We start from the raw sequence: 144,179 nt of genomic DNA, 5'->3' as shown, positions 1-144,179 counted from the left end.
AGTTGTACTCTAATTGCTTGTTTCTGAGTCATGGGCCACCTCTAAAATGATCATTTCCTCTGGGACATTTGCTTGCTGACAGTAGATCATATTGTAAAGTGCTTATGGCTATGACATCGTTGCCAGTGCACTACTGTAATGATAATCACTTTGTTCAGCACTGCTGAATACTTTTAGAATGTATTGAAGTAGTGATCATCCAAAATCATCCAACATGACCTGACCTCACTAATGCTGTTGTGGCTGAATGTGAGAAATTCCTCACAGCAATGTTTCCACATCTAGGATAAAGCCTTTCCAGAAATGCAGAAAAGCAGGGGCAAACTCCCCATAAATACCCTTAATTTCAAAAGAAATGTTTAATGAGCTGGTGTATTTCAAATTCAACATATACTGAACATATACACTGTGTCCAAATAGTCCAAAACACACATACAAGCTCTGTCTATTTGAGTTAAAGTCTATAGGGACCATTAATGACGACCAACCACCAGCACCACTGCTGAATCCAACTGTGGTGCTGACATTCAGCACCATGGACAGTGGCTAAAATTTCAGCAGCTCGTTTGTGGACCAGCATAGAACGCATGGCTGGAGGGCAGAGTCAGGGATGGAAGTTGGGCTGCTGGCCATTGATTGCTGACAGCTGCAGCCACTTTGGGCTCACTCAAAAAGATTCATGATCTGTCATGTGGTGAGATAGAAAAAACACTAGAGACTCTCCAAATGTACTAAAGCTCTGACCCCTGATCCACCTCTCCCAACTAGTTTACCAAGACACCCTCCCACAGCATGTACTGAGCTACACTCAATCCCAGCGAGCCTTGCTACAAACTACATATGCCAAACTTGAACCAGAGGCCATTTTCTCATAAATACTCTTTGTGCTAGGCATGGACTTAGTCATGAAGTCAGGCTGTGTACAGGTGGTCATCAGAAGGTCATACATACCAGATGGTTAACTAATAAATACACCAATTACTAGTTTACACCATCCAGATGCTGCTGGAAGATCCACCAGAAAATGAAAGCATGGAGGTGCAGAGGTTACTTGCCCTGCATTTCTTTTGCTGTATTAAAAACACATAAAGACGTTTATGCTTCTTTGATTTATGCAGACACAAGAATTAAGACATCAGGCATATTTTTTCACTTTTTTTCACAATTTTATCAGTTAATACAGTGGCCCCAATAAGTATTTGGACATTTGTACCATAGGTTTTTTTTAAATCCGATTTTCTCCCCATTTTAGTCATTTCCAATTCCACCCGCTAGTTAGGACTCCCCCAATCACACAATGCTACCAACACTAGGAGGGTGAAGGCAGCACAGGCTTCCTCCGAGACCTTTGAAACCAGCCACCACTTCTTTTTTCGAACTGCCACTTCACCAAGCGTAATGCAAAGCATCAAATACAGTGATGTAAAGCACCGCCACTGTATTCTAGAGCTTCTCCATCTAGCAATCTGATGGACGAGTCTGGGTTTGGCGGTTGCCAGGAGAACGGTACTTGTCTTGACTGCATTGTGCCAAGTGTAAAATTTGGTGGAGGGGGGATTCTGGTGTGGGGCTGTTTTTCAGGAGTTGGGCTCGGCCCCTTAGTTCCAGTGAAAGGAACTCTTAATGCTTCAGCAGACCAAGAGATTTTGGACAATTTCATGCTCCCAACTTTGTGGGAACAGTTTGGGGATGGACCTTCCTGTTCCAATATGACTGTGCACCAGTGCACAAAGCAAGGTCCATAAGACATGAATGAGTGAGTTTGGTGTGGAAGAACTTGACTGGCCTGCACAGAGTCCTGACCTCAACCCAATAGAACACCTTTGGATGAATTAGAGAGGAGACTGTGAGCCAGGCCTTATCGTCCAACATCAGTGTCTGACCTCACAAATGCGCTTCTGGAAGAACGGTCAAAAATTCCCATAAACACACTCAAATTCCCATAAACACACTTCAAGAGTTGAAGCTGTTATAGCTGCAAAGGGTGGGCCGACATCATATTAAACCCTATGGATTAAGAATGGGATCTCACACAAGTTCATATGCGTGTGAAGCCAGACAAGCCAATACTTTACATACTTGTGAGTCCATGGCTACATTAATAAACACAAGTTTGTAGACATGTAGTTGCCTGTTTATGAAGGTCAATACACTTTCATTTCATTTGCATATTCTCTAAACATTCCTGTGCTGATGAATAACTAAAAGAATTTGACCTCTGTGTAGCCTCATATCAATACCCCAGCAAAACAAGACATCATGGATGACCACTTAATAGTTCCTGGACACTCTAGTGGTCTTACAAAAATGAAATATCAATAGTAAAATAGTTACATTTTACAACTGTAGTTGTGCCAAAATGGTTTTGCTGGAAAAAAAAAGGTTTGATAAGAGTTTTTATTTAATTCACTTAAAAGGTTTTAATCATATATTTGGTTTGAGAAAGAGACTAAGATGAATTTAGCCAAATACAGCATTCTGAGTTTCAGAACAGACAGAAAGGTAAGCAACTATATATGTGAATTGTCATTGATTTGTAGCGGTGACTTATTATCTGTTCTGTTCATCCCTTCAGGATTCAGCATACACAGAGAAAAACAAGGATATCATGTGATTTCATTGTAATAATTACTGAGGGTTCCATTCTGATAATCCAAGACACAGTTGAGTGAAACATATCCTAAGCCAGTCGACTACTAATAGATAATTGAACTCTCCCTGAACTCTGGAGTCTGTCTTCAGCAGGAAGAATAATGATTAAATAAAAGGGTTTGGTTAAATGAGAGAGTCTGCATTCTCTGTGTTTTCACATAACAGTCACTTAGGTCCTGTAACCGCAAAGAGAGAGAGAGAGAGAATGAGAGACAGAGAGAGATCTATATCTCCTTATCACTTCACTTGAAATTTTACTGCTTTATATAGCAGCTGTCAATAAAAACGCTTAAGGCTCATCTAAAGACAGAAATTCAGAGTCAATCAGAAAAAAGCATTTCAAATATTTAAATATAAATTATGTTTTTGAATTTTGTAAGCATTCTAGGTGGTTTTTCTTTGTTCTGCACTGCTTCGGGTACCAGAGGTGGCGCTTAATATTTTTTTAATTGCTGTGTGTAGGTGTTTCATCTGTTCCAAATACACATGTTTTTTTCTTTTCAGAAAGTACCAAGACTTCTTAGAGTTAGAGTCTCACAACCAAGAGCATATGAGAGTTTAATTCCAGAATGCTGTATTTCTATTTGTAACAAGTTATATATATATATATATATATATATATATATATATATATATATATATATATATATATATGACAACATGTATAAGACATTTTTATTTCTCTAGTAAAGGTAGTATGAATCATAATTTGGCATTGATATTTCTTGGATGCATAAAGTCCACTCTCAACAACATATATCCTGATGGAACAAGTGGTGTATAATGTGTTTTGGAACAAACCACTTCATATATGCAGAAGAAGAGCGTTGCATAAGAAGCTACTTTCACCTACTCATTTATTCAAACCGTGTTCGTTTACAATCCATACATGAATTAAAGAGGGGGATGGGTGGGAGAAAGAGGAACATGGAGAGTGAGAGCTGGGAAAGCAGGGAGGGAAGGAGAGAGGGAGCGAGAGACAGAGAGAAATATATGGGCACATGGGTCAGTGATCAATAATGTTGCGCGGAAGAGCTCTCCAGTCAGTGGGATGAGATGTGCAGCTCAGGTCTGATGGAAATAGAAAGTGCCTGGGGTGTTTTTACTCATTGGCTTAATGCTGCTCTCTTTCTCAGCCTGAAATCTCAAGACCACTCCAGCTGGTTGGCTACAGTAGTAAATGACTGGGACTCTGACACAGCACAGTAAATCATAATTACAGCGTAAGCGTCCAAGTTGATCTATTTCCATGTTTATTGGGAAGGCAATTTAGCAGTATTGCTAACAGAGTGTATTTTCCTTATACATGGACCATTCTGCTGAATTGGCCCAAAGTCAGATTTGAAAACCCATTTTGGACTTTGCTTTGAACGACCCTAGAAATTATTGTACATTGTCTCCAAAATTTTACCAAATGTTTGAGCAGAACTTAAAAAATACTACTGGTACATGACTAGCAAACACAGCTTTAAACAGTTGTACACACAGAAAATTGAGCTACTTTTCACTAAAACCCAACACATTTGCAGAAAATGTGTGTTTCATTAATGACAGTTCATTGGCTCAAATTATCAGATTTTGGGAAACATTTAATTCAAAACAATGGGATCTAACTGCTCACCATGTGGCCATGAGGGAAAGGGATACAGACTCACTTCCTCTAACATGCACAGGGTTTGGCTGAAATTAGGCTCTAAATATTCTTTATGTTTCACTATTGATATGAAAACATAAGACAGCAATTTGTTTTCATTTAAAAATGAAAACTTCCTTCAACCAATCCTTCAACCTCACCAACCAATCATTCGTCAACCAGCAGATCGCACTCACCTGAGTACTGATATCAGCACCTTTTCCTATTTCATTCTGTCTTTGCAAAGTAATGCCTCTGTTTTGTCAGTGTGTACTGAGCGGTTCACCTGTTTTGCTAGATATCCTGTTATGACCTTGTTTTGTTTCTCATTATTGATTTTCGGATTTCCCCTTTTGCCTAAGATTACCTGAGTATTGGCTCATTGGTTTTGAACCGTGCTTGTTTATTGCTTGTTTACTTCAGTTATTGCCTTCTCTCATGTATCACGTTTTGCTGTTCTGTTTTCTGAGCTGGTCTGGTGGAAATGCTCCTATCTGTGAATGTCTGGTTAACGAACACTGTGTTACAATCATGTATTTATACTCAATTTAGATTTTATTATTTAAGATTGTAGATATCATGACTCCTGGTTCTATTCACCACCTCTACAGAGAACTTTGAGTAGATAAGTTTCTAGAATGGAGCATTTCACCTCAAATCACTGTGAATCACTTTTTTATGTATTAGTGGTTGAACTATGCAGTTATTTCGAAAAATCTGTGGAATTCTCTTTTAATCCACTTCATGAAATGATGATTTGCACTGATTACATTACAGCATGGAAAACACTGATCTGTGTGGTACTGTGATTCTTTCAGGACAGGAATAAAATGTTTGTGTCATCCTCTTTACTGCCCAAAGCAGCAGAGAGAGAAAAGCAACACTTCTCATCTACACTTGGTGGATGCAATGCTAAATGAAATGAACTGAATTACCCCCTTCAGCTCTGCTGGATTGTAAAAAAAAGGTTATAAATAAAGTGATTTGTATCTATGAGTCATCTAAATACTGATGAAGCCAAAATGATAACTGGATTGCTTTTATAGATCAACATCTTGATTTTGTTTATTACCCATTAAGACAGGGGCTCTGAAAAGCGAATTGTATTAAAGTTTCAATAAGGGAAGGAATGCAGGAGCGGACTTGCCCAAGGCAGTGGTGGCCTGCAAAGCAACCAAAGCCACCTCAAAATTGAGGCTAGTCATCTTGACACAACACAGCATGAGCTTTCAAACAGCGTATATTACTGTAAAATCAAAGCTTATTACATACTGAAATACCTCCATCCATATTCATTGCTCTAATTTCTCTACCTGTTTCTATATTGTACTGAGCTTAAGTTGAGTTGGTGTTAATTCTGTGCAGTATTATTTGTCTTCTTTTCCACTGTTTTAGACATGATGGCTGTGTGGAAGAAAGCAGGAATTACATGCAGATTGAGAATCTGTTGCTCTATGTCACGTTTGGCTCCTCCCACTCCATGTGCTTTTTGTTTTGGTCTTCCATATGCGTTTGTTTTGGTCCTGCCCCCTCGTTTCACGACTCCCCCCCCCCATCCCCCACCCCCCCCCCCCCCCCCCCCCCCCCGATGGTCTCCACCTGTTTCCTGCCTGTCCCTCGTTCATCCTGTTATTATTTAAGCCCTGTGTTTGCCCCTTGTCTTGGCTGGTCTTTGTTATCTGATGTGTTGTCTGAACTGTTTGAACCTGTTTATTGTTTGTCATCATGTCTGTATATCGTTCTATCCATGTTGGCTATATGACCCTGGACCGATTGGACTATGACCCTGGATTTGCCTATAATAAACGTCACTTATCTCCGCATATGCGTCCGCCTCCTTGCTCCCCGTTACACTTTATCAGTGCAAGTGGATGCGTTTCTGAGATTTCACAGAGATTGAAAAAGTGCTAAAGATATTTACGCATGTGTAAATCCTTCACCATTCAGCCGCAGGAAATGTACTGGGATTTGTCTTTTTGCTGCTCACCATAGGACACAATGGTTACAGCCCTGACACAACAAGCCAACTACTGGCCATTGGCTGCAATCAGTCCATTGATGAGCATCTGTGACTGACCATCACAGTTTTTGAAGTGTGTCCTGCACCATTGGCACTAGGCAGTTCTAGTCAGTGCCTTTTCGGCTGATTAAGCTGTTGAATTGGCATCGGAGGCTGACAGTGAATGAGAGTTCTCTGATTTGCTAGCGAACAGAGCATGAGAAAAAGAAATAGAATTGACTGAAACAGCTAGGCTAGTTTGTCATTTCTGCAATCTCAAATAGTGCTATAAGCTCTGCAGGCCTCATTTAAGATTGCATGTAGGTGACATCATGAGATTAAATGTGCAGACGTAGAGGGCAAGAGACCTCAAGGGCTCTAAGTTTAAAAGTATGCATTTAAAACAGACTCTGCATGTGTGAGATTGTGCTATCAGTTGTACTAATTTCTGTAATGAGCTAATTTCGTATCTACAGCAACACAGTTTAGATTACAAGAATTAAGCAGCTCAATGACAAGTTAAATTAATAAACAAATGCATTTTAACTCAATATCTTATTGTTTCCATGTTGGTCAGACAGCTGTAAACAAAGCCATCCACTCTGACTGACCCTCAACTGAATGAATGAGTCTGCAGTGATGCAGTCCTCACTAGGGCTGCACTAAGAGTAATAGGACACCCTATAGCCCCACAGTCCAAGTGGGTTAGTGCAATTAAGGACTGCAAGTCCACCATCTCTCAATTCAAGACAGAGTTTCACCGGTTTGCCCCAGATATGTGCTTTACAAAGAGTCCACATTGTTGTAGGGCTGCCTAGAAATCTGCTATTTATCTAGGCAAGGGGATTAATATGAACATTTTTGCAAATTTCCAGAGATTCTGCTTGGGATGCAGATTTCAGCAGATATTGCTTGTGGAAGAACTCTAAACTCATTGTAAAACGCATGTGACAAAATGGGAGGAATAGAGAAGCCCCTTATCTTTAGCAGGGGACTTTAGCAGGAGCATTGCAGAAGGCAGCAGTAGTCCTTTCATAATCAAAAAAAAAAAAGAACCTCGAAGACCCATGACAAATCTAAGTCTTTCAGCTTCTCAGAGTCTATGGGATTTAGAGTCCACAGGATTTAGATTGGGCCTGGATCTTCCAGCTTTCTTTTTTGATTACGACTACAGACTACTGCCACCTCCTACTATGAAAAATGATTTCTTTTCATGCAGTATAAGAAACGCTTATGGTGGCCATCAACTTCAACTGTAATTTCTTGAGCGTGATCAAGCTCATATTTCTACTGAAGACAGACAGAGTCCACTGAATCAGTTGGCTTTGGTTGGAACTAACTTTTCCCTTAGAGTAATCACAAAAGTTGACAATCATTCAAGTTTTATTGCATTCATATGATAGCTGAGGGTAAATAAGGTGACACACATGTTTTCTTTTTACACATGAAGTACTATGCATGTCACATGATGTTCACACAGCTAGGGCAAGACAGAGAAATGGTAGGTGCCAGTAAAAGTAGTGATCAGTGTGAATGGTTAGACATTAGCAGAGCAGAAGTGCTGGTGTCATCTTTCTTTAGTTTTAGCTGTTTCAAAACTCCATTTCCAGTTAAATACAGAACATGCTGAAGTTATTGGACAAGGATTATTTCTGTTCTTTTGGCTCTGATATTAATAAATCAATCAGACACACAACCTGTTTTGTGCATAAGTACACACAACAAGAATGCACTGATGAGCTTAGTAATAACACTAGAGAATAACACTAGAGAACACTAGGAACAAATCAAGATCAAAAAGTGAATTGAAATGTGTCAAAGACTACGACCAAAAGGAAAACCTAAGCACGGATTTAGTTTACCTCAAGATGCAAACTATGTACAAGCCTTATGGCCTTGTGTACAGAAAAAGCAGGCTACAGTTTGTAACCTACAGGTAATAGGATCATGAGCTGTTTCAGTGCATTAAAGGGCTGATAAGGCATCACCAGGGATGAAAAGTTAAACAGCTGGAGTGTAAAGGATTTGCTACTTAACTTGAAAATGTTATCAAAGAATATGTTAATATATATTATCTCCTATAATTTATAAACCCAATGTATGACACCAAAGCAAATGGTGAACATTTGAAAGAACAGACTTAAAATTGTTACAGATATAAAGGAAATGTAAATTTCATTCATTATATAACTATGTCAGAAAGTATGTTATCTTTGAATTCAATTCAACTGAATTCAATTCATTCAAATAAAAAAATGTAGTAACTGTAAATTTCTAAAGGGTAATTATTTATGGCTGTCATTTGACCATGACTTCCATATTCAGTGTTAATCCAGGATCATCTTTACAGTAAATTAGTTCAGGATCAACGTGTAGAAAATGGCACTGAATTAACATGAATAAAACTATCCAGGATACAAATGATGGTCCTGAATCAACATTATTTGATCTATCCAGGATCAACATAAAGATGATGATCCTGAATCAACATTAGTAAATCTATCCAGGATCCACATGAAAATGATGGTCCTGAATCAAGAATAGTAAATCTAACCAGGATCTGGTGCGTTTAAATGATTTATAAGTGCCTCAGGGGGAAGTAGAAGGCACATTCTGATAACATCAGATATCAGCAGTGATTGGCTTAAAGGGATGTTGTTCCAAAAATAGCGCAAGGATATTGATTCAGGAAAGTATCTTCCTTGAAGAAATGATGTTCACTGTGCTGAAACATGTAATTACTTAGAGACTGCACTTTCTATAGCAAAGTTTACAGATGACAGCATTTCCAATATTAGTATTCTGCAAACACAAATAAATACACCATATATGGGGGGAGACCATGGTGTTTCACTGTCTCACTGTGCATATTTACAAGAGAAAGAAAAGGAGGAAAAGGATGAGAAAGACAGTGAGTGGGTGAATCTATCTTTCAAATCTGAAACGCCTAGGAGAGGAAAGACTTACAGAAGGTGTGTGTGGGTAGAGTAGGAGGTGGATGTTGATGGAGCTGGCCATATCTACCAAAGCAGTAGCTCTCCCTCATGAGCTTCACTCAGGGCTGAATAGACAAGTTTCAGAGAAGCATTCTTTTCCGAAAGCTCTGGAGTTTACTGAAGGCGGAGGTTCTGTGTCCAGGCTAATGACAGCTACAATGAGAGCAGAACATGAAAGCATGTGAGCTATAAAACAACCACATTCATGCTCTCACCAGGGAGAAGAGTGTTGACAATGCTTTTTTATCTCAGTGCATTCATCCTCCTAGTATACCAGTGTTTGTTCATCTGATCTATCCATGCTCTGCCCAAAAGTCTACTCTTTCATAGCAACTGTTGGGAGGTTGTACAAGCCTTACAGAATGATAACAGAATTCTCATTGTTTCCATTGGCAAATTGTAGTGCATTACTAACAACTTGGCTTTAGTCAAATTATTACATTTGAAGTGCATCATTAACTTCACATGCTACTTATTTTTATGCATTTGATCTTACTGTTAGATAGATTGGGGGCGGTCATGGACTGAAGGTTAGGGACCCGTCCTTGTGGCCGGAAGGTTGCTGGTTCGATCCCCAGAGCTGATGGTACATGACTGAGATGTCCTTGAGCAAGTTATCTAACCCCCAACTGATCCCCAGGCACTGTGGATAGGGCTGCCCATCGCTCTGGGCAAGTGTGCCCACCGCCCTCTAGAGTGTGTGTTCTCACTAGTGTGTATGTGGTGTTTAACTTCACAGCTGGGTTAAATGCGGAGGTGAAATTTCCCTGTTGTGGGACTAATAAGGGTCACTTAATCTTAAATTAATTTTTTTTAGCATGTAATGTCGACTTTAGACCTAATTTTGCCAACAGCAACATATTCTGGCTTGGTTGTGTAGCTTCTAAACCTAAAAGTAAGCATTATGTAGTGGCTCTACATAAATCAAACAGGTCTCAGAATCAGAATTAATGTTCCATGTTTACATTCCAAGCCCAACACTGCGCAGAACAAAATGAAGAAAAAAAAAATGTTAATTGCATTACTTTTACATAAGGCAAGTTTTGGGGGGCAAAATTACAACACCCTGCACGTGCTTCCCAACATATAGATACGTATATAGATTTTTCACAAAACATACTCAAATCCATTTCATGTAATAACTTTGAGCTTTTAGAGGCATTAAGTTCTTCAGATGTCTGGTTCCTATAACCACTGTTCATTTCCAGTTTACATTTACATTCCTAGAACCAGTTCAGAGTGCTGTGGTCAAACATGCATAATTTAACATAGCTATGTTATAACTGACATTTAGGAGGAGCATGCCTGAAACCCCTCATGCTTCCAATCTTATCATCCTATAAATTCACATCCTCTCCCTCCGTTTCCTTGATGACGTGTTTGAAATCCCCACTGCCGCCCCATCTCCTCCGTTTCCCAGTCCTACACAAGTCGCACTACAGCTATGAGGGGGGTCTGCCCTTCTATCCTTAGGCAAAAGTTGCCCAGAAAGTTCTCAGAATTCCCCCCTTTCTTGAATCAGTTGTCCCTCATACTACCACCATGTTAAAGGTCATGGTCTGAACTCACAAACAGGTTTTGCTTTTACAATGCATTATTGTATTATAATCTCTGAGAACAGGAGTTTTGAATTGCGAGTTGCTATGAAAGAATGCATTTGTGAATGGAGCATTGGCTGGTCAATTGTAACAAGCAGCAAAGCATTACCATTAAAACCACTATTTCTTGCATGTGCTTGTGCCATCTATGTATTACCATCCACTATGCTTCATGCATTTGTCATCCTATGAATATTAAAAGTATTTTCCTTCTGGGTTTTGTTTCCCATGCACCAGTAACTGGACTAGGTCGTCACGTTCCCGTAACCATGGTAACTCTATAAAACGATGTTGTGAGCTTTTAACTTTCAGTATGCACACTCTCGCCAGTGGAGGTTCACTCTTTACTGATCACTTATAGATGCAGCGGAGGCAGAATGTATTGAGAAGCAAATTTGAGAGGACGTCTAAGAACAGAGCACAAAGGAGAATACAGTGCAGAGATTACTCCATCACTGCAGCCACTGACAGCATATCTGTGTGTGAATAAGTGCCTGTCAGTTCATTCCTGTTGATCAGTATGAAGCTGAGAGGGAGGATAACTATTACTGCACAAGCCTCTGACACTCACATGGTGAAAAATAAAGGGCTATATTTCCCTAATAATGGCTTCCCTGGAAATGATGAATAGAGTGAACTATGAACAAGTGCCATGCACATTATTGTTGTCATATAGAGAGTCAAACGATGTTGCATGATTATGTCATTATTATTTGAACTGTAAGGAACCGATTAGTCTCTGTGAGAATATGTGGACAGCAGGGTGTGAAAGCAAAAGCACTTCTTCTACTGTGTCTGCATTTGATAAGTTCAGCCTTTGCTCTAAATCTCACTCAGTCAGCACATACTGCTCTCCCAGCTGGACACACAGACCTATCATGACTGAATCCAAAAGTAAACAAAGGAGCTCCTTAGCAACTTTGGAGAAATACACTCCTGTGCTGTTAAAATGTCAAAAGAAAGGTGAAATTTAAGCTACATTTCTCTATTCCAGTCATGCAGTGGTAAATAAAAACAGTTGAGCTATAGTATTAGCCAACAGCCAAAGCATCAGGGGAAAGATGCAGTGGAGGAACCTATTTTCTTAATTCTAGTGTCTTTATCATGGTGAAATCTCACTACAGCTGTTGTTCTAATAGTTTTGTTTCAATATTTCCCTGTATTATATTATTAATATAATTATATAGTTAAATAAATGTAATTAAATCACAGTTATTTTACTTGAGTTTCTCTACATTATACATTATTTTGCTTTGGTATTTGAATTTCTATTAACAATGAAAAATTTATGCCTTTAAGCTTGTAAACTAACTAAAAGTAATTAAGGTCAAAATTAAATTCAAATCAGTTTTGAAAGTGAATAAGAGCAAAGCAGTGCCCTCTGCTTTTCACAGTTCAGTTTCCGACCTGAAGAAGCAAATACATATTTTACCATATTTTACTTCTTGTTGTAGAATAAGAATTTGCACATGTACAGCTAGTATTGAAATACTGAAATCTGTTAAAGCATTTGTTTTGCTTTGTCTCAGAAAGATGGAGATGGAATAATCAGACACTTCAGTGTTTAAGTTTTAAGCTCAAATTTTGTGCTTTAACAGGACTGTAAAATATGGCAAGTTGAACTGAATTTAAAATCAAACACTACTATATACATTCAAACCGCCTACTTGCTTTTTCCCGTCAAGAGGCCACACCCAGACTATTAAAAACTATGTAAGATTTGGGGATTTGGTGGAAATGTGTAACTGCACAGCATTCCATTGCACTGTGGGCCCCTCCCCCAAGTGGATGAATCTGCTCATTTCAAGTGTTGAAAGAGAACTCAATCAAAATGTGGTGAAGGACGTATCTTCTGAAGATGGAAGGTGAATTATATAGCATTATCATTATATCTTCTATAATGTTAATTTGCCATTGAGACCTAAACATTGAACCAGAGCTTCTTTTGAGTCTGTGTGTTAAAACATGATGCAAAACCAGCAATGTCTCACCCGACATCTATGACTTTTAAATGATTAATGCAGGCTTCCCAAGGCAACTCACAGCAGGGCACACATGCCATGTTTTAGTAAGGCTAGTTCTTTCAGTTTTAACAATAAAATCTTACATGGTGCAGTTTTAGGTTCACTAATTTAAAATGCTTTCTTATAAATGATCTTCTGTTATCTAAAAACCCTTTCTTACAGATTCTATTTGTTTATTTGAGATTTTGTTGAATGTGAAAGTAATCTGACAGAAATAACTGGGACAACATTCTAGGGCAAGGCCTATGTATCACCATCAGACAACTTTAAAGTTTCTACAAGTTTAAGACAAACTTTACTTTCAAGTATTACACAATGATCCCAGGCGGGCAGTATGTTTGTGAGCTGCCAACATGTCAGTCTTTTAATTGAGAGGAAGCTTTTCTATTGTATATATATTACAAAAACAACTGTCATCAAGTGCATAGACAGGTTGTCATTGCCTTGGGAGCTGAGTCACAGTAGGGAAAAGCCTGCAACAAGGGAATCTCCATCTGTTCCACTGAAGTGAATGCTATCAGAAATGCTCTAGGCTTTTAAAACTCACCTACATCTGCTGCTTTTCACACGTTTTCTAATACTGGAGCCAGATGAGACATGTCACAAATAATTATTCCTAATGCTAAAAAAAGAAACAATCTATGTTCACAATGCATTTCAGATGGGTTCACCAGAACAAATAGTTTCATTTCAGAAAGTGAAGCTATAGAGCTAGTAATTTATTTTCTGAAGTGTTTTGAACCTCCATGACCCTATCTTTCACTCCATGCCGCGCATTCAATCAATATATAGTTTGTCTGTGAGTGGATCTTTTGAACGTAGGCTTTGCTATAACCTGCACAAATTGCTCCTGCTCAATAGTCTTATAGCTCTGGACTCAGTTTATAATCTGTGCAATCATCCACACATAAAGATTATGGATTTTGATTCTGGGCAGAGGATACAGCATGGATAAAGTTCCCCACGTAACATGTGGTGTCCAATTCAAAGCTTAGACTGTGTGATTTTTGTGCATTTTGCAAGGATTACACTGACTCTGTCACTTTCACAAAGTGTTTATGACTTTGAAATAAGCACATGGATAACTGTTCACCATGTGCAGTGGATATTATTGGGTATTATTTACTGCAGAAAGCTATTACAAGCAAACCTGTGATGGTCTCTGTTTGTGCCCTCAATCCCATGTAACCTCAAATCAGCATTGCCTGTCTGGCAACAGGATACTTTTCATCATGATTAGGAATGGCACTTGAAAAATATACATTTAATATATCTTTGTAAATACACAGATAGTCCTGGCCTGGATGTGATGCTGCACTGATCATTCCTGACCGGCTCCTCTGAAAAAGTACAAACATTCTCATATGGTCCTTCACTCAGAATGCACATTGCTTTCTTCCTTTTAGATTGAAACTTGTACCATCTCGAACTTGTGATTTTTACATTGTGAACATTTAATGATGAATAGATGAATAGAAATGGTCTCAAATGGAATGAGCTCTCATTCAATGAATGTTTGATTGAATTAGCAATGTCAAGTGAATCAACGTCTCCTATAAAATTACGAGGTTTTGTTCCAGCAATGTCAATATGTTTAGGTAGTGTCCAGTGGTGTCAAACTCATTTTAGGTAATTGCCACTTTACTGCTCAATGCTCAATCAAATGTCAAGTGGACCAGATCAAAAAAATCTCCAAAAAATTATTTTTAAAAATCCTCCTGGTTAGTTTATTTTATCATAATTGATCAGAGGTACATTTTAAATGAACAAACTGATCTAAACAAATATCACATACAAAACTATACTAGATTAGATAGTCAGACTAAAGTTAGCCAGTGCAGCATTAAAAGCTGACAATATGTCATGTTTTACACAAAGTCTTTTAGCAAACTTTGAAGAATGCAAAGGATTGCATACATAAGAGTCCATTACTATTTATCTCCAGACACAATGTTTTAATTACAAATCCAAGAACTGCATAATCCTGTGTAATCTGACCGATTTATTAAGACGTCAACAGTTAAGAAAAGCAAACTAGCTAGAGAACTACATTTTACAGCATTTGGCTGACACTCTTATCCAGAACGATTTACAATTTGATGAATTTACACAGGTAGGTGAAGGTGGTGTTAGGAGTCTGGCCAAAGGACTCTCACTGCTATAGTGTAGGGTTCTTATCCAAGCAGGGGATTGAACCCCAGTTTACAGCATAGAAGGTAGAGGTGTTACCCACTACACTATACCAACCACTATGAACTAGAATCAGAAGGGAACCCTCAGGATCTTCAGAGAAGGCCTAATGATTCTGGGGGACTAAAACTATAACTCTGTAATTTTTAGATAATATATATTAAAATGAGGGGCGGCACGGTGGTGTGGTGGGTAGCGCTGTCGCCTCACAGCAAGGAGGGCCTGGGTTCGATTCCCCGGCCGGGCGACTGAGGTCCTCTCTGTGTGGAGTTTGCATGTTCTCCCCGTGTCTGCGTGGGTTTCCTCCGGGTTCTCCGGTTTCCTCCCACAGTCCAAAGACATGCAGTCAGGCCAATTGGACATGTTACATTGCCCCTAGGTGTGAATGTGTGAGTGACTGTCTGTGTCTGTCTGTCTGCCCTGTGATGGACTGGCGACCTGTCCAGGGTGTATCCTGCCTCTCGCCCGAAGACTGCTGGGATAGGCTCCGGCACCCCCCGCGACCCTGACGGAGAAGCGGTTTAGAAAATGGATGGATGGATGGATATTAAAATGAATTATGCTTTTTAAGTATTACATGTATAACAGTACTACTTTTGTTTCATTGGCAAGTTTTGAACAGAAAAAAGAACATATTCAATGGGCTTTTAGAAAGAGAAAACAGCAGTGGCAGCTCTACACTAGGCCATTTTACTCAAAAAGTCACTGTAAAACTGCTACAAGATAAGACACGTTAATGTGTCTATCACAAGTAAATGCATTTTAGAAGCTTAGAATGTCTGTAATTAATCTAGAACTGCCCAAGCAGACTACAGTTAGCTTAGCACCAATTAACTTCCAGAATCCAATAGGAATTCACATTTACAGCCTGAATTGAAGGCCTGTCTATAAAAGTCACAGTCACCACTGTCTACAACTAGATTTAGTTTACACTAGAGCTGCTTATTAATAGTTTTGACATTGAGCTACAAGGTTTTCAACACATGAATCCAAAACTATTTCAGCTTCAGAAGTGAAATATGTTTTGCATCCCTGTTCTACAACCCCAATTCCAATAAAGTTGGGATGTTGTGTAAAACATAAATAAAAACAGAATATGATGATTTGCAAATCCTTTTCAACTTATATTCAATTGAATACACTACAAAGACAAGATATTTAACGGATAAACTTTTTTGCAAATATTCACTCATTTTGAATTTGATGCCTGCAACATGTTCCAAAGAAGTTGGGACAGGGGCAACAAAAGACTGGGAAAGTTGAGGAATGCTCAAAAAACACCTGTTTGGAACATTCCACAGGTGAACAGGTTAATTGGAAACAGGTGAGTGTCATGATTGGGTATAAAGGGAGCATCCCTGAAAGGCTCAGTTGTTCACAAGCAAGGATGGTGCGAGGTTCACCACCTTGTGAACAACTGTGTGAGCAAACAGTCCAACACTTAAGGAACAATGTTTCTCAATGTGCAATTGCAAGGAATTTAGGGGTTTCATCATCTACAGTCCATAATATCATCAAAAGATTCAGAGAATCTGGAGAAATCTCTGCAAGTAAGCAGCAAGGCAGAAAACCAACATTGAATGCCCGTGACCTTCGATCCCTCAGGCACCACTGCATTAAAAACTGACATCATTCTGTAATGGATATTACCACATGGGCTTCAGAAAACCACTGTCAGTGAACACAGTTTGTCGCTCCATCTACAAGTGCAAGTTAAAACTCTGCCATGCAAAGCGAAAGCCACATATCAACAACACCCAGAAACACCGCCAGCTTCTCTGGGCCCGAGCTCATCTGAGATGGACTGACGCAAAGTGGAAAAGTGTCCTGTGGTCTGACGAGTCCACATTTCAAATTGTTTTTGAAAATCATGGACGTCGTGTCCTCTGGGCCAAAGAGGAAAAACACTGTCCGGATTGTTATCAGTACAAAGTTCAAAAGCCAGCATCTCTGATGGTACGGGGGTGTGTTAGTGCCCATGGCATGGGTAACTTGCACATCTGTGAAGGCACCATTAATGCTGAAAGGTACATACAGGTTTTGGAGCAACATATGCTGCCATCCAAGCAACGTATTTTTCAGGGACGTCCTGCTTATTTCAGCAAGACAATGCCAAGCCACATTCTGCACGTGTTACAACAGCGTGGCTTCATATTAAAAGAGTGCGGGTACTAGACTGGCCTGCCTGCAGTCCAGACCTGTCTCCCATTGAAAATGTGTGGCGCATTATGAAGTGCAAAATACGACAACGGAGGCCCCGGACTGTTGAGCAACTGAAGTTGTACATCAAGCAAAAATGGGAAAGAATTCCACCTACAAAGCTTCAACAATTAGTGTCCCCAGTTCCCAAACACTTATTGAGTGTTGTTAAAAGGAAAGGTGATGTAACACAGTGGTAAACATGCCCCTGTCCCAACTTCTTTGGAACGTGTTGCAGGCATCAAATTCAAAATGAGTGAATATTTGCAAAAAACAATAAAGTTTATCCATTTGAACATTAGATATCTTGACTTTGTAGTGTATTCAATCGAATATAGGTTGAAAAGGATTTGCAAATCATCGTATTCTGGTTTTATTTATGTTTTACACAACGTCCAAGGTTCAATGGAATTGGGGTTGTACACTGTTAAAGTACTATGGAGGCTATAATCATGTAGATTCATTTATTGTCCTTGTTTGATGCAACCCATTGGCATCTGGGCTATAATTGAGTGTGGAGCTGTGATGGCTAAACCGTGATCAATGAGTAATTCTGGCTCAACACTGGTAACCACAGTTAGTTCTCCATCTGTGTGTCTGTGAGTTGCTCACACAGTTCCCCAGCAAGTTAGAGTGTGACACAGCTTCACAACCAAAATGTAGCACTGCTACCCTGCATGACATACAAAGTCTAGCTTTGGTCCTATGAGCTTTCCTGCTCATGAGTTTAAGTGTATTTGTGTGTGTATGTGTGTGAGAGAGAGTGATGGGCTTTGGTGTATCAGGCAGACAGAGTGTCAGACGTTGGCTATCTCTGAGGCTTGAGGCCCTTCTCTATCCTCATTAGATTGTGTCCTTCTCCTGAAATCAAATAGGGAGCACATGATGATGCCCTGGGTGACCCACAGTCTGTTAATGAGGCACTACACTCTTGGTCACCTTCACTGTGTTAGGTCTCTCTCTCTCTCTCTTTCTGTCATGTGGTATTTGGTGTCCTCTGTTACTTCAGAAAGGTAGCTAGCGGTCACTGCTCTAGTTTAGGCACATTTTGTGAGAGGCAGAATGGCAGCAATGTTGTACCAGCACTGATTCCAGAGCAGGTTAAACTCTTTTCTACATGACAAATCCTGTATAGACTGATATTTTAAATTGCAGTGTTAAAAATTGTCTATCAATTATCAACAGTTTATTAGTAGAGCTAGGCAATATTTATTGTTATTGTGATGCATTACCTCACGATATGCTTTACTGAGCTTATTGTGGATGTCATCTTTACTTCTAGACCAATTAAGGTTAAGTGTGTTTAATGACAAATACATTATACTTTTGTTTTTGATTGTATTTTTTATTTGCAGCACTGGTTCCTTTTTATCTTTTCTAACTTAAATCAGCAGAAGTAAACGTTGTGACACATCATGTATCATAAACATTTCTTGAGGTATTGTGATATTACATTTTTGCTATGTTGACCACCTTTATTTATTAGGTACACCTGCCTAGTGCTGACAGTCATTGGCCATTTTATTAGAAACGCCTACAGTAAGGCGATCATATTCTGGTTTACAAAAAAGAGAACACTGCAGGCAGGAGAGTGGCACAGAGCAGACTGTAGAAAGCAAATGTCAACATCAAAGCAAGGCCTAATCCTGGACATTTAGAAATCCTGGCCATTTGTGTTTTTAAGGTGCCAAAAAAAGGACATGAGGTTACTCTAACCTACCACATAAACCAAATCAGACAGTTTGTAAACATACAGGTTGGTAGTACTTTTATGTGGATAACTCACATGCAGTCAGCAGCAAAGAGTGGTAAAATCTACTGAAATATGAGGAGATTCTCATTCTGACAAGCTTGCCAAATATCCAAAACTACAAGTTTAGTAACTGTTTTTAATAACTTTAAGTGAATGAGGTTAGATGTAACAAGTCAATGCAAAACACACAGAACAAACAAAAGCAGCACTATATGCTAATACTAACAATAATGACATTACGAGTGTCTAATTTGTGAAACTGTGAATATTTAAAGAAGTATTTTGAAGATCAAGTCATGTTGACTTAAAATGTATTTATGTAGTAGTTTTTACAGCAGATGTTGACACAAATCAGCTTTACAGGAAATCCATGTGCAAGCCAAGGACAACAGTGGCAAAGAAAAACTCCCTAAGAGCAAGAGAAAGAAACCTTGAGAGGAACCAAGACTCAAAATATAATAAAAAAACAGGATACAAACCTGAGTGAGCATGTGAGAGCTGCGTCATGACAGCACCGAGATTCAGTTTATCATAGTATTCTATGTCAAAGAACCTCCAGATCTGCACCTTTCAACTAATGGGAAAACCAAATGGGATTACCAAAGGCTTGACTAAACAAATAGGTGTTTAGCCTAGACTTAAAAACAGGTGGTATATAAGTCCTGAATATTAACTGGAAGGTTTTTCCAAAGCTCAAGCATCCTCTGATGTAGCTTTATTAATTCTAGGTACTAACAGTGAGCCAGAACCTTGTGTTCTAAGTAAGTGTGATTGTTCATAATAAGAAATAAGTTCACTCAGGTACTGAGGGACGAGGCAGTTTAGAATTTTGCACTGGGGGTGGAATTAAACTGCCAATCAATGCAGTGTTGATAAAAACTGGGCTGATATGGTCAAACTTGTAAAGACTCTGGCTGCAGCATTTTGGACTAACTAAAGCTTGTTTAGGCTTTTGGTGGAACATCCAGACAGCAGGGAATTACAAAGACAGCAGGGCATTACAGAATCCCAAAAAATATTTTGTTTTCTCAATAACCTCATTTGAATAATTCTCAATTTGCCTCCCAGAAGTAAGTTTGTTGTTGTTGTGAGTTGCTGTAAGTTGATTTATCCTGTAGGTTCACTTTGTAGATAAAAACTGCATGAATGTCCATCTGTTGCTGCACAATCTATAACCACCCCTCCACCTTGCCAATAAATGAAAGAAACATCACTATAAGGCTACTGCTGACACGACATTATTTTGCTGGTGGACCATTTTTATTTTCATTTAAACAAAATATTACTTCCATGCAAATTTCTATAATGTTTCATTTACAAAGGAAATTATGTATACGTTTATGTAATTGCAATGAGTGAATTCAATGCATTATTTTTGTGCAGCACAGATATTTCAAACACTTACTGGCAATTTGATATGCCTACCTTGTGGGCACACTTTGTAAGTGTACACTTAGCGACTACATCCCATCTCCATAACTCATGTCTAAGTCTTCCAGCCTTTCATCACTAGTTCTGATTGCAAGACCACCATTGGTTGGGTAGTTTTGGTTGGTGGACTATATCATCAAACTAGCAGGGACACTGACATGAGTAACAACCCCAGCAACTGGGTAGTGCCTGACACTCATAACAGAAAAACTTCATCAAATTTTGACAAATGTCCTAGTAGTAGATGAAGAGAACCACATTAAGCAAAGGAGACAAAAATTGTAGACTTGGTCATTTATTTATTGAGGAAGATTATTCAATGCATATCTGTGAGTGGCAAAAGCATGTGAACCTTTGCTTTCAGTATGTGGTGACCCCCTTGTGCAGCAATAATGGCAACTAAACATTTTCAGTAATTGTTGATTAGTCCTACACATCATCTTGGTGGAATAACAAGCTTCAGCCCTGTTATGTTGGTGGGTTTCCTCCCATGAACTGCTTGCTTCAGGTCCTACCACAACATTTCTAAAGGAATAAGGTGAGGACTTTGACTTTGCCATTTCAAAACATTAACTTTATTCTTCTTTAGCTATTCTTTGGTAGAACAACTTGTGTGCTTAGGGTCATTGTTTCAGCTCATAGATAGATGTCCTAACATTTTTCTTTAGAATTTGCTGGTATAATTCAGAGCTCATTGTTCCATCAATGATAGCAAGCCGTCCTGGCCCAGATGCAGTAAAACTGGCCCAAACCATGATATTACCACCACGTGTTTCACAGATGGGATAAGGTTTTTATACTGGAATACAGTGTTTTCCTTTCTCCAAACATAACACTTTTGATTAAAACCAAAAAGATTTGTTTTGGTCTCATCCTTCCACAAAGCATTGTTCCAGTAGCCTTCTGGCTTGTCCATGTGATCTTTAGCAAACTGCAGATGGGCAGCAATGTTCTTTTTGGAGAGCAGTGCCTTCCTCCTTGCAACCCTGCCATCCACACCATTATTGTTCAGTGCTCTCCTGATGGTGGACTCATGAATGTTAACCTTAGCCACTGTGAAACAGGCCCTTAGTTGCTTAGAAGTTACCCATGGTTCCTATCAGACTGTGATAGATCCCTGTTCTTTAAATAAAACAGGGTGGTCTCTCACACCTGATTGCCATCCCATGGATTGAAAACAGCTGATTCTAAATTCACTTCACATTATCTGCTAATCCTAAAGGTTCACATACTTTTGCCACTCACAAATATTTAACGTTCATTTTCTGCAATAAATATATGACCAAGTCTAATATTTTTGTCTCATGTGTATTACTTTTAAGACTTATTAGAAAAACTGATGAAATCTTAGGTCAAATTTGTGCAGAAATATAGAAAATTCTAAAGGGTTCATGACCTGTCAAGCACCACTATAGCTAAAGTCAATGTGACTGACAAACTGACAACCTGGTGTATCATGCAAAAGTACATGTTCAAACTGACATTTGGAAGAGCATTTTGACTACTGCATTAATGGTCAGCAGTAATTGTGAGAATATTTTGGAGCTCTTTCAGCGCCTGTGCAGCAATGAATCAATATCAATAATATCATTTTATTGCTAGTTTTTCTCATACTGGCCCTTACAACATGATCAGACACATCATGGCTATTTTACACTTATCACGGAAAGATAATTAATGTAACACCACTGAGAGTGGGCAGTCCAGGTACCAGGGATAATTCATGCCACCATATTTAATTTCAGCACCTGTGGTGGGAATCTCATCTAAGCCCCTGATAGCCTTGCTCTCTCTATTTTATTACCTCAGTTTGTGCCATCAGGTTATTTTTGGTTTAGCAGTTCATGCGAAACAGGTGGCCTTGCATTAAGGCTGCTCCCTCAGCCCTATCACCTGTTTCTAGTCCTACTGTGAGCCATGGTGGACTCAAGCAGTCAATTTTGCCCTGAGTTATCACTTCCAGCCAGAGCAATGCCAACTCATGCTTTCCCAGTAAAGAAGCTCTTGGGACACATATATGCTGCTTTTCATTGTTTGAAAACAGGCACCTATTGTACCTGTGCCCTTACTCTGCCATTTTGGTCTGAATGCAGAGGTTATGGTTTCTAGGATTGGGAAAGTATTGCTGACTTTAGCGGAAAGCACTAATACTAAACAGCAGCCTGTCATTCCCCAGAGCAATGATTCTAGCTCTGATTAGGTAATTACTCTCAATAAACTGCCTTGCCAACAGTTTCCAGTGGCAGTTATAGCAAAGGGCATCTCATTCTAATATTATAAAAGTCTGCTCTTGGTTATTTATAGCTGCCTTTACCCTTCAGTGCACCCGTGAGGTGCATGATAAGCATCACGTGTGACAAGGTGTCTACAAAATAAATAAAGTAATAAATGTGATCTGTTAAACTGCAGTCCATAAAGACCTTTGAAATAGCCTCACCAAATATGCCTGTTTTGCGAGAAAATATTTTTTTTCATTGAGTCTGTAGCAGAAACATTGTACCAAAACTGATTCAAAAACAGTTGATTGTTCCTTTTTTCTTCATGACAAATTATATACAGACTGATAAATTTATACTGTCACAGCAGGTTCACCTCCTAGAAATGGCTAGTAACGGGTTCATTTACTCAATTGCATGTTTGAGTTTTTTTTTTGTCCTTTTTATTTCATAAATTTTTGCTTTTTACTTCACATGTAGTTGTGAAGAAGACAACAAAAACTATAGGAAATCATTTTTAATATTTTTGTACATTTATGCTGGTGGTTCTCAATGCCAGTCTTGGGAATCCTATAAACAGCCTCACTGTTTGTGTTTTCCCTTTGCAAATGCAGACCACACCTTCAATCTGTGTCTGTATTATTAGCAGTGATGGTAAGAACAGGGCCATCTCTCAGAGAGAGCAGCCAGTGCAACTGCCCCAGGCCTCACACTTCACTGGGTCCTGTGACAACAGTGGAAATGACTTTAAATAACAATTTCCTTTTTGAACTAGATTATATATATTTAACAATACAGATGTTCTTGAGGCAGACCTAGACACATGAAAAAATACATTTTGGAAAGTTGATGACGTTATGTCTGGATAACTCTTAGATCTACATTATATCCCTATGATGCATAGCCAAAGGCTAAGTGTTCGTTCCTATTGGAACTTGTGTGAAGGTTTGAGTTGGCCTACTAAATGACAAACAGTAGCCAAAGGCATTAGAATCTAACTACAGAGTCGCAATGCTGCAACTTTAGACCAAACACTTTCAGACCCACACTTTCATCTCCCAGCGCTTCTATTTTGTAACTACAGCCACACACAACTCTGATAAGTACAGGGGGAAACAGTGGATTGAACACCTACTATATTACAAGCAATTTGTATTTATGGTAATAAACAATTTGTATTTATGACAAACAATTTGTATTTATGGTAATATTTTTTGCTTTTTTCAGTGCCAAATAATATTTATACTGCAGCCTGCCTAGAAGCATCACTGATTAGCCATCTGCTTGACCATGTCACAGACTTATATTACATCACATAGGCTGGATCTCAAACAGCTTTTGGCTCATTGCGCAGTGCACTATGTAGGTCATAAAATAATGGCTTCTACACTCAAATAGTGCATTATATGTTCAATGCAAAGCCATTTATTTTCCGCCATTAGCTGCATAACTAACATTTAGAGCAATATTTGTGTGCAGAAGCCAGTTTCCTGACCTATGCAGTGCACTAGGTTGGTAGTAGGTAGCCATGTCAGCCATGCGTATTTACAGAAATGTAGAAATGCCCATGTAATAAAATGCAATGTACTTTAGGGTGTTAGCTTTGTGTTATGCGCTCTTGAGCATTTATTGCACTTGGTTCGTTTTGCTATGGACTGGTGTGGCTAGGACCCTCCCTGGAGGTGTGTGAGCAGAAAGAGACAGTGTAAGACATGAGCATGGCTGAAAAATAAGTCATCACAACTTGTGTGAAAGCAGTGTCTCTTTTGATAGCAGTGAGTGGTATAGTACAATTGCTACTTAATCCCTTGATCAAAATTTAACATCGTAGCTGAGAGGGGGGTCTGACAGCTGACATCTGAGAGTGTGGTACTGAGGCCCTGCTGTTAGACCCTTTTCACTAAAGAACACAAAGTAGACTCTTTCCGCAGGTCCTCTTGGCCATTCGGGTGGTGGAATGGAAATCAATTCTTATATTTTTAATTAATATAATCCAGTAAAAGACTTTCTCTCTGTAATTCTGTGATCAGGTTAAATAGTACTGTGCTGTGTCTTTCTGCTGAGCAGCTAGTGAGCAATGAGGGGTGAAAGGGGAGGGGTGAGAACCCCCTGTGGTGAAAAACATCTCCACTCAATCTCTCCACGAAAACAGTTGAACACAGATCAAACAGACAGCACAACTGCAGCTTTCTTGATATCAAAAAAGCAGCTTTCTTGATTCAACTCAGAGACCTCAGAAACAGGCAGAAATGGCATTTTATAGCTACTGTGAAACATGGTTAAGACATACCTGGATATGTTTGTAAAGAAAATATGTAGGAGGAGATAAACAATGCTGCTGAAGCTGGCTTAGCTGAGGGAGGTGCTATGAATACCTCACATAGGCTGACACAAGAAAGCCCTGTGTAGGCCTATAGGAGGTTAGGAAATCTGGAAACTAGGGCTTGATTTCTGAGTGACGTCTGCTTTACACCAGAACACCAGGCCCTTGATCTTGAAGGACTTAGAAATAAATAAGGAGGAATGGCTAAGAAACTCTGAACTGATGGAAGAAAGGAGAGACAGATTCAAATATAATGTTCTCACAAATTTCAGTTTCATTACTTCTCTAAGTCAGCTGATAAAGGAGTTGGCAATGCTAAGGTCATAATGAAATGAAATATTTAAACTGATCTATGTCCAGTCTGGTGGTCAGTTTTGAGGTAGGAGAGCTAAACCTTTTGTGACAAGGTTAATCAGCGTGAAGAACTCCATGCTTCCACAAAAGCACAGTCTTAATGGACAAATAATGAAGCACAGACAGACAGACAAACAGGCTTGGGTATGCTTGACAGGGGTACTGTATCAGAGACTATTTTAATCAAGGGGCCACATGGAGGTCAGTTTCAGCTTGACCTGTCAAGTCAATGCATTATTCAAAATAAAAATTTCAATATCCTTAGTGTCCAGGAAAACAATGTTACAGAATATAGAGTTCAAGTGCAGTATCACATCCCGTGAACTAGCAGACAGTCTGTGGTAATGAGTGTCTGCTACATGCAGTGAGATTGCCTCACTGAGTGTATTTAAATAGCGTGTGAGATCAGGATGCATGCAGTGAAAGTCCTTGCCCAAACATTAGTCTGGTCAGAGCTGAGGTCAGGCCTGATGATGACCAGCTCATTACCTCATAAACTTATAGTTGGATTCCTTATAAAAGATCCGGCTGTGGTGTGCACAGTGGCTGAAATAGACAGATCAGAGGGATGAGTGAAAGAAAGGGCAGGTCATGACTCACTGATTGACAGAGAGAGGGAGAGCTAGAATGAGGAGAGAGAGAGAAGAGCTGAAGAGAATGACAGTGCATCTGACACCTTCGACAAGCAATTTGGCCTACAGACGGCTATATAATTGGACATCATCATCATTGTCATCATCACCATCATCCTCAAGTGTCCACCTCCGTGTCAGGAACAGAACCGAGTCACGGAATTGAGCTGAGTTCTGAGAGTGGAGTCAATAGGATTAGACAAAAGAACTAGCATGCAGAAGTAAAGTAAAGTTCTGCCAGAAAGACTCAGGAGGCAAGAGTGAAGGAGGACAGATTTTATATCCTCAATGGAATTTTACAAGTTGAAAGATATCAATTCAGCAGAAGTTAAAGAATGTTTGGCATAGGCCCCATCTTCTGTCCAGGTTTTGCAGTGTCAACACCCTCGCTTGTCCTGCCAGATATCAGGGTCACCTGGCCAGGAAATTGAACCCAGGTGCTGCTTGCTGTGAGGCGACAGCGCTACCCACCACACCACCGTGCCGCCGGACACACAATCTCATAACAGCAAATACAAGACATTTCAACAAATTAGTGTCCCTTTAAATGCTTCACAGAGAGAGGGTGTTTGGAGACAGCAAGGGACTCTTCTGCTGTTTGGAAAGCCAAAGAGGAAAGTCTTGATGTTTGCCTTCCATGCATCTTAAAGGATGACAGGTTAAGGTGAGCTATACTTAAAGCTCAGAGCGCTCGAGGTAGAGATCATGTTTTGTCCATTGCCATCAGTTGGGGAGGAGTAGGTCCAGTTTTCAAGGCAAGAATCATGGTTTCACATCTGATGTGGGCAGCTACAGGAAGCCAGTGAAGGGAACACAGCAGCGGGATGACATAAGTGAGCTTTGGAAGAATGAAGTCAAGTCATACTGCTGCATTCTCTAGCAGTTGAAAGGCATGATGGCCCACATAGGAAGATCAGCCAGGAGCGAGTCGTAGTGGTCAAGCCTCGAGATAACAAGAGACTAAAGAAGCATCCGGTTGGAGAAGGGGTGTTGTAGAGGAGAAACCTGCATGACCAAGTCATTTTGCAGCATGAGCCAAGAATAACAACTAGTCATCCAAAACTACAGCAAGGTTTTCATCATCTTCAGATAGAATGACCTAGAAGTTCTTAAATTAAATGTAGCTCCAGGGCTGTATAGCAGTTGGGCCTTGCTGTGATTCAGCTTTGGGTGGTAGGCTGCCAACAATGAAGAGATGGCAGCCAGACATGCCGAGATGTGAAACCAGAATGTCAGAAGGTGAGCATGGCAAAATTAGTTGAGTGTCACCATTTATATTTTGGATAAAACTCATAAACTTGCCAAGACAGCAAGCATAAAGAAAAAAGAGGATCCAGCACCGAGGCTTGAGGGACACCAGTGGATCATCTCCATGTTACCTGATGTTACTCTGCCCCTATTGTGCAGTGCCAGTGATTTTAAGATTGTCAAGGACAGACAGGAACAGCTGTACATGAGCCTAACTCCAGCATACCCAATGCCAAGCACAGCTAGAGAGGTATAAAGCTCCCCACTATTGAACTGTGGGACAGCGGAACTGTGGAACTGAGTTATTGAGCTCCATTAAACGCCTGACTTAGAGCCCAGTAACTGCACTCTAAAAACAAATGTGTTAAAAAACAACACATTCTGCCTTTAACTAGACTCATCAGTGTGTTCAGTGGGAGATAACACAAGTTACTTTGACACAATATGTGTTGAAATGGTTTTTTTTCAGTGCCCACTTACTGATAATACATTTTGTGGTACTTTTAACACAGAATCTGTTAAATCAGAAAACAATATGATACAAAAAGTGTTAAAATGGTAACACAAGTCCGTTGAGATTTTATGCAATTAATGCAGTCAATTCCAACATCTAGTATAAAGCTTTCTCAGGGGAGTAGAGGCTGCTACTGCAGAAAAGAGGGACAAACTCCCTATATCCTTGATTTCAGAACAAAAACTGGATGAGCAAGAGTCTCCTTTTAAACATATAGTGTACAATAAATTTGTAAATGTCAAGTTCTTTAACCAGACCAGTAGAGATTTGTGTGTTGAATGCACTTGATCGAGTGAATGGACTTTTCTCCTACTTCAGTCATTACAGCATGTTCTGAAGATGGTATTCCATTATGTTGGTGCAGTCCTTGAAACACCAAACCTTTTGAAAGCAGCAGAAATGAATAATACCTCCATAATTAGAATGAAAATAATAAAAACCCTCCAAACCCTTCAACTGTTACAGATGTTTCAGTTCTGCTAGGATGGAATCTATAGAGACATGTAGCCAGTAATTATCTCGTATCAGGGAAAACGCTGCTTTGTTTGCTCTGGTTTGATTAATGTCAATATTTAGCAGTTTCAATGTTACATCATCAAACAATTAAGTTCAAATAAAAACACATTGTAATGAAGCAGTAACACCCTCAGCTGAGTAACACTGTCTCAAGGTTTTAACAGAGAAGCTTATCCTTTCCAATTTCTCCCAGTGAGCTGGTGCAGGAGAGCAGTGGAGAAAGGAGCGTTCCCCCAGGCCACTGGAAAAGACCAAAGGATCCAGTTTTTTCTTTCTGGATCCACACCTGCATAGCAAGCCATTACTGCAATCCTGCATGCTGGCTTCTGATGGAGAAAACGTGTGCAAATGAAACGGTGTGCCATGTGGAGTGCAGAAACAATTCATTTACGCCCAAAAACAGCCCACATTTGTCTCGGCATATGTCTGCGTGAACATGCGCTTGCTTGCTTTTTGTTCCACATCCTATTTGACAAGATTTTCTTTGCGGTTACCATTGTAACAGTTTACACTGTCATCAGAGTGTTTATTCTGTACATCTGCATGTGCGTACATGATAGTACGCAGCCATTGCATTTTGCTTGTAATTTTGGTTTGAATGAGAAGACAGGAGAGAGCAGGAAAAAATAGATTAAGAGTCTTTCATAGAAAAAGATTGGATTCAAAGGATCAGAGTAATTTTTTCAGGAATGATGAGTCAGAACAAGTATTAGTCTAGCATGTTCTTTCATTATTTCCTCCTTATCTCTCTCTCTCTCTCCCTCTCTCTCTCTCTCCCTCTCTCTCTCTCTCTCTCTCTCTCCCTCTCTCTCTCTCTGCCTCTCTCTACCTCTCTCTCTCCCTATCTCTCTCTTTCTCTCTCTCTCTCCAAAGGCTGAAGTCACATTACCTGCTAGAAACTACACTGTGTGGGAGTCTCATTTCCCTGCAGTTTGTAATTGAACCAGGTTTAAGGCCTGGTGTTCTGGATTATTGTAATGCTTATTGTCAAGCCTGTTTGTTCTTTTAGCAGTCTAGGGTGTGATTCAAAAATAAAAGAAAAAAGTGTGCGTTTTGCAGCTAACTAGTTTCGACACCCATTGCATTGAACCAAACAAGTATTCTAAACATTAAACTTTCTTCATTGATCCTTATTTTCTTTGAAACGTTTTCAAACAGCACATGTATGCTGACAATCAATGACAAAGAACAATCATACATTACTTGCTAAAGTAGAGCTTGCTAGAAATACGGACTGAGCTAACATAACTCAATAACAGAGGTGGCATAGGAACAGAAACAGATGCTAACAGTGAGCAGAGAGTTTCAGCGTGTGTTGTATGTGAATGTGCTAGCAAAAGGCGCACAGTTAGATTACCGCTGATCCTGTTCACACACAGCCCCATTTTCAGACATGTTAAAGGAGAAATCGAAAGGTTCCACATAATTAAATGGTTAAAGATGTAAGCAAAGTCATTCAGAGTGGTTAAGTATGAAATGCTCTGTCTAGAGAATCTTACAGAGTCAAAATTGTTGATAGTGGTGTTGACAGAAAACAGACGTCCAACTCTAAAAGCTCCCTCACAGACAATTATTACATGAAATGGTCATGAATATGCTGCCTGATGTCAGAGACATTGTTTAACAATATTTTGTGATGAGGTTTTGGCTTAAAATGTCTTGTTAACCTTGTTCTTTCATGGAGAGGTACGTGCAGGGCCTTGCAAGGCAGAATAGTCCCCAAAGAAAACATATTTTATCAGTATTTTGACTATTTTACCATCATCATTACAACATAAAAAACTCACTGGTTCACTGATGGTTTTTGATAGTAAATAAAATGGCTATATTTGTGTTGTAGACACTGCAGCCCCTGGTTCCTATGACCACCACTGTAAAGAAGTCTGAGTCTGTAACTATCTACATGAACCATTTATCATCACTCTCTCAAATCACTTCAAATGACTTCATTTACATTTCAGTGACAGAACTGTCATTGAAATGCATTTGACAATTGGTGGAATTCTTTGAAGTTATACTATGCAAGTTTGGGGGGCTGGAGACCTCTCTAGTTTACATACATAACTGCATGCTAGAACATTCTGAAATGTCAGCTTTGCCTTGAACCACTTCAAGTAGTTGAAAGAGTATTCAAAGAGAACTCAGCCAAAATTGTGAAGGATGTATTTTCTGATGATGTAAGTGAATTTAATCTTGTCATTATATCTTCATCAGTATAATGCTGAGTTTGCATTTGAGAACCGAATGTCATGCTGAAACCTTCATTTTAACTCTGTTCATGAAAAGTTAATGTGTAAAGACATATGACAAGGTCTGAAGATCTCCATCAAAATCTGACCGTACATCTCCAGTTTCATGATTATAAAGTTTAAATGATTATTTCAGCCTTTACAGGGTGACTCATGGCAGCACACACACACCATATATTAGCATAGTTTGCCTCCTGACTCAATTTAAATAAAATAAATAGTCAAAAATATATACTTTTTCAAAGCTTGTATCAGAGTGTACAGAGGCCTGTGGTGGGCTCATTAACATTCATCCTGTTGCACACACATTACAGGACCCATTTTATATATAAACTAAGAGTTTTTCAAGATACTCCTCAGACACTCCTCAGTCTCCACAGTACATGAAAACTACATGAAAATACATGAAAACTAAGCTGCAAACACAGCCTGTTTTGAATTGAATGTTTTTGTTATGTCAAGAAAAACAACACATTTACTCAAAACCACCTATTTAATATACAGCCTATAGCGGTTTGGCCCCACCCACTCAGGTCGAAGTTATAAAGAGCGTTTCAGCTCAGATTGCTCACTGAATGAGTTGCACTGCAAGGCAGTCCATCATTTACATGTACGTCTCATGTACAGTAACAGAAACAACCTCTTTAACTGTAAGGGATAAAGAGAGGTTAATGGTCATGGTCATGTAAAAACAATGTACTGCTGTTTTTGGTACATAAACCAACAGAAATGTTATGAAAGTGGAACAAACAAACAAACAAATAAATATATTGGAATGTGAATCCTTTAACTTGTTTAGCAAAACATCATCTGAATTTACAAAATGTTCAGGAATTCAAAAGCTAAAGAGGAAACTTAAGGAAATAGGCAAAACTATCATTCCCACTGATACTATGAAGTAACCTCACTGACCACCAATGCATTCATAGTTGTGAGGTTAGACAGGCTTTACAGGACTCTGGCAAAAATCCCATTCAAAATAACAGGCAACTGTAGTGTTGATTTAGTATTTGTTTGAAAGGTCACAATGGATAATCTGAATGTAATTTCTTGTGTCATTGAGCTAATGTAGCACTTTAAACCAGACTTGATGTTACACAGCAACACAAAGCAAACTGTCCTAACTTTCTCATTAGATGGAATGAAATTTTGCCAACAGCCTGTAAGGCTTATCCAACCTCACAACAGTAACTACGAAGGCAGTGGGAGTAGGTTGACTGCTTACGTTACAAAGCTTATGTGATTTACATTTTTGCCGTCATTACCGCCATGAACTTCCCATCACCATCATCAAGATCATCACTGTAGTCATCCTCCTCCTTACTGCCGTCATGCTCTTTCACGTAGGGCATTAGCAGTCCCAGCAGTGGCTGTTTTTTGTAAGCACAGGTTCAGTTGGATGGAGATGGAGTGTGGCTGCTTTTCTGTTTGTGGCTCGGAGTGGGTGCTGAGATATTTCAGAAATTCCACCCACTCCGCTCTGTAATCCGGGTTTATTACCAAGCTTTGCTTTTTCATACGTGAATCATCTTCACGCCTGGCACCAGTACAAAAGCTGGATTTGGAAACAAAGCTTTTAAATCACTTGATGTGTCCAGACCAAGTCAAACAGAAGACAAGAAATCTCCGGATGACCCTCTACATTTACATACATTCGGCAACACTTGGATGCTGTAAAGACCAGACATCTCTTGATCACATATTGCTCTTTTAAGGCAATAAATATCCAGTTATGTATTTCAGACTAATTAAACCACGCCAACTGCACACTTCCTTTCACTCACCATGTTGCCTTACATGACAATAAGCTGATATGGTTGCTGTCAGTTTGATGTGACTGTGGACTAATCTGGGCATAATGAGCCTATAGTGGCCCTTAGAGCCCTTGTTACAGAAAGAAAAGCACCGTCTTTGGCATTTATCACATGAAGTGTGAGGAGGTGGTGACTGGAAGCTGCCCTGCACCTGTCACTTTAAAGCTTTTTAATCTTTCTTTGGTGTATAAATGAAGCTGATTTTATTCATCTCATTACTTAGCTGCAGCTTAGTAGCCTACAAAGACATGCAAAACATCAGGTTAACAGTGAGGAGACAGACACCCAAGAGTATCTTCTCAATGCAAGAAAAACAGGCCAGTTTGTGACTGAGCAAAAAAAGGCATTTTCATATAACACACCCATGAGTTTGTATTCCTGTTCTTCTAGGGTATTTCCACTGAATTACTTATAACTCCAGCTGCATAATTCTATACCACAAGCTTTGGTCTTAAAGGGGCAACCCAGCCTAAAGTCTCATTTGTTTTATTTGTTATTTTATGTAGTAAAATAAGCGTCAGTGCTTTGGTAGATTTTGCAATTTTGTGCCATTTTCACATGTTTTGACATCAGTGTTCTCTCACTGCAGTACCCAGCATGCACTCCACATTTACATTACACAATCATTGGAAATCCATAAGGAGCTCAAACAATCCTGACTGCTAGCCACTGACAGACTGAGAATCTAGTCAATATGTCTGTAATGCTAGCTAGAATTACTGATATAACAGTAACCTTAACTGACCTTCAGGCTTTTTTCTTTGATAAATGAATGTTTCAACCAGCTAACCAAAAAAAAACTAGATTAGCGATGATTGAGGCTCTTGTTTAAGAGATGAGTATGCATGTTTATAACGGATTTAGCAATGGTTAATTTTTCATTTTGACTGGGTGTCCCTTTAACTTCAGTATCCAGTAAGATGCCTTTTGGTTTTTCAAACAAGCCCAGCCTTTTTACAGTAGAAATGAACAATGGTGAGGCACTTCCACTGACCTCTGCTTAACTGTAGCTACATTATGCTGTCCCTACATCTGAACCTGACCCCACTTTAACCACACACACACACACACACACACGCACACACACACACACATACATTCGTGTCATTCATCCGTGCGTTTGGTGCGTTTGGTCTCCACAAATAGACGCGCGCCAACACACACAAACACAATCCTGTAGTGTTCTTACTGTGAAATAGTTTACAGTGAGAATCGCTTGCCGTGTAAACGGAGTGCATAATTCGGCGGGACGCTGTCGTCGTTTCCCCGGATCATTCGCTTAGCACGCTACTGGAGAACTGCTGCCACGCCGAGCCACGCGCCCCTCAAATTCACGACCCGAAGGACGAAGGAAGAGCACATTATTCCACCACCCGTATTCCGACAAACCCCGCCTCCTCTGCTGGGAATGTTCGGATTGGCCCGCCTTCTGTGCTACGATTGGCTAGTAGTTCATACATATAAACGGTTCTTCGTGGGTGATAGGCGCGCTGCGTGTGAGTATGAACTACTAGCCAGTCGTAGCGCCAGGAGACGGGGCCTGAATGAATACGGGTGGGAAAAAAACACGCTTTTGCATCGCTCAACTCAAGCTGCCCTGCCTAGAAACCTACAGAGCAGCTTCAGTGCATATGGAGCTGTAAATGTGTGCGTGGCAGTGTGTTAGGACTCCCCAGGCCCCGCGTGCGCCCCAAACAAGCCAGATCCAAACACCAGCGCTGTAAGGCAGCGAACCAGCGAGCTAACCTCAACGTGCACTCTCGGTTCGGCTCGTGGAAGAGGGAGGGAGAGAAGGAGGGAGGGGAGGAGGAGGGCGCAGCGGAGCCCGGCCGCCGTGAATAATTGATCGCTCCCCTTCTCGGTGAGAGAGCCTGGGACGCGCCTCCTCGAACGGGAGCCCCTCCATGTGATACAGTCGAGCTGTACGTCCCCCCATCGCGTCCTCTCTGCAGCCGCGCGCGGACATGCTTGGAAGCAGCGGCTAAACATCCCTGTCCCCTCTCTCTCTCTCTCTCTCTCTCTCTCTCTCTCTCTCCTCCCCACACACTCTCTCTCTCTTTGCTTTAACACTCAACTTCACCGGGGCTTCATCGTCCGCGCGAGAGGAGCGATCTTAAATACACCGGCCAGGTAATCATGACCTCTGTGTGCGCGCGCGCGTGTGTGACTGTGAGTGTGTATGCGAACATCAGCGGTGGGATGGAGCGCGAGCCCCTGCACTGTAGAACGAACGAGGAAGTGGTCCTTGCATCTCGAGCACATATGCATCACGGTGTTTATAAGAGCATGCAAACGCGCGTGCAGCGTTCCTATAACCGCACGCAAACGCGCAATCTGGCACTTTTACCATCAAAATAAACACCGATCGCGTGCACGGAGGTGCGGTAAGGGGTAAATGTGCGTGCATATCCGTTCTCGTCTCCCATATGGGCTCGACGCTTGATGCAACTGGACAATGGAAAGTTAACCCGCACATTGTGGGATCGCTGCTAAACAGTGCCTGGCCCCCTATTGTCCAAGCCGGTGTTTATACCTTTAAATGGAAAGAGAGCAGAGCCGTCCACGCTTTATCTTCTCAGATGTCATGGGACGATTTTTAGGCTGCGGTGTCCTGTGTGGGTCGATCCCGTGCCCTCTGCAGCTCCACATTTACAGCTGCCCACAAAATGCCCTTCTGTCCCAAAGGCAAACACCACGGGCTTTTGGTTCTTCTACAATGTGCTGCTAATGAAACGTTTAAATTAAGTCAACTGAACATAAATTTCACTCATTTTTGGCAGGACGACACTTTTCTCGGCACTGTATGTTTCCTATTGACCTCTAATGTCCTTCAGTGGGAACTGGTCGATACGGGCTCGTTTAGAGTCACAACACGAAAGACGCAGGTAGTGAAGCAGGAGGGAAAAGTTTCTGCCTTTTCTGTTGCTGCCAAGTTTCAAGAAGTGCTGCAGCGTGAAGGTCTTGGTGTGATTTTTGTTCACAGGTCTGGTGAGGAAGGACTACTTAAGAGGCTTTATCGTGAATGTGATATCTGCGCGTGAAGAAGGCAGGAATCAAAAGCCATCACCATGAATTTTGTTATGAAGCAAGCGTTGGGGGGTAAGTCCATCACTGTCCAGTTGTCTCTGTTAAAGGGAAGGGTCCGGAAGGGTCCGGAGGGCACCGGGGCTAAATTGAACAAACTATTGGTGTGCAAACTGTAAATGCATTTGGACAATTTACTCTGCACCAACTTTGCGTGGACAGAATGGAGCCACGCGCGACTTTGCTTTAGAGTTTGTAGATGTGTTTAAATGCAGTGAGAAGCTGCTGCATTAATGCTCTAATGACATGTAAGAGCGAGTGCATGTGCTTGTGCGCGCGCGTGCTTGCTGAGCGCATCGTGCTCTAGAGAGCGAGCGTTTTTGCGCAGTGCCCCCCGCGCGCGCGCTATTGTTTGCACGAGACCTTGTGCAATCCTTACGACTTTTACAATTTTCTTTACATTTTTTTATTACTTTTATTGACGCACCAGTTTCTATATATGCCTATTCTTGTTGTTGATAAACCCTGATCATATTCATTTATTGATTGATGTGAAAATGCTGTAGGGAATCTTCCAGACCTGTGAGAGAGATTGAATTGAATATAGATCCACATGCATACAGTTTGTAAATGCATCGTGTTTTGCACGCCCAGTGACTGCATTCTTTTAAAGATTGTGCACTGCTAAATCGTAATGTCATACATTTCATGAATATGCACAAATATGTCAAAGAATGGAGCGTGGCTGCTGTTAAACCACTCAATGAAGGGCTGGAATTGCTTGATTAATCCCTTCCTGTGTTTCTGATGGGGATTTTAGCCATCGCCTCACTGAAGGAAAGGCTACTGGTTCTGCCAGCCATTCACTGCTCATATTAATTGAGGCTGACAGTCAGATCTTCAATTTTGATGGACATTTGAGCACAAACCATTTGACTGGGGCAGGTACATCCTCAGATTCTTAATAAAGAGCTGGAATAGGATCCATTTCATTAACCGGGTGCTGGTAGGAGGCAGGCGGTCAGGTCTTTGGTCCAGCCCATGTCTGCGTCTATAAAGCAAAAACAACTGAACTGTGTAGAAAGAGATTTCACCCTTGAGAGGGTAGAGCCATGCCAAAAGCTCCAGCACTGGCTATTTCTTTTTTTCCTTTACAGAAATGTTGTGAGCATCCTCGGCAAATTGACCTACATTTTTGTTTCGTTTCACTTCTTTTTTTTAAGAGATTTTGAAGTTCAGTCAATACCATCTGGCCTCCTAACTGCCCAGAAAAAATACACGGCCCTTTACTTTTACTATTCCCAGTATATGGTATTGTTAGAATATCAGCAAAGTAAAAAATCCTATGGCTCTCCTTAGAGGCTTTTATTGCATGTTGGAGTTATGTCCATAAATAAATGATTCCTTTGGATCAGTATAAAACTGCCGGCTGGCGCTTCTTTGTCTCTGTGCAGTCTCCCCTTTTGACCAGTTCAGTAAATCAACACACGGGCATTCTCCGGCCAGCGTGGTGAGCCCTCCCAGGCGGTTCTGACCTGCATTAGATAATAAAGGCAGGGTGAGGTGAAATAATAGGCCTGTCTGGCAAAGATTTAGAGGCCCAAGGTCAGCAGGTGGGGACACAGGCAGGCACTGAGGCGCCACTATAGAGGAGTAATCAGCCTTTGTGGGACTGAAATCTCCAGAGCATCACATCACAATCAGCGCTGATGCAGCACATGAATCAGCCACCCTGCCCTGATATACACACATACATGTAAATTCTACATACATACACACACACCTATGTGTGTGTGTAAATACATATATATGGAATAATAATATCTACCATAATGTATGTATAATATATATAATTGCTGTAATTTTCTATTTTTTTAAAATGGTTTTTATTTTTCTACATTGTTTGAACACAACAGCTGCCCTTTACATTGTACGAAAACTTCATGATGATTAGACCAATAGAAATGCTCTAAAATCACTTGGGATAAAACTTTTTTACATGAACTTATGTTAAAAGTTAAAAGCATTCTGATCTTCTCCTGTAAAATTAGTAATAACCCATGTATAAGAAGACTTTTGTATAAGAATGTATAAGAACCCATGTATAAGAAGTGTCAGCCTAAGCTCAGTAACCAAAATGAAATGTTTGTTCTCTTTCAGTTCAAAAAGACAATGTTTCACAAAGTCAGGATATTGTTGTTCTGCAGAAGCATGAAAATAAACAAGAATATTCATATGCGCTTGTGCGTTCGCATACACATTTAGGCGCATTGATTTTTCCTTTGCTGTTAATTTAAACACACACACACATATTCTGTCCTTTGCTGCGTAATTCACTCTCACCCCTCTCTCTGTCTCATTCTCTCTCTCTCTTCCCCCACCCCTTTACAATACCCCTCCCCCTCAAAGAGCACATTTTGATAACACATAACGCTGGAGTAGTACTCACACACCCCATACTCCTCCCAACACACACACTCACACACACCCGTATCTCTTTATCTCTTGCTTTGTCTTCACCGGACTGTCTCTTTTCCTCTCTGAAACCAGCGCAGCCGTGTGGAAAGAGCTTGGCAGAGCCAGAGTGCTAATGAGGCTGACACGGGGCATGCAGGCTCGCACGGCCTTCTACAGACCAAACACATAGACAGACCTACAAACACACAGGCACACAGATGAGCTTGGCCATGTGTCCAGGTTTTACACTGCCACCATAAAGCTTTCTATTTCCAAATCCATACCTCTTTAAACACTCATCTGCGATCACCACTACAGTTTGAGTGGTTTTCATATAACAGTGATGATGATTGTGTGTGTGTGTGTGTGTGTGTATTTTTTGCTTTGTTTTGTTTTTTTAAGTCAATGCATGCTACAACAACTCACCATTAATACAGCAAAAAGTATATGAAAATTTTGCATTGAACAGCTTAATCTTACAATCATTTAAGGGGCTTTACTCATATCATACACAAATAGCTTGTAATACAGAAACTAGAAACTAAAAAGTCTGTTAAATATCTAAAATATGCTACTTTTTATTATGCATAATATACTATAATTTGTGTTACGTGCATGTTAAAATGACATTATGGAAGCAAGTTTAGGTAATAATGAATCAATCCAAGGAAGCGAAGTTGAGCGGCTGGTGCTGGAGCATGAGAAAAACAAAGTAACCTCTATAGTGTTATGATCTGTAGCTTCCCATCTACATTAAAGCTGGCTCCTCTAGCCTAGTTAGCTCATCTAGTGGCCTACAGATCCAAACACCACAGTACATGTTTGATTTCAGACAATGCAAAAATAACCTCCATTTAGAGAATAAAGACTATGAAAAAGCATAAAGTCAAGTCACAGGTGTTGGATTGACAGCTAGGATCTAATGTGTTCTGTAGCATTTAGACTGTTAGAAATTGCTGAGCTACTTTTTCATTAACACTTACTTACTCTTTGGATCCATTTTCATTAGGCTCCACCCCTGTCAGAATTAAAGGTCATATGCTGGGTCATGTGAACCTGCAATAAAGCGATGGCTGCTGAAGAGACAGATTCATTACAGATGGCCCGCAGGCTGAATCACCATCAGTTCACATTCACACCAACCAGAGCCCTGAAAACTCTCGCTGACTGTGTGGACAAATGATGGACAAGCTAATCAAACGTAATTAAAAGAGCCATGATCATAAAATTGAATTAAACCAAACTGAATTGAACTGAAGTGAAATAATGCACGATTCCTCTTCGAAGACTATTGGAGAAGTCATTGAACTGAAAGCATAAGGAATGGAAGAATGGAAAGCTACTTGATAGCTTTACCATACACCGCTCCGCCATGCTAAATCAGGCATTCACTCTGTTTGTGTTGCGTAGCCAAGGCACAACAACAGTCTGGCTCTTTTTGCAAGTGCTGCCTGCAGAAGCCTCTGGATTAGAAATCAAACCCAGCCTACCTGCAGCTCCAGGGAGCCCTGCGCTGAGCTGTGTGAGAGCTGATGCTTATTGATTTATGTGCTGACCTAGAAACGACTGATCGCCGACGCTGAGCAGGCGTGATTTTTAACTGTGTAATGAGAGGGATCGTAAGCGGGCATGTGACCGCAGCATGCGGCCTAGTGGGATAGAAATCGATGTGGTGGCCTCAGAGAGGCCAGGTGGCCGTATCTCTACCTGGAGAGGGATGCGATGGCGGACGCTGAGTTATGAGTTTGACCAGGAAAGCAATAAAAATCGAGCAGAGTGCCATTATGAGCAATTAGAGGACCAAATCTGATCACTGTCCCCATTTAGTTGTAATGTGAGTCTCTGTAGCGCTAGCTTTGTGTGTTACTGCAGAAGAATGACACAGCATATTAGAGAGAGAGAGAGAGAGAGAGAGAGAGAGAGAGAGCAGCAATATGTGATAAGCAGTAAGAGGTGAAATTAAAAAGTACAGTATACACACACACACACAAACACTATCCTCACCTCACACCTGCTTGACTAGTGTGCCAAGACATATGCTCTCTATCTCCTCCTGTTGGCAGGAAGTGCTAAGGTCAGCCTAGGACACATTCTGTCATTCTGTTCTTCACAAACTGGCACCCACACAGACATACATGCCCACATACACACAATACAGTGCAAAAGTCAGAGGCCACCCTTAATTTACTTAATTTCCAGTCAAGTACAACTTAGTAAGTTGTTCTCTGCAGGATTGGCAGCTGTACATTCTCCCACATGGCCAGACACACTGTCCTGGCTGCAGGATCCTGGTTCTGGCCTGCAGGAATTATATGTGCAATGGCCCTTACAGCACCATGCTGCTGTCCACACAGGGAGAAACACCTGCCACTACACACACACACACACACACACACACACACACACACACACACACACACACAAACACACGCATATGGTTGGAAAGTAATAAAACATATCTGTTTCATTCTTCTTCTGGAAGTTATTTGAATATTTGGATTTCACTTTTATCCTATATAATTAAACTGCCTGTTTTTGTTGCTTTTAAGAAGTAGTCTAGGCTGAAACACTCTTTATCACTTCAGTATGAATGGGTGGGGCTAAACTGTAATAGGCAGAATAGGCTGATGAATTTAAATGTGATTGTGTGACATCACAAAACAAGGAATTCAAAATGGTTTTCATATATGGACTGTAGGGACTGGAGAATGAATAGTGTGCATTAAAACTTGTCAGTGTTTACATACTACATAAAACGCTTTTATTTCAAAAAGTAAAGGAAATTCAGTTTTCCATGATTTGGGTTCTTTAACAAATGTAGGTTTGGTGTCCCAGACAGGGATTAAGCCTAATCCTGGACTACAGCTTCCTTTCAATGGAGAATCTGCATTCTGAATGCAGTGCAATCCAGAATAGTTCATGAATGGTTCCTGGCTTGGATGCATGATTCTAAGAAAACCATTAGTTAATATAGAATGTTTACATTATATGGAGATTCTATAAACTTTAAAATAGTTCTCCACATTTTCACATCTCATTTACAAAAATGGTTCTAAAGCATCCATTGAAAGTTTGTTAAGCAAACCAAAAGTGGTTCTCTTGTGGTACTGAGCTGAAAGACCTTCATTTTTAAGAGTTTATTTATACTTCTGGCTGCTGAAGTTACTTAAAAGGACATAAAAGCATGTTTTTCTATGTATCTTTTTCCACTTTTGAACACGTTACATGTACAGTACATTCAGATTTGACATCCTGCCTCTTCCTGAAGAATTAAGTGCACACTGGCACTGGCAGTGGTCAACTGGCACTGTCGCTGTCAGATACGCACACACAGATGGGGTCAGTCACCCATGTGGTCTCAGGGTTAGATAACTTGTCACACTGTTGCCCTTCATGTGCACTGTGGACTGATGAGTCATAGTTTTGGCCATGACACCAAGGGGCTCCATCAGCCCTCTTCTTCCTCTGCTTTGATGGCTATTTAACATGACAAGACTTGCTTGCGCAGAAGTCACAATATGTTGGGTGGGATTAAACACTTAGTACACATCACAGGGTTCAACGATGATGTGAGGAACAAAGTTAAGCATCCATCAAAATTTGTGAGGAAGAGCAGATGCTGAGAACTGAGAGGCCTGCATCAGCTTACAGCAGTAGCTTTCCAATGCTGCATCAGAGAACAAGTTTAAAAACTCCTTGAAGCTTTCAGTAGAATTGAAGAGCCATAATTCACAAGACATTGATATAAAGAGTCCAAATGAATCCAAAGATTCAAGTTAGTCCAAACAGCGCAAAAGATTAATTTCTAAAAAGGACAAGCTGAGTCACAGTTGTTTATTAATGGGATTAAAGAGTATACAGCATACTGGCTTCAGAGAGCTAATGTATTTGCCTGTGTTTAGTTCAGCAAATGACTAGCACATTATTATCAATTTCACTGAGTACTGTTATCTACAAAATATTGTCATTATCATCATTGCCAACATCATCGTCATCATCATCATTATAATTGCTTCTGCTCAATAATGTCATTAGTATATAAATTTAAGTAATGGTTAAGCAAATTATTTTGGAATATTTTAAACGGCCCAAATGAAAAACAGCAATGACAGAGCCAAAGACTCCTGTGTTACAGTTTTCACCAACTGAAGGGGAATTCCTTTAACATTTCTACATAATTTGATCCTTGAAATGTAAACAAAGTCATTTAGAGGGGTTTGATGTGAATCAGTGAACTATAGGTTAAGTTTAACTCACTCTGATTTCTTTATAATGGCAGTTACAGTTACTAATGGTTACAATGTCTGCAATGCAAATATAGCCAGTTCATGTCATTTTTTAACACTTGACCAGTGAACCACTTCACGTTTTTATTTGTAATGTCAATCATTCTAAAACAGTAGTAAAACTGAAAAAATAAGCTTTGTGATTATTTTGCCTTACAACAGCTTATATGCACCTGATCACTATGAATGTATTTTAAAAAGTTTTAGACAAGAGTCTTATTTTAAGCCTACCTTAAAAGAATAGGGTTAGGGTTAGGGTTAGGCATCAGACAATCCATTAAACATAATTTACGTAATAACTTTCTGTGATTTAGCTTTTAGAGGCATTAAACCTGTAAGGCCAATGCAACTTGTCTATTTCTGTTGTTTAATCTGTTCATAATGTGATCTCTCTATGCTGCTATTACACTTATTTGATATGTGAAGAATGTTCTATAACAGAGCTGGTGATTCCTATTTAGTTTGTAAGTCCTCTGGTGTCAGACTTAAACAAGTTTAAGAAGAATGCTCAGAACTGCTTGGCAGCGTGAAGCCTGGTTCAATTTGGTTAAGTACATCAGATGTCTGTGAACAATTCTAACTCCATTTAGCATTAAAACACGCTGAATAACTCTGTTAATACTTTAACTATTTACTTATGCAGACATTTGGAAAAAACTTTGAGGAATCCCCCTTTAATACTATCCATAATCATAAAATCATCATCATCATCATCATCATGAATGTTTTGGTTCAATAATTCACTACTATGAATATAAATATATAAGCAATAAATAGAGCAAATTGTTGGGGAGTTTTTAAATGACCCAATTACTGAAAACCATCAAGAACAGGCCACACATCACCACAGAGAAATGGTTTTCACAGATTAAACCTTTAATATGCCTTATGAATAACTTCCTCCCATTTAGATCTGCTCGCACTTAAAGGACACACACATGGTCACAGTAAAATAAATTGTGTAATTGTGTTTAGTACTACTGAAAAACCAAGTGTCATAAGTGGACATCAGGAAAGCAGAATGTAGGATTATGGGCCCTTTATGTAGAATGCTTCACGCCACTGACAAAACCATGTTAATGGAACTCAAAGATCCCTCAGTACAGCCGAAGCTCGTTTGACTTGTGATGCGCTTACATGAAGGCTACTGTGATGAGTGTGCATTTCACCATGCCTTATGATAGCATGTGCACACTGTGCTGATGGAAAAGTCACAGAAGAGAAATCTCTGTTCTTGCAGAAGACTTTCAGCTACATATTCTCTTGGCAGTTTCAGGCACAAGGCAAAGCGTGTGACCCAATTTTTGGAAATTCCTCTGTAAAAATAGGATCAGACGCAAAACATTGTGTACCTCTTTGGGGCGTGATAGTAAAAAAAGATGAAGGAAAGAAAAAGAAAAGCTCACCAAATTAGAGTGAAGAGTGAAAAGTTCATACAACACAAAGTTCTTTTGAACATGCAAATTACATAAAGGAATCTCTGCAGGTAAAAATAGGTTAGTGACGTGGGCAGTTAGGTAACCAGCCACTTTCCCAGTGTTCGGGTCTCCGGTTTGGTATCCGGTATTCCTGGGAGAGAAGTGCGTCAGCGGCTGGCTCGGAATAAGGCCTCTTTTGCCTGTTCCACTGCATGCCCTTGACTCCTGTCCAACATGGCCACCTCCCCAGCATGCGGATCTGGCAGGGCTAGGCCCCTCTCCCTCTGTCTCTCTCTCTTTCTCTGGCAGAGCGCAGCCTCTAGCAGGCCAGAAAAGGTGAGAGCTGCTCTCTGTAGGGTTTATGTGGCTGCAGGCACTGCTCTGCTTTTCTTTTGCTGACAGCTTTTCATTACACCTCCACCATTTATGTTAACAAAGGTCACTGGAGGTCCATCAGCTAGCTTGGCTCTTTGACGCTCTTCTAGACCATTTGTTATGACTGGGTTGGTCGTGAGATTGGTTTTGCAGTATGTATTCGCATCGCAGTGGGCCTATCCTATCTGCAGTATAAGGTCATGTGGTTTATTATGCAGTTTATTACTGGTCACCCGTTTGCTTCTCATTTCCATACAGATGGCTTTATAGCCCTTTTCTGAAGCAATGAAAGCACCTGTCTGCTCAGAAAGTGGTCATTTGTTAAGGCGAATTTGCTTTTTTCTCAGCAGTTCAGTATTTATCATGTTTAGTGTTTGTGTCCTTGCAGCTAACCAGTTTGTACGTTTTTTAGAGCAATGCTATAGTAGACTGACTTTTGTCTCCCTTCCATTTGATGATTCCCTTTGCAAATGTGTTCTGTAACTGAAAAGTTTGAACAACCTACACACAATGTAAAATTATATGTGCTTCTTATAAAGGATTTTCCTTGCACCACACATTTATGCCAAGAACCAGTCAAGATTCTTTATTTTGTAAAGGCCCAACATCATGGAAAGCCTAATTTTCCAAAAAGGAGTTTATATCTGCACTTTGTAAGATTGTTTGTTTAAATCATAATTAGCAGCTTTGCTGAGTCAGGAGAAAAACATGAAACTAAAATATAAAACAGCCTTTTAAAAGTCTGGTTGGATTTCGTAGGATTTTTTTGGACCATGTCATACCTCTTTATATATTAGCTTAACACACAGTTTAAAAACAATGCTCAATGTATAGATCTCAAATGCGAAATCAACGTTATACAGATGAAGATATGATGACAATAGAAGATAAATCACTTACATCCTCAGAAGACATGTACTTCACCAAGTTTTGACTGAGTTCTCTTTGAATACTTTTTCAATGTGCCTAAAGCCATCAGATTCATCTGCTCCAGGAAAGAATTTGGAGCACAACCAACTTTACAAAATTGCAAGCTGTGTGCAATTACACATTTCCACCAGAGAGGTCTCCAAATCCCCCAAACTTACTTAGTGTCAGTAGGTAAACATAGTTAAAGTTACAAAAGATACCATTCATGCCCAGTCCTTACAGTCCATATACAAAAAATGATTCATTTTGAATGACGTGTATTTGTGATGTAATATTTTGTGGTACACATAAACATATATCCACCTATCCATTCTACAGCAGTTTAGCACAACCTATGTTGAAGGTATAAGAAATGTTTTAGCCTGAACATCTTTTTGAATGTTTACAATGCAAGGCAGCCAATCAGAACAGAGCTCATTTCCATATATCAGCCTGTGTAATTGCCGTAAGGGGTTTAAAACAGTCATATAAAATTGAATGATTAGTATTTTTTTAGGTTCAGAAATGTCACAAATGGTCCTTAAATACAAGAAAAAGTAATTCTTTATAAGAATAAATGTAGCATTCATAAAGACTGGTATTTTATTGTACAACCCCAATTCCAATGATGTTGGGACGTTGTATAAAACATAAATAAAAACAGAATACGATGATTTGCAAATCCTTTTTAACGTATATTCGATTGAATACACTATAAAGACAAGATATTTAATGTTCAAATGGATAAACTTTATTGTTTTTTGTAAATATTCACTCATTTTGAATTTGATACGACACGTTCCAAAGAAGTTGGGACAGGGGCGTGTTTACCACTGTGTTACATCACCTTTCCTTTTAACAACACTCAATAAGCGTTTGGGAACTGAGGACACTAATTGTTGAAGCTTTGTAGGTGGAATTCTTTCCCATTCTTGCTTGATGTACAACTTCAGTTGCTCAACAGTCCGGGGTCTCCATTGTCATATTTTGCGCTTCATAATGCGCCACACATTTTCAATGGGAAACAGGTCTGGACTGCAGGCAGGCCAGTCTAGTACCCGCACTCTTTTACTACGCAGCCACGCTGTTGTAACACGTGCAGAATGTGGCTTGGCATTGTCTTGCTGAAATAAGCAGGGACGTCCCTGAAAAAGACGTTGCTTGGATGGCAGCATATGTTGCTCCAAAACCTGTATGTACCTTTCAGCATTAATGGTGCCTTCACAGATGTGTAAGTTACCCATGCCATGGGCACTAACACACCCCCACACCATCAGAGATGCTGGCTTTTGAACTTTGCACTAATAACAATCCGGACAGTCCTTTTCCTCTTTAGCCCGGAGGACACAACGTCCATGATTTCCAAAAACAATTTGAAATTTTCCACTTTGCGTCAGTCCATCTCAGATGAGCTCGGCCCAGAGAAGCCGGCGGTGTTTCTGGGTGTTGTTGATATATGACTTTCGCTTTGCATGGCAGAGTTTTAACTTGCACTTGTAGATGGAGCAACGAACTGTGTTCACTGACAGTGGTTTTCTGAAGTGTTCCTGAGCCCATGTGGTAATATCCATTACAGAATGATGTCGGTTTTTAATGCAGTGCCGCCTGAGGGATCGAAGGTCACGAGCATTCAATGTTAGTTTTCTGCCTTGCTGCTTACTTGCAGAGATTTCTCCAGATTCTCTGAATCTTTTGATGATATTATGGGCTGTAGATGATGAAATCCCTAAATTCCTTGCAATTGCACGTTGAGAAACGTTGTTCTTAAGCTGTTGAACTATTTGCTCACACAGTTGTTCACAAAGTGGTGAACCTCGCCCCATCCTTGCTTGTGAATGACTGAGCCTTTCAGGGATGCTCACCTGTTTCCAATTAACCTGTTCACCTGTGGAATGTTCCAAACAGGTGTTTTTTGAGCATTGCTCAACTTTCCCAGTCTTTTGTTGCCCCTGTCCCAACTTCTTTGGAAAGTGTTGCAGGCATCAAATTCAAAATGAGTGAATATAGGTTGAAAAAGATTTGCAAATCATGGTATTCAGTTTTTATTTATGTTTTACACAATGTACACAATGGGTTGTAATTTGTGAATTAACTTGAACTGTGAATTAACTCAAATCTCTTCATTACTCTTCCTGAGTATGTGAGTAGTGTAGCTCATGCTCTAGCAAAAGCAAATTATACATGCTGTCCATATGGTGCACTGTGGGGCTCTCTCAGCTCGGCTAGAAAGAACGAAAGGAAACTGGCTGCTCTTGAGCATGTCTTAGTGCTAATATGGTCATTATGCCATCTCCGGCATCTCCATTTCAAGGGTGCAGCAGCATAGCCATGTGTACCCAGGGGGCGCTAGCTCTCAGCACCAGCTCTGGCCTCTGGCCTCTACTGCTAATGTCAAAAGGGCTGCGTCACTTGCCATCTGTTGAGGGGAGATTCCTTTAGCTCTTTGCAAAAGTGATACATTTTTTCCTGGCTAAAAAGCCTGGAGAGGAGAAAAGACCTGAATGGAACAAAGCAGCCAAACTGATTTTGATCACTAGCATCAGCAAGAGAGCCAGCCAAAATGCAGGGTGGCCTATTTTTAGCCACACATTCGTTGGCAGATGAATTTGGAGTGAGATCACTGGCGAAACCTGGTCAATACGGAGCCTCTAGTGATTATGCAGACGCTCCTGACGGAGCCGTGTGATGTACATTAGTCATTTCTAACATGAACAACAGTGGGTCTGTTGTAGATAAAGCCCTACATTTCCACACTGCGTTCACCCACTCTAGCACTGCTCTAGGCTGTCTGCGGCCTGGCTGTGTGATTCAGGTGGTGGGCTGTGCTTTGTTTATTAGACAAAGTCTAAAGTTCTCAATCCAGACGTACCAGACAGAGGGTGATTTGAAGTGTATGTGAGATTGGTGTTTATCTGAACTATGATTTTGCTCTGCTTTATTTTAATTAAAGAAATTATTAAATCTGTTACACTGCTTGTTTTCACGCCCTGCGATGGACTGGCGACCTGTCCAGGGTGTATCCTGCCTTCTGCCCGAAGACTGCTGGGATAGGCTCCAGCATCCCCCCGCGACCCTGACGGAGAAGCGGCTTAGAAAATGGATGGATGGATGCTTGTTTTCACTTGAAGTCCGTTTTGAATGGATAAAATGTGTCTTAGAGCTGTGAAAATGAGCGGCACTGTGTTTTACATCTCCAGCTCACTCTCCTTTGATTCTGCATGCCCTTCAACAGCTCTCTCCTTTCTCTTCTTTACAGAGTGCAAAAAGAGCTCAGAAGTAGGAAGGCATAGTGATGAAGAAGTGTTAAGGTTGTAAAAATGACTGTGCTTTTTCCTGCCCCCACCCCCCTATTTTTCTGCATAATTTCATGCAAATTCTTGTATTCTCTGTGAGAACGAGATGGGAGGGGGAAGAGGGAGGGCACAGGAAGAGAGAGAGAGAGAGATAAAAAGATATGCAGAGAGAGAGAGGAACACAGAGGACAGAGAGAGTGATATAGAGAGAGATAAAAATAAAGAGACAGAGAGAGAGAGAAACAGTGGAGAGAGAGAGAGAGAGAGCATTATTCAAGAGAAAAAGATAGATATAGAGAGATAGACAGGGAAAGAGAGACAGAAAAATATAGACAGATTGAAACAAGAAAGAGAGAGAGCAATAGAAAGACAAAAAGCCAGAATTAAAAGGGGAATGAGAGAGAGAAAGACAGTTGGTGAGACAGAAAGATAGAGAGAGATATAAAGGGAGAAAAAGAGAGATACACAGATAGAAAAACAGCAAGAAAGAGAAGGAGAAACAAAGAAAAACAGATTGAAAAGAAGAGAAAGGGATGGTGCAGTGAGAGAGAAAACAGGGAAGAAGAACAAAAAGAGAGGTAGGGAAAGAGGAAAAGAAAGTAAGACAGGAAGAGAGAGAGGGTAGTAGACAGAAAGAGAGCAAAAAAATGTTAAAGAAAGGTGAGAAAGCAAGAAAGATGGGGAAAGAAAAGGAGAGAGTGAAAGATAGCAGGAATTGCTGAAAATAAGAGAGAGCAAGAGTAAGGGAATGTTAGAAGAGAGAGAGGGAAAGACAAGAATAGAGGCACAGACTGAAATGAGAGAGAGAGAGAGAGAGAGAGAGAGAGAGAGAGAGAGGCAGAGATGGAAACATACTGAAAGAGAAACAGGTAGAAAAGGCAGAGAGAAAAAAACAAAGACTGAAAAGGAGAGAGGAGGGAAGAGACAGAGAAAAAAGGGTCAGAAAGAGAGAGAGAAAGCTAGAGAATAGACAGAAAATAAGAGAGGATGAGAGCAGCATAGCAGGGGAAAGAAAGAACATAGAGAGAAAAAAGCTAAGAGAGAGAAAAAGAAATAGAGAGACAGACTTAAAGAGCAAGAAAGATAGAGAGACAGACAGAGAGGCCCTGAAAGACAGGATGAAGAGAAACAGACTGAAAATGAGAGAGAGAGAGAGAGAGAGAGAGAGAGAGAGAGAGAGAGAGAGAGAGAGAGAGAAGTAGCGACTGGATCACAGCACTGAAGTTTAGAGTTATGGCCCACAGCAGCGCTCTGAAAGCGATACATCATCAACGTTCTGAATGTTTCTCCTTGAGGAAGAAAATAATGCTGTATTTTTCAAAAAAAGACTTCAAAAGAGGCTAAGTCAATACATTTCCCAGCTCCATAACTCTTTCTGAGGATTTTTGATTTGTGACTAGAAGCATATTCATGAAGAACAGAATTAAAAGTAAAGTTTCACTCCTACACCCCTACATTTCCATGACCTTTGGAACTTACTTTGAGAAGAAAGAGTAAAGCTTCTACCTCCTCCTGGCTGCTATAATAGCAGGGTTTTGTGAGCTGTGAAGGTCTTGGAGCTGCTGTTGTGTTGCCGGATGCTTTCAGTAGCACTACCTGGATGTGGGATGTGGGCGTTTACAGAAACCTCTGTTGATTCATCACAGCTTTTCTGGCAGCCCCTAAAGAGCGGCTGAAAGCTTCACCCTTATCTAAAACAGGTCAGACCATTACTGTAGGCTTAGGACATCAAGGTCTACCTGCCGCTTTCTTTCCTCACAATTTTGACTTTTACTTAATAACATGGCTTTTAAACGAGGTCTTTACGGTTTATTTATTTATTTTCTCCGCTTTCACACAGGTATGAAATGGTTCTTCTAAGCAGTGAAATGAAAGGCTGGTATAGAGAGCCTTGCTTTGCTGATGTTTTAGTCATAGTTAAAAGAGCCATGCTTTTACGTGCATGCGTTATGTGTAAGTTAAGCAATTGTTATTGCCAGGAGTTGAAAAAAACACCTGCCTACCTGTTTTAAGGATTTGTCTCTCCTTTTCTCTCTGTGTGAAAATACCAATTCAACATTTTATTAAGGGAAATATCTAATTTTGGGTTTGCAAACTTCATTGTTAAAGACCTTTGACAGTTGGGAGGATAGAAAAATCATAAAATGAAATAAACTCTATCCTGAGTGACTTAATTTAATTACTTTTGCTGTGTTACATGTGCAGCTTCTGTGTTTTCTGATGAGTCTACAAAACCACTAAATACTTCCTAAAGTATGTCAGCTGTGGTCATTACTGGTCATTTAGTGAGAATGCAGATGAACCATTGTAGTAGTATTGAATAATGATTGTTTTAAGCTTGGAAGTTTGCTCTGCAAACCACAAAAAAAGGTAACATTGTCATATTGGTATTAGTCTTTAACAGAAGTGGTAGTTGAACCCTTTTGAAATTTAAAAGTATGCAAGTGATGGAAAAATGGAGCTTACCAGCACAAAGCGTAAGGTACTCTTTCTCAGTCTGTAGTTATGAACTATTTCATCAGTCAGGTCTGGGTTAGGGTGGTGTGCAGGTATTCTAGTCCTCAGTGCAGTGGGGTGTCTTTATATAATTTCTGAAATCACTATTTACATTTCATTGTATGACGATTAAGAGGCTAAACAGGCTAACAATTCAGTGAAACACACATTTTATGTTTTAACAGGACTGTAAAATGTTAGAGTTACGCTCATATTCTCAAGGACTCTGTGTTATTGGTCTCCCTCCAACCATCTGACAGTAGCATCTGATCAGTGATGTGGTCCCAGAACCCCCACACCTCCACCCTCATTACCCCTCTCCCACTAAATATCTTCCAGAGGACTACAGACAATACACTGCACACTTGCACAGAGTGCATATGTAGTATATGTGTGATACATATATACATATAATGTGTGCTTTTTAAGGACACTTGAAATGCTATTGGACAGAATTGCACAGCAGCTTCATTTGCACTCATATTGCACAGTGTGCTATACATGCTGTATTACATTAGATGGATAGATAGATAGTATATTTTACTAAAATTGAATCTTAAGGATGTGATTGTGAATGCAGTGATAACATGGCTGGCTGTGGTGTGTTTTTTTCCCTAATAGTGCTAACTACTCTAGCTGATGTTTGCTAGGTCTAGAAACAATGAAGATATATTTCTCTAACCAGAGGAGGAAACACCTTTTGTAGAAGATCAGCATAGCAGCGTTGTACTGGTTACATTAGCTAATTTTGAATAATAAGACATGTTTGAATGTTCCAAATTTTTGTGCTACTTTTATCCTCCTAACACTAATTGCTATAATCAAAAAGTAACCGTACAGCTCTATGGTAATATCGGCTATGGATTTTCAAATGTGAAAATATAAAATGACAGATTGCACAGCCCTATTCTGTATAAAATGCCCCAGCAGGTGATTACAGGCATGAAAATCAGTGGTGGTGTCCCAGAGGATGCTGCCCACACTCGGATCTGCTCTGCTGCTCTCATCAGGTACATTTTCTGTCAAACGTTTGGGGACAGCTAGCTTTTTAAATAAACAAATGAGCAGGATTTCTTTGTCAGCTTACCGTGTGAAAGACTAAAGAGGTTTATTTTGAGGAAAACAATGTAGCATAAACACTTGTGATAATATTTCTGACAGCGCCGTCTTGGGAGTAATGCCATATTCAACACATTATCCCCTTGTTGTGATGTCAACACTCATCAGCATTCAAACCATTCAGCTGTTTAAACCACCACTGAGAGAAAAAGATTTTCAGCATGATTTCAATCAATTGCTCAATCACATTATCAGTCAAATCATGGCCATGGTCAAAGCCTACTCCTCAAACCAAGGAATGCAATTAAATGAAAATGATACAAAATATATACATAATCTTGCTTACTTGAAAAGATACAGTGAGAATTTTCAAATTACAAAAGACGTTATTTCTTTATTTCATGTTTGATGTATGTCAAAAAACAAAAACAACATTTTTGCAATTTTTAATTTTCTGTATAATTTGAGCTAAGCTGCTGCCCTTATTGTCTTGTGTAAATAGACTGATTGATGAATGGATTGAAAGAAATACTCCAAAATTGCTTGAATAAAATCTCTTAACATTTACATACATTAAAAGTCAAGGATGTTTTTACCTTCTCCTGTAAAGTTACCCTTTTGGAGATGTGTGGGGGTTGATATATTCTGGGGGTGTTAACTAATGTCTTCTACACTATATATAATATATGCAATCTATATGAGAACAAATATGGACCTCTGTGTAACACTGTAAAACTAAAAGATGTCTCCAAAGTAATGGGTGAATAGAGAAGTCATATTGACTAAGCGTAAACAAAGTCATTAGTGGTTTGTTGTAAAATGTGTTTCTGAGTCAGAGCTGTTCACGGTGTTGATAGGAACTAGACGTCTGAAGAGTTTAAAGGCTCTAAAAGCTCCCTCACAGAACGTTATTACACTGAAACAGATACAGATACTCTGCCTGATGTCTGAAAACTTTGCTTTTTAAGACAGTTTTGAGAGGAGCCTTTTGGCTACAATATAATTTTTGTTATCCATTCGTGGTTTAGATTTACATACAGGGCATTATAAAGTAAAACATGCTGCAAAGAAAATGTTACCTTCATCAATAATACATATAAAAACTGATACCTGTAGGTTCACTGGTGGTTCTGTGTAGATTATAAAATATCTATACTTAGACTGTAAGACCTTGCGACTCCTGTTTCTTTTCTGTAAGTTTCTCTACAATGAACCTTTCACCTCAGGCCACAGGGAATTACTTTTTTGACCACTAAATTATGTAGAAGTTTTAAAAAATCAGTAGAATTCTCTTTTGAGCTAAGACTCACTTTGCTCAAAGTCTTATAACACAGGTGGTTCTTGCATAGGTGACCAATAAAAATAACGGCTCTGTGTTTGGAAGTCCATGTGAGAGTCAGTAAACACAGAGGTCATCTGCCTGGCCAGCTAAAGGCTGCGCTGCCTGCACACAACAGATCACACATCAGTGGGTTGTTTTTGTCCTGGAAAACAACAGGCCTCTATATCAGACTCGTCCATACATTTTCTCTCTCTCAGTGGGAAAAGGAAAGGTCTGATCTCCAAAACACATAAACCAAAACCTATTTCCTGGGTGAAAGAGATAAGCTATTGATGTATTTGGGGTGTGTTCTGGATTTGATAATCAGGTCCTATACTGCGAAAAGGGTGATGAGAGAGGGAGGGGGGTTGGATAGCAACAGTGAGAGCAAAATCAATTGTAATCAACCTTTTTGCAGGTGAATTATTTGAACGTCATGCAAGGCAGCCCCTGAAAGGGCACAAACGTGAGAAGAGCCATGTACCAGTATTCCTCAGTTCTTTCACAGTGACATCGTTTAGGCTACTTTGAGGCAGCAAAGCAGAAAATGCTAAACTGAGAACTTCTTAAAGTAAAGCAAGAAGGGCCAACATTAGTGTCAGACACTGTTATTTAAGTCACGGCAGACATGGGGAGACGAAACATAAGACCAGCAAGACTCTCAGCATGTAATTAGTGTCCCATTTGTGGCTAATGCGCAAAGAGAGCACTGTAATGGCTCCAAATGAGGGCTGACATAGCTATTGTCTGTCTAACGATGGATGGTTCAAAGGAAAGGTTTCCGAAATCTTTCCCTTCCTTTGCACTGACACCAACGGTCAGAGGTTTTATGCTTCCATAATAGGAAAACTACAGAAGGACATATGGAAATGATCTTCTCTTATCTGTAAAAGTGACAGATGCAAAATCCTTAAAGGCTAAAAAGTCCTGTATAGAATGTAAGAAGTGTAGGATTTAAACTTGAGCATTTATTAGAAGCTGTGACACCTTTTTTCTTGTTTTCCACACAATGTTTTACATTTTTTAAGGTAATTAATTTTCTTGCACATGCATGCCTTGTCAACATATTTGTCGAGCACTCAAAGTGATTTATGTTGCTATTAAATCTCTGCAAGACGAGATTAATTATTCAAAGGATGCTTCATTTCATTTTCAGCATAAAAAAGGATCACCAAGTCGATACAACATGTCAGAATCAGCAGAGCAATGGCAAAGTTGCATTAACAATAGATGAGAAAAACAAACAAAATCTCTTTCTAATTTTTTTTTTACGATTTCTCAGAACTTTCCCAGATCTGCTCATTTAGCTTCATAAGATGTGCTGATGTCATGCTGGGCCCTGTTCTAAGTAGCATTGGTGTCAAGCTGGGTTGCACTAATGAGGGTCCAACAGAAATGATATAGCAGATTTTTGTTGGGGGGTTAAGGGACTCATTTAGAATGCAGCACTGAATGGTGTGCGCTTAGAGCTGTTAATGACTAATGACTGCTATTGAGGAGAGATGCCGGGAGGATGCAATCAGGGCCAGGCTGATTAATTAGTGTCTCTTCATTCAGGGTAAGATCTTAAAGGGAGATGGCATGTCTCGTCAAGAGTTGAAAAGTTAATCCTGAAATCAAAGTTTGACTGTCAGTAAACACTTTATCATGAAGCTTAGGTCTTTGATTAATGTTAGTCTTTTTTTCTTTCTTTTTTTTGACTTTTTTTCTTGTAATGCTAGTACATATTGTGACGAGAATGGGCATCTTTGCGTTGGAAAGTGCTTCTCATTTGGCAGCTTGCTAACTCTTACAACATGTAGTTCTAGAGACATTATAAAGAAGGAAGAGACACTTTACCAGGATAAAATTTAATGGGAAACCTCAAACCTTTCAACACAGTGTCTGTTTACATATGTATATATATATATATATATATATATATATATATATGGAAAGGAAAGTCTTGCCCTTCTATAACAAGCCAGTTGGCTTGCTGGTAAAGTCATCGGCAGGAAAAAGCTTTCTGTCATTGTGGAGATATGCATAGTAGCCTTTTAGAAGCTTTAGAAGCTTTTAGTGCATTATTTGAACCAAACAATGCAAACTATTAATGCAATTCTGTCAGATCTTTCTTTTTTTGGATTTGGAGTTTTGGATTTGAAGTTCTCACTCCATTAAAAGCAATAAGAGTATGAATGGAAATAACTGCCCGGTGATATTACCAAGATGGCTATTGAGTTAACAGATAAGTACTTCTGCAGCTTTTAAATCATGGTGGCTGAGTTTAAAACTAATTTGCCCTAGAATGGCAGGGGTCTAATAGATACTATCCTTGATTTAGTTAACCGTAAGCTGAGCAAACATCGCCACATTCACTGGCCAGTGTCAGAGTAACATAGGTAGCTCCATTGAACACATGTTCATATGAACAGAAGCATGTTAGCATTGCAGCACCAGCTTTTAAACCATTACAGTGCTTAGCAAAGTGTTTCATGGGTATGAAAAAGTACTATTTTCTAAATGCTTATTTTTCTATTCAATTCATATTTGTCAATTTTGTCCATATCAGACAGACAATATGCTACATTAATGTCTGTTATGAGCTTTGAATGTGTTTAAGTATACATTCTCATAAAATGGTAAAGCACCTGACTACTAGCTTCATGCTAACATAGCAATGTAAATCCCATAGGCAATTAGCATTATCATTGCGGTAATCAAATGAGCAACGGCTGCCTACTTGGTAAATTACAATGTTTCTAAATTAAACGTTGCTACATAATGGCAAGTAGATCATGCCTATAATGTTTTATACCATTATGGTACCAAAGGTTGTATTGAATGTTGATACTTTCCAATAGGAATGCACAGTTGTAGCAGAATCATATTGGTATTAGCAGGTAATTGTTTTAAATATTGATCAGCATTGGGTAGATTTCCCAATATTTTAAACCAATGTTTGATGACAAATCTATTGTACTTTAGAACAGCAGAATGTTTAGGTGATGTTGGGCTACTGTGCTAAAATATCTGCATTTTATCCATTTTACTCCATTAGTAGCCCTCTACAAGCGAATGTTATGTCTCTCTATAATGCAAATCCAGTTGGATATAATCCTGATTTCTACATTTTATAAATGTTCATGACATTGACAAATATGTACATGAGTAGTATAGGGTATCTACATCAGCCCACATTTCTCATATTGGATTTCTCTGCATTGTACTTAAGTTGAAAAGACAAGTATTGTATCAACACTAGTCAGTATTCCCCAAAACCTACAGGTCACCAATACCAATTTGCATGTCAAACGCTCTTTGTCACTGCAGCAGTTTTGAATCTGTAGTTGATGGCCATTCCTGAGGCCAGGTCATATTTGTGTTGTCCAGCCCTGGGTAGTCAGTCTGATAAATCAACATCTGACACTTATGTTGACACTCAACCTTCCTGAATGAGGCTTAGAAAGCCCTGAAGGGCCTGCACCAGTCGCTAGTCTGCCTTCAAGGATAAAAGGTTAATTTTCCGAGCGAGCAGCTTCTGTCAGATGCATTTTAGTAATGACTCATGCAATGGAATGGGGCAATGGCACACACACTGCATCTCTGGTGTTGTGAGTGGTGCAGTTACTGATACCATGAGCTACGGCTGCAGTTTGCACACACTCATATGGTTCAGTGAGTGTTGTGGCAGGACACACATGCTTGAGGCTGTGCTGTGTGTAGTGATGTGAATGTAGAGCAGCTTACTACTCTCACCTAATGTATGTGCAAAGGAGTGAGTGCTCCTTTGCTAAGCACCATCAAGTTTGCTTGAGTTACTTCAGTCAGAACAGAGATCAATTTGAATATCTAATCTATCTCAGTATAAATGTCATCAGTGTGAATGAGTTCAAGTGGGGATTAGCTGCACCTTCCAGAGAACCCAGTTTTCAGCCAAACCCAAGGCTAGGGCTCGGGGTTTGATCCTAAGAAGAAGCAGTTCTCTCATTCCAGGTATTTGGGCATTGAGAGTCTATTCCAAGGCTTTGTACTCAGTTCCAGTTTGTACACAGTCACTAAATCGACAAGGGGCAGTTTAGTATCTCCACCTGGCCTGATTACATGTCTTTGGACTGTAGCAGGAAACCCACACAGACACAAGGAAAACATGGAAACTCCACAGAGAAAGAATCCTGGTTACCCAGCTGGGGAATTGAACCCAGGCTCTTCTAACTGTGAGGCAATAGCGCTGTCTACTGCATCACCAAACTGCCTGCATGTAATAATAATGAAACACTAGCTAAAACACTAGCAGATTTAGCAGTTTTCTCAAAGGAAGCAGTAGATAAATTTGCTTGAACAAGAGAAGAAATATATGCCCTAGAAAACTTGAAAACATTTTCTGACTTTGTTTCCACACAGAAAGCAAGCTGCTATTCAAGTCTGACTCTTTTGCTCTTTTTATATATATAAACATATCATGGATATGACTAACAATTTGTTTCATAGCATCAAAGCAGGCTTAAAATAACAGATCTCTTTCTATTGTGTCTATTTATGCCTGTCCTTGTCTGAACTGTTTCTTGGGAAGGATGAGGCAAGCATGACAGCAGTATGAGTGATAAAAATCCTGGACAGGTTTGGAGAAATCCAACATTGATATTCGTGGCCTTGCCTCTGTGCTCTAGGAGAAGGTCATGGTGGTGGATGAGTCAGCATATCAAAAACACCAGCGTTTTGCTCGGCCTCTCCCCTCTCTTGCTGTTTCAGCCTCTCCTACTTTCCCTCTCACTTGGGGAATTCTTGATATTTAGAGCAGGAACGCCTTGGAGCAAACGGCTACGGAATCTTAGAGCGACCTCAATTCTCAGCCCTCTCCAACAGCAAAGCACTTCAAAGAATCCAGAATAATTGCCTGATCACTGAGCATGTTTCTGATATTTGACATAATTTATAACACCTGTATATTTTTAAGAGGGTGATGGTTGAAGGTGATCAATAAGTGTGTAAATTAAGCATGCAGTGATCATGCGTTTTTTGGCTGATTCCAATTTCTTTACAGCCAAGTTCACGGCTGACCAAACTTTTTATTAGTTAAATGAGTATTTAAACCTATATGTATGTAAACATGTAAACACATACAGTATGCAAAAAAAGTGAACACGTCCTCTACAGAGAACGTGGCAAAAATGTAAAGGATGTTTTTTTTTCACACGCATCCTAGGAACTTCTCATTGAATTCAAATCATAATAAAATATCTTCTTATCTACTTACAAACACAAATATAGGACTGATGGAATGTTGAGTATGTACTATCAATAGGATTCCACCACTTGTTTTAATGAGTTATATAACTAATATTACTCTATAATTTTGTTATTTCCAGAGATAACTGTGATGTATAAAAGTAGTAGTGTAGTTTATGTTTGTTGTCTGAACTCCCTGGTTCTCTCCACAGCATAACCAGTTTATTAGATGTCATTTGGTCTCATCTTGTCACAGTGGCATAAGCCAAGAGATTTCAAGTCCTTATTTCATTTTATTCAATATACAGAGTACAGAGTTCTAACACTGTGTTTATTCCAACTTTCTCCCTCATGATACAACATATTTTAATGAATATTCAAAGACTAAAGTTTACCATTTTTAATTAACGCATTTTGTGCACAGCTCATTCATTGGTGTCAGAATTGTGAATCACAGAAAGATCTGAGCCCCACTCTCTCATAATTCTCACATCAGTCTCGATTCCAGCTGTCATTGCTTCCGTAGAAAAGTCCAGTGATGATGCATATTCACTGTGTAATGGGATGGAGGTGTTCAAACAGCTAACTTCACATAGAAACATTCAACTATTTTTACAGTAATACTACATTGCTACCATTTACAACATAGTTGTCACTGTCACATTAAAACCTTAAATATCTAATTAATCAGGTTTTTTTTTTTTTTTACCAATTGCCTTTTACATTGTGTGGGCATTTCATTGACAATTGTCTTTCATAAAGACATTGTATTCAAATGGATTTTGGAGAAGTCAGCCGGCACTAGATCAACTTTGTTAGACAGGCTTTCCTATTTTTTGGGGGGACACAATGTGGGTTGCCTTGAAGCATTTATAATGATCAAAATGATGTGATTTAGGTTTTTAATGACGTTGATCTAATGATAGCACTAAGTCAATGTGCACCGTTTTTTAAAAATAAATCACCTTGTTTAGATTACCTACACTGATTGAGTATTGCAGGATTCTACAAAACATAAACCTGTTCTTTAGACAAAATGAGCAGCCATTAACACATGAAGCTAGCATTTAAACTAAACTAATTTTTAAATAAAATAAATAAATAAATAATTAAAAATAAAAATTAACTAAATAAGTCCAGGCTGGTTGCAAATCAGTTAGCTGTAAATTTAAATCCCCTCAGAATGCGAACTCCCTCCATAGCTTGTGGCAGCTGTGACATCGTTTAGTGATGCACTGTAATTGTTAGGTAACTGTGGCGACTCACCGGGTTTTAACGTATTTTGTGACATCCATTTTGTTCCGGCTATTAACAGCACATGCCAGCTAGTAGCTTAGCTCATTTGTATTCGACTCACTGTAGCTGTCAGGTTTATGTCTGTTTTGTTTTGATAGTAAGTTGAATTTAAAAATCAAGCTCAAAACAATGTTTGTGTTAATTATAAATTCATATTTTAAGCAAGTAATTGTATTTTCATCCCTTTCCAAACAAGCCTTGGGAGGACTTGGGGTTATCTGACGTGCCCCTTGTTGGGGCTGGGAGAAAGGTTCGGTTTCAGTAATTTGCATTCGGTCACCTAGACAAAATCGACTGATCACTCTGCTCTTGAAATAGATTCCGTGGGGGGTGGGGGAGGGGTTGAATCTATGTCAGTGATGAAGTGGATTCAGGTCAGTTAGAAAACTTAATGCTGGGTGTGTTGGACTGGGCAGCCAGAGAGCCCTGCCTTCACTGACTCACTGAGAGACAGTTCAGAACAGAAACTGAGTGATTCATTCACACTGTAAACTGCAAGCAAATAGGCCATTTAAGGCCCTGTCTTCTGGGCAATTACTCAGTGATCCAAACAGGTAAATGCTCCTGCTCGTCAGGCAAGGTGCTTCATCTAGAACTAAATTGAGACATTATTGAAATGTTTGTGACCATGCCTCACTGCTACACAGCCATAAGGCTAAAAGAAAGGAAAAAAAGGGATATGATGAACCACTCACGCATGAATAACATAGATTATTTTGTAACAACATCACATGTCAAGGTCTGGGAAATATTAGACAGTAAGTAAACACTTGGTTGTTGTGGTTGACGTGTTAGCTGTGAGAGAAATGGGCTCGCTTGAAGACAGCGTTTTTGTGAATGGCCAAATTGCTATGTGTGCTCCCGGTCAGCAGTGGTGCATACCTAATGACAGTAGTTGGAATTGGAACTACATCCCCAATTCCAATGAAGTTGGGACGCTGTGTAAAACATAAATAAAAACAGAATACGATGATTTGCAAATCCTTTTCAACCTATATTCAATTGAATACACTACAAAGACAAGATATTTAATGTTCAAACGGATAAACTTTATTGTTTTTTGCAAATATTCACTCATTTTGAATTTGATGGCTGCAACACATTCCAAAGAAGTTGGGACAGGGGCATGTTTACCACTGTGTTACATCACCTTTCCTTTTAACAACACTCAATAAGCGTTTGGGAACTGAGGATACTAATTGTTGAAGCTTTGTAGGTGGAATTCCTTCCCATTCTTGCTTGATGTACAACTTCAGCTGCTCAACAGTCCGGGGTCTCCGCTGTCGTATTTTGAACTTCACAATGCGCCACACATTTTCAATGGGAGACAGGTCTGGACTGCAGGCAGGCCAGTCTAGTACCCACACTCTTTTACTATGAAGCCACGCTATTGTAACACGTGCAGAATGTGGCTTGGCATTGTCTTGCTGAAATAAGCAGGGACGTCTCTGAAAAAGACGTTGCTTGGATGGCAGCAAATGTTGCTCCAAAACCTGTATGTACCTTTCAGCATTAATGGTGCCTTCACAGATGTGCAAGTTACCCATGCCATGGTCACTAACACACCCCCAGACCATCAGAGATTTTGAACTTTGCACTGATAATAATCCAGACAGTCCTTTTCCTCTTTGGCCCGGACGACACAACGTCCATGATTTCCAAAAACGATTTGAAATGTGGACTCATCAGACCACAGGACACTTTTCCACTTTGCGTCAGTCCATCTCCGATGAGCTCGGGCCCAGAGAAGCCGGCGGCGTTTCTGGGTGTTGTTGATATATGGCTTTCACTTTGCATGGCAGAGTTTTAACTTGCACTTGTAGATGGAGCGACGAACTGTGTTCACTGACAGTGGTTTTCTGAAGGTCACGGGCATTCAATGTTGGTTTTCTGCCTTGTCGCTTACTTGCAGAGATTTCTCCAGATTCTCTGAAACCTTTGATGATATTATGGACTGTAGATGAGGAAATCGCTGAATTCCTTACAATTGCACATTCAGAAACGTTGTTCTTAAACTGTTGGACTATTTGGACTACCTTGCTTGTGAATGACTGAGCCTTTCAGGGATGCTCCCTTTATACCCAATCATGACACTCACCTGTTTCCAATTAACCTGTTTATTTGTGGAATGTTCCAAACAGGTGTTTTCTGAGCATTCCTCAACTTTCCCAGTCTTTTGATGCCCCTGTCCCAACTGGAACATGTTGCAGGCATCAAATTCAAAATGAGTGAATATTTGCAAAAAACAATAAAGTTTATTCGTTTGAACTTTAAAAATCTTGCCTTTTAGTGTATTCAATTGAATATAGTTGGGGTTGTGTAACTAATGATGTTGGACGCTGAAGGCACGTCGATAGATGAGGGCAATGAATGATGTCCTCACTAGTCTGAACTAGCAGATACAAGTCACAGAAATTTTTAATGATGGTTTGAGGAGGAATGTGTGACAGCACACAGTGCATTGCATACTGCTGCATAAGGGGCTGTTCAGAGTGCTCATGCTAAACCCTGTCCACTGTTGAAAGTGTGATGGCACCAGGATGCACTGGGGCACAAGATGAGTTGGTGGAGGGAGTGTGATGCTCTGGACAATGCTCTGCTGGGAAACCCTGGGTCTGGGCTTTCATGTGGACATCATCTACCCATACATTATTGAGGACCAGGTACGCCCCATCATGGCAATTGTATTCCCAATGGCTTTGGGCTCCTTCTACAGGATAATGCACCCACCACATTTTTCAGGAAAGGTTTGAGGATCCTGACCAAGGGCTCAAGGTGTTGACTTCCAAACTCCTCACATATCAGTATGATAGAGCATCTGTGAGATGTGCTGCAACAAGAAGCCAGATTTGCAGCAGCTCCACCTTACAGCAGGACTTAAAGGATCTGCAATGCCTTGGTGCCAAATACTACAGGGCACCTTCAAAGGGCAGAGCTGTTTTGTCTGTTTTTGGAAAGATTCTGAACTGTCTTCAACTGCTATGAATATGTCAGAATATCTGCACCATACACTCCCATTCAAATTACATGTTTTCTTGATTTTCTATGTGACAATTATACGTTCTCTACGGGGAGCAAATGTAAATATGGCAATTTTGTGCAAATTTTTGTGTGCATTTTGTGTTTGCTGAGCTTAATATATTGTTAAAGTATAAAAGGTGCCATAACTTTTGCACAGGCCATGTGTTATGTTTTATTTTTTTCCATTATGTTATAAACAACAGCAAAGAAATAGCAATTGCTAAAAATGTACTGTCTGTAGAGGATGTGCATTTATTTTCAATTAGAAAATCATCATCAAACATTGTCATTTGACCAGGGGCACCCAAACATTTGCAACTGTCAACTGTACTTCTTTGTGTTTCCACTGAATTTGCACTACACAAGTCTGTACACATCCAAAGCACTCTTTTAAAAGTAGAGCTCCTGACTCCATACAGCTCTCGAATGCATTCATTATCCACTTAAGCACAAAATGCGATCAGGGTGCTCATGGAATTGTACTTATCAGCCTCATATGTTGACAAGTGACATAATTTTAAGAGCACCGCAAGCTCTTGTCCTTGGCCTAAGGAAACCCTGCTGAGGCCACAGGGCTTTTTTCACTGTCTCACAGAGTGCTGGGTCTGAGCGGCTGTGACAGATGCATTTTAAAGGCTGAGCCGGAAAAAAGGCAGATAGAGAATCCCCAGAATCTTAACCACCAGAGAGGGAGGCATTTGAATAGTGCATTGGAATGAGACCTGCTGGAAATCCTCAGGAGTGCGACTCTGACCCTTACACAGCTCACTCCGCAGCCTCATGCTGCGAATGGGATTGCCCTGAAATGGGTTTTTTATAGATAGGCACGATTAAGTGAAGCCAAACAAATTCCTCCACACTCTAGCGAAGGGCGAGAAGAATGCGGGTGGGCCCACATTTGAATAATGATGTTAGTTATCTGTGGAATCAGATTGGCTGTGTGATCGATGGACGACTCGCTAGAAGTCAAAGGGAGGAGGGTGACAGTGACTATACTGCAGAAGAGAGACTTTTTCAGAGCGCGAACACAGAGCCTTGGTGAGCCATTGCTGTCACAAAGACGGAAGGGGGTCTCCCAGTGGAAATTCCTAGAAAAAAAGACTTTCTCAGAAAGAAATATGATGAGGACAAATGTATCTTTTTTCAAATGGGGGTGACACAATTCAAACCACAGAAAAGTGAATTCAGTTGTATTTCAAAGTACATTTAAAATCTGCTGCACAATAATGTATTATTATATATTGATTAGATGTTATTCTAATTATTCTAATCCTTCTTCTTAAATTTCTTTCATGCGCACATATTCTTTTACATGTTTTTGCATTCTGTTAGCCTTTCTGATACTTCCTATATATACTCGTAAAAAAGTCACAGACCTTACTTTATTTAATTTCATTCAAAACAGCCATTAAGTACAAAAGAAAAAAACTTTGCAAAAACTTTGCAAATCAAACAGAAGCTGCTGGTGTTATAGAACAATGGCCTAACCACCCCAGAGTCTGGATCTTAAGATCACTGAATGTGTTTTGGATTGCTTGGATTTTGAGAAGTGGAAAATGAAACCAACTTTTATGACTGAAATTTGGAGGTGTGGAGAAACATTCCTGCAGAAAATATATATTTTTTAATAATAAAAATATATATTATAAAAAATATTCTGTTCAGTGTAACACTGTCGAGCGATGAGGAGGCGGATGCTTGTGCGAAGACAAGCGAGATTTATTATGGGCAAATCCATACTCAGGGTCAATATGGTCCAGGGTCAGGTAGCCAACACAAAGAGACTGGGGTACAAACATGATAAACCACACAGAATAAACAAACAATTCAAGACAAAGACCAAACACTTCAAATAATACTAACATCTCAAACAAAGACCAGCCACAAACCAGGAAAAACACGGAGCTTAAATACAACAGGGATAACGAGGGACAGTTGGATAACAGGTGGTAACAATCAGGGGCAGGGTCTGGAAACAAGGGGGCAGGACCAGGAAGAAACAAAACAAACACACATTGACAGGACTGGGAGGGGCCAATCGTGCCATTCAGTTTTAGTGTATATAATTCATGGAGTTGTGTAATTTTCTTTTAAATATGTATTTTCTGCTTTTCTTCTGACCTGAAAAAGTTAAACTGTGTACTTAATGGTTGTTTTGACAGGAAATGAAGTGGATGAAAGGGTGGACTCAGTACTGTATATTAGATGTTATTTATATAGAACAAAAGAATAGAATCACAACAAGACACAGAAAGACAAATATCAGTCAGTATGACCAGCTGCTGGCAGTTGACAATGGAAATTTTATGCCTGAAATGATGTAGTGTTGACATAAATTCATGTGATTTATGTATTGTGGATAAGAGCATCACATTGGAAAATGTATCATATAGAACGGCATGTCATAAAATGCCTTGGCCAAGCATTTTTGAAATCAGCTTGCCCTGACTGGCTGTGTAATAAACCATTTCAGGCCTTTATTTGACATAAATTATGAGAACTGGGAACAGTAAACATGAAGAAAATCTGCAATAGGTATATTGCATAAAAGCTGTATCACATCAAATGTCCAAATACCATCATTGATACAAAGTTTTGTGGGCGTAGAATGTTAAAGTGATTGATTATCTTGCAGGTGCTCAGGGTCACAGGGTCACTGTGTATGCATTTTGAAAAGATGAATATGTGACTAATGGGCTGATATGGTAGGTTTAAACAGCCTGGTATCAGGTTAGGGTGAACCTCCGTGGTTTGTGGTATTGGCAGTTAATGGGGTCTGACCTTTCTTAGTGACCTTTTAGCTGTGTTGGCCAATAGTCATCAGTGTTGACCTGACATGGTGCTACTGACATTCACACATGTGGAGGACAATTACATATCAGGAATGTTGTAAAATGTTGATTATGCTGTGCTAGTAATTGGGGTGCTGTTACAATAGTCCATATAGAGTTTTCACAGGTTCAAATAGGAATTTGGATTTGATTTACAATTTAATGGTCTGTGTTATGGAACTCAGAGTGAATTTGAAATTAACAGTTTGCTTTATTTTAACTTCATGCATAGATTTACTAATGAAATTACTAGGAATACACCAAATATGAATAATTCTCACTCTAATAGCTCACACTGTAGGGGTCAATGAACACATGAAACACTAGCACATTTCCAGAACTTTTTATTAGCCAAAGTCACAACATGAATTTTGAAACTATAACAACCTGTTTAAATAATTTGAATCAAATAAAGTTCTACATGGAAAGTATAAGCCAACAGGCTATTAAACACAGTGAATCATGCTTACATAAGTGTTATTTGCACTTACAAGTGAATTTTCGCAAGCAAAAGTACATACATTTCAAAGGAATTTGCCACAATGAGTGTTTTGCATTCCAGTTTCCGAGATGATTACATTTTGTGTATGAAACTTTGCATGAAGTTCAACTTTGATGATCTTGGTCACAAAAAATTGTGTCCTCTTCAATAGCACTACTGCTTTGCCTGCATTGATCTCTCAAGGGGTTGGGCTTCATAGCACTGACCCTCCAAAATGGACGAAATGCTAATTTAACAGGAATCTAGACACAAACCTTTGGACATTCGTTCCCTACTGTCCATAAATAAACACATAAAATAAAGACTGCATGATATGCAGTCAGTTGAGAGACTGTATTTGTATCTTTACTTTTGAGGTTTTACTCTTTATAAATCAGCCAGCCTGGCAATTGCAGTGTTAGCTTCATGGCTAACTACAACTTAGCAAATTAGCTAGCTTGCTAACTGTGCTAATATGGAGGATTTTTTGCCATGCCCAACTCACAAAGTGTTTTGACTGCACCTTGCTAACGTGAAAGCTACAACATTTTTGTAAAGATGTAGCAGCAGCATGTCACGATTGGCCCCTCCCAGTCCTGTCCATGTGTTCATGTTGTGTTGTGGTCTGGTCCATGTGCTTTTTGTTTTGATCCCCTGTCCAGCCCCTTGTTTTGTGACTCCGCCCCTGATTATTCCCACCTGTGTTTTCACCTGAGTCCTGTTATCCCTTGTTAGCCTTCTTGTATTTAGCCCTGTGTTTTCCCCTGTGTTGTTGCTGGTCTTTGTTTGGGATGTTGTTTGATGTATGTGCTGTTGGTTTTGTTTGGTGTTCATTCATCCAGCCCCCATTGTAGTTTTCCTTGTTTATCATCATGTCTGACTCTCTATGCATCCGTGTTGGCCATTTAAACCTGGACCATTATGACCACGACCCTGGATTTGCCCTTAATAAGTCGCTTATCTCCGCATAAGTGTCCACCTCCTCGCTCCGCGATACACAGCAGCATTCAAATACAGCGTAAGTTCACTTACCTGCCCTAAGTTATTTACTTCATAAAACTGTAGCGCAGATCAGCCAAAACAAAACGAATAAACTCTCTGATTGCCAACGGGTTTAGGCAAAAATCAGCTGTTTTTTCGCTGGTTCTGATCACACATCTCTAGACATTACTTAGAAGACAGTCTAGACAATGGCGGAGCTACAAGTGTGACATCTATAAATGTGCATTGAAAAAGTAATTGCTTTAAAGCACAATGGCCTTGTTTCATCTCTTACTCCAGTAAGACAGCAGAGTACAGAATAAGGACTTGGCAGACAGAACTTGGCAGAGAAAACTGCAGCGTTGCAAGATGACCTCCATTCAAGGGGAAAATGTGATTTCAGCAAATGCCAATCAAAGAACAGTGAACTCTACTATCTCTGCTTCTATTTTAGCAAACATAACATGAAACGGCATGGAATGAAAAACTATACTGTAAAGAAACAAAAGGTGTAAGTAATAAGTAATTTATGTTTCTTGACTAAAATTGTATTTCATTACAATCTTAAGAATAAATGGCAGATTCTGATTGCAGTGTAACTTACCATTGTTCAAAGAGATGGTGGGGGTGCAAGATGGAAGGTGTTAATTAGCATGAATAAATCTATTTTAGAGAGGCCTGAGGTATTAATGCACCTCATATCTCTGTAATCTTTACAAAGCTGCAGTCAGACAGCAGGGGAAAGGAACAAGTAGATTCACCTGTGTTTTCCAAGTGAATCTATACAATATTTGTAAAATCTTATGGATAAAATCTTACTGAGCTGATTGGCAGTGACATTTAAAAAGAATGCCAGAATGTCATCATTGTCCCAACAAACAAACAACAAAAATATCTCCTATTTTTATTTTGTTGTTTCTACGTCATGTGAGCACAGCAACAGTTTGCTTCCCCTATAAAGTTACCATGTAGGAGATTTTTTTGGACAGCAATGATATGCAAAACCATTAACACAATACAAATAGTACAGTGTAGATGAGACGGTGTAGCTGTGAGAAGGGAGCACAATTAGACTACCACACAATCCAAACATGCAGCATGTAATTTGTAACTGAGTCTAATGGCTAATGGCCATGTCTTAGCTAAATGAACTATGCAAACCACGGTGGATGCAGAGATGTATTAGAGAGCCATTAATGACCAGCTCCGTCAGGATGATCCTTCCTGAATAGATTTGCAGAGTGACAGGTGAATACATAATACAGGGCAGGAGATGTACACAATATGCAAATGAAAGAAGGCTTAGCTCATTATGTTTCCACTCTGAGTTTCTTTTAATTGGAAAGTATCACAGATGTCAGATTTTATTCATTAAACTGAAATAGTTTGCTTCCAAAATATAAATGGACTCAAAGTTTTCAGTAAATGTCCCTTAAGCCTACGTACATCTACAGGTGAGTGTTTATGAACTACTGAAAGGGTAATATTGCTTTATTTGGCTTCCATAAACTTAACTTCCAGTTTACTATTAATCATGTGGACGAAGAGATATTGTTTACAGTGTTACAGTATTCAGGGAAAAAGAAAAATATTGAAGAGTAGAGACTCTTTGCAAAGGTAGAAATCATTTTGAACCAAACAGTATGTGCTGCCAAACTCTTATTAACTTGCCAATGAAAAGTCTTTCTGCCAGTGATGTTCAAAGCAGAGGAATCCTGAGAATGCTCAAGGTTATCAGACAGAAAGCACATCAAAAGAAATTGTACATAGGAAATCATCAGACTTTTATTCATGCATACTGGCAATATTCTGGAATTACTTTTCTGTTACGTTTCAGGCAATAAATGTGGATCCCGTCCCATAATTTCCCTTGACATCTTAAATAAAATTTTATTATTTTGACATTTTCTGAGTGACAGTTCAAAAGACTGATGAGATTGATGTGCCCCTTCCATCCAAATCAAAGCAGAACATGTTTTCTTTCACACACACCTTTCATGCTGCAGTCTGAGTGCTCTATGGTCTGCTGTATTTTTGTCTAGATTTCTGACCTTGCCCTTCATACATTCTTGTGTCCGTGCTCTCATTATAAGCCTCAGTAGACAAAGGACTATTTTTGCACTTGAGGTATAAAATAGACCACAGTAAGTCCAAACCATTCTCATGTGACCTAAGATGCCATTGAAACAGAGGACGCCACACAATATGCTTCACTTTGCTTTGTGATAAATGATGTACAAGGATATTGTAAAGATTTAATGCCACAGCGCATGTGTATTCCTACTGAACTGTAACAGTCAATTTCTCCTCACATATGCTCTTCGAAATAAAGGTGCTTGTGAATCGATGCCATAGAACAAACACTTTTGGTGCCCTAAAGAGCCTTTCAATGGAGACCAAGTTTATAAATGAGATGTACAAACGTGATAAAATTTTGTAAAAATGCATCAACTCCAAATTCAAGAACACTTTTTCTTGATTCTAGACTTTTCAGAATTAGAGGTTTATTGTTTTATGACTGTTTAAAACAAAACATTTTATCATAAAAACAGGGGAAACAGACAATTAGCAATTGATTTCATTTTAATCTCTTAACATCCCAGCCTTATTACATATGAGGCTTATTGTTCAGTGACTACAGGGACTACACAAACTGGCTGAGCTACTCTTATAGAAATGTGTTGATCCCCTGAGCTGACAGTACGTGACTGAGGTGTCCTTGAGCAAGCCACCTAACCCCCAACTGCGGATAGGACTGCCCACCGCTCTGGGTAAGCGTGCTCATTGCCCCCTAATGTCTTCACGTGTGCATGTGCTATCACGGATTGGGTTAGATTGCGGAGGTGAAATTTCCGAAAATGAGTCACTTAATCTATGAAGTGAACTGACCACAACAACTAACTAATGTTCAACAATGTCACGTCTTACAAATGTATCTGATAGCTATAATGTTTACTGGCCTATATACGTCACCATTCCATACCCTTATAGCTCAGCACTCTGCACTCAGCCTAAGAACTTACTCCCTACCTACAATTTCATAAGCCTGCTCTGTCTTTAAAGGGGAGGAGTGACAGATATGAAGTAAGAGATAACCAGTGTTAACATAAAAGCAAAGAGCCCATATAAGTTTGTTTGGCTCTACCTTTTCATTACCAGACAACACTCAGTTTGAGCAGTGTAGCTGTGGATTAACTGGAAAGTGAAAAAACAGATAACAGGCTAGTTAGCAAAGGCTCTATTTATAAATCGATATAAACTATTATCAAACAATAAAAAAACGCACCAATGTTCAGACTTATGTTCACCTATCAAAGTAATTGAATTCACATTAGTATGTGAGTGTGGCCATGAATAACTGAGAATTTATAGCTAAACAAAAATTTTAAAAGATTAATCTATTGAATTAACCTATTAACTAATTTTCGTTGTCTAGGTAGGTAGAACTGTGAGACTCCTCTGTCCTGATGTGATTACCAGCTTTTCTTTTGAGCAGTGTAATTGACATTTGGTCTGATTGCAGAAAAACACTGGAGCAAGAAATAAAGTACAAATACATTTCTGATTGTGTATGAAATAATTAGTATGATTACAAGAGGGGTGGAAAAGAAAAGTAAATCATTGTAAGTTACTGTTAATGCTAATTTATACAGTTTGGAGACTGTGAATGTGAAAATGTGGATGTGAAAGGGTTATTTCTCATGCACAGTTGCAAAAAAATCCAAAAACAAAGTAGTGAAACAGCTTACATTTTGTTTTACTGAACCACATTTCTGAAAAACACATCCTCACCCAGGCGAACAAAATAGCAAGGGGACAGTACAGTGTTATCTCAACCTCACTGGGGCATTCTGAATTCATGTCAAATACAAAGGTGATTTTGTTTTCTGACAGAATTCACCTTAGTCCAGGACGGTCACAGTGAAATGAGCGGCTGACAGAGACCCTTGTGGGGTCTAGAAAGTCAAAGTTTAAAGAACCTCCACATAATATAAAGGGTTTAGTTCAAAGTTTTGTTTTTAGTTTGTAGCCACTGGATTTGAGAATCTAAATAAATTTAAAGTGTGCTAAATTCTAGCTAGAAAATCTGTCTGCAGCTTTCCTCTAGTCCTCTTTTATCTCTGCTTGCAAAATACCACCTGCAAAGTGAAGGGCAGTCAGTTGGCAAGAATAACAGCACTTTGAATTTCCAAAATTAACTTTAAATAATCTGTTTCTCCTCTTAACTTTTTTTCTGTGTACTTTCTATTCCTTTTCTTTATTGGCTTGGCCCTGCCTTTCTGCCATAACTCACATGCGCAGTGACACGAGAGTAATAGGCTGCGAGTGTTGGCTGAAACCTCTCACGATCTCTGGCAGCCAACCAATCATACCACCCTGCACTGCCCGTGACTGCGGCACTTTCTCAAAACTTGACTTTCTACACCACATGAGCAGCCTTATCTCCTCAAGCAGGGACTAACAAGGGCCATGAGACTGTGCCTAAAAAGGAGCATGCTAGGACACTTGTAATACTAAATTTGGCAGCGAAATTGACTTGCCTGGTTATTGTGTTGTGGGACATGGACTGCAGTGGACATAATGTAATTATGGGCACTTCTCTTTGTTGCTCGTTGAATTCAGATTCAGATTCAGATTCAGATTCCTTTATTGATCCCAGGGGGAAATTGCAGTTGTTACAGCTGCAGCCATTTATGTAAAAATAAACACTTTACTAATAATTTAAAACAATATATAGAATTTACAGTATGTATAATTATTTTTTCTTACTAAACACAGGCACCATGTGGGGAAAATCAGAGAAGAAAAAATATATACTTCAACTTAGAAGACCAGATATAAGTATGAGTGCAGGTGCAGTGCAGTGTGACTTTATGCAACTGTAATATGCGCCCACAGTACTAAGACTAAGACTGCACCGTACCACACAAACTGTGCCAAGCCTTGCATACTGACAGCTCACTTGGGAGCCGCATTGTATATTGAGCCAACAAGCTGGCAACAAAACACAAAATACATGTAGTTTTCAATGTAAGTTAACATAACGAGATTTTTTTTTTTTTACACTTCAAACTCAACATTAGTTATTAGTGACTCTATACAAAGTGTGGTACACTCTCTTAAGTTAAAGGGGAATTTTGCAGAGCAGGGACAGGTCAGCTGCTGAACTTCTATCAGCGCTCTCTCCAAAAGGAACAATATATAACCTAATGAATTAGTCATTGTCTACGATGGACTTCCTGTGTGCCTGTATATAGCAGATAGATGGGTGGTTTGAGCCAGAAAATGGCCCACACCACAAGAGATGTATTAGTCTAGGCCTTTAAAATCACTCCCATATTCCCAGCACAATGAGGGCTGGCTGTGGATGATAATGGCAAAGAATAGTTGATAAAAAGCCCCCATGATGTAGCTCCTGCCATTTTCTCCCATTTATCCTGGACAGATTTAGGAAGATACGCTAGGCATCCTCTAGCCTGAGTCGTCACATAAAAAGAAAAAAAAACCCTTGCTCTCATTAAAGCACTTTCTGCTGGCCAAATCCTTCACCGTCCACTTCAGGCTGTTGTAATGTAGCACTTCACCTGTCCTGGAAGACCTATACATAACTCCAGTCAGGCCTATTACTTTCTTTGCCTCTTAGTACCACAATTTCTGCTGCCTTGACAATATAGAGACCGTGTGCAATCACAGGGAACAGGACAGCTGAGGACAGCAGACTAGTCTAATGAATGTTTCATATTATTTAGAAGTGCATGTCATATACAGGAGATATCTACATTATAAATTTGGCTCTAACATTGTAAGAACCCCCTGTCATATAAAGAAAGAGTCCTATAGGCTTACATGGGGTATAGAACTGCAGTTTTGAGTTAAAATGGCCTTTACAAAATAATCTAATCTCTTCAGGTTAAATATGAATGAACACTTTAATGTATTGACAAAAAATATTTAAATTGTTATTAGCGATGAGCTTAGTAAGGTGGTATTGTGTCCATATTAACTCCTGCATTACACATTACTACCCTCATTCAAACAACAGCAGAGCTGTAAAACAGTCCCTGGTGGGTTTGAACATTACATGCATTCTGCTCTCTATCTGGTCTAACCATAGTATGGAAATAATAGCACAAACAGCTATAAGAGAATGTTGTGTCACTGCATTAGGGATATATGAGTGTCTAAAAGCAGTTGTGCAGTCTCATCTATGGAAGCCTGAAGGAGATCATTTCTACCCTGTGTATTACTTTGGAAGCATGTATTACATAGAAAAAGGGGTTATATTAACTCTGAAAACTGAAACTGGGAGGAAGTTTATTTAATTATTGCAGGAAAATGTTACAACTATTCCTAGCTATAGCGGCAATCTGATCTTATAAAGAATACATAAAAATCACTCATAAATTATTAAGAGCTCTTGAATATAAAGGGTAGTAAAAAGGTGTCTTGGATGTATAGTTGAATGAAAAACCTTAAATAACCAGAAACCAGCAGTGGGACCAAACATTTATTACACACTTTTTTAACTAAGCCATTTGTATTGTAGTCCATGTAGTTACAGAATAATAAATGCTAGGTTGTAATAAGGCTGGGATTTTGGGGGCTAACAGGTATAATATCTTTACATGTAAGAGGTTTTTTAGACTTCAAAGAATTCTTCAAACTTGCATATCTTCTTCTATAAAGAGAATGAAGAATTGAAATGTTCTTTAAAGAGTTTGTAACTTTTTTTTCACTGAGGTCCACTCACAACACTTGTGTGATTTTGTGCATCAAAAATAAAAAATTATGAAGAAATTGAAATTGTTTTCAATTGAATATAGGTTGAAAAGGATTTGCAAATCATTGTATTCTGTTTTATTTATGTTTTACACAACGTCCCAACTTCATTGGAATTAGGGTTGTATATGTGAGTAATTTCCAGCAAATGAGATCCTAAGAAAATGTACAAATAAGTCTGCCCCTTCCCTGACTGTTTTATCCATTTGTGCAAATTCACAATCAAAATCATGAAATCCTATTGTGATCAAAGAGTTGTTCACCACTACCTACACTTCACTGATCTGTCCAAAAGTAGAGTGTCCTGGTGGCTGTAGGTGTACAGTGCGGTTCTCTATGGGGGTGGTTAATGTCTCAGTGGGGTCCCAGGGTGGGGCGCTGGGCTCTGCTCCCAGAGCAGGTGTGACTAATGACAGATGGAGAAGAAGGAACACACAGTCCTTGAGCTGCTCCCGCTGCACAAACGCGTGCCTCAGCTCAATGGGGAGATCACTGTGTCCCTTACCGTCCTTCAGTACACAGCCATGACCTTCGCTCACACACCAATGGTCAAACAGAGATGTGCTTCTGCAAACCCAGCTCGCCAGTACACAGATGTCTGAACACACAGACAAAAAAGAGCATACAAACACCCAATAAAACCTCTTTTGCTAAAATTTTTTGCCATGTCGCACACTGAGCAGCACAGTTTGTTCTCTTCCACCCACACTTTCTCACAGCGAGAGCACCCGCACAACACACAGGCAAAGGCACAGGGACATGCAAGCCATCAAGTATACCATTTCCAACACTTTCTCACCTTCATTCTCTTTCTCACTGTAACACATACACCCCAGGCTTTTACATAACGTGGGCCATTTTAAGCCATGATCAATTTTTTTCAAGACGAAGCATCTCTTTCTGTCTTCTCTCCATGACCTATGCATCTTCATAGCAGGACCTGCATCAGAACATAGAGAACACCTTTCAAGGCTGACAGTTGCAGCACAAATATAGCACAGAAGAACCTCCAGGCTTGTTACTGTGCATTTAACAAAGAAAACCCAAGACTGTTATCTGAAACCTGAGCACTGCTAACTTGGTGAAACCTTTCAGCACTTTGAGCTGTAGTGGACACGATTTCCACTAATCGTTATAATGAGAGATCTTTTCTAGACTTCTTACCATTAGGGCTGTTTGGTTCCAGAAATTTTGGAGTCAAGTGATGGGAATCAATGGAATTGATTCCAAGAGTTAATTCCACAGAATAATCTTCATTTCAAAAACCAAGAGGCAAAAATAAACCTATGATATTATTATTTTATTAATATATTATTAAAGCTAGTGGAGTTAGCTCTGCCCTGTAATGGAAAAGTCAAGTCGAGTTTAAATTCAGACATTTTAAGCTTGCAGCAAGCATGCAATTGACATTATTGAAGTAATCAGTATTAACTCCTTCTTCAAAGGCTTGAACAGTCTTTTATTATTGGAATATTAGCCTGTTAGCCAGTTAGCTTTCTGCTTACCTGCTCAGACTACTCTAGCGAGGGCAGAGTATATCAGTTATAAAGGGAATAATAAGTTAAAGAGCCATAATTTAATCTTTACTTGGTTGTAGTGTGAAGAGCTGCAAACTGCACATTTACCCAAAATGTGTCAGAGACATTTAAAGAAATTTAAAATGATAACTTTCTTCTATGCAGTAATGACTGATACTTCCCAACTGTATATTTCAACTATGAGCTTCATCTGTAGTTGCTGTGTAAAAAATAACATGGTTGATATCAAGAAACCATTTCTGAACTGTTTGCCAATAGTTAACATGAAGGAAACTTCCTAGACTGATGCATTTAGCAACATGAGACCAACTATGAAAGATTTCTCACAGAGGGTGAGCACATTCTGGCTGGCTGAACTACTGCATGAGTGCCTGCACAGTTGGCACTACTGCACTATACTGCAATGCTGCAAAGACTTCTGGGACACGGTTGTCTCGCTTGGCGGCACGGCGACTTTGTCACGATCAGACGAGCTAATTAGCCTTGAGAGCTCAGATTACCAGCACTGCACGGCAGAGGAGCAAAGACGAGAGAGAACGATGCAAGTGAAAACAGCTTTAATTAAAAACAGATAATGAAACACGCAGGAGCTGAGACAGGAGAGAATATCCATGTGGATATAAGCATCAATAACACAAGCAAGCAAAGAGAGAGATAGAGAGCAGAAAACACGCAGCTGCCAAAATCAATTGGTCTAGAATGATTGTTGGTCTAGGTGTGCTTGTGTGTTGGGGGAGTTTTCGCATCAACTGTCAAATCTGTTTGATTATGTGACAAAGCCTAGGTTAAAGAGTGCAGCAGAAGGCCAAATTATTTTGGCCTAAAAGGTATAACAGCAGGGAATACAAGATATTTTTACTTTTATTTTATTTGCATAATGGTGGGACCTCAAATAAGGGGAGCACATGATTGTGGGGAAACGTATTGACATGTTTTTGTGCTCTCCACCAGTTATTTTGGAGCACAATGTTTGTGGTGCAACACCATTATTCAAGCATCCGAGCATGTTTTAAGACTTGCCTCGGGCAAAGTGTACACCATAGAGAAACCACACCATTGAATTTTTGCATTTTCCAGAGAATGCTGAAGGTGTTTTTAAAGATGAAGGTACTATTCATGACAAACAAATCAATAATGCTTGATGACTGAACCTATACTTTTATGTCAGGAAGGTAGATGTCTTCATAATGGGCCATGAACTGTATAATTACAATTTAATCTAAGTCTAACCCAGAGAATATTTCTGTGTCCCTGCTGTCCCCTCTGGGCATGCTCAGTGCAATACGTCATCTATAGTATTGCAGTGTTGTCTCTTGTCCAGATATTGATCACACTAATACAGGCAGAGTGGCACCACCATGCAACATGAGCCACAGTAATAGTTCTGTAATTCTGTAGAAGCTACAGGGAAACTTAAAAGTTCACTTAAAAGTTCCACTATGGTGATACAAGACAGCTCAGTGTCGTGACATCATAATAGCATGCCCCACTATAATGGAGCAATATCACCAAGTTGAACTAATGGTCTAAATGCATGCAGGTTTGGTTTGGCTTACACTGTAGTGCAAATAGCTGTACATGGATCCGTTTCTATACGCTTGCTTGATAACATGCAGAATTATGTATAAGTGACAATAAAACTCATCATAAAAGATCATAGCTCATCATAATGGAGCTATATTGCCAGATCCATGCAGCTCGTCCCTCCACAAGCTTGTTTGTAATAGCTATCTGTGGTTCTCTCATTGTGACATCATAAAAACAAACCTCTTTATAGTCAAGTGACATTACTAGGTTTGAAAGCAGTGTCCTAAATAAATATATACTGATCTGTTTCCACACGCTTACTTGTTGAAACAGATCCTAATTAGCATTCTCTCTCATTCTGCTGATTAGTTGTCTCAGTACATGAAGGCGAGAGCAGGCGTCAACCCCGAGGTCATGAAGGCCTCTCATAAATTCATGGTGGAAAGCAGATGGACATGTGCTTACGCACTCCCTTCAGAGGGACGGGTGGCCCGGCCTGTCCGACCCATGCGCAGATTATGTGTGGATGAGCGGCCAGGGCTAATGGTGAAGGAGTAGGCCTTCGGCCGGCTTTTTTTCACGGGTGTCTGTGCTGTCAGGGAAGCCCCAGGCCTCATTAAAATCAATTTCCTGAGCACAGACAGCAGGAGGCTGTTGTCACGCAGGCTGAGCGCGGGACGAACGTGGGCTGCCGCACCCCTGGGCTGCTGAGTAAGGGCACCTGGCCTCCTCCAGCTGCTGACACGCCAACAGCAAAACTCCTGCACTCAAAAGCGCCAGTCCTCATACATTTACATGGCCCTCTGTCTCACCTGCACAAACCTGCTTACTAAAATAAACAGAGTTAAGTAACTCCTGCAAAAGTTAAACCTGCTCCTGTGAAGCTACACTACTGTTCAATTCAGTTTTGAATCTTTGTTTTCAGTTTCAGAAACAATCTGCTAATCCTATGCAAACATGCTAATCCTATGCAATTCAACAAGTTTTAAATATGTAGGAATCTAAGAAGCTGTCGAGAATGATGAGCTGTAGGTAAATATAAAATAGCTGTTTTATAGAACAATTAATATCCAGAATGCCATGTGGTTTAACAAAAAGAGGCGATCTCACAGCTATTCATGACCAGGAGTCCAAAAAAGCATACAGTCTTATGCAAAAATTCACAGTATTATAGCAGCAGCAGAGTAACAGAAGTAAGGCACTCAGTAATACAGAAACAGAAAATAGTATAAACATTATAAATAATAAAAATTAAAGTTAAATCTCTAGACTATTTACAACAAAATAAGAATAAGAATAAAATAAGAGTTGCATAAGATCTGCACTTAAGAACATATTGCACAATGAAAAATATTTGCATTCTGAATGTGTGTATATTGTGTGTGTATATCGTGTGTGTGTTGTATGATGCTAGCCAAAGTGGGACTCTGTTAGCTGACACCAGTAATCAGTAATCAAATAGAAGGTTATCTAACTTGCAGGTGGGCATTTGCCATGTCTACATTGGGAGAAAAATACCTCCCCAACCACCACCCCATTTAAATTTTTTAATTGAAATATTTAACTATACATTGCATATACTGTGATGGTCTATTAATAAAAAACATTAATGTGAAGTGATTCTAAACTTTTGAACAACACTGTAAAAGCAGTTACATGTTGCTGTCGAAACAAAACCTAATATTTCCAAAATGGTAACTTTACAAGAGAAGGAAAAAACCTATTTTCATTTTATTAAGTCAATGGAACCAGACTTTTTCCTAATAGTTTTGGGCCATTTATTTTGGTTCATTTCTCATACAATTTACACAAAATGTAAAGGACAACAGGCACTTTCAGAATATGACAAAAAACACCAAATTGGCAAAAATGGAGATACAAGGTTTTGTTCCTACAGCAGCGATATATGTCTGAAGAAGTTCTGCTGTGACTGGTTCATGACAAGAATGTACACTGTCACTTCCCATGGTCACTGATATCTGAGTGCGCAGTTTAGGCTCTTGTGTAACATAGGAAAACTAATCACAGTAGAAACAATTGTGACAAGTCAGAATCAGAACAAAAGGTATTTTGTGTTTTGATTACCCTGTTGTTACAAGTTGTCTAGTGAGAATATTTGAATGAGATTTGGTCTGTTATGTTGAGAAACATCTGGCACACTTTTCACACACTGCTGGTACATACCTGAGGAATCTCTCTGAGGAAAAGCTCAGTGGTCCTTCTCCCTGTGCATACTGAAGATGTGCCTTTAGTGTGAAGCAATGTGTCATCTTCTCCGTTGATCAGTTTTCATTATTATTCATGGATATTAAAAGGGTGAAATTGCGGGAGATTGTAATGACCTTGTTTTGAATCATTTTAATACATTGTTCATTACTGTCAGCTGATTGAATTAAGGGCTGAATAATTGATGCCAGTTGCTATGGTATACATGTCAACATCAAATATATTGATAGTGATGACAAACTCCATCTTCCATGTGCCCAGTAATGCAATGTCATGTACAATATCCAATTCTGAAGTGAATGTGACAGTGTCTTTTTTTCCAATTAGCCCAGTTATTTTACTCACTACCAGCGTAGAGACATTTAACCCAATATGAGTAATTAATGCAGTACAGAACTGAAATACAGGCTCTGTTAATGTTCACATTTGGAGACATTAGCAAGAACTGACTGTGTATTATGAATGGAGGGTTGAAGTAATCAGAACTTATTATCTGCTCCATTTAAATCCTGCAGCCCCTCGCACTGCTTTAATGCAGCCTTTTGTTGTAATGTTCTGACCCTTTGTCCCTTTCTGACCCCACCATGTCCCACCGTCCCATTGAAAAAGACAGAAGTGGCTACTGCAGGGGGATATAAAAGAGACTAATTCATTATCTTTTTTCTAATCCAGCTCATGTTAAAAGGAGTTCTCAGTACGGTGTCTTGCATAGTGTGATTCTAAAGTCTTTTGACTCGTATTCAATTTGTTCTTTTTTTCCCTCTCCTGTAAAGGGGCGACCAAAGACATGGGCAAAATGCTGGGGGAAAAGGAAGAGAAGGACCCTGATGCCGAGAAAAAGGAAGAGGAAAGACAAGAGGCTCTCCGGCAGCAGGAGGAGGAGAGGAAGGCAAAATATGCAAAAATGGAGGCAGAAAGGGAATCCATCCGACAGGGCATCAGGGATAAGGTAAGAACCAGAACTCATCACTACTCCATTATCTGAATGAATTTTTTAAGGCCCAAGTTGAATAGCTGAATTGTAGAGTACAGCTCAGTAAGTTCTACATCACATTTGTTATTCTACATTGGATTTGTTATTATTACCCATTACTGATTAGGTTTTATGCTTATGTTGGAAGTTAATTGGGGCAGTCGTGGGCTGGAGGTTAGGGATCTGGCCCTGTGACCCGAAGGTTGCCGGTTCGATCCCCAGTGCCGACAGTCCATTACTGAGGTGTCCTTGAGCAAGACACCTAACCCCCAACTGCTCCCCGGGCGCCGTGGATAGGGCTGCCCACCGCTCCGGGCAGTGTGTGCTCACTGCCCCCTAGTGTGTGTGTTCACTAGTGTGTATGTGGTGTTTCACTTCACGGATGGGTTAAATGCGGAGGTGGAATTTCCCCGGTTGTGGGATCAAAAAAGTATCACTTATCACTTAATGCTTATACAGACTTAAAGGGACAGTAACACAAATAGGGCTGCAATTCATGTTTAATTCATTAATTATGATTCTGATTAATAAGTTAATAAAAAAAAGAAAAAAGTTTTCTGTTAATAACTCAACAAAATCAGTAAATAAATAATACTCCTTTTGCACTGTGCTCTTTCAAAACATACAAAACCTACTGTATCTGTTTTACTCACCATGTCAACAGTGCTACCATATTTTTGACTTTTAATCTTTTTAACTCTGAAGTCTCTGCTACCTGTGTTTCCCTTTTTCATTCAAGTGACGTAAACCAGGAGCACAGACATCATCTAGCCAAGTAATCAGTAACAAGATTCCTGATCCAACTGCATTTTATGTTTGTCATCATATTCCATAATGTTGATTAGTTGTTGCAGTTCTAAATACAATAAGCAGTATTTTCACATTGCATCTGTAAAGAACCCCTGAGACATTATGGATCATTATTGGTTCATAGTCAGAACTGAACACCTATTTTGGTCTTTTAACTGCCTTTGACTTTAGACTAAATACTTTTGCTTTGAGTGACCCTATACCTTTATGTTTGTTATTTATTATTATTATTATTAATCACAATAATAATAATAATAATGATGATGATGATGATGATGATGATGATGATGATGATGATGATATTAGATGAGATGGATAATACAATGCACCATTTCCACCAGATCCAAAATCAGGGTCGTAACGGTCCAGGGTCATTGAGCCAATAGGGAGAGATCGTGGGGCAGACATGACATAAACCAGAAACAAATCAACTTACACAGACAGAGATTCAAACAAAGACCAATACAAAGACCAGCAAACGAGGAGCAAACACAGGGCTTAAATACACAGGGATAACGAGGGACAGGTGAAAACAATCATGGGCGGAGACATGAAAGAGGGGCTGGACTAAACCAAAACAAATGCACATGGAAAATCAGAACTACACATGGACAGGACTGGGAGGGGCCAACGTGACCCACAACAATTACATCTCTACCAAAACAATCATAAAACTACTGAAACTTTCCCAAATGTTTCAGTTGTGATTTTTCAGTAGTGGCAATTTTAGCAAATTATGGGCAGAACTCAAAAATGTTAGGTAGTACATGAATAACAAACACAGCTTTGAAGAGTTCTATACACAGAAAATCATAATGTTTTTCATTAAAACACAAAAAGTTTGTAAATTGCAGAAAATATGTATTTTGGTAGTGACAGTTCTTAAAGTAGCATTTTCAGATTTTAGAACATGTTAACAAAACAGTGTGGCCAAATGGCGACAGGATTTATTTAATGTAATTTTAAAATGCCAACTGCCTTTAACACAGTTCATGATTAATGGACTAATAAAAGTGCTCAAGCTCAAACCTCTAGAATGAAAATAAGTGAAAAAGCATGAATGTCCAAAACTGGGGTTCAAAACATGATTAAAACATACAGAATCAAAATTTCCCCATCAGATAAACAGACCTTGAAGCTTTCATCTTTGAGAGAGAGAAGATCAAGCTCCTCTCTAAAGCACGTTATGGGAAATGGGAAAAAGAGTGGACACATTAAATACTGTAAAGCCTGATATGTTTAGTTGTTGTGGCTTTTGTGTAATTTACAGTTAGATTTTCTTGATGCTGTGATGAACAAATTAGTGGAAGTTTTGACTGGAAGTTAAATAAATAAAGAGTGGACTTTTTGCAGACTCTACTTGTGTAAAATGATTCTATTATGTCACTAGCACTCTAGAAAATTCTAGGTTTCAAATAATATGTAGGAATCACAGAGAGGTACTGCAAATATGCTGTTAGTTATGATTTCATTTAATGATTTCTTAATGTTCCAGAAATAATAGAATAAGAATAAAACTACTTGCTTTGTCTGCATGATAGTATTTATCATCTACATTGTATTTAAGGTCATATAAATTAACTAAAATACAGGGTGAGTCAAAAGTCACAGGACACCGTTTAATTTTGTTTAATTTTTTATGCTGTCACAAGCTTCCACGATGCAGTGCTGAAGGTAGTGTTTGTTGCAGATTTTCTCAGCATACACAATTAGTTTCAGATGACCCCATAGATAAAAGTCATAATAAAACCTGTCCTGTGACTTTTGACTCACCCTGTAAACTATAAACAGCTTTAAAATGTAAGTAAACTCTACTAAAGTGAGAAATGACTCTATACTTTTGCAGATTGTTTTGAAATATTGAATTAAATAGCGTGTTTTCTCATGTTAAGCTATGTATTGGATTGGAAGGGCCCTGGGGCTGCTTGTTTTGGTCGAGAAGAGAGAGAAAATGACAGCTAAGCCTTGCCAAGCATTTTGCCGTGGAGAGAGGGAGAGGCTGACTCTGCTTGACTTCCCCTTCTAAAACTGCCACACAGCCTTTTTTCAGCGTGACACCAATGGTGGAAAGAAAAAGTAAACATGGGGGCTTCAGTACTCTCTTTGCTCCGCCAGGGATTTAAATTCACTTCACTAAAGTTTGCCTTTTCTAACTGAATTATTACAGCTCTGCTGACATTCCTGTATGAGAAATTCCAGTAGTCATGTTTGTCAACTTAATGCATTTATGTGTATTTGTGACAGTCACCCCCAGTCATCAAACCCTTTATGCTGCACTCATATTAGAAAATATAGTCACAGTAAACTGCAAGAGATATTGCAATATTATCATTATCATTCGTTGGCCTTGTTCATCTCAAACAAATCTAAGTATTATGTTTATTTCAGTAATGAGGCATGAAAGTAATGCTGACTTATGCTGTACATGGTTTATATTAAAGGGGCAAACTCATGGAACAATGTAAATAGTTCATCTTTCAGTCTAAACTCATTCTGTGCATTTCATTTTGGACAATGTAGAGTAGCCAATCAGAACAGAGGTCAATTACATACACTATATTTCCAAAAGTATTCACTCACCCATCCAAATCATTGAATTCAGGTGTTCCAATCACTTCCATGGTCACAGTTGTGTAAAACCAAGCACCTGGGCATGCAGAGTGCTTCTGCAAACATTAGTGAAAGAATGGGTCGCTCTCAGGAGCTCAGTGAATTCCAGCATGGTGCTGTGATAGGATGTGTAACACATGTGTAACAAGTCCAGTCATGAAATTTCCTCACTGCTAAATATTCCACAGTCAACTGTCAGTGGTATTATAACAAAGTGGAAGTGATTGGGAACGACAGCAACTCAGCCACAATGTGGTAGGCTACATAAAATGACAGTGTGGGGTCAGCAGATGCTGAGGTGCATAGAGGTCGCCAACTTTCTGCAGTCAGTCAATGCAGACCTTCAGACTTCATGTGGCCTTCAGATTAGCTCAAGAACAGCGTAGAGAGCTTCATGGAATGGGTTTCCATGGCCAAGCAACTGCATCCAAGCCTTACATCACCAAGCCCAATGCAATGTGTCGAATGCAAATGTGATTCTGGAAAAATGGTCAAATATTCCCATAAACACACTCCTAAACCTTGTGGAAAGCCTTCCCAGAAGAGTTGAAGCTGTTTTAGCTTTAAAGGGTAGGCCGACATCATATTAAACCCTATGGATTAAGAATGGGATCTCACTCAATTTCATACGCGAGTGAAAGCAGACAAGCCAATACTTTTGGCAGTATTGTGTATATCAGTCTTATAGGCACAGTAACAAAAACAGCATGTTGTAAAAGATATGGAGAGGTTAGAAAATGTTCAAATAAAATGAAATAACAACTCATTTAGACCCCATGCAAATGTTGCAGACTTCACAAGGAAGAAATATGTGGAGTGTGGCCCCATAATATCGCTCAACATTCATTATGTGATGAGGTGGATTTCTGCAGTTAATGGAATGCATGCATGGCAGCACAAAATGGTAAAATGTCTCCTACTGTGAGTCACGTTTGATTAGAACAGATAAACTGCTATGCAGAGCCATACAGTATGCATCAGACTAAAGAAAAGCCAAGAGTCCTCACCCCATGGGTCTAATTTACCACTAGGGTTCTGAGTGCATGTCTGCATTGTGTTGAGGATGTGACTGAAATACCAAAGATGCGCCACATGCCTTGAACATTTTGGGTTTGGCACCCAGTTTCAGTAAACCCTACAAAGCGTAAGTAATATTAAGTGCCCACCCCCCACTCCATTTCATTAAAATACATTAAAGAGATTTGCAGAGCAAGGGATGGGTAAAATGGTATTATTCCTAGCAGATGAGTCAGGAAAGGCATGAAATCATTGGCAGGATGGGTTGCAGCTGAGCCCCTGCACACATCTGATACCCTTTGTGTCACCACAGGCTGCGTTATCTCTATTTTAATCCATGTATGCTCAAATAATATATTTTTTGAAAATTAATCTAATTCTGTGAGAAACCATTTATAATTGTTTATATTGTTAACTCCTCACCATCCCATATGTGATATAAACCACTACCTCATGTACAAAACTCCATGTGAATTTCAGGCAAAATATCCTTACAATGTAAATATCTTAGCTTTTTTTTATTTATTTATAATAATTTATTTTGTTATTTTTTTTTTTGTGAAGGATAGAGTTTTTATTTTTTATCTTACTTTTATGTTTAGTTTTAATATATATTGTCTATATAGTAACAAACTGTAAAAAAAACTTGTTAAGTACTTAAAGTTAATCACTTGCTTCTTCTCTTTTTTTCGTTGAATTTCCCCGTTGTGGCACTAATAAAGGACTATCTTATCTTATCATCACATTTATGTAAGGTATAAATGTCGCAGGAGAGTCATACATTTATTTTCCTCTCAGGTGCAGTGGAATCAGTCAGCGGTCCCCTGCTGTTCTTCACACACATTCTCTCATGCTCACACCTCAGCATGTTGCTGTTACTCTCCAGGAAAGTTACAGGATACAGAGGCCATTATCTGTTAGTCCACACCACTAGTCCCTAAAAGACTGTGTACTGGACAGTCTGTATTTTCCTGAGTGTTTCCCATATTGCCTGCAATAAGAATTGAATAAACACACTAAAACGGGCCACTTTTACGCACTGTATCACTGGTTTATTATTCAGCTCATATTAATATTATATTAATTAATGTCAATATTAATATTAATATGGGCTGTTATAAGGGTTATAAGACTTATTCAGATGACTTGAGATGGATTTTACATTTCAGTTGCCAATATAGCTGCTCTGATGAAGCTCTTATTGATCTCAATTCTGTTCTGAATGGGTGGGCAAGTTTACTGAGAAATTACCCTAATGCAACCAACAATAAAGGCAGCATGATGTTTATTTTATATAGTGACAGAAAACACAGTAGCATACAGAGAACTCAGATTTCATGTTTTAATACATTGTACGATGCTGAACATGGACATGCAAGAGTTATGAGGCAGGTATTAATGAGTAAAAGCTGACAACTCCAAAGTCTCTGAATGTATTGTATAGACTGGAGGGATTCATGAAAATAAACACAGCCAATAGGTACACAGTTTTTCTTTCCTCTCACTCTTTAGAGGTCCTTTTTTCTTAACAAAACATCTCTACAAATGCCAAAAAAGAGCACAGAACTAGATACTAAGACAAGGAAAAATAAATTAGCTTTCATTTTTTAGTCTCAGACTCTTGGGGCAGAAACAAAGAACAAGTGGACCATTTGTCATTTAAGCACTCGCCTAATGAAATGCCCTTCCCTGCCAATATTTGGCACAGTGTTTTAATCAGAACATTTAATTGTAAATGAACAAGTGCATGTGATCTAAATGAAGCTGAGAAAAAGCTCAGTGAATCAGTAAGCTAATTGTCAGGACAGTGGAGTAATCAGGCGGCTTTGCCAAGTGGCAGTGTGCCAAAGACATGGGCATACAGTCGATTCTATGCCAGTTTAGAGGTAGGCTGTTTAAGTCCTTACTCCAAATCCAGACTATGGCTGCATGATTAATCGTATTTTTAACGACGTGGTGATATGAGTTGTCATGATGAACCCATTGTTAAGGGCTGCGGTGACAGAACAGATCTAATTATATTTCACACAGTACGAGAGTGATGCAATTAGATTGATGGGAATGTAACGTTAGGAGCAGTGGTATGCTCTTACGAGCTGAGCATGGCTCTAAAGCTACTATATCCTTAACAACTAGCCTTTATAATTACTATAAATGTGATGATTATTCTCACTCCCAGTCCTGTAAAATATATGAAGCAGTGTCACAATAAACATGCACCACCATATAGGCCCTTTTAAGGAATTAATTATATATTCATTAGTGAATAGTTTAATGCCATGTATCTTAGCCCAGTAGTAATTCTTGTCTTCAAAAAAGCGGTTGAAATCTTGTGCGCTAATTAGAAGAACTCAGATTTGGTTCCAGATTTCTCCTCAATGCCCTCAGCCATCACAGAGATTCTTTTATTGTATCATAGCACAGTTGATTTTATTTAATGAAGCACTGGATGAGCTACAAACAATACCCGGCTGCTATGAGGAGAGGTTTGGAAATGATTAAGCGGACATATTGAGATACATAATAAATTCATTGTATATGTATCCTATTAGTGTCAGAGCAAATAAACACCCTGTAAATATGTTTTCAAATATAACTTTCTCAGGTGTCTAAAACCTTTGCTCACTATTGCATAAAAACAGCCTAACAGTGCACAAGAACTGTGGCACTATTGTAATGTTAGCTATTACTGTTTCATTATTTTTGTTTTCCTCTTTCCATATTAGTTATTGGGAATTGCAATATCCAACAACTTTATCAAATATTGCATTTTACGTCCATAACATGCAGCCTTAATCTAAAGTATGATTGCTAAAGTGTTCGGAGGCTAACATGTTCTGAGTCTTCTGCTCATGCACTTGTTCAAAGAGCTAATAAGTTATATTGGTGAACTCTTTAGCTTTATGACTCAGCCTTTTCTTGCAAATGAATTTTTGCTTTTTCATTTCCGTCTTTGTTCCTCTCTTCTCCTCATATTCACACTATAACCTTATTAAATCACCAGACTCACTGTAATGGACTCCTTGCAATGGAGTTGGTTTATTAGACTTGACTGTCACCACTGATATTAGTGATCTCTGAGGAATCTTTGACAGGGCGTACATATCTGCTCGGAAAACACACACAGCAGCTCCCAGTCCAGTCCAGTCTTAATACAGCTCTAACATGTCTGGAAAATTTTCTGGACACAGACTGGACCGGGAGTCCCCACTGACAGCAATTTATTCCTGAAATAAATTATGCGGCTAGAGGAAATTCTCCACAGAAATCTGTTTTTTTTATCAATCTATTTTTGAGCCACACTTGATCTGTGGCAGTAAAATCATTCTGTAAATAAGTCAGATCCATAAATATTTCAATGTTTGAAACCTTGAACAAATGAACTGAAAAGCTAACCAAGCCAAATATAGTTGTGGAATGCTCTGCCTTTGGATGTTAGACTAGCTGGATCAAAGGACATTTTTAAAGGAAGACTCAAGACGCATCTCTATTCATTAGCTTTTGGTCACAGGTGATGCTTTTGTTATTTATTGGATAGTGCTGCATTGTTTTTATGGTTTTATGTCAGTTTTATGTTGTTTATGAATGTAGCTGTACTGTTTTTATAGTTATATGTATTTGTTTTGTTTTATCATTCTATTTTTAGTACTTGTTGTTTGTGAAGCACTTTGTAGCTGTGCTTAGAAAAGTGCTATATAAATAAATGTTTACTTACTTACTTACTTACAAATGAAATATTGTACGTAGATCAGATGGAATTCCACAGGACAAAATGCATGACAGCACCAGGAAGGATTTGAGGATGTCTGCTAGGTTGTTTATGCTGAAATAATGGGAGTCGTGCAGAAAGGGTGCTGATACAAAAGTTATTGATGTACTAATGTGTATTATTGTGTGTTGTAGTACGGAATAAAGAAGAAGGAGGAGAAAGAAGCAGAGGCTCAGGCAGCCATGGAGCAAGCGTCCGAGGGCAGTCTTACCCGCCCCAAGAAAGCTGTGCCCGCCGGCTGTGGTGATGAGGAGGAGGAAGAGGAAAGCATCGTGGACACCGTCATGAAGTTCCTCCCAGGTCCACTCGTAGACATGTTCAATAAAAAGTAACAGCGTCTCGGATATATTGTTATTAAACCTGTCATAAATGTCATTACGTCCACCAAACCCTTGCCCTCCGCTCGTTCCAAAACCTCTGGACTCAGTCAGTGTGCCATGACATTTGTCTTTAACTATGAGTTGGACATTTTAGATGGAAAGACGACTTGACCTGTGCACTAAACAATGTAACAGATACATGCCTGATGCTGTTTCTCATATTGAAGACAAATTTAATGCCAAGTTCTTTCTGAGTCCAGGCCATGGAACGACAACAGTAATTACCCAAGCTCCACCTATTTTGTTTGTAAATAGACTACTAAAAAAAGACTATATATGAATATCAGAATATATATACACACACACACAATGACTAAGAGAAAAAGCCATAATTTTAACTTTGGAGAAAATCCTCCAAACCATATCGTATTTTTGATTAAAGTTTGCTGTTCTGTTATTGATATTATTGACCAGTTCATGTGGTAGAAATGTATATAATGGTTTACATATTTATTTGAGTTCCAATCTGTGAACCAGTATGGCACCATAATCCCATGATTCTCTATGTTTTCTTGTATGAAAATATTATAATTGGAAATCCTATAGAATGGAAATGAGTGAAAAAACATCGTTTTTCTTTGTTTTTTTTAAAGCATGAAAATGATACTTTGTGACTGCACTGTATGTCATTTCGTTTGACATTTTTAGATGAAATACATTGATATTTAAGGCAATAACTCTGAGTTTTTTTTTATTTCGTTGACTCATACTTCCCACAGTATATACATAAAAACATGATTTTTGAGCTCTTCCTTCAAAAGTTACGTCCCTCATTGTGCTAACCATCTCTCTCTGGAAAACACGATTTATTGATTGATTATGGATTCAGGCATGTTAGATAGTCACGACGAGAGGAACCATAGAGCTAGATGCTGTGTTTAAAATAGCTTAGCTCCTGGGTGATATTGAGCGCATACTACTACAATTGGATCAATAGGGCTATATATATATATATATATATATATATATATATATATATATATATGTATATATATATGTATATATATATATATATATATAAAATCGTCATCTTCATTGCTGTACAGTAAATATTGTAATTCAATGTTTACATATTTATGTTTCGAACCACAACTCAGTTGTGCGTTAAGTGAACAGACAGTGACAACAGTGCAATATTTGTTTTTTGAATGAAGATGTCCTGTGTCAGTTGGTTAACTACGGGAATGCTATCCCAAATCAGCAATAACAGACAATCTTCATCGTTATGTATTCAAGCTTAATTAATGAATTAGAGAATGTTAGTGTGTCGTCTTCCTAGTGCCAGTCAAGCTGAAGACTTGAGATAAGCCTCATGAAACTGCATCTCGGAGAGGGAAGCAGGGAGTGGAGAACTCGTTTTATTTGTGGGTGTGAATTTCAGAGTAGGATGTTAGGCCGCTCGGGGAGAGCTGGTTTTGGGTCTCTGAGCCGCGAACTCTCGTGTTGCTTCACAAAGCGGTGTTTTGGGCCTGTGCTTTGTTTCTTTGTTTGTTTAATTTGTTCTAAGTGTTGTTGTTGCTGTTGTCGTTGGTGTTGTTGTCATAAGTGTTGTTGTGATAGTCCGTGTTTGTGATGACTGCTCGGCCAAGAAGGACAACAATGGGTCCAAATCCCTCAAACATGAGGTGAAAAGCTGAAAATGAGCTGATTGTGAAGCCTGCTTTTTTCTTATTGTCGATAATCTGCTCAGTGGCTTTATATAAAGTTTGGCTTCATGCTCACACACAGTAAAGCTAACGTTCAAAGTACTGTAGATAATCATATTTAACGTTACAGTAGGTCACGAGTCAGTACTAGCTAGTCTAGATTCAGGTGAAATCATCAGTCAGACATCTAAGCGAGCTGAGCTGAAAATGCATTCATTTGTAAAGTTTTCGAGAGTAATGTAGTTAGCTATCGGCTGCCAATGGAATGCTTTAAACATTCCAAGATATTTCAAACATTCCGTCTGGCCCTTGCTGGTTTCCCAGAATTCTTTGATTAACATTCAGCTGCAGAATCCTTCGTGCATTTAAATAAAAAATCAAATCCACTGTCTGTAGAAAATATTGTAATGAGACACAACTTCGCCATTAAAGCTCAGCCGAAGCTGAGCTGAACGATGTGGTGTAGTAGCACACAGACAGAGCAATCTGTACAGCTATCTGACCTGCCATGTAATCCTGAAAGCAACGAGTTAAACGTAACACATATAGGATATCACTGTGCTCCTCAGCTTGCAGCTTGATTGTGCAGTGATGGTATCTATTTAGAACCAAACAAACTAATCTGTCGCTAAGCTGCTTAATTGGTGGGAATTGCTATTTAGATTAGCTGTCAATCATTCTCAAGCTGTACTTTCAGATCTTACTGCCACTACTCTCATTAGTCCAGTGTTGAGGCATTTTTCCTGATATAGCAGACTTGGCTAAGTGCAATACTGGGTGCTGGATGAAAAGGTTTAAAAATAGGTATAAAAACTTTATTTTCTGAACTTCTCAATCCAAGAAGTGTAATTGATCCAGTTAAAGAAAAGCCTGCCATCGTCACTTAACTGTTCTGATGTAACAGAGGCCGTGTCCAGAGCACAACTGCTGTATTTTTTTTCTTCAGTATCTGTGTAAACTGCCTTCAGCTTCAGTCTTTGTTGCTGATTACATATTGTGGCCTGTGTCATGGTGACTAATATACTTTGGCAAGACTGCCCAGAATCTCCATGCCTGACATCATTTACCACTGCCCATCTCCTCATCAACTATGTTTTCTAAAACCAAAGAGTGGTCTTCATTCTGATAGAATGTTTGGTGTGTATTGGTTCATTTCATGTGTTTGTCAGTTTTGCTTTATTTTTAGTGTCATTTATCAGGTGTTAATAGCTTAAGTTCAGTTCTGGTGTCATTTAATGTCCTTAAGTTCATTCTGAGTCTTTGAGGGTTTTTTGGCATTTTCAAGTCTAATCACTATTTTATAAGGGTAAGTTACTATCCAGAATGTATGGACACCCATTTCCACCAGGTACAGTAAAAAAAAGAATTACCTGGGTTTTTTCTCCTTGTTCGTTTTTTTGGCAGCATTGTGTGAAAAGTTAATATCTTGAAATAATTACTTATTTTGATAATGACTTAATTTGAGTTAGTATCTCAAAATAATAACCTATGTCCTTGGAATATTCACTTAGTGATCTCAAAATGTTGTATTAATTGCTCAAAATAGTGACTTACTTTCTTGGAATTTAATAATTTCAACAATTTGTTTCAACATACCAAGTCAAATTTTTGAGAAAATAACTCATTTTGAGATCAGGTCAGCATTAGATATTAAGCCAATATTCTGAGAAAAGAAGTAATCATTTCAAGATACTATCTCAATATTTCAACATATTCCTGCCAAAAACAGAGAAGAAGGTGATTTTTTCCCTCCTCTTCCTCCTCTAGGAATGGGCTTCCATAAGAATGTGATAAAACTAATAAACTCTTCTCAGTTCAAGACTGGACTAAAGCCTACCAAGCTTAACTCATAAAGTAATGAAGAATACAAACAGGAAGAGCTTCTGTCGATAATCTGTGATCTGAATGGCTTTGTGACAATTTCCAGAATGTACTTTTGTCGAATCTTGCACAAAGCAGATCACAAACACACAGTGTGTTTGTGATTTGCTTTAAGTAAGATTTGACAAAGGCACAGTCTGATCTCTGTAATCCTCACCGTTCAGGGTGACCATCCGTTTTCACTCAGATACTCATAGCACTGGAAAAATTACTGCCTGTAAGAACACTATGAACTAATCCATACTTGTGAGCTGAATGTACATGTGTGCTGTTCCTCTGCATTGTCCTTATTCGTGTCTTCTCTGTGCTGATACAGATAAATGACTCTTGCTGTGGTTTTTATGTCCGTAACTTCTTCTTGTTCCTGTCTTTTTCCAGTGGCTGTATTTTTGAGAAATATGTTCCTCCTATTTGGTGCATTCCTTTTTATTTATTTTTGTTTGGTTTTGTAACTGTGAAAGAAAAAAAAGACCGCACTTCTCTTCTCCCTCTCTCCGTTCCCTCTCTATCTCTTTGTTGACAAAATTGTATGCATGCATATGGTGTGCGCAGTAGGCAAGGTTGTAAAAGATACTTCTGTGTGTCTTCAGTGTTTCTGATTGCTCCACCTGTTAGCCCCCACTGCATGCCCATTTTAGAATGTTTTTAGAACTGTAACATTCCTGCCAAAATGGAATCACCGCACACTGAGAATAAAGTGATTTCATATAATCGTTCATGGTCCTGTGTTTCTGCTCTGCAGCCCGGGCTGCCGGGTATCTCAAAGTTTTCTTGAAAGCGGAGGGAGGGATTTCTCTGAGTATCTGGTGGTCCCTCTGCGGCATGCACTCTGCAGCATGGCAGCCCCTTGCTCTTCTTTCCACCAACATGAAAATCAGATGCAGAGAAGCTTGTGTACTTAGATCTTAGGGAGAAACACTGCTGCATGTGAAAACAGACCCTGATCCAGAAACACTATGTCGTTTTAACTTTTTTCTTCTTCCCTCTGGCTGGATAAACAACGTTTTTTTATTCAGCGTGGTTGCTCTACATTCATGCCTTTTTTGGCAAATAATTTGACATCAGTTCAATAAATATGCAAAGTACTGTGGACAGAATGTACCATGTCGTTCAAATGTTGATTGGATCATCTTGTCCAAAAAAGATTAAACTGGTAATCATATTGCAAATAGAGTGTCAGGAGGAGCTTCAAAGAAATGCAAATAACGCTCCTCTACTAACAAAGTCTGTTTGTCATAGTCTCAGCTCAGCTATGGCTATCTGTGACCTTGTACATCAAAGGAACCTTTTTAATCAAATGATAGATGAAGTGTCTTTCCAGGATCATGGCCATAAATGATTTGAGCATTATGGAAAAGGACTTTTGACATGCAACCTTAAATTCATCTGTTATGCTGTTGCAGAACACCTATTTTTCCTGACAGTGGGCTTCCCACTGCATCCTACAAGCAGTGTTAAAGCTGCACTATGTATTTATTACTATGTACTTATTTTGGTGTTGCTTAAATGAAAAAATGTAGCAATGCTGAATCACAAGAAAAAAGACACTAAACTATACTGTGCCTATTCTGTCGTGGGTCACCCTGTAAAGCCTGAAATAATCATTTAAATGTCAGAGGTATCGGGACAGCTTACATGGGATTTTTTTGCAAAATGTCTTTGCATATTAATGCACACACACAGGCTGAAAAAGAAGGCCCAGCGTGATATTTATGTTTCTCATTTAACATTATGCTGATAAAGATATGCTGACAATAGTAGATAAATCACGAACATCTTCAGAAGACACTTCCTTCACCAAGATTTTGAATTCTCTTTAAGTACTTTTTAGCACTTATGGAAACGTACTTAGTGCAGCTTTAGGTTCAAGGCGAGACAGTTTACATTTGTACTTTTACAAGTTTTGGCTTAGTAACCTGCTCAAAAAAGGCCCAGATGTCTGATCACATCTTGGATTTCCATGTCAAAAATTAAGCAAAAACTTGAAACTCATGCAACCATGCACACTTCTAAAAGTGAGCTCCAGTGAGCTCCTCTGTTTTTGCCTTTTTGAAGTTCTACAATTTAAATAGAGTTTAACTGCTTACAGAATGACTGAAGTGAGCTTAATTTTAAAGTATAAATAGCATACCAAACTTATTTGACCATATTTACCTTCACTTCAGTGGGTTTTGGGTCAATAAATGCCCACAACAGGGTGATTATTTGGAGGACAGTCTCAATCACATTTTAATATTAAAGGCCCCTATGATGAAAAATCTAAATGTACTTTTTAAAATTAATGATCTACTGTGTAAACACTGTTAAAGTTTCAAAACATATGTTCACTCCTCAGTCCATATATGTAAGCTAAAATTGTGTTTTGACTTAATCATGGCTGTGATGTCACATACAAAAATGCCCATTCAGCCTACAGCAGTTAAGCCCACCCATTTACTTTGAAATTGTAGCATATTTCAGCCCTGTCTGGTTTTTGAATGAGGTACAAAATAGGATGGCCTAAAAATTATAAATCATTATTAATTGTTAAAATTTATAATTGCCAGCCCTGGTACAAAAAAGTCTACAGTAATTTAGCTCAATCTTATACAAATATGAGAGAAATCTAATCTCTAATTAAAGCATTTTTAAGTCTAGGAAAACAAAAGCTTAACAAGATGGAGCTATTTAAGCACAATGTCATTTTCAGGACTTTTTTAAACCCCATTTTTAACTATAATAAGATTATGAGTGCAGATATATCTAGATATGTCTTGAAGATGCTAACAAACACATTCTGACAGAAAAGAAGCCAGAAAAAAGTCATGTAGAAATAAATTACAGTTCTGTTTTTGCCGTAACCACACAAATGTAAGAAGTAGACTTCAGAGAGGAAATAAATACAAGAAAGATAGAAAACAAGCCCTTTAATAGACCACTGCATACAGCCTACAGTGTGGAATTCATATTGAATGTGACATGTATGTTCACACGTTCTATACACTAATTAAATTATTCTATGGCGCACAGTGTAAGGTATTGCGCAGTATAGACAGAGACAACAGAAAGCCTGCTTTGAGGCAAGAAAACATTGCCTCTGCTTCTCTGGTGCAAGCGACTGCCCTTGGTCTCAGAGCTCTAATGAAAGTAAATAGCTGCAGAAACCCACTGGCTGCTTGGTTGCGCATGAAAAGCGACGCTATGATGAAATCACATGGGTGGACCTGTGTTAACTGTACAGCCTGCGTGTGAGTGCCGTGGTCACAAAGCAGCAGTGCTCTCAACAACACAATTCACACTGCATAATGGTGGATAACCCTTTACTCATATGTCTGGTGTCTCAGTACTGAAGCATATGCTTCATTCTTCTCTGCACAGCAACCAACAACTTTGCATGGCAAGCTTGCAGCAGGAGAAGAGCCCAGATTAAAAAAAAAAATCAATGCCATTAGCATTCGGACTCAGGGGTAGCCCTTTCATACTCAACTGCCTCCTCTGACTCTCCAAACAGCATTCTGCCTGCGGGAGAGGCTGGCTTTCTATTGGCGTCCTGCAGACACGCGAAGTCAATGTCAATTAAGTGTTCTCTACAGAGCCCAGTCATCGAACTGCTGGGAAGCCTTAAAACTTCTTCTGCAATGGCTTGATAAAGCAAAACTCAGCCGTACATCCGCGCACTAATCGTCCCTCCTTGGGAGGGAGTTCTCTTCTGGCAGCCTTTCTTACCTTAAACTGACATCACCAGCCAGCAGGAAGGGAATAAGACAACAAGTCATGTAAGAAGATCATTACAGTGCATTGCTCATACACACTGCAGGGCACAATCAAAATGTGGATATTTCTATGCAATGATGACTCCCACTGTTTCGAAGGGAAATAGCAGTTGCAGCGCATTGACTCTCTTTAAAATGAAGAAAAAATCAAGCTATGCTAAAAGATACACATATTGTAAATTCATTTTATGTCCAAATGCACTGCTACAAATAAAACTACTGAAGCCTAGAGGTTGATGTAGCACAGTGGGTAACAATGCTGCCTTCCATGTGGCACACGATGCTATAGCAATGAGAGTGCTTGGGCAAGACTCTTAACACCACCATCACCTGCCCCTGTAACATGACTAAAACCATAGGCTGCTCTGGATAAGAGTGTCCGCTAAATAGTATAAATGTAAATGAGAATTTACAGCAATTCTGTAGCACTGTGGTGTTCAGCCTGTGGGCTGTGGTTGTACAGCTAGGTGTCTGTTGGCAGTCGTGTTTTATTATGTTTTTTTAATATTTTAAAAATGATTAAAATTAGATTTATTTAAATTGAGTGATTTGTCTAGCAAAGTGTAACCAATAAGCTAGATATGTTTTTAATTTCAGTGCATTTTCAGTGCATGTCAATGTAACACATTCCTCTTTTTGATGGCTACAAAATAGAACATTGTGTGATTTTTTGTGTTTATTATCTTGCATGAATACTAAAGTTAAATAAGATAGACGACATTGAGAATTATGTTACATTTGCTTCCATTTGAAAGAATTAGGTTGGTTGAATCTTCACATGACCCTCAAAAGCTTTTGCAGTTGTTTGCATTAACCATGGGTTGCAAAAGGTTGGGAACCCCTGCCACAGAACAATCACATTTGGTTCCCTAAATAACCTCTCAGAATGACCCTTTAACACTTAAAAGACCAGAGCTCCATCATTACTACAACAGATGTAGAGATGTACATTTTTTTAGAACTGATTTTGCTTTTTCATACCACAAAAACAGAATGATCAAACTAGTAATGTTGTCATGTCATAGTAATGTTGGATATGTCATAAGAAATGTATTATGAATTTCTTATTGATTATTTCTTATTTACAAATTATTCCATAATAATGCTTTGCTAGTTGATGACATGTTACACAATTAACAATGTGTTTTACAATAAGAAAAACACAGAATTTCAAATAAATTATTTTCACACATGAACACAAATAGCAATAAACACAAAAGCAACCATTTTCATCATCACCACACTCTCTCTTAGTCGGTGCATGAGTGTTCATGTCTTATCCTTGTCAAGATACAGCCCTATGTTTACCATCTATTTGCAGCCCAACAAATCTTTATAACATTTTCTGTGGGCTTTTGTTGGATTTTTATGGCATAGCCTGCATTGTCTGAGCCATTCTACTCCTACTGTTTTATTCTGTTCATACATTGTAAGCCATTTGCCCGTTCTTTTTGGATATTATGAGAGGGGATGAGGTGAATAAGCTACTAAATAACTGACACATTGGAATAGCAGAATAAGGTCTGGCTCACAGAGATGTAATGCAGTCTAATGGCCTTACAAGACTTTTTGTGTTTTGTTATATTGATTTTATAACAAAGTTAAAGCTAAAATATGAATTTTTAGTCAATGTTGGGGAATAGTAGATACAACATGGCTACTTAGTCAAAGTTATTACATATCAAAAATTTAAAAATAAAAAAAACTCGATAGATGTACAATCTTTGCATGATGTGGCAGTTTTAAACAATGAAAAGGTCCTGCCCATCTTACAAACATGATCCTTTATTTCTAAACACAAGATTTTCACATAGAAGATTTTTGCTAAATGTAATGAGATAAAACATTTAATGAAGCATATTTTGTGTCAAAATACCATTTTATTTGTGTGTCACTTCAAATGCATAAAAAGAAGTTACTGAATTAGAAAACATACACCTTTCAGATTAAAACTGCATTGCATTAACATTTACAACCCAAAAAAAAATTCAAATCAAATTCAATTCATTCATATTTTTTTAGGTGCCTTTTCTAAACATCTTGACAGCCAAAAGTGGCTGTAGTCACAGAAACACCCAATTTCAACTTAGAAACAAAAGATTAATCAAGACCAAAAATATCCCAGTCAATAAATAATCAATTGGCCAATTTATACACCTTCCAACAATGCTCACCACAAGCCCATGCTTACTTAAGCAAAGGAACTGAGGGCATTCTCTATTGGCTCTCCTCAGAGGATGTGCAAATCTGAAAGTCAAACACACCATATTCTGCTTTGCATTCAATCATTTCCTGGAAGGAGATGTGTAAATGAGATAATGTTGAGCTGCATATTGGAGAGCGTGGGTGGATGGGGCAAGTTCTATCAGAGATCCATCGCAAAGAGGCATAGAGTGTCCGTGGACACAGAGAGGGGGATTTGGCCCTGAGACTGAGAATCATCCGCTCACTGTGATGGATATCACATGGCCTGGGGACACCATGACTGACAAGTGCACTGACATGCGAGGTGAAGAGTGCAATGGCTATAGATGAAGCAGTAATGGGAGCAGTTAATGAAGGGGATAACTCAGAGACCTACTGCTATTACAGACAGGTGGGAGAGGGGCACATTCCACACACATACACATGCATGCACACGCAAACACTGTCTCCTTCTGATGGGCACTGACACATATCATTGAAATTATGGGCCATTTAATTTCAGAGGCCACCCCGGAGGACTTCTCCATTTCAGCAAGTTAAAAAGAGCAAGACTGAAGCCTAGGAAGATTGAAAAAGTCCCATTTGAGAGATCTTCTGACCTCAATTAGCCTGAATCCTCTGTGACTCAGCTGATACCGGCCACTAGTATGAAATCCTTAAGAAGCTACATTGCTGCTATATGTCAATGTACGGCTTGTTAGAGTGAAGGTAAAGATATCTAAATAACATGACCATGAAAAAGCTACAAAGCTGGGCAAAGCTGACATAGCAATCTCATTACATTGCCATTCAGTTGTAGAGTAATAATGAGCATTAAATAATCATTTCTATTCGTTTGTTGGTGTTTCTCCTTCGTTCTCTGCATAAGGAACTAATCTAAAAATGTATGCTACACTTCATAAAAAAGGTACACACTACAGTTAATCAAAAATCAAATCACCTGAAATTTGCTTCTTTAGTTTTACACTGGAGCTACAAGGCAAATGTAGCTCAATAGAGTTATGAAGTTAATGTAGATTAAAAAAAAAGAACTGTTAAACCAGTTATGTCAGTTTAAAAACAATGTGAATAACATTTTATTTCCAATAAACAACAGTTATATTTGGATGGGTTTATCATTGAAGGTTGGGGAATGTCGTTGAACTGTATGCATGAGTGTAGTGGTTCTGTTAGAAAGGCCTACTGAAAAAACAAATGTGCAGCTAAAAACATTGGTGTGCAAGATGACTATATCAAAAATGTTCTCCGAAAGGACAAGAAATCAGACGTGTGTAAAAGTTATAAAGGATGTGATGATTGGTGGCAGCGTTTGAGAGCTAATACTGAGCCAAAGCTTTCTGTGCACTTGAACTTGTGCTAGTAAAAAGAGATAAATGTGACTTTAGAACTTTAGTATATAAAACTTTCAGTAGACACTGTATACTCTAGAAATTTCCTCAACTTTTTCAGCTTTTGGTCATATAATCATGAACATATTATAGTTATCAGCCTTTTGGTTTAAACAAAACCAATTTAATAAACTTGTGTCTGTACACACACTCATGCCTTACGTCATCTATCAGTACTATATTCCATGGTCCATATAAGAAACACAGTGCATTAAAACAGACTCTTGTGAAAGATAAATACACTTCAAACGTGTATTTATTATGAAAAGTACATTTTTACTAATTACATGTTAAATATACTTCTAAATATACTAATACATACTAAATATAATACTACATTTTGAACAATATATGACAAGTGTTTTTACATTGTAATTAAGCATTGATTAACTATAGATTAAATGCATTTTACTTAAGGAAATTTAAGATACAAATTCCAATATTTAAATCCATATTGATTGTACCAAGACCCATGTTTGATTGCTAGTTTGTTATGTTGCAAACAAAATGCAACTAAACTGTTTTGGCATACTTTAAAACTCAAAATATACTTTTAAAAAATACACTTAGGTTGATGACAGTAATAAAAAATAATTTCAATACATGTTACTTTGAAAACTAATGAATAAAATCCACAAACACCATGAATTTTAAAACATACTTTTAGTATTTTCTTATTATTACTGCCTTTTATGTACTTAATTATATTACTTTTATTGTACAGTCAAGTGCAATCAAAAGATTTTGGGTCAAGTCCTTGATTTTAGGCACACCAGTTAACAATATCTTACCAACTAATGACAGTTGGTTATTGTTCAAAACAAATTTGCTCAGATTTGCATAGTAAGTGATGGAAGGTCATACTTCACCAACTAGCTTTGTGGATCTGGGTGAAAAGCAATATTTTCACCAAACTATTTCTAACAGGCCCTGAAAATACTGCATCTTTGCCAGCACTCAGCAATAGCAGTTTTTTCTTTTTCCCATTTTTTGTGCACAACAATAGAGAATGTGAGCAGGCTGGCGCTGTGTATAGGGCTGTATAAGCCCATCTTACAGGTTGTGTAGCTTAAGCATAGTGTGCTGAACATACATCCACACAGTCCCTCTAGCCATTAACCACGGCAAAGCTAAATATTGCAGCCCATTTTCTCAGAGTAAATCCCCCTCCTCTTACGCCATACTGTGCAGTTCTCAGGATTAAGCTCTGCTGAGCTGCAAAATTGAACTGCCAGCCATCTATAGAAATTTGATAACTGAGGCTAACGCTGTGAACCTGACATCTGAATCTCTCTCTCCTCCTCTCTCTTTCTGTTTCTCTGGGTCTCTCTATCTGTGAGGCCACAGTGGAGCACAGCATTAAGTAAATCAGCCTTTCATGGTTATTAAGCTCGGCGCATGCAAGAAGAGATGAGAAAAAAAAAACCTGCAGTGCTTTGGTGGAGCTGGAGGGCTCGGCTACAATCTCTAAGGAGCTCTTTGATATCTTATTATTATCCAACTGATTGATGGAACATCTGGGCCACTCCACTCAAGATCTCAACAGCCAACTAAACCACCCACACCTGTCTAAACTACTAGCCCTTTCTTCAGCCATATCAATGTACCAATTACATATTCTGGACAGCCTCATTGCCTTAGATTGAATATAAGATGCTCAACTGCCTTACAATCTGGTGCCTGAACTAGATTTATGTCCACGGGCGGAGACTGAGCTCAAATTAAATGAGTTGCTTTGAAATTGAAATTCTCAGCTGGTTTATGAGTTCTGTGTTGACTGAGTTGGCAGGTCTTTAGTGACAAATCAACTAGGTTCATTAGAAAGAAACTCAGAACCCTCAGCATAATCTGTGGAGCACTGCACAACAAGGAAATTTTCATTTTTTGACGTAGTTTGAAAAAGGCAGCTGCCCTTTATGTTGTGTCAAAATTTTATAATGAACAGACCAACATAAATCGTCAATTACTTTTAGAAAAATAAAAAAAATAATTCTTTATTTACTTCCATTAAAAGTTAAGAATGTTTTTTTCTTGTCCTGTAAAGCCCTTTTTGGGGATACAAGGTTTGACAGCAGCGATAAGCATTTTACACAAGTAATTTTACGGGGTGTGGCCAGTAGCCATCAATGGGAAGGTTTCAAGAGGTGGGGTAAAATACCAAGACTAACTGAGTATACTTGGTTGTGCTTTTGGGCAAGGCAGTAACACCCCTGCTGCTTCACTGTCAACATGGTGCAGCTCCAAGACTGGATGTAGTTAGACAGCAGAATGGAAAATTTACCTCATGGGAACAAAAAAGTACATAATATAATATTAATAATACACCTGAGACTTGTTTCCTATTCACACTCTAAGAGTAGCCCTTGATTATGGAACATGAAACATGGCAATTGACAACTAAGAGAATAATTTAGCAGTGAACAGGTTTCATATGTTTTGAGAGAATCAGTTCTTAGAGTCGGGGTGAACTCCTAAATTATTAAACACCATACTAAGTTCATGCTTTGTAATTACTGTAGCATGGTTCAAAGTCAACCTGAAATCAAAATGGACCTTTTTTACCTTGTTAGTACATGACTCTGGTCAAGCACCTTCATATCATACAATTTAAAAAGGCAAAATTCATCTTTTCTAACAATCCTTGATGTAAAATGTGTAATAATATCATGGTTCACTTCCTTCCACCACCAATTATTGAGCAAAGTGCTCAGCTAACTCCTTAATGCCACGTTTCACTTGGAAATATGGCATGGTATACAAGAAAAATTATGATTTCCGAATCACGACTTTAACTGCCCAATGGAAAATAGCACCACAGTAAGAGACATGGTTCCTGAAAAAGAAAATGGTTTCTACATGAGAAAAGCTTTGATGGCAACAGCCAGGAAGCATGCAGTTCTCAACAAATGCCATGATTAAAGGTAAGCGGCTGAGCTTGCCAAGCGGAGGGTAAAGAGGACACATGCAAGCCAACGTGCCAAGAAATACTATACATCCTAATCATGAGGATACACAGAGAGAACAGGTATTAACTGTCTTGTTAGACTACAGGAAGCTTTAGAAGAAGACCTTGACCCATTGAGGGCTTTTCTTCATTCAGCCCAGTCCTATTAAATGGTGTTTTCCAGTAAGAAACTCATTACTGACAGTATAACTTATTCCAAGCTTAGTCTCACGGGGCTAGACATGGTCTTGTAACAAGTGACGACTGGGGGAAACCATGAGAAATTTTAGGCTAAATGTGGGAATACAGACTTATTAGGGTGAGAACCAGCTGACTGTGAAAAATCTAAACCATGTCAATGCTTTCTGAAAATGGGGCTTAGAGTGGGTGCCCTTGTCAACATTGTCTGACAGACAGTAAGCCTGTCATTAGCCCATGGGTGTAATGTAAGTTAGAATGACTGAAAAGTCCTCCGAAAGACTCCAATTAAACATATGGATGTGTGTCGTGTGTGAAGAAAACATATTAAGTGCAGTAAAAATATACTGCTGCTGTCGGAACAAAACCTTGTATCTCCATGTTTGTCGTTTTTCCGTTTTTTACATAATTCAACATAATCAGTTTTTGACATAATCTGAAACATTGGGTTCCACTGATATCATTAAGAGTATATTTTTTCCTTCTAGTGTAAAGTTATTATTTTGGAGATACAAGGTTTTGTTCTGACAACAGCGATATATTACTGCTTGTGAGGAAAAAACAGTGATAGCATTTCAATGATGTGCTTTTCACTCATCTTAGCATTTGCACTCCAGATGTTACTCTGGAGTTTGGGGGCAGGTTTTGGAGGGAGAGTACCCTTTTTAGCAGATTTCCCCTCATTATGATATCAGGTCTGGATGAGAGTCCAAGCGTAGGCTTAATCAGTTTGTAGAGTTAAAACACAGATGTTGCTTCTACTGAAAACACCTCGCCCACATCACATTCATTAAACCTGGAAAAAGATGCCATGGTAAATGATGTTTGATGCTACTATTAAGTAGTGCATTAGCATTTGTACTTGCTAATCTATTTTTGACAACAGTGGAGTGAATGCACACCTACGCTTCCAAACAAAAGGCCACATGAACCACAACTAGATTCCACTTAGTATCCATGGTTACAGAGTTACTAATGGACATAACAAGAGGCCTTGATAGAGAGCTGTGCTACAGTAATGAAGGCGGCTCTATTAAACACATTCCATGAAGTCGCAGGGCCTTGGTAATGGAATTCTTGGCGTTGCCATGGTTCTTGTGCATTGTTGGGATAATGCAGCACCCACAGATAGACAGTGGCTAGGCCATTTGGCTTCAACATGGCTTCAACAACGTGTTTTGATGCACGAAATCAGATGTAATCTCACTAGTGTGTTTATGTGGAGCTTAGAAAAGTGCACTTGGACACACAAAGAGTCTGTGTAATTAGCACTGAATGGTTAACCCTACAGGATGTAGAAATCAGTACTGACATTCTCTACAGCCCGCCCTCTTCCCTGTCACCATGCACTCATTACCGCTTGAAATATTTGTCTGGACCTGACCTGACCTGACCTGACCTGACTGCTCACGTCAAATTTAGTTGCATTTGGACCTTTTGGTTGTTTGAATCCTTTCTCAAATATGTTTCAAGCTCAGGTCAGGTTCTAATGTCACATTTGGGTTCTCACAGCTCGCCTCCCACTTATAATAGAGTTTACTATGCACTGCTCCCTGCTGTAGTCTTACTCCTTATTTTGTTCTTCTTTCATTTCCACTTTCATTACCTTCAAACAGTGTTTAATCTGTCATGCTGCAGTTCCTCACTCTTGTTCTTGACAGCATTTGGCACCTAAGACCTTGTCCATGAGGCTAGACAATGTATACGTGGGAAATTACATAGCAATTCAATTCAGAAGAGCAAAGTTTAAAGAGGCCAAATTTGCTTGGCCAAAAATATTTTACTTCTTTTATTATACAGTACTACGCAAAAGCCTTAGACATCTAACCATTTATCTTTGTACATCATGTGTTTTTATAAACAAACACCATATATTACTAGAATTGAAGGAAATAAACCAAAATGCAGAAAAAGTATTTCTTATTTTCAAAAATGTAGTTGGCATCTTAAGAAATATTCCATATTTCTTCTCAATTTGTTCTTCACATCGATTTGTTAAATTCTATGACCATCACTCCTGATTAAACACAATGAAGCCTTAAATAATCAAACCAGGTACTGGATGATAACTACTGATGATACTGGGCTACCACATAGAGAGATTTGTATTTAGTTAAATGAACACACATATGTACATTTCTATTAATGTTATTTGTATTTGTTCTAATATTAGTGATTTTTGGAGCAAATAAACACAGTAATCTCCTGAACTGTCTAAAATGTTTGCACAATACTGCATATGTACATGTTCTATAAAGAAATTTGCTTTTGGATTAAACAGGTGAAGGCTAACATCTTGCTATATCAGTACAGCACAAGAACAATGTATTATGGAAAGCTTAATCACACTTAAAAATCTGGCATGTTTGAAACCTGTGATGAATAAATGTATTAAAGTGGAATTTAAATGTAATTTTTATATTGCTAATTATTTTATAATACTGTTTTATTTTATTTTTTTATTAAACATGGTTTGATTTGATTTGATTTATATTTTTCAGACACCTAATGACAACTGTTATTGTTGCTGTTATCTCCAAAGTAGTTTACAGGAGAGGGCAAAAACCTTCTTTTACTTTCAATGTAAGTCAATGAAAATAGATTTGATTTTGAGCAATTTCGGGGCATTGCTATTGGTTCAATCATCATGAAATTCTCACATAATGTAACGGACAGCTGTTGAGCTTAAATTATACAGAAACATAAAAATCAGAAAAATGGAGATACCTGGTTTTCATTGGACCGCAACGTTATGTCACTCCAAATAATCAAGTTTTATTCTGCACTTTGGGTAATGATGGGCTGGTTAGGGTCAGCTTCAGACAGAGTTTTGTTAGGCTCTGGTCAGAATTTTGTTGGGCTCAAGCCCTGATGATGTGCTTTGAGTTGGGTTGGGTTCAGACAAAATTATGTCACGGTTGGGTGGGGACAAACAGAAGGTTCTTGAGCTGTATTTGGGTTTGGACCAAAATTGTAGGCCCAATTAAAGCAAAACATTGAAGTTAACCTTTGGTGTGAAAAAACATTGTCATCGTCTTCTCACTTCTATTACAGCAATATTTTTATTTAACAGAAATGTAGACTAAAAGTATGTGAAACCTAATAACCTGATTCGTGACTGGCCTTTACTCGTGTATTTCAAGATGCATGTAAGCACGCTGTGATGGTACCTGTGGAGAACCGATTACCCTCACTGTGTTATTTTGGGCCTTGCTGCATTGGCCATGGTGTCACCTGTAAAGAAAAGGTGTATTGTGAGCCCTTGAAAACAAAGTTGATGCGATAAGCGTTTCAGCATTCACCACATTTGCTGAACCCCCTACAGTTTGGGTTCACTTTGAGCCCAGGCACAAAAGCACTATCAAGCTGCAGTAATGGCACAAGGGAGGGTTTGGTTTTATTTCTCTTGTGATGCGGTGAGCAAACAGCATTTTGTACAAGAGGAATAACAGACAAAGGATCTTCCACAAGTGTTTGTCTCTTCATCTCCCTCATTTAATTGGATTTCTTTGAAAGTTCAGATGAATCTCATGGGGTGTTCATCTCGTTTGCACCTTCACACTTGTTTTTCACCTGCCTCTCGTGGAGTTGATTAAATCGTGCAGCCTTGCTTTAGGGGCTGATCCATCACATCAGGACTTGCTGTGATTGATTAATTTTTTTTCCCCACAAGCACAAGCGCTTTAGGCTATTGCTGTGATTCAAGCATATGCATAATTACGGTGCAGTAATTTCTATAATCCTCTGGTTCATATTCATATGAGCATTAACTAAAAATACAGCATGATAAATTATAATACATAAGTAGATTTTTCCTTAGTAAGTACCTGAGATGAACAAGTAGTGTAAGGCATTGCATTGTTCTGCAGGGCTTATTATCATACTAATATTGTATAATTATTCCAACAGCAATGTCATCTGCAAATATCAGAGTGAAAGGATTGTGTGCCAAGTTTTTCATCATTCATATATCCATCCATCCATCCATTTTCTAAGCTGCTTCTCCGTCAGGGTATATATACACTGCTCAAAAAAATAAAGGGAACACTTAAACAACACAATATAACTCCAAGTAAATCAAACTGTCCACTTAGGAAGCAACACTGATTGACAATCAATTTCACATGGTGTTGTGCAAATGGAATTGACAACAGGTGGAAATTATTGGCAAATAGCAAGACACACTCAATAAAGGATTGGTTCTGCAGGTGGGGACCACAGACCACTTCTCAGTACCTATGCTTTCTTTGGTCACTTTTGCATGTTGGTGGTGCTTTCACACTCATGGTAGCATGAGACGGACTCTACAACCCACACAAGTGGCTCAGGTAGTGCAGCTCATACTGGATGGCACATCAATGCGAACTGTGGCAAGAAGGTTTGCTGTGTCTGTCAGCGTAGTGTCCAGAGGCTGGAGGCGCTACCAGGAGACAGGCCAGTACACCAGGAGACGTGGAGGAGGCCATAGGAGGGCAACAACCAAGCTGCAGGACCGCTACCTCCACCTTTGTGCAAGGAGGAACAGGAGGAGCACTGCCAGAGCCCTGCAAAATGACCTCCAGCAGGCCACAAATGTGCATGTGTCTGCACAAACGGTTAGAAACCGACTCCATGAGGATGGTATGAGGGCCCCACGTCCACAGATGGGGGTTGTGCTCACAGCCCAACACCGTGCAGGATGCTTGGAATTTGCCAGAGAACACCAGGATTGGCAAATTCGCCACTGGCCCCCTGTGCTCTTCACAGATGAAAGCAGGTTCACACTGAGCACATGTGACAGACGTGACAGAGTCTGGAGACGCCGTGGAGAGCGATCTGCTGCCTGCAACATCCTTCAGCATGACTGGTTTGGCAGTGGATCAGTTGCACAGCCCTCCATGTGCTCGCCAGAGGTAGCCTGACTGCCATTAGGTACAGAGATGAGATCCTCAGACCCCTTGTGAGACCATATGCTGGTGCCGTTGGCCCTGGGTTCCTCCTAATTCAGGACAATGCTAGACCTCATGTGGCTGGAGTGTGTCAGCAGTTCCTGCAAGATGAAGGCATTGAAGCTATGGACTGGCCCGCCCGTTCCCCAGACCTGAATCCAATTGAGCACATCTGGGACATCATGTCTCGCTCCATCCACCAACGCCACGTTGCACCACAGACTGTCCAGGAGTTGTTTTAGTCCAGGTCTGGGAGGAGATCCCTCAGGAGACCATCCGCCACCTCATCAAGAGCATGCCCAGGCATTGTAGGGAGGTCATACAGGCACGTGGAGGCCACAAACAATACTGAGCATCATTTTGACTTGTTTTAAGGACATTACATCAAAGTTGGATCAGCCTGTAGTGTGTTTTTCCACTTTAATTTTGTGTGTGACTCCAAATCCAGGCCTCCATTGGTTAATAAATTTGATTTCCATTGATTATTTTTGTGTGATTTTGTTGTCAGCACATTCAACTTTGTACAGAACAAAGTATTCAATGAGAATATTTCATTCATTCAGATCTAGGATGTGTTATTTGAGTGTTCCCTTTATTTTTTTGAGCAGTGTATATATATATATATGCACTGATTTATGCAGTGTGTAACTCCCATTCACTCCTATGTTACCTTAATCAACTCGTTACATGTAAGTCTCAGTGAGAGTTTGCCAGGCTATAAAGCAGCCTTCCCACAGTGGGATTACAACCAAGCCTCCCAAAGTCCATTTCCTCTGACATAAATTCAAAAAGGTTCCTTTCTTGGAAGGTTCTATTCACAGATTTACCTAAAACGTACCACAGATGTTATATGACTAAAATACATTTCATTTGCACTGTTCTGATATCTGTTTTTTGACTTTCTGATTAAACATAAATTTGCCATATTCAACCCAGTATCTTTTCCCTGATCATATTCTTTGATTAATATATTTTATGCATTTAGGTTTAGAGGCTTGTCCAGTCCAAAACACATTGTAAAACACTGTACTTGTGGTTTGCACTAATTTGCCAGACCTTTCAAGCAACTGCTACAACCAGTTCTATTATAAATACCCCACCTATGGGGGTTAGTTATCTAGTTATCACATTGTTTACACTTACTCAGCCTTTAACTGTTTGAAAACAATAATGGTGATAAAGTTTATGTTTTTGCTTGTATAAAATATATTATTACATCTCTTGCTCAGATACTTTTCAAATTATTGAGCAAAAAAATGCAGACGTTTGTATACACGTGTGTGTGTGTGTGTGTGTGTGTGTGTGTGTGTGTGTGTGTATGCATGTTTATATTATTTTAAAAATCTTTAGATTTGCCTTGTAAATAAATTTCATTCACATTTAATCAGACTTTGAATCAAAGATCAAAATGTCTTTGGCAGCATGAAAAATGCATATTAAGTTAGATGTATCCATACTTTAGTCTGGTAAACTAAATGTCCACTTTCTGACCAGTGCCAGACTGAATTTGTGAAGCAGGGAGATTTTTAAATTATTTATTCATTCATTCATTTATTTATTTATTTATAACCAAGCCCTGCTGTCTGGAGGCATATGAGCGTGAAGGACCTTTAAGAAAATTGCATTTCATAGGCTTTGGCCAGTGCTAAGTGACGGGTTTGGAGAGAAATGTAGAGAGAATAATTACTGGCTGAGCTCTCTGCTGCAGTGCCCCTGTCCACTTGTATACTTCAAGGAGTGTGCCGTCCCTCCTTCTGGACATTGTCAGATCAGAACTGGTCATGCCCTCGGTCATAGACACATTTAATCAACAGTATAGCCTACATGAGCACGGAGCACAGAGGAATTCTTTATGACAGACTGACAAATTTTATTCTCTGTGGGTTGGATTTCCACTCAGCCTGCTCTGGACTGAAGACTGTCAGAAGACTATCAGTTGAGAATTGCAATTGACAGCATAATTTAGCCCAGACCTAGTCTCTTCTCCTTCATCTTCTTTTTTTTATGTCTCGTAAAACTACCCATTACTGTCTTTAATGATAGCGTTCTCTTCTCTACCTCACCCTGTGTCCAAAGGGCCGTCTGAAACTCAAGCTTATCAAAATCACAGAGTGTCCAGCCTCAATTCATTTGTAAGATAAAGATCTCATGGCTCTTAAATATGCAACATCTGTAATTATCTTGATCATAATTAAGTGTCACACTCTCATATTTAATTTAACACTGCAGGGGATAAGCTCCATAATCCTTTTTGGTCTGATAACAACTTGTGCGCAACTCCAGAGCAGTAACTATTAATCTTCAATTGATTAGACATGAATGCCTGTGACTGCTGAACTGCTGTCTGGACCAACTAAACTCCCTATTAATAGCTTGATTTCAGAAGAAATGTTGGACGAGCAGGTGTACACAAACTTTTTCCCGACGTACTGTGTAGCAGATACAGGTGCAAATCGGACATATTTGTGTAGTGCAGTTTATGTGTGAGGGAAAACACAAAATTGTGCAAAAATAGATGGAGAGACTACACAAGGGGCTGATTACATATTTCGCTCAATTTGCTAAGTTTTGAGTAACTCGTGGCAGCCAGTTCGCATCAGTTTCTCTCTGCTTTTTAAAAACGGGTGTTCATTTCCTTCAGTGTTTAATATCAGAATAACAGTTTATCATCTCAGAATCAGCTGTACTTATGTGAGAAGACGCAGAGTATGCCATGGTGCTGCTTCTCACTATAATCTTATTCTTAACATAAATACTCAGGATAATTGTACTATATCATTATCTTCCCTACAATGTCTTATGTGTAGTCATGCTTATATCTAAAATAGCATTCAAAAATTACTTGTTATATTAAAAGGGAATTCCAACATTTTTTCAAAATTTCTGCATAATGAAATGTTTAAGATGTAAACTTCAAATGTTGATCATTCAGAGTCATTTAATGTTCTGTTTTAGAAAAACTTAGCAAGTCACAGATTTTCACAGGTGGTGATAGGAACCAGACGTCTGAAACATTAATGCCTCTGAAAGCTCCCTTACAGACAGTTATTGCATGAAATTGTTAAGAATTTGTTGACAGATGCCTAAAACCTTGTATTACAATATTCTTTAAGTATGCATTCATGGGGGAGAGGTACATGCAGGATGTTGTAAGGTAACATAGTTACCAAAGAAAATGTTTTTTCTATGTTTGTTTTATTTCACCATTATCAACATTAACATTAAAATATACTATTTTGTGTTATTTTGGAAAGCAAATAAAATTGTGGAATTTTGGAATTATGGAATAATCTACAGCTCTGTTCACCAATCTGGACACATTTAGCATTCATTTTTTACAGCTTCATACAATGCAGTAAATCTACGTAGAGCAGCTGTTGAGCAGCATTATGAGAGAATCGTTTTATACATTTATCTGCTATTTCTATTTTTATTAAAAACAGTGACCCCAAATTTTGTAAAGTGTGATTCCAACCTTGAATGCTAGTGTATAACAAAGGCCAGACCACTTTAGTATTATGAATATAATGTTTCAACAGCCTCTTTGAAAAGCATTTCATTTCCTAGAAGACCATTCTAAAGGAAGAAAAGGCATTTTATTTTGTTATATGTAATACAATTCAATCATAATTCAATAGGAGATTTGTTTATGAACTTTGTTAGCATTCATATATTTTAGTAAATTATATGAAACATTAGCATATAGCAAAGAAATGGATGTGAGTTCTCAAATAATGCACAAATCCAAGGTAAGATATCCCAGGTTCTAGCTTCATTCTGTCTAGTGTGGTATTCCATTCATATCATTGCCATGCAGCACACTGCTGTAAATAATGCAGACATGCTAACTGAACATTCATAATACTCCAACAAACAGCACAAACAGCTGAAGCTAACGCTCGAAAGAGAAGTCAGGTCTCTATTTTTAACGCATGATGTGTAGATACACCTAACAGCGTCCAGTTCACTGCTTTCGCCCACAGTGTGTATGCAGAATGCACCGGTCTGCGGAATGAGCCTGTGCCAGTGAAATCCTCCTCCATTATCTGATAGCTCTCTCGCTGCTCTGCCTTTACAAAGGTTTATGGCACGACCACCAGTGCCGGAAAATAGGGCATGCACCAGGCTCTCTGGGGCCCATCTACACAGAGAGAGGGTGTGTTTAAACATTTATGTGAAAGGAAGACATGCTAGCCTCATGCTAACCCACTCTCTAGGACTCATTTCAGGGTAGTGTTACCCTTTAATAGAATAAAACACCAATAATGTGCACTAAATTGAAATGACCAATTGCCATGGTACCTCATCATTGAATTGCATCTAGCTGGGCACTTAGCTAACATTAGCAATGTAAAGTCAGCTATAATATGTCCAGTTATATTTATTATGACATTTTGAAGTCCTTATCACAAATAGCCTAAGGCAAATATCATTGTGTAAAAGTATAGTCACTGAAGAATAAAGACATCTAAACCACATTTGACATTTTAACCATTTAAAACTGTTGCAGCCTCTGATAGCTGCACCCCTCCTGCCTGCGGTTCAACACTTCATTTCTCAATGATTCTAGCACAGCACCCAGGTACTAACCGTATTGTTTTATACTTATTCAAAGAACAAGAGACTGGTCTGACTTAGTTTAACATAAGCCTTGATTAACTCTTCAAACGGCCCTATATTCACTTTGCTTATTGTATTTAAACTTTGCATTTTTGTTGCAAAATGTAAAACTGTAAGACATTTGTCCAATCAGGATTTCCCCCCCTGATACCTAAATAGATGCAGACAGCTCTCCCATTAGTTAGGTCTTCTGGAGCCTTACACATCAGCTTAGCCACCAACATAATGACGAAGTGACCGTAGAATAAACAAACATGTTTTGGTTTAAAATGGGTAGGACCAGTTTAGGCCTGCAGTCCTAGAAGTCGTTGTCTATGAGTATGAGTGGTAGCCTAACCAATAAGTTTCAGTCAGTTGTTAGAAATGGAAAACAGCAGCAGCTCTACACCAGGGCTCTTTATCAAGAAGTCTAAAAAACAGTAACATACAAGGTAAATATATACGTTAATATATCTGTTACCAGATTCAAATTATGTGGTTAACCTAGAATGGCCAAAAATGTTATCTTTATGCTAACATTCTATAAGAGATCTCATAAGGATGCTACCAGAAATTAGCATGTTTGTAAAATTTGGCCCAAACTGAAGGCCATATTGGTTCACCGCTGTTTAATGGTATGCTACATTTGTTTTCATTTGCCAGTGTGGACACATCACTTATACTAAAGCTTAACTTGAGACACAGCTTATATTTCTATTTCTACTCTGCTTTTCTCAGTCTTTTTAATTTGTGAATTAAAATGAAATGGGCAGCATTACTGTTAAGAAACCCAACACACACACACACACACATTTTTTAAGCCACTTATCCTGTTGAGTCACAGCGAGAGCTGGAGCCAACCCCAGCAGTCATTGTGAGGAAGGCAGGATACACCCTGGACAGGCCAAGTAACCCAATAATGGATAAAAAAAAATGTATCATGCATCAGCAAATATTTTGGTGTTTCTTGGAATTCTAGTTTCATTAACTACCCCCTTTACAACACATGATGGGATTGTCTTAGAATTTAACACTGATGGTTCAATGTTTAACGTTTAGCTCTAGGTCAACCTCCAGAGACCCACTACTCCACCTTTAATGTCTTATTAATTTTGGACTTGCATGCTCCAGTGCACTAGCACTTTTCATTTGTTCTCTTTTCCAGCACCTGACAGCTGCCAGACTGCCTTACATCATGAAGAAGAGGAAATCCCTGCACAACCACTCCACTCTCCCTGACTCCAAAAACAAGAGCAGAGAGAGAGAGAGAGAGAGAGAGAGAGAGAGAGAGAGAGAGAGAGAGAGAGAGAGAGAGAGAGAGAGAGAGAGAGAGAGAGAGAGAGAGAGAGAGAGAGAGAAAGAGAGAGAGAGAGAAAATGACATACCTGTTCAAGTGAAATATGGGCAACCAAAAGGGAACAATATCCAATCTGAAAATTGTGTGAATAACAAAGAAGACACAAAAAATTGCTACTATTCTTCGCCTTTCTCACTTAATTGTGAGAAATGGGGCTTGGAGCGAGCTGTAAAAGCTGAGAAATTGGTGCACGCCAGCTGTTGAGATGATATGTTGATAAAAAATGGCACACTAAAAACTTCAGACTGCACTCAGTCAAAACAAGAGGGGTTTTCTTAAAGCATATGTCAGAAATGTTCATATCTAAATCAAGTCAGCTCCTCATTGGAATGTAACGCTACTGCACACAATCTTGAAGAACAGGACTGTGTTCTCATTGTGAGATAAGCCAAAATGACAACATCTAACCTTTTAATTTAGCACACTCAGAACCCTGTATGACACAAGAACTACAGAAGATTTGTTTGTTTTTAATACATCATTTAAGTTCCAAGCAAATCATCAAGGTACCTTTAATTATCAGCCATCCACAGAAAAAAACTTGCTAACTTATTCTGCTATTAGCATAATACACATCACACATCTGTTTTTGCTGAATGTGACAGATTCACAGCCCTGCACTGCACAACCTGTGGTGTTAAATTACCACCTGCAGTGTTAAACTGGTCACAAATGCACCCTGTAGGTGTTTACTTAACACAGGAGGTTGTACTGTGAGGTGAGTCATTGACACTATTAATAAACGCACCATAAAACCTGCTCGATCTGTAGAAACCAATGAAGTAAGATATGATAATATGAACTAGCTGCACAGAATGTTAGCATACTTTCTGCCAAGCTTCTGAATGAAGCCTTGGCCCAAAACCTCCAAGCACACCAATCTTGGAGAGATGGATCAAAATAGACTTCTGAGGTTGTGCATCATTTTGTAGTCAGTGATAAGCCCAAGTAGCGAGACTAAGCTGTTTTTCTCTAAAATGGATACCTTTTTTTCCAAACTCACCCACTCTTTGGTAAAAAAAATGTTAAAAACTGATGTGTTATGTCCTGTATACCTGTTCCCTTGGATGAATCTGGGTCATCCGAATTATGAGGTCATGAGGTTAGTGGCAGACTGTGACTATTAGAGCTAGAACTTCAGCCATAAAAGCCAAAGATTTGCAAAAGCACCTTTATGACGATGTTAATTTCTTCTTCTGCCCCTGTGAGATATCTAACAATACCTTAGATTCACAGTCAGTGCCTCATCTAGGACTTCTGGAAGGCCTACAGAGCATGTAGAACTACTCATTACAGGACCCGTAATTCCAGTAACCTCATCTATCCCCCACGTTCGTCAGACTCTCAGACCAGGGTTGCAAGTGCGCTCTGGAATTGCCAATCAGCTGTGCAGAAGACAGACTTCATTTCAGCCCTCGCATCCTTCCATTCACTGCACTTCCTGGTGCTGACAGAGACCTGGATCACTCCCATGAACTCAGCAACTCCAACAGCCCTGTCCTCTGCCTTTCACTTCTCCCATTCTCCACGGCAGTCTGACAGGGGTGGTGGCACAGGTTTGCTCTTGTCTTGAAAATGGCGTTTTACTCCACTTGCTTTTTCTCATCTTTCAATTTCCTCCTTTGAGTACCATGCTGTCACTGTATCTTTCCCCACTAAACTTCACATCATTGTTCTTTATCATCCTCCCTCTCCTCTAGGCTACTTCATTGATGAGTTAGACACACTACTGAGTCTTTTCTCCATCGACGAAACCCCACACAACGACTTCAACCTGCCATCAGACAAGCAGCAGTCATCCTGCCTGTTACCACTGCTATCATCCTTCAACCTCGTTCTCAACGAGACTCCTCCAATGCACAGAACAGGCAATGCTTTGGACCTGATATTCACCAGACCTATCTCTGCGCTGGATGTGACAGTAACTCCCGTGCATCGCTCTGATCACCATTTCCTATCTTTCTCACTCGGCCTCCCTGTTAATCCTGTCCATTACACCCCTTTGTACTCCTCTTCTTGGCACAACTTGCACTCCATTCCTTCCTCATCTTTCACCTCAACCATCCTGAACACCCTTCCCCATCCTGACTCATTTTCCTCTCTCTCACTGAACATGGCTACGGATGCTTTCCTTTCTTCACTCTCATCTGCAATTAACCTTCTGTGTCCTCTCTCCTCCAGGCCAGCAAGATCTTGCCCACCCTGCCCCCTGGCTGAGAGGTGTCCTGCGCAGCAACCGACAAGATCTAAGGAAGGCTGAGAGAAGGTGGAGGAAACTGAACAAATCCTGTAACCCAACCACCTGCCCACTGGATCCCATCCCATCGGCATTGTTTCAGTCTCTATCTGAGGACCTACTGCCCTTCATCACGTTTCTCATCAACAAATCCTTGGCATCAGGTGAAGTTCCATCAACTTTCAAGACTGCAAGAGTACTCCCCATCTTGAAGAAACCCATGCTTAACAGCTCTGATGTCAACAACCACAGACCGGTATCACTTCTTTCTTTCCTTTCAAAAATTCTTGAACGTGCAGTCTATAATCAACTTTCTTTCTTTCTCACACAGAACCAGCTCCAAGACCCCAACCAGTCTGGCTTCAAACCAGCACACTCTACTGAAACTGCCCTCATCGCAGTGACCGAGAACCTCCAATCTGCAATCCAAATTGTCATCTGTCATCCTTCTTGATCTCTCTGCAGCTTTTGACACAGTCAACCATACGATCCTTCTGGACATCCTCAACAACCTCGGAATCACTGGTTATGCGTGGAAATGGTTCAAGTCCTATCTGGAGGATTGCTTTTATCAGGTAACATGGAGAGAGTTCACATCCTCGCCATGCAGGCTCTCCACTGGTGTCCCCCTAGGCTCGGTCCTGGGTCCTCTTCTCTTTTCTCTTTACACTAGCTCTCTTGGTGATGTAATATCTTCTCATGGCTTCTCTTATCACTGTTATGCTGATGACTCTCAACTAATGTTTTCTCTCTCTCCCTCTGACACACAGATTTCCAGTTGCATCTCGGCATGCCTGTCTGACATCTCTACATGGATGGCAGCTCACCACCTGAAGCTCAATCCCAGCAACACTAAGCTAATATTCATCCCTGCAACTACAGGTCCTCATCATGATCTTGCCATCTTATTCGAGAACTCCCTGATTCCATCTGTAGAGGCAAGAAGTCGTGGTGTGACTCTGGATGGCCAGTTATCGTTTTCGACTCACATCGCGAACCTAACTCGGTCATGCAGGTATCTCCTGTACAACATCCGAAGTATCTGACCCTTCCTCAGCCGAGAGGCCACCCAGGTGCTAGTGCTGTCTCTTGTTATCTCAAGGCTTGACTACTGCAACTCACTCTTGGCTGGTCTTCCCATGCAGACCATCGAGCCTCTGCAACTCATCCAGAATGCGGCAGCACGACTCTTCAAGTACAGCTCGGCTTGACCCACCATCCTTCAAGGTGCACAGAAGACAAGCGTCGAGAATGTTTTCTGTACTGGCACCCAGGTGGTGGAATGAACTCCCATAACCAAGAGTCTCTTGCTGTCTTCAAACGTAGATTGAAGACTCATCTCTTTACACAGCACTTAAATGAGCACTGAATTATAAGCTGCACTTATTATTTTATTGTACTTCACTGTGTATTGTAGTTTATTGTATTGTTTGTTATTGTATTACATTGAATGGCACAGAGTTCTGCGTTCAACTCTGTTTCTTTTTCTCTTGGTGTCTGCAGTGACATCTTGTTTCTAGCAGTATCTGAGCTCAGGACTGTCTTTTTCTCTAAGCTGTTGGTAACTAGCAAAGATACTTTCTCTAGATTGACAAAGCACTTCTTGTAAGTCGCTCTGGATAAGAGTGTTTGCTAAATGCTGTAAATGTAAATGTAAATGATGTTGTTTCTCATCACATTGGTCCCACAAGCTCCTAACCAATGGGAGAGCTTGCTTTGCTGTAACATGATACCAAAAAAGTGAAAAAAGACCTGATTGGACAATTTTTCAATGAGTGTTTAAAGATAATCTTTTTTTCCCAACCAAAAATAAGCATAGTGTAAGAAAATTACTACAATAGGCGCAGTGTTTATATACAACTAGCATAATGATTCTATGAAATAAACATGAACAACAAACTATACACTACTTCTACACACTGACCAGCCACTTCATTAAGTACACCTCCTTGTTTCTACACTCCTACACTGTGTCCATTTTATCAGGTCCTCTTACCATATAGGTGGACTTTGTACTCCTACAATTACAGACGGTAGTCCATCTGTTTCTCTGCCCACTTTGTTAGCCCCTTAAACTCTGTTCTTCAATCGACAGGACTACCACAGAACAGGTATTTTTTGGGTTGTGGATCATTCTCAACACTGCGCTGACACTGATGTAGTGGTGGGTTAGTGTGTGTTGTGCTGGTATGAGTGGATCAGCTCAACTACAAAGCACCTACATGGTAAGTGGAGTTGATAACATGGACAATGAGTATAGATACAAGGAGGTGTATAATAGTAATATAATAATGCTAATTGTAGGATGTACTTGACTTCCACACTTGACAAAGCTGGTAGGTTTTCCAGTTATCTGGGGTCAATTAAATGTGTATTAAAGGAATGTTAGCTTGCGCATAGCACACAAGTGGAAATATTCCTCTTTCAACTGCTTAATGACCCCTGACACAGTTATAGTAAGGAAAAAAACATAATTAGGATGACACATATCAGCTTTGAAACTTGTTGCTTAACCACAGAATGTGATTGGGGTGTTTTTTTGGCTCACATGCTAATGGAGAACTACAAATGAACATACATCCTTAGAGGTCCATATGCCTTCACTCTCAATACTCCACATACTAACTGTCCTCAAACTGAGAGAAACCTCAGTTCATCCAGTTTATGGCTGTGAGCTTGAACTGTGACCTCCATCTGAAAGCACTCTTCAGTTATCCTACACACACATACACACACACACTGACTGCTGTCTCTGCTGCTGTATGCTTTCTGGGAAAACTTCACACAGGAGACTGCTGAGTGGAGCTGTGGGGAAAGCATGCTTTGAAACCTCTGTAAGGACCATGAATCTTTTCTAATCACACACTTCACAGAACCAACAAAACTTCATAAGCAGAGCAGCATAAAGACCAAGTCAGACCCAGAGCCGGCAGAGAACTCTAGGCCAAACGAGGCGTGAGGGACTTTACAAAAGACTGATAGACTTGATGAAAGAACGGCTGCAGCAGTACTGCTGTGCTACATAACCATTAAGCAGCCATTGCGTCTGACCCCTAAGGAGCTCTCAGAGATTCACAACTATCCAGAGGACATCTGAGACAACAGTAACAATATTGGAAATTTAATTATTCATTTAGATCATAACACAACAATTAAAAGGTGGCGGATTAATGACAGGGCTCACCTTTAAGTTTGGAATTAGTTTATTTCACTTTGCATAATTCAAACATTCCCCATGGAGAGCCTCTCAAAGCCGCTCATGGGAGGTGAAGGAAGAACATGGAAATGTAATTGAATTGTGAAAAGCCAAACCACTCAACCAATACAGCAGCTTCCTTCCTGAGCGCTGAGAGAAGCGTGACTTAGAAAGCTTTCTAGAGATTCTTATTTGATTTAGAGCCTCAAATGATTGGAAACCTCTCTATTTATAATTCTTTTGCTAAATCACTTTTAATGATCCAAACTAAGCGTAATTTCTTTCCTGCTCAAGTACATTTAATGATCCAACAGATGAATCACAGACACATGCACAAATGCAATGTTTATTCAAATAGAGCCAAACCTGCTGACACTACTGTACTATGAACAGCAATAAAGTGAATCCTGAGCTCAGCTCCGCATCATCATCCACACTATAAATGAGTCAGTGGGGTGTTTCCATTAAGCAGCAGAAGCAGATGCTGCCGTAAGAAGTATCTCTCTCTGTGTCTCTTCCTTGCTACCTTTCTCTCTGTCTCTCTTTATTTACTCTCTCTGTTTCTACTTCACACTTTATTTCAGTCTTTTCTCTTTTTTATGTCACTGCCAAAAAACACCAAGAATATTAGCCTGTAGGTGGAGGCTTGATATGCCTGTTGTTTAGAGCAGGAAGTGAGACTGCATCCCTGTCTCTCCACACATGGTGAGCAGTTAGGTCTCATTGTTTTGAACTACATGTGTCCCAATATCTGCAAGCAGTGTGTAGCATTAAGAAATGTCACTGTCGAAACATGTTTTCTGTAACTAAGTCTTCTGTGTTTTAATGAAAAGTATAATGATTTTATGTATGTACAACTGTTCAAAGTTGTGTTTGCTAGTCATGGACTGAGTAGCATTTTTGAGTTCTACCCAAAATTTGTTAAATTTGTGAAATATCCCTGCTGTCAGAATCAAAACCTTATATCTCCAACATAACAGCTTTACAGAGAAAGAAATATACTGATATATTAAATATAAGAAATATCTCCTCATTGTCCATTTTATCAGCTCCACTTACTATATAGGTGCACTTAGTAGTTCTACAATTACAGACTGTAGTCCATCTGTTTCTCTGATACTTTGTTAGCCAACCTGGTGGTCAGGATCCCCATGGACCTTCAGAGAGCAGGTACTATTTGGGTGATGGATCATTGTCAGCACTGCAGTAACACTGACGTGGTGGTGGTGTGTTAGTGTATGTTGTGCTGGTACGAGTCCATCAGTAGTACTGCTGGAGTTTTTAAACACTGTGTCCACTCACTGTTCACTCTATTAGACAATCCTACCTTGTCAGTCCACCTTGTATATGTATAGTCAGAGACGATAGCTCATCCGTTGCTTCACAGTTTGTGCTGGTCATCCTCTAGTCCTTCATCAGTGGTCACAGTGCCCAGCGCAACACACACTAACACACCACCACCACATCAGTGTCACTGCAGTGCTGAGAATGATCCGCCATCCAAATAGTACCTGCTCTGTACTATACTCTTCTTTCTACACATATATACACATATTTCTCTCTTTCATCAGTCTCTATTTCTCCTTCTGCCCTCTCTCTACCCCTCTCTCTATGTCTTTCTTTCTGTGTTTCTCTTTATTTCTCTGTTTCTCTTTCCTTCTTCTAACTACTTTTCTAGCTCTCTTCTTCATTCTCCATATCTATCACTCCTCTCTGTATTTCTTTTTTCTATCCTTCTCTCTCTCTCAAATGATCTCTCCCCCATTCTATCTATTTCTAACTTTACTCTTCCGGATCTCTCTCTATATAACTTATTCTTAATCTTTTTGTTTGTCTCTCTCTCTCTCTCTCTCTCTCTCTCTCTCTCTCTCTCTCTCTCTCTCTCCACAGTTCTCCTCTCAGGAGAGTGTGTCTGTACACTGTAGGAGAGTCATTTCTCCAGCAGTGGCGTCAGCGGCAGCTCAAGTACAGGTTTGATGAGCTGGATTATCAGTGAGGCATGAGGGACACGAGTGCATCAATATCCCTCTCTCTATTTCTCTCCTTCTGTACCCATTTACCTCTCTCTCTTTCCACCTCTCTCTTCCCCTCTGTCTGTCTCTCTTTTGCCTTCTCCTTCCCCGAGGCTGCTCTCACTCATTCGAGGAATAGATGTGACAGAGGTGCAAAAAGGGGCTTTTTCCACTGCTTTTTCAGTACAGGCATGACAAAGCCTGTATTACTGCAGCACAAAAAGCAAGCCAGGATAGTCCATCTGACTCACAGACCGTGATGCAGTCTGCCGGCAACATGACCTTCAGCTGTTCATTCCGCTCAGGCACACACTACCATCCCCACAGAGAAACGGATGCTTTTACCAACTCTAACAAAGACACCTGAAGGTCAGGCAAAAAGTTCATACCCACCATTTAAGCTAATAAAGGTCAGCGAGTCTGTTAGAAATGCTTATGAAAATTGGTATGACACAGCAATTGTATATAGCACAATTATGGCCTTTTAACCACTGATACCTCTGCTTATCCAGGGAAAATTAACGGACAAACAAACCAATTAGGCACATAATACCAACCCCTGTGGGGTTTTTGGCTTTCTGTAATTAGGCTTTATACCTGTTACTGTGTTTATACTGGAAGAAAAGCCAGAACACCAGCGCCAGCTCTACGGCGTGCTTGCGAGAACAAGCTTCTTGCCACTTCACATTTGAATGTTCAGTGTTTTCCTAAAATCCAGTGTGCTGAAAGTCTGATTTGATCAATAGTTCATACCTACTCAATTTGTCATTTTTCAATTTTATGCATCAGCAGCTTTGCCATGTTATGTAAGGTGGCAAACAAAGAATGACGTCATTATATTTGATCGATGAAAGGGCTCACTACCAGCTTCACCTCCCTTCTTCTGAGAGAACAAGGCTGTTTAAAGATGTGTCTTTATCTAACACAATTATGTAGACAATATTTTAGGGTCAGCATAGAAGAAAACATGGAAAACATGGTGTATGTGAGTAAATGCTCTATTATTTTGGACAGGCAATCCAGTAGGCTGCAGAAAAAAAGACCAGGTCCAGTACTCTCCCAACCCAAAACACAGGGAGGGGTAACACAGGAGGACACAACATACCACCAATTACACTTCAGTGCCCACCCTCCTGAAATACAATTACTCTAACACTCTAACAACAACAACTTCTGCATCAACAGCAACAATAATTGTCCCCGGAAGCATGGCACCCCCTAGAGAGCCACATTGCGTGGCCACACCCCTAAGCTTTTCATAGCAGCACAGCCCGTGGCAGATGCCTCAATATAGATATAGTATAATGCTGTATTTCTCAGTCAGTGTACCTGTGAATAGGCTTAAAACGAATTCAGACTGTGTAATCCTAAATAAAGAAAGGAACAGAACTGTGTAAAAGTCACAAACCACCCTTCAGTTATATAATATGATGTTTTTGCAGTATTTAGTGTGTCCACGCCTTTCCCTTTAATACAGCTCCCGCTGCATTTGAGAGACTCAATATTTTTCCACACCTCCAAAGTTCAGTCTTAGAAATTGGTTGCATTTTCTGCTTCAAGTGTTCAAAGTAATTCCAAACACATTTAATAATGTTGAGGTCTGGACTATGTGTTTGTCAGTCCATTGTTCTGAAAACACCAGCAGCTGCTTTGTTGAATTTATAGTTTTCTTTTGATTTTTTTTTCAATAAGGGCTTCTTGACAGCTATACTTCCTTTCAGACTCATAGGCTCAATCCCATATTATCCCTTGCCCCTATTACTTAGCCCTTAGCCGTCCGTTTTGCCCATCTACGCATAGGGTTAAGGTGTCCCAATTTTTGTTGAGATAGGTTGGTTGGGTGAAGTGTTAGGTCTACATGGCCCTCCAAACAGAGGTTTTTCAGAGGCACACTCCAAACTGAATGTTATGAGAAAAGAAAAGAAAAACCTGTAAAATAGCAGTGCAAGCGACCAAAGAAACTTTGGCAATAGGACATGAGAGGGAGTGTGTTATCGCAAAACATCACGGCTATGTTTTGGTCGCAGACACATTAGGCATTGCTTTAATACAACAGTTAAATAAATAAAGTAAATAATAAATAGTGCCATGAACGTGTCATTTCATATGTTTTAATGTCAGCAATTTGTCCTGGCAAACTAAATTCCACTCACTCACCGCACAGCCAGCTGTTCATTCTCCAGCTCCTTATACAGACTAACTGACATTTTCAGAATTTAGTGTAGCCTCAGTTTCAGAGTCTGACCAAATCGGCTCTTGGTCAAATGTGATCTTAAAAAGTGTCCATTTTCTGTTTGTGCACAAAGTAAGAAGTAAAACCATTTGAATGGCTTGAGCATCTCCTACAGCTGTCAATGTCATTGCTCAGTCTTTGTGAAAACGTGATGTTATGGTGTGTCACGACTGGCCCCTCCCAGTCCTGTCCATGTTCTTGTGTTGTGTTTACTTCCCCGTCCTGTCCATGTGCTTTGGTTTTCAGTCCTGTCCTCTTGTTTCATGACTCTACCCCTGATTGTGTCCGCCTGTCTTTCCACCTGTCCCCGGTGTACCCTCATGTATTTAAGCCCTGTGTTTTCCCTTGTCTGGTTGCAGGTCTTTGTTTGATGTATGTTTGTTGGATGTTTTGTTATTCCGACCTCTGTCTTATACTTCTGTGTTTATTTTGTCATGTCTGTCCTGCGATCTCTCCGTGTTGGTTGTATGAACCTGGACTGTCATGATCACGACCCTGGATTGGCCCTCAATAAAAATCGCTTATCTCAGCACGTGCGTCCACCTCCTCACTCCGTGTTACATTGTGAAATATCAACATGATTCTCAATCAATCAACTTGCGTGGCCAGAACTATATGTTTGAATAAATGTTAGTAATTCCTCTGTTTAAAAATTATGATAACCCTTGTATCTTAGTTTAATGTTGTGGTCCTTTTCTTCATAACAAGCATAAAAATCACTAGTAGCATGCTGACATCTCAGTAGCTAGCTAAATTTCCCATGCCATTTGAAATGCATCGGTTAAATTCGGGCACCTTTAGCGTCAGAAATGCTGTAGCATTTAAGGTGGAACAGGGAAATTTCAACAAGAAGCTGGTGAACAGCTGACTTCAACTACATATAATTGAAGAATTAGGGGTGGGTGATGGTAAATAATTGTCATATCCCCCATCCTTGAAAGCACATGATTCCCTAAGTTTAACTAGCCATGAGGTTGCTGAACATTACCCTCCTCTGCTGTCACTGCAGGCTTGCAGGGTCACCTACAGAGCACCGCTAGTAGCTGTTAATAAAGTAATGTTCTTTTTCATTTTAGGGTCCCATTACGTAGAGGGATGTAGGGGAAGATTCCAACCACTAAGCCCAGTAATTCAGTTCCTAGGGGCAAGGTGACACTCGAAAACAAGGGGTAGGGGTAAAAATAAGAAATGGGATTGGGCCATAGTATTGAGTTGTCTTCTCACAGTGGAAGGATGAACAGAAACACCAGTGGATGCTTGATTTTCTCCCTTCTTTCAAAGATGAAAGTAATGTTTAAGTACTGTTTATCTGATAGTGACATTTTTGGTGCTCTACCAGGCCTTGCATGCTTATTAGGAGAAATCTTGTGATAATTTTTCTCTTCTTTTGGAAACTCTGGTTTTCCCCATTATTTTCTTTTTTCTTTTTTTTTGACTATCCATTTCCTTATGCAAGTGGATTATTTTATATCCAATCTTCTTAGAAATATCTCCTGAAAAAATAAATATCTTGTAATGCCTGTTTTGATCAGAAGTTAAAATAAATGGAGGTTGGTCTATATTTTGAACAGAATTGCACCAAATAAAAATCCTATAAATCTAACAAAAGTGTAAGGTTCAGTGTCAGTTCTAACATTAGGCAAATGAGAGCATAATCTAAACAAAATTCAGTCATATCCAATCAGAATAACTGTATAACCAACGTGGAAAAATATGCTTTTTGACTTGCATTTCAAATTGCCCTTTCTAAGAAAAAAAATCTAGGACTGTGTCTGAGGGGAATAGAGGATAGGCACGTCCATCTGTCCACTGACTTTGCTGATGTAGATTGAAAAAACACAGTTGGCCACAAGCCTAAGTTGAATATCTACAAGAACTACTAACCCAAATGCTGGCAGAAGGTAAAGTTGCACTATTGGTGGTGTGTGCTTTCATTTCGAGGCTTGGCATTTAATAATGATGTTCAAATGGCTTTTTTGTCATAGCTAGGGTTGGAGGAGGTCCTTAGTGTTTTGTATCAAACTCTGCTAAGACCACAGGTGATTTTTCCATTAACACGAGTCAGAATATCAATAAAAACCGAAGCCCAGTGCCAGGCCTCGCAGCCTGCCAGGCTCCCAGTGAGAATGGAGTATTAAATGAGGAAATGCTTTTGCAAACAATGCTGTAATAGGTTTCAGATCAATAGTCCAGCAGGAGCCAGCATGAGCATTGAGTAGCACTGTTTCATTTGAGACCACAGAATGTTCAAAATGAGCTTTGTTCATGCAGCTTGTGGACCAACAGGAAATGCCCCATTTTCTCTCTCTCTTTGTCCAGAGGTTGACTGGCTACTCTATTGCTGCGCCAGGTCATTCACCCCTTTACCATTAAACCTAAAACTAGCAAGAGAGCTGGCTGAGGCAGAGAGCAGGCTGAGGCACAGAGAAATACGTGATGAAGAAACTGGTTTTCCACCTCCCTGTCTGTGCTCCTGGCAGCAAGTACTAGGCAAGAGCGTCAAAGAACAGTCAAAGTATGTGTTGTCATATTGTAGTCCACTATTGGTATTCATACAAGCTCAGGGTCTGAGTCAGTTTTGTCTGTAGAAAAAAAATAAACATAAAAACCATCGCTATTAGAGCTAGGCCTTTAGTTTGGCTCATAAATATCAGAACTCCTTCAAAATCAAGGGAAAACAATAGTACACTAGCACTAAACTAACAATGATTTATATGCATCATCAACAATGATTTACACAATTACAAGCTTCTAATACACATTAACACATAATTAATGTTGTATGTTGCAGTTTTACAGCCCTGGCACAGAACTGCCACCTGTTTTCCATTTCTAACTGACTGAAATGCATTGTTCAGGTAACCCATTGAACTTGGACTCAGTGATGTATCTAGAACTTCCAGAAGGCCTAGAGTGACATTTTTTTCACAAACCATAATTTTTTACTCCACCACAATTGGTTGTTTCCACTTAAACAGTTCAGCTGCTGAAGTCCCTACCAATGGGACAGCTTGCATGGTTGCATCTGATACCATCAGAAAAAAATCCTGATTGGATCATTTTCTGTGAGCATTTTAAGAAATTAAGCCTTTTATTTCCAAATGAAACAACAATGAAATTACTACAATATTTAGAGAGTTTAAACACAAGACGTATGACTATATTAAATAACGAATAAAAAATGCAAAACATATTTTTTTATTTCACTGAAATCAGGCTTTCAGTGTTCCCAACTAAAAATCATTCCATACCATGCTCTACTACTCAATTTCAAATGATTGTTTTCACCTACATACATTCCCATTTCAACTATAAGATTTTTAAGTACTTGAAAGGTAATACTACTTCATATTCTACATGCTCTCTAATACTTCTGTGCATTTAAGTGGCATCATAACAAGGGCATAGCTTTAAACACTGGAGGTGTTTAACAGGATCTTTAACTTTTGGAAATATGCAAAAATATAACAATCTCCCAACAAGAATTCCAACCTAAATATGCAACAGTCTTATCTTAAAGTCTTAATGGTTGGTCTAACATGGTTAGAGAACCTGCTTCTCATATAGTAGGGCACATTAACACTCACATTGTATTGTTATATTTCACTCTACATTAAATAAGTCCAACCATGAGCCGTTCCTATTTTTTGGGTTTGATAGTGACAAGTTGTAGGTATTAATTCTTTGATGTATAAGTTACAAAAAAGAATATAGGCATAAAAGCTCATACATTTTCACTGTATCTAAATATCACATGTAATAAAACCATTATTAAACTCTCCATGTATGTGAATATAGTGTAATGAAAATGAAACAAGGGTACGAAACACAATCAATGTGTCACGGTTGGCCCCTCCCAGTCCTGTCCATGTGTTCTTGTTTTGGTTTTGTAACTCCGCCCCTGATTGTTTTCACCTGTCGCTCGTTGCCCCTGTGTATTTAAGCCCTGTGTTTGCCCTTTGTTGTCGCTGGTCGTTGTGTTCTCGTTGTGTTGGTGTTTGCCGTATCCACCCGTTTTGTCATGTCAGAAACTCGATCTGTTCGTGTTGGCTATTTGACCCTGGACCGTTGTGACCCTGATTCTGGATTTGCCCTCAATAAAAGTCGCTTACCTCCGCACTTGCGTCCGCTACCTCGCTCCTCGTTACACAATGTAAAAGACAATGTATTTCTAAGCATCCCTGGCCCATGTCTTGCCTCATTCCCTGCCCATAAGATAGTCAGGGAGGTTGAGAGAATTAGTGAATAACACTGAGCACATTTTGGAGCAGCATATACTGCCTGCAAAATTATACACCTGAAGAAAATTATACACCTTGAAAACAGAAGAATTGCAAAAAGTTGTGCTTTCAAAGCTGGATCAGTTTGTGTCTTCAGTCCTCAACCGATTTAGTTTAGAAGTTCATACATTAAAACAACAAATGCTGTATTTTTTGTTTTTTCAAGTCAATACACGTCAAATAGAATGTATTAATCACTGCTTTGTGTTTTTTTAAGCATTTCACATACAGTCCCCTCTTTTTATGTACCATAAGTGAGGTTGTAAAATGCAGATTTAGTGTATATGTAGTATTTTTGCATTTTTAATAATCTTGTACAAAAAAAGGAATTTTAGGTGGGAGGTGAATATTAGACAAAACATATGGGCTCTAGAAAATGTTTGGACCTTTGTAAAGTATGGTAGGGATAAATTATAAGGTAGTGACTGTTATGGCAGGTAGCCTGTGTCTCTTTGTCTATGTGTATTTATATGCTCACTTGGCAAGTTTGTGGGTGCAGTCTTCCTCCCAGCAAGCTGCCACACGCTCCCAGAGTCAAGAAGAGATGGCACAAGGTGGGGGGTCGTTTCACACCATGGCACCCGTGTTCTCGGGCCTGAAGTTTTGTGAGAATGTCCCCAGGGAGCTGCCACTGCAGCCACTATGACTCAGTCCTTGTCATAACCCATCCAGGCAGCCTTAACAAGCCATCCACTCGACCCCAACAAACATCAACACAAACTGAGAACATGCTCATTTAGTCTTCGATTATGTCAGTGAGGTTTTATAAAGTTAGAATGATGCTCAAAGGCAGACAGCTGTTAGTTAATGACAGCACAAAAACATCAACAGAGTGCTTCTCTTGAGCTGATATTGAGGCTTTGTGTGCAGTAGAGCGACTCAGGCTTCAGAGCTGTGCTGGTGACTGCAAGCTGAAGCTGCTACAGAAGTGTCTGCACTTCTGTGACATCCAGGGCTGATTCTTCAGGGCTAGCGGATAGATAACACATCTGTCTGCATCTTGAAGAGATGAAAAGGAGCCAAGAGGTTCCTGTTCTAAAGAAAGACTATGATCCATCAGTATCAAGTGGCACAGAGAAAGAACTCTGGTTTGGTAAGTTTTTCCCTGACGATATATTCATATAACTAAGGATATGGGAAGCAAACAGCTGAGCCTAGATCAGTGTAGAACTAATGGCTTTTCCATCAGGCAGTGCAGCGTGGTATGTTACAGTTACAATCACACATTTTGTCGTCATTTTCACTGAACTGTACCATACCTGAGTAACAGTGCTGAATTTGGTTACCTTTCTTGCTGGAATACCAAGTGGAACACGAGTGGAGCTGGTACAGGTGCAAACCAGTGATTAGTCAAAAGCAATCATCACAGAATTGTCATGAGAGTCAATGGAGTAAGATGACCAGCATTTTAAATTCACCACTAACCAGTCAGAATTGCTGTCTGTGACTGTGCACATGCGACCAAATCCAGAGTAGGAGGTAAATCAGAGCTTAAAGCTTCTCCATTGTTGCTACTGTTGTTTATGTTTACTGTTAATGCTACATTCACATGAGAAATCATGTGAGAACACAAGCTAAAGAGAACTCACCATCGTTATGGTTATGTTATGCAATGGGCAAACAGAGTACAGATAGTTCTGGGTGCAGAATTGCACTGTGCTGCATTGTACTGCCTGGTTGAAAAATGCCATATGAGAACTCTGACCCTTTGTCTCTCTAAGATAATGAGTTCGGAAAGACAAACTCTCTTTGGAAAGTAACTTGTCCACCAAGCCTGAAGTCAAATGAAGCAATATTCATGCAGCTTGGTCTGCAAATTATCCTCTAACTTTATTATTACACAATGTAATCTGAATTCAGATTAACCACAGTGACAACTCACCCAGTGAATTCACCCAAATTTCCTCTTAAATTACAGAAACATGACACTGCATATCTTCAATGCTGACAAGCTACTAGTGCTCTGACACATTCCGTACCACATAGAGATGCTTATCTTACCTTGTAAAACTCGTATTCTCGCAAAACTAAAAAATGTAGAAAGTAGAGAGGAAAAATGTTAAAAGTTTAACAATATGCAATTATTGACACATTATTTCCATGCTAAGAATGTTTGAGAGTGTTATGATTATGCTAATTAGGTAATATATATTCACTAGGATGTCCACTCTTTTCTGAGTAAGATACAGTCAGTTCCTCCCAGATCAATTCAATTCATCAAGTCAGTAATCTGTTCTACCAAACCTCTAAATCTGGGAAAATGATGGTAATGTGATTCATATATAGCCATTCAAACCACAGTGACATAGGACAGTTGTATACCAGCAGCTCAACATTGGAAAATAAAACACAAGAGATCTAGCTTGTGTCTGGCTTGACTGCATATAAGGCTAATGCTTAAAAAAGGTTGCAGCATGAAACTATATGTTTCTGAGCACTTTCATTACTATTTTTTTTACCCAGGTTTCCCCATTTATTCTGTGTAGTAACTTGTTTGCAGCAAAACCCAAATAGCTTTAATAAGCACATCATTTTCCCTGAGAGATTTCCTTATTATGGGAAACACTTTCACACATTCCTAATTATAAAGCTGTTGTCCTTACATGCCTCATACCCCTGGCAAAGGACACACAGAGAAGGAGGGTGATGTTGGTGCACATTTTCACATATCCTGGCTGATGTTGCTAGTACCTTACACTTCAGTTGTAAAGCAGACTAGGGCAGATGATGCTAAATGGCTTCTTCCTTTAGATTTACATGGGGCTGCCAGGCAGCATTGATGAAAGATGGTAGGAGGCCAGAAAGGCCAGTTGCACCTTTTATACAAGTTCCTCAGCATCACTCATAGCCCTCAAGCGCTCCAATTTATCTCATTCTTACTCTGCACTACAGGGGTTTTGGAACAAAGCCGACTAGTTGAAAACGGGCAACCAGTGGCTCTAACATTCTTGAAGTGATACTGTAATTAGAGGTGAATGTCTGTGTGACCTGAGGCATGTTCTATGACTGCATGAATTACATGCTTTATTTATTTGTGGGCTGTCTGTGGCATTGAAAAGGGAGAATGTAAGGGCTTTGTTCACTGTGACCCCTGCACCTGTAACTCCAAAGAGAATTGCTGAGGAGAAAGAACTGGCACATTTCCTCTAGGTTTCAAACAGAACATCTGTTCTCACAAACAAGTCTGTGAGACCATTGCAATCAAGGCTGTTCAAAATATGGCATCTTCTCTGAAAATATGAACCTTTAGCCTGGAGTCTAGCCTTTGTACTGCAATGATGTGCAATATTTGTTAAGCTAGTATGAATTCGATCTTCCACTTTGAGTTTTAGCATTCCGTTGATAATGGGAATAATTTTTGCATGCATCTGGAGAAGAGCCAGTGAACCGGTGATGTCATCTTGTGGTAAATTAGTAGGCTGAGCTTTGCCTTGTCCGTAAGAGTTTTGTATGGACCACATGGACTGCCAAATGTTGTTCAAGTGAGGTTAGGTAAGTGGTTGAGTTCAAATAAACTAGAGAACAAGTTCACCAGGACAAGGTGTTCTTTTTCCTGCCACTCCAATATGTTAGCTTCCCTGAGAGATCAAGGGAGATCTGGAATGTCATGGGGATGCAGGGGTTCTTTCATCTGATGTGTCTGAGAGCTCTGCAGAATGCACAATGTAAAACTGCTCTTTTAGTGTCACAAAATATGAGAGGGCCAGAACAGAACATTGTTCTTCTAGCCCTGCGTTCCATAACCTCCAGGATACTCTTGATGGTAATTCCTGGAGGTAATATGGCCATTATGACCATAGATACAATGATAACATTTTTGATAAGCAAAGACAAACTCCAGGAGCTCCTTTTCAATTTCTAACTCACTGTGAAAGCTGCAGTTGGCAGACAGACAGGGCCCAGCCCATCATGTGACATGTCGTGTGACAACTGGCTTGTAGACAGTGAAGCGCTGAAGCTTCGGTGGGCTTATCACAGGCTTATTCAATTGCAGATGTGCTGTTCCTGCCCAGTGTGCTCTGCATACTTTGGGAAAAGTTAACCCTCAGACAGATAGTTCTAGTTTGGGAGGGACTTGGGCAGATAGTTTGTCATGCCCAGAAACAGCTGCAAGGACTAGACCTTCTAAAATGGCAGCATGAAGCATGTTGCCTCAGTCTTGGCAGGCTCTTACCTAACACACTTACATGGCCCATGAAGGAACCTTGAGAAAAAGCATTTAGCAGGATTAAGCTTGATGGTCCATGTAGGACCTTCAGAGCTTAAAAGGACATTTAGCCAGGTTAAGCTTGTAACCATACTCTGTCCATGACTATACATACATACTAGTCATGCTAGCACATGGTATGTCCCTTTATCCAAGCTTGCAACAATCTGGCTGAAACTTTTGCTACTGCACTTTTCCTCTCGACCCCATTTCTACTCCAGAAGAAAGCAAAGGAATAAAAAAGAGGAAAAGAGCAGGATAAGTGGAGAGAACGAATAGTAACTGGGGAAATGGGACAGCTGACTTCTTTCAGCGTCATTAAATCTGATGTTGTCTGTTGATGAGCTGAGCATATAAGAGCATACAGTTGATAGCATGCCCTTAACACTCCTGTATCCAATCACAGCTGCTACACAAAGCCAGCCAGTTTACATTTGAGTGGATATCTACTCCACATGAACAAAACATGGAATTTAAAGTATAGTTACTCCATGTTTGTTCATCCCCTCTGGATGTGCATACAGTGATGTCACTTCAAAATCTGTAAAAGTCTTTCTGCTTTCTGGGTATCACTATATATAAACATATGCTCCACTTGAAACTGCTTTACTTGTATCCTCTGGTATTTGGACAGCTGGTAAGATGCTGTTTCCTGGTCACAAAGAAGACGGGGAGAATCAGTATAAAAAGCAGTAAATTTCAGGGTTTCTGATTAAAGCCTCTTAATGACCTGACCTCATACCACACGTAAGTAATGGTACTGGAACATTCAATGTGGGCAGTCATGCAAATGCACTGGGTTCAGTGGCAAGACAGTGTATTTTGCTTCTGTAGTTTTATGTTGGCATGATGGCCACCATGGGAGGCAGTCACATGCGTGAAAATGTCCTCTGTTTCTGAAGTGATGCACTCGCAACGTGCAGAGCGGATCATGTCCACTGCAGGATGATGTCCGCTAACATCATTATTTATTCCACATACTAATAAGTTTCTTACATTAACTGAACAGATTTATCTATCCATAATGATCTTCTCGGCAGACCAACATATGCATTTTTCTTTTATAACACCCCAGTGTGCTCTTCATCCTCCATAAATGTGAAAGTGTTGAATTTGGTCCTTGCATGAAGGCTTAAACTTTCTGTGAGCTAGCTGACCTGTCCCTCTTTGCAATACATAGTCCATTTGAGTTTAAATCTGTGACAGATGTCAGGGATGTTTTCCTCAAGGACAAGTGGCTCAAAACACTGTTGTCCAAAGCTTCTGACACCATGTAGATATGTGTGACAGAAAAGATACAAATGTTTAACTTCTTGTTAAAAAAAAGTCCTTTGGGTTCTGTCAGCCTAGATGACAGTAACAGTGTGTCCATTTAGATTCGATTTTGACTAGCACAAAACTTTCTCCATCTCAGTAGTTCAGGCTTTCTATTATCAGAGTAGTCTACAGTGTATACATGATACATAGATATACACCCTATACTTACTAGGAAACAACTAGTATTTGTATATATCACTTAAAATCACACAGTGATATACATCTATGGTTATTTCTACCATTGCATGTGAAAAAAAAGGGTTGAATTAAAAATAAAACTTATTCATGAATAGCTATTGAGATAAACCTCTGCCTCACTCAAGTCAAGCTGACTGATGAGCTCAAAATAACATTGTAATTCTGTTTGACTGTAACATTCGGACAGAGTACCAGTGTGTGTGAGTTTCACCTGGATGTCCCGATGTCAGTGAAGAATGGGCCCAAGTGATCAGGGGTGTTCTGAAATGTTGTGGAACGTACATCTTTTCGGGAGGACATTGTTCTGGTATTTGAATCTGCAATAGCACCTTCTCAATCTCCTCGTCTATTCTCCAACAAATAGACAAGATCTTCACCTGTGGAGGAAGAATGGGATCTGGGAGCTTGTCTTGTACTGCATTTGTGTCCATTTGGAATTTCCTGGACAGAGCATCGACCTTGGTGTTGTGGGTTCTGGGTCTGTAGGTAATGCTGCATTTGAAACGTGAGAAGAAAGGGACCAACCTGGCTTGCCGAGCAATGAGTCTTTTAGCTGTTCTGAGATATTCCAAATTCTTGTGATCAGTAAGCATTGGGAAAGGATGGTTGTCCCTTCCAACTAATATCTTCAGTCTTCAAGTGTGAGTTTGATTGCCAATAATTCCTAATCCCCTATACCATTGTTCCTTTCTGTTGGGGACAGTTTAAGTGAAAAGAAACTATAGGGTGCAACTTCACTGGAGATCCTGTCCTTTTTTGACTATTGCAATTCTTTAAAGTAGGTTGTGGCCAATCTAACACTGCTTCCACCTTGTGATCATCCATAACGATTCCTTGTTGGCTGATGATATATCCCAAGAACTACACTGTTTGAAGGTGGAATTCGCACTTCTCTCCCTTCAAAAATAGATTGTTTACCAGGAGCCTCTTTAGTACTTCTCGGATGTGGTGCACACGCATATCAAATGATGTGGAGTACACTAGAATATCGTCCAAATACGCAATTACAAACTTGCCATGTCTCTGAGGACATCATTAATAAATGCTTGGAACACAGAGGGGGCGACAGAGAGTCCAAAGGGCATCACTATATACTCATAATGTCCCTACTGGTCAAAAATGCTGTTTTCCATTCGTCCTCTTCTTTAACACAAATTAAATTATAGGCACTACAGAGATCGAATTTTGTGAAATACTGTGCCCCTTGAAGCTGTTCGAGAGCTACTGGAACTAGGGGCAAAGCATATGGATAGGCCTTGTAGATTTGGTTTAGAGCTCTATAATTCATGCAGGGTTGTGGGCCGCCATCTTTCTTTTTGATGAAGAAAAAACTGGATGCAACTGGCAAATTTGAAGGCCTGATGAACCCCTGCTCTAATGCTTCATCTATATACACATCTAGGGCCTTCTGTTCCTCCTGTGTTAAGGGGTATAGTCTGGCTTTGGGCAAGATGGGATCTGACAACAAGTCTATTGCACAATCAGATGACCTGTGAGGCGGCAGTTTGGTGGCATTGTTCTTGTTGAATACTTCCTTCAGATCCAGGTATTCTTGGGGTATAGCAAAGGAAGATTTAGAGTCAGGGCTCTCAATAGTAGTGGATCTAAGGGAAAGTGAAGGGGCTCTAATGCAATGTTTTAGACAATAATCTGACCATTGTTTTAAATTGCGACCAGGCCAACAAATAACAGGGTTGTGCTTTTCTAGCCAAGGAAAGTTCTTCTGCATGTAGGGTGCTGGTGTGGATCTTCAAGGGAATTGTAGAGTGAGTAATGGGCTTTTGACCAACAGGAGTGCCATCTAAGGCGATGACTTTCAATGATGTTTGCAGGTTTTACACCAGGATGTGTAGCTTCTCTACATCTTGGACTGGATAAAGTCCCCTTCTGCTCCAGAGTCAATCAGTGCTGAAACAACAACAGAATTGAAATGAAAGTACAACTGTATAGGTAACACCACTGATTTAGATACCAACCCCTTTGTGGGAATACTCACCACATTAGAAATTGGGGAGAACTCCAGGTGCTGTCCAGGTTTCAGCATCTTGCTTTTAGATGGTCTCAGTTGACATTCTCAGAGCCGATGCCCAGCTTGTCCAAAGTATAAACACAAATGAAGGGTGAATCGGCGTTGTCTCTCTTCCTGAGATAGTCGAGATGAATCACATACCATAGGTTCTGGGATCTCTGGGGCTTCTCTGGGGATTCTTACGTGGGTTAGGGTGTTTTGTGGTGCTCGGAGTTTAATAAATGATCCAACTTGATATCCAAGGTAAATAGCTGATCCAAACCCAAATCATCATCTTTCCTAGCCAGCTCATGAAGAATGTCATGTGTTGAGCCCTTGTCTAAATATGACTAGAAGGGCAGCTTCATTCAACCCACTGCTAGAGGCTAGAGTTCTAAATTCAAGTGCATAATCCACCACTGAATGATGTCCCTGTCATAACTGTGATAAGAGTTCACCGCTAACTTTACCTTTATAGGGGTGGTTGAAAACTAGTTTGAACTCTTTGAGAAAGCATTCATATGTCCAGCTACTAAAAAAGGTCCACTCTAATGCTTTCTCAGCTAATCATGAGACTACAAAAAATATTTTGGCTTGGTCAGATCAGAAGTGAGTTATCAAAAAACACAGAACAATGAAGCAAAAAAACCCTAAATTTATCAGCTTCACCTGAGAATTTGTCACGTTTACTAACCGGGAAAGTCATTGGTGAAGCTGCAGTAATGGTATTAGAGAGAACCGGGGTTGCAGTATGTTCAACGGGGCTTATACTCCAGAACTAGCTAGTCATCTCCTTCACATTGCTGACCAATTGAGCCAGCTGAGCCTGCTGTTCTGCTTGTTGGTTAGCTAGCGATTCCAAAGAATGGGTTACTCTGGAAAGAACATGCTGATGTTGACCAAGAAGCTGTCCTTGAGCGCCTTTTGGAAGACATCCTTATCCACCATCTGCATGGTGGTGAGGTATCCTGTAACATAATGTAAACCATCTGATCCTTACATCCGCAAGCATATGGTACTCTGGTAATCACCAGTAAACAAGAGAATCCAAAATGGGGCAAAACAAAAATCGATGTCCAAGCCAAAAAGTCAAAACACAGGTCAATCCAAACAGGCAAAAGTACACAAGGGTGAGACAGGAATCGTAAACTCTATAAACATAGCAAATGGTCAGAACAAAGAGAAGGCAAACAAGAGAATGGAAACGCTCACTAGATGCATGAAAACAATACCTCGCAAAGTGTCTAACTAAAGCCTGGGTTTAAGTACTCTACACTGAGTCATACTGGCTGATGAGCACAGGTGCAGATAGTCAATAATCTGGAGTCATGTGATCCGCCAACGAATCCTGGGTTTACGAGTCCTCTACTAAGATGTCCTTGCTTGTCTATGTTTTTCTAGTGGGGAACATGACTATTTTTGAATTGTACCTGATTTAAAGTTTAAGTATGTGAGGTAGGAGTGAATTTCAAAAATTTCCTAAACTGAAGAGCAGAGGTGTAGGATCTGGATTGAATTACTAAAAAAAGGAGCACATAACTGCTCCAAGATACATGGCTAGCTAAACAACATTAGCAAGTCTGGCTAGCTCAGGTCTTTCTTTGTTAGTGTTAACTCATTTATTTCTTACTTACTGTTAAATAAAATACAATTATGATTGCATGTGAAGTGAAATTACACCTTGAATGTAATGAGTGATGGCCATTTATGTAGCTAGCAAAGTGTTGTCATGTTGCTGTGTGTTAGCTGCTAGTCTTGCTAACAGTCACAGTATACCTACTACTTCCTACTAGACTACACCACTGAGAGTTATCAAATGTCATTCCACGTAAGTGTCACAAATCAATTATCAATGTCAATTAATTTATCAGTGAATGCATAACAGACGTAATTACAGCACAGATGTAAGGTGAACTGAGAGTTTGTTGAGCAGAATTATAGCTGCAGCTCTGAGAAATCTCCAAAAGCAGCTTTTTAGGAGAGAGGGGAAACATTTCGATGTTTTAGCCTCATTATCTCAAAACTTCAGAGTTTAGAGTTGATTTTTGTTACAAAAATATCTGTATGGCAAAGGAGAAACTCTACATAAAATATTAAGATATCTTGCTCTGACAGCAGTGAAATGAAAGATTAAACCTATTTGTTTTAGACTCAGGGAGTGTGAGTGTGCATTTTGAAAAGAATAATTGAAATTCATGGAAGGGATGATGTGAAGATGTAATTTACTTAACAGACAGATACGAGATGACACTGATACTAGCTTGCTTCACAGACTCAGATTCCTAACCCAGGAGATCAGTATAAAGGTCAAAACAGAATCAGGAGAAGATGATAAAACATGCTCAAATCCCAAAATGAAATACTTTCATATGGCTCTTTTCCACATTTGCTTCAAAATCCAACATACTGTCAATCTCAGTCCTCAAATGGGATTTGGAATTCAGCGCATTAATCTTTGAGTAGGGTAGAGGTTCCCTCGGAAATGACTATAACAACCATCAATCTTGACACTTTGTTGATTCATTTCCCACTGTAGATACCATGCAGACTCTGGCAGAACGAGAAATCAATTTGGGTCACCTGAAACAGAGTGGCCGAGCAGTGGTATTGTGGGATGGCGGCTATTTGACTTCCCTCTGGCACTCAAGGACACAGTGCTACATCTTCATCAAGTCCTGAGAGCCTCAGCCAATACCCCTGACAGTGCTTTCACCTTGCCTGAGCAATCCAGTATCATCTTGCGGGCAGTGCCGCGCAACAGCTGCCCTCAGCATGCCACTTAGCACTGACTGCTCCCTGCTAAAGGGAACAAGGCCCCTCATGGGTGTGTGCAAAGTTCCTCACTGCACTTGTGCTCATAAAGAGTTCTGAGTGCAGCCTGGCTTTTTTTGATCATCATGATTCTAGAAAGTAGAAGTTTCAGAACGCAGCATTCTTGGTGGGAAGGCCTAGCATCTCTTATATATTTTCTTAGGATAAAAATATGATTTGATTCCTTAAACCCTTTGAATCGTGGGAAGCGTTTGAGGAGATTAAAGGGAGTCGGAAATGAAAAATTCTCGTTACCCCGCCACTAACCGCATTGCTTAGCATCAAGACAATAGCTGTGCTTCCATGAGACATCCTTGCATTTTCAAATTATTTCCTGGGTCTAAAAGTGTGTTGTGTTCTTTTCCCCATCACGCTTTTCATCCTCGGGACGGGGTATGAAGCGTGGCTCATTTCACAAGCCACGCAGAGCGACTGAGAGGATGTGTGTACACAGATAAAAGAGATTGTTCTAGGGACTACATTTCATTATGCAGGGAAGGAGCCCTACATGAATAGCAAGTCTCACCCCATCAAAGTAATAATGCGATATTGTTACTACTTCCTAAGAACAGCCAAGGTAACTGTATTAAAATGCCACCACCCAGGCCAGCTGACTGGATTTATAAAGACATGTAATCTTATTACATATTTCAAAATGCATATATTAGCATTGTTCGGTGTAATTAGGGTTTCTTATTAGAACATTTCTTAATGAATTAGCCAACTTGGGAATATTACAATTTCACTGAATAAGAAAAGCATTAATAACTTATAAGCCGCTCTTTCAACTGCATCCATACTGGCAAGACGGTATAAGCTTTGTAGCTCCAGAAGCACCAACCAGAGAAAAGAGCATCGGCTCAAACTGGAGAGAACGCCAGTATAATAACCTTCCTGTCCCTGCACATCTGGACAACATGAACAATGTCAACTGATTGAATGCAACTGAGACCACAACACTGAAGCAGCTCCACTTTCATGTTGCCTTTTCATGTAGCGCTTTGTATCTGGCTTTGATCTTCTAGAGTACTGCACTGGAAGGGTTAATTCTGCCACACAAAGCAACAAAATAATAGCTTTAGTGCTACAGTCACAGGGTCAGTATGACAGCGAGGATGCTTACTGCTATGAATACACAGAGGAATGAGAAACTATTGGCCTGGAGCAGCAGAAGATCATAGAAAATGTCTACAGGGTGGAGGAGCAGTGGGGCAAATGGGAGTTGCTGAGACAAAATGGAGAAGGTTAGAATTGTGATGGATGGCAGAGAGGCTCAGTGGAAGCTGTCAGCATTGTGAAGCTGGGGGATTGAAGAGTAATGGGGAGAAATTATTCTCTCTTACCTGCCCCAGAGTCTCCCAGGAAGTCAATCTAGGTTCACATTAGAGTTTAAGGCAGCATGTAGTTAGGGGAAGAAGGCGGAAATAAAGTTGCCACCATACGAATAAAACAGGTTTGAGAAATCAGTGAAGGAAGATTAACTGGGGTATGATGTTGAACTAATGCAGTTTTCATTCCTCTTTTCAGCCAAGACCACAAAGCGGAGGTTGTTTGTTGGTTTATTTGTTTTAGATTTTACTACTGCATGAACAAATGTTTGTCTTACAGTTTTAGTTTTTTTATCCATTAAATGATGATTTCCTCCCTCTAGGCATGTGATGTCTAACCGCCTTAAACTTCTTGATAATTGGGCTGAAATAGGCCAAACTGTCTCCTGCTAAAAGTTTTTCTTTTTTGTTCTCACAAAGCCACACTGTAATGTTGGCCTCAGATCATCATATGTTCTAAAGAGCATCCAAAGCAACCAAAGACTATAGAGAGAAAACAATTAACCATAAGCTTATTAATGACAGGCTTTAAAGGTAAAGCTGAATAAATTAATGAATAAATATCATCAGGATATCAGCAATGCCACAGCCATCCGTGGCTGGGCATCCAAGAAAGCACAATTGGTCTCGCTTTTTATTGTATGGGTTGGACAGCCCTCTCTTTTTCTCCATTGCTCAGCCTGATGATAGCCAATGTTAGCTAATGTAACAGAATTGGTTGTTAGCATACTTCTCCAAGCGCATTGAGCTGCATTAGCAGTGTCACATGATCTGGTGGCTTGTGGTAGCCCAAGATCTTAATATGACACTTTATGTTGGTTTTTAAGTTAATCTGTCATCTATATGTATATACAAGCTAACCAAACCACTACAACACAACAGGTCAGAGCCTTATTCAGGTCAGAGAAAGTGTGCTGATTTAGGATCATTTGACCAAACTTGCAGGAACGAATTATAGAACAGTACTTCTACTCTAAGATGCCTTACACATACAGGACTTGCATTTGACTGGGCATCTGTCTCATGTTTCCTCTGCTGCCAGCTAGGTCAAACAACAATTGATCAAAACAAACTGCATTTAACTTTGTTTGAGTAAACAGCTTACCTTTTTAAAAGGAGCAACATAACAGGTTCAGTGGAGGTACTCCGGCGGGTTTTGGCTGAGCTGTAGTTTCAGACAGCATCCTTTGACAGTCTAGACTTGAGAGAGCTTTCATTTGGCAGAGCTGTCAACTTTGACACCCATCCAAAAGCCTTTTAACCGAAGTCCAAGGAATACCAGTTAGCCATCAAAGCCTGTGTCTGACTATGAGGGGCCAAGATAACCTTGAGCCAGTGCAGAGCTGTAGAAATGAATGTAGATCTGATGACTTCAGGAAGACTCATCATTACAAAAGAGACAGAAACACTTGTAGAAGTAAGGCCTGCAAAATCATGAATGGTAAGCACAGCAACAAGTGAAGAACAAGAAAAAAATTCTTATAGACTAGTATGACTCATAGCTTTAGCTAATGCTTCAGGCTTTCAGTCAGCGTCCATGTCTTCCTGTTTAGTTTTTATATTTTATGTCTATTCACCCAAAATGTGCTGTGTATTGTGGCAATCTGGAACATCTTCTGCATATTTGTCCCCATTTATAATCTTGGCTGGTCATCGCCACTAGCACACAATGATCTATGCAACTATTGTGCTGTCATTTCCCATTGCTTCTTCTATATTTCTGCATTTTGCTTCATAAAAGCTTTTTGAGTTATGCACAGCTTTCTGGGCCACAGGACACTGAAATACATTAGCCCTAACTTGCTTAATTGTCTCAGTGCAACAGATGGAGCCAAAATGGCTGATGCTGAATCCTCTTGCCATAATGTTGCATTATGACCTGGTCTGAGCAAAACATGCCTGTCCCGTGAGCAATATATCATTGCAGCATATTACAGTAGTTTGGAAATTTCACATATTAGATACTGAACTGTTCAAGCTCTTGGGCATTTATGCCGTACTCTTTGAATTAAACTTCACAACAGTATATTAATATGTATGACCTTTTGGCAAGGTGACTTTCCTGAAACATGTGAATGTGTATTATCTAGTGTGTTTAAAAGACACTGCAGGACAGGGAGGGACTGTGGGATTGTAGGAGGAAATTTAACCTCATAGTAAGAAAAAAGAGCTTGCATTAAAAAAAGAGCTTGACTTTTACTGTCATCTTCACACAAATACTCAGCTAACATACTTTATACGTATTTATAGAGTAGATGTGAGTGAGGCTCAAACTAACACGATGTGAAAGATAATCAGTATATATGGATATGTCTATATATAGTCACAGAATTCACACCTGTATTATTTTAATCCTCCTCTTTAGTTCTCTTGGTGGATGTAATATACAGCCTTTATGTGAAAATGTAATGTAAAGTACAGATTCCACACAGCAGGTTTACTTTTAACACAACCTATATCCTCCCATATCCTCCCACATGAATTTGAAACACTTAATGCTTTATCAACAATGTTTAATAGATGTCTTAAAAATATGAAATAAAATATTTCAATTTCAACATGCTGATATTTGCTGAGACATTTGCCTGGTTTGACATGTTTAACTAATCATGTTTATTTTAATTAATATGTTGTTGCTGTGGAATGTCAAACATGTCATTTTTACTTTTATGCATCATTTGAGCTCATTAGCCGTCCTTTACATTGTGTGAAAATTTCATGATGATTGGACCAATAGAAATGCTCCAAAATTGCTTGGAATAAGATTTCTTTCCATTGACTTACATTGAAAGTAAAGAACGTTTTTGCCCTCTCCTTTTTTCAGTTTTTAGTATTACAGTATACAGTATTTTGGAGATACTTGTTTTCCTTTGGACAGCAATGATATTCTTGTACGTTTAGATCAGGATGCTTGTTTGAAAAAAAACATTGAACTGTATTGAATTCATTGTATTGATTTAAATTTTTAAAAATAGTTTTTTTAATTTGTTTTAATTGTTACAACTGGCCCTTCTGTCATAGTTAACCTTACCTATGGGATTAATCGTAATGTTCATGCTCATTCTGCTTTTGGCTAACTTGTTCATAAATGATGGAATTTTATGTTTATGATTTCATTTGTAGTAGAGACGTGTAGGTTGCTTATGTATAAAAAAAAACTTCCTCAATTACATTTAAAATGATTTAGTTCCAGTTTAGTTTAGTTACACGCCAGTACTCTGGGTTTCAGTCTGTGTACAGGTGGTTAGTATGATTTGCTCCTCCCACTCAAATTGTGTTTCAAAAAGTCAGATTCAAAATGTGGAAAAAAGGTGAAAATTTCACCACAGTCCTTCATATAATTAATGATGTAACAGTAACTGCAAAGATAACATCAGAAACATAATATAGTAATATAAATGTATGACTGTAAAAACAGCATTTGCTGACTCAGAAAATGTCTTTCTTACCATAGCACCTTTCTACTGATGGAAATGGAGAAAGCTATGCTGTAATTGATGAATGTCATTGTTTGATTGATTGTGTTTGGACTCAGTGGTGTTTCACACTAGATGAACATGAGTTAGAAATGATCAGTGCTAACTGTTATGCTGTCCACTGGGATCAGTCTTTTGCTGAGGCAGCAGATGCTGGAGTTTATGCTTAAAGCAATGGCTAAATAATGTTCAGTGTTCTTTAACAAGGAAGGGAAAACCCTGCCAGAATTATATTACTGAAATGGATATGCCAAAAGCACTGAAATGCGGCAGCAGCAGAAAAAGTAGAGAGAATAGTACTTAGGTGAAAAAATGAGTACTTTGTTTAATTTATACTGATATGAATGGCCTGGATGGTTTGACAAAAACTTAACTGATTGGCACGAGAGAAAGATAAAAGCCTCTTGGTCATATTGATAACACATATATTGGACATTTAATGAAAATATAGACAGTATTTTTTTCTTGGTTTTGCAATTGAGTAAGAGTACAGGTATTACATATCAACCATAATTGAGTAAAGTACAAATCTTTTAAAATAATGTTTAAAAGACGTATTCCAGCCTAAAGTAACTTGTAGTGCATTCTGTGCAGCATTCAGTAGTGCAGCACTGTAAATCTCAGCCTCATTGGTTTGACAGGATTCATGATTTTCAATAGTCTTCATGTTTTCATTCATCGATGTGCTTTAACCACAACACCCAGCATGCATTATGCAAATACATCATACAACCATTGGGAATCCCTGCAGTGTCAGCTATTCCTGACTGCTAGTCTAACCACTGCTATCATTAGTGTAACTCTTACCTCATATGTCAAACAAAATCATTAAAAACAGCTATTTTGCATGAATATTAGTACAAAATGGATGTCAGAGACAAGTTATTTACACTTTCAGCCAGAGAAAAAAAAATGAAGGCTTCTTTCTTATTTTCCAGCTACTAGGAAAATAAATAAATACATAAATTAATGAATAACTTTTCAAAACATCCCACCTGTAAAAAAAACACTCCAAACTAATTATTTTTTTAATTATTTAAAAAATTCTTCTTACTTCAAAGATACGTCACTTGACAGACTGCTGTGGCACTGCTTTGGGTGCAAGTAAACATGTCTACAGCAGGAGTGATAAGTTTTTCTTTTTGGCCAAAGTGAAGTACAGCTACTCAAACACTTTACACCAATGGAAGTATGTCCTCAGAAAACATTGTTATTTTCAGTTTATAAAACTTTTCAGTTGTAACTCAGAAGTTGGCAACATTTTGAATGTTCCAGTAGAGTGTAATGAAGTGTCACCTGGACCTGTTGTTATTCTCTGAAACAGCAACAGCAACTGGACACAGTCTGTCTGTTCCAGACTCTTCCACTCATGGGAAAACCGAAAACAAAGAAGAAGGAAAACAGCATTGAAATCTCCCTCAGGTAAAGCCTCAAAATATCTCCAACAACAGCTGTAGCCTTACACCTGCGTGCCTCTCTCTCCAATCGCTTTTATAATTGGGAGGGTGTAAGTTTCTTTGTGTATGAATGTAAGTATGTGAGAGAAAGCATT

The 144,179-nt window shown here is 39.3% G+C and overlaps 2 protein-coding genes across 3 annotated transcripts; both read left to right on the top strand.

The window, feature by feature from the left end:
* Nucleotides 1-33,863: 33,863 nt before the first annotated feature.
* LOC108443939 (complexin-1) lies at nucleotides 33,864-92,667 on the top strand. 2 transcript variants are annotated; one of them, XM_017724863.2, is made up of 4 exons: nucleotides 33,864-34,471; nucleotides 35,325-35,440; nucleotides 79,642-79,817; nucleotides 88,182-92,667. In XM_017724863.2, exons 2-4 carry the CDS (start codon nucleotides 35,410-35,412, stop codon nucleotides 88,377-88,379), a joined length of 405 nt encoding a protein of 134 aa, XP_017580352.1. In that variant the 5' UTR covers nucleotides 33,864-34,471; nucleotides 35,325-35,409; the 3' UTR covers nucleotides 88,380-92,667. The 2 variants fall into 2 exon arrangements, with proteins under 2 accessions (XP_017580352.1, XP_017580353.1); XM_017724864.2 differs by lacking the exon at nucleotides 33,864-34,471 and adding an exon at nucleotides 34,954-35,226.
* A 22,129-nt stretch (nucleotides 92,668-114,796) lies between these two features.
* LOC119264423 lies at nucleotides 114,797-116,354 on the top strand. Its single transcript, XM_037543060.1, has 5 exons — nucleotides 114,797-114,881; nucleotides 115,043-115,240; nucleotides 115,507-115,817; nucleotides 115,893-116,136; nucleotides 116,332-116,354. Exons 1-4 carry the CDS (start codon nucleotides 114,797-114,799, stop codon nucleotides 116,013-116,015), a joined length of 717 nt encoding a protein of 238 aa, XP_037398957.1. The 3' UTR covers nucleotides 116,016-116,136; nucleotides 116,332-116,354.
* The last annotated feature ends 27,825 nt before the right edge of the window (nucleotides 116,355-144,179 follow it).

The sequence above is a fragment of the Pygocentrus nattereri genome, chromosome 11 (assembly GCF_015220715.1).
Source record: "Pygocentrus nattereri isolate fPygNat1 chromosome 11, fPygNat1.pri, whole genome shotgun sequence".
Classification (NCBI taxonomy): Eukaryota; Metazoa; Chordata; class Actinopteri; order Characiformes; family Serrasalmidae; genus Pygocentrus; species Pygocentrus nattereri.
Note: the sequence above shows the minus strand (reverse complement) of the source record. Positions and strands in the feature narration are given on the sequence as shown.

Bases quoted from the DNA above. Each gene is read 5' to 3' on its own strand.
- LOC108443939 (XM_017724863.2), top strand. From the start codon at position 35,410: ATGAATTTTGTTATGAAGCAAGCGTTGGGGG. The intron at 35,441-79,641 runs GTAAGTCCATCA...TCTCCTGTAAAG, and splicing joins TATGAAGCAAGCGTTGGGGG to GGGCGACCAAAGACATGGGC. The intron at 79,818-88,181 runs GTAAGAACCAGA...TGTGTGTTGTAG, and splicing joins GACAGGGCATCAGGGATAAG to TACGGAATAAAGAAGAAGGA.
- LOC119264423 (XM_037543060.1), top strand. From the start codon at position 114,797: ATGAACTCAGCAACTCCAACAGCCCTGTCCTCTGCCTTTCACTTCTCC. The intron at 115,241-115,506 runs GTGACAGTAACT...TCTCTCCTCCAG, and splicing joins GACCTATCTCTGCGCTGGAT to GCCAGCAAGATCTTGCCCAC. The intron at 115,818-115,892 runs GTATCACTTCTT...TTTCTCACACAG, and splicing joins ATGTCAACAACCACAGACCG to AACCAGCTCCAAGACCCCAA.